The 144,179-nt window shown below is 43.3% G+C and overlaps 1 protein-coding gene across 11 annotated transcripts; it reads right to left on the bottom strand.

The window, feature by feature from the left end:
* Nucleotides 1-34,597: 34,597 nt before the first annotated feature.
* Nucleotides 34,598-124,503, bottom strand: LOC104150501 (zinc finger protein 462-like). 11 transcript variants are annotated; one of them, XM_068925391.1, is made up of 13 exons: nucleotides 124,282-124,434; nucleotides 94,040-94,291; nucleotides 88,052-93,513; nucleotides 86,988-87,152; nucleotides 85,446-85,549; nucleotides 82,221-82,339; nucleotides 71,031-71,222; nucleotides 53,887-54,148; nucleotides 51,585-51,721; nucleotides 44,156-44,379; nucleotides 41,665-41,791; nucleotides 36,685-36,799; nucleotides 34,598-35,476 (listed from the first exon to the last, which is right to left on the bottom strand). In XM_068925391.1, exons 2-13 carry the CDS (start codon nucleotides 94,257-94,259, stop codon nucleotides 35,272-35,274), a joined length of 7,332 nt encoding a protein of 2,443 aa, XP_068781492.1. In that variant the 5' UTR covers nucleotides 94,260-94,291; nucleotides 124,282-124,434; the 3' UTR covers nucleotides 34,598-35,271. The 11 variants fall into 11 exon arrangements, with proteins under 11 accessions (XP_068781492.1, XP_068781490.1, XP_068781491.1 ...); XM_068925389.1 differs by having other exon boundaries at nucleotides 85,446-85,717; nucleotides 124,282-124,424; XM_068925390.1 differs by having other exon boundaries at nucleotides 85,446-85,714; nucleotides 124,282-124,424.
* Nucleotides 124,504-144,179: the final 19,676 nt, after the last annotated feature.

Genomic DNA, 144,179 nt, shown 5'->3' with positions numbered 1-144,179 from the left:
ACAAAAGAGCTACATGACAAACTGGGGTGATCCATGCACAGGAAGGGCACACTGAGCAACATTCCCTTGTTTGAGGCGCTGCTACAAGTTAATATATATTGTCCTTCTATCTGAGGGGAAAAAGGGTTGGGGGATTTTAAAGCCAAATGACAGTCTTAAGATATCCCAAGACCTGTTTCCTCCTTTTACTCGATGAACATTATTATGGTGTTAAGGATGTCAGGGAGGTATTTGGGGTGAGAAACTTCTGTAAGCTTTGTCAGACATTTTATAGTCATGTCCATAGCTGTAAATATTATTGCTGGCTCTGCTTGTCATGCAACTGTGCAGATAAAACAGGCACAAGAATAAGATACCCTAGCTGCAGACTGATGTGCAGGTCTGGGGAATGTTTACAGTGGCACATGGCCATGGCTATTGAATCATGAACTCATTGTCTATCTATGATTTTGTGTAAGAGGTGCAAAGCCTATGTGGAAAAGCCTCACAAATGTAAAGGCTAGAAATGTGGTATGTGCTATGGACAGATTTTATTTTCACCAGTATTATGGGGGAAGTTCTCACACATTTCTTTCTGGGAAATCAGCATGAATGGGTGCCTCTCTGAAGTGTCTGTATACTAATGTCCACAGCATGGGGAACAAACAAGAGGAATTAGAGGTCTGTATGCAGTTGCAGGGCTTCAATCTCATTGGGATCACAGAGGCATAGTGAGATAGCTCACACGTCTGGAGTGCTGCAATGGATGGATACAGGCTCTTTAGGAAGGACAGGCCAGGAAGGCAAGGAGGGGGAGTCACCCTTTATGTGAGGGAACAGCTGGAATGTATGGAGCGCTGCCTAGGGACGGGTGATGAGCCCGTTGAGAGTTTACGGGTTAGGATTAGAGGGCAGACCAAGCTGGACAGCGTTGTGGTGGGTGTCTGCTACAGACCGCCTGATCAGGAAGAAGTAGAAGAGGCCTTCTTCAGACAACTGGGAGAAGCCTCACAATCACAGGCTCTGGTCCTCATGGGGGATTTGAACCACCCCATTATCTGCTGGAGGGACAACACAGGAGGGCACAAGCAATCCAGGAGGTTTCTGGACTCCACTGATGATCATCACTTCCTGACACAAGTGATTGAGGAACCACTGTGTAGAGATGAAGGGCTGGTTGGGGATGTGCAGGTCAGGGGCAGCCTTGGCTGCAGTGACCATGAGATAGCAGTGTTCAGGATCCTTAGAGGAGGGAGCAGGGCAAAAAGCAGGATCACAACCCTGGCCTTCAGGAGAGCAGACTTTGGCCTCTTCAGGGACCTGCTTGGAAGAATTCCATGGGAGACAGTCCTGGAGAGAAGCGGGGTCCAGAAGAACTGATTGATATTCAAGGATCACCTCCTCCAAACTCAAGAATGGTCCAGCCCGACAAGCAGGATAACAAACAAAGGAACCAGGAGGCCTGCATGGATGAACAAGGAGCTCCTGATAAACATAAAAAGGAAGCATACACGAGGTGGAAGCAGAGACAGGTGACCTGGGAGGAATATAGAGATACTCTCCAAGCATGCAGGTATGGAGTTAAGAAAGCCAAAGCCCATCTGGAGTTGAATCTGGTGAGGGACGTGAAGGGCAGCAAGAAAGGTTTCTACAGGTACATTAGCAGCAAAAAGAAGACTAGAGAAAACGTGGGCCTGCTGCTGAATAGGGCAGGGGAACGTGGTCACAAAGGACAAGGAGAAGGCCAAGGTACTCAATGCCTTCTTTTCCTTGGTCTTTACTGGTAAGACTGACCTTCAGCAATCCCAGGTCCCTGAGACCGGGGGAAAGTCCAGGGCAAGGTAGACTTGCACTTGGTGGAGGAGGATCAGGTTAGGGAACATTTAAGCTAACTAGATAGACAAATCCATGGGATCTGATGGGATGCACTCACAAATGCTGAGGGACCTGGCCAATGTTGTTGCAAGGCTCTTCTTGATTATCTTTGAAAGGTCATGGCGATTGGGGGAGGTTCCTAAGGCCTGGAAGAAAGCAAATGTCATTCCTATCTTCAAGAAGGGTGAGAAGGAGGATATGGGGAACTGCAGGCTGTTCAGCTTCACACCAATCCCTGGAAAGGTGATGGAGTAAATTCTTCTGGAGGCAATTTCCAAACATATTAAGGGCAAGAAGATGATTGAGAGTAGTCAGCATGGATTTATGAAGGGGAAAACATGTCTGACCAACCTGCTAGCCTTCTATGATGAGATAGCTGACTTGATAGACAACATCCAAGCAGTGGATGTTGTTCATATTGACTTTAGTAAGGCTTTCAACACTGCCTCCCATCACATAGTCATTGACAAACTGATGAAGTATGGCCTAGATAAGTGGACTGTGAGGTGGATTGAAAACTGGCTGAACTGCTGAGCTCGGAGGATTGTGATCAGCAACATGAAGCCCAGCTGGAAGCTGGGCTCTAGTGGTGCACCCCAGGGGTCGATCCTGGGGCAAATCCTGTTCAACATCTTCATTAATGACCTGGATGATGGGATAGAGTGCACCCTCAACAAGTTTGCAGATGATTAAAAAAATGAAACTGGGAGGCGTTGTTGATGCACCAGATGGTTGTGCTGCCATTCAGAGGGTCTTGGACAGGCTGGAGAAATGGGCCGACAGGAATCTCATGAAGTTCAACAGAGGGAAGTGCAGAGTCCTGCACCTAGGGAGGAATAACCCCATGGACCAGTACAGGCTGGAGGCTGACTAGCTGAAAAGCAGATTTGCAGAAAAGGACCTGGGTGTCCTGGTGGACAAGTTGAACAGGAGCCAGCAATATGCCCTTGTGGCAAAGGCGGCCATTGGGCTGCATTAGGCAGAGCAGTGCCAGCAGGTCGAGGGAGGTGATCCTTTCCCTTACTCAGCCCTGGTGAGGCCACATCTGGAGTGCTGTGTCCAGTTCTGGGCTCCCCAGTACAAGAGAGACATGGATTTACTGGAGCAAGTCCAGCAATGTGCCATGAAGCTGATTAAGGGCTTGGAGCATCTGACCTATGAGGAGAGGCTGAGAGAGCTGGAGAAGAAAAGGCTCAGGGGATCTTAATGATGTACATAAATATCTGATTGGGGGCATAAAGAAGATGGAGCTGGACTCTTTTCAGTGGTATCCAGTAAAAGCACAAGAGGCAATGGGCACAAACTGAAACACAAGACATTCTGTTTAAGCATAAACTTTTTTACCATGAGGATGGTCAAACACTGGAACAGGTTGCCCAGAGAGGCTGTGGAATCTCCATCCTTGGAGATATTCAAAACCCAACTGTACAAGGCCCTGAGCAGCCTTTTCTAGCTGACCCTGCTTTGAGCAAGGGGGTTGGACTAGATGACCTCCAGTGATCCCTTCCAACCTCAACTATTCTGTGATTCTCTAAATGTAAAACATTGCTAGTGTTTCATGCCCATGATCAAAAATCCAACAATAAGGCTATATTTTTTCATTACATGGAATGTATGTAGGAATCCAGAACACACATCCCAAGTTACACTTTTGCAGTGGAATTAACAGCAGAAGCACTGTGGGATGAAGAAGGAGTAGAAAGGAAAGCTGAAGAAGAATAGGAGTTTAAAGGGGACACATGCCTCGTGGACTTTATCCAACTGTTTATGGACACATAGATTTGGGGCTATGCCTTCACAGTACATAAATAGTCATCAAAACCTTTGGCATTCATTGTTAGCCAACTTCTTGGAGGAAGCCAAGCTACTACTGACTGTCTTTTCCAGAGAGACAGCATGGAAGTGGGCTGTACCCATAATGACTCCCACAGTCTCCGAAGAGGTCTTTCACCCTCCAATGCAATGCATATCCTTGATGTCATACTATGAAAATGCCATCCTGGTAGGCTGAATGTAATTACTTGGTACATGTTGAACTGTAAAAACATCAAAAAGATGCTAGCCAGATGATTAGGGTGGGCACTGTTGACGGGCATTCGAGCCTTAGATAATGAGGTATCATCTTTGCAGCAATGAGTAAAAGATCTGGAGAAGGAGAATGGGGATTTGCATGATGCGAAGGCAGTAGCACAGGAGTTGATTACAACCCAAACTGAAAAGAGTCAGGAATTAACCCATAGGGTAGAGTGATTGGCTAACAAATGCTGTGCGCGCTATGGTAAAGCCCCAGCTACAGTGGCCCAGGTGCAAGCAATGATAACTAGACCCTCCTGGGACCCTGAGGAGTGGGATGGTACTATTTGGAGCACTTCATCTGACTCGGAGGTTGATTTTGGATTAGAAGGAGAACCGGCTACTCCCCAGGTCCGACCTCTTGTGCAATTGAAGCGGGAGAGGCAAGTAGATGGGAATACAGTGGAGCAATCTCGGATGTATACCCCCAAGGAATTGCATGAGTTTTTAACTACTTTCCAGCAGCAGCCCAGGGAGTCTTTGTGAGCCTGGTTAGTGAGGGCATGGGATGCAGGTACCAGATCACTTATTCTCTTAAGAGAGGAGCTGAATTTAATGAGCCCCTTATCAATTATTATTATTAATGCATTGCAGCAGTTAGGGGTAGCTACTGGGTTAGCAGATGGAGCCGGACTAGCAGTGTGGAAATAATGCGGCAGATGAAAACCCAATTATTAAAGGGGGCTTCAAGTGCAGTAATGCCTGCAACTGGGACAGTAGGGGCTTTGGTAAACACAAGTAAACTCCAATATAAAATGGCGGGGGTGAGGGGAATAAAAATAAAAATAAAAAAAATATGAGGAGTTTGGCATTTGTTGGTGGAGTGGATACTAAGCAAGTGGGGGCAGATCGGAATTCCAATATGAAAAATTGACAGGGACTACTAAATTGAATGGAAAGGTAACGAGGTACAGAGCTATTCAGACCCTGCAAGGATTGTTCTCCTTTGGAAAAGGTCCTGCGTTACCACAGTTGCGATCCATCACTTTGATTAGAGGGTATCCAAAATGGGACCCCCCCCCCCCCCGTGGATTTACCGGTTCCCCCCACTGTGATGCAAGTGAAGCAATATAGGATGCCTGGTGGGGAAAAGGAGATTCAGGAAACTATAGATGCTTGGGGGGGGGGAGAACATGAGCACCCCCCCCCCATACAACTTTGTTGGGGGAAGTACATTTTGAGCACATGCCTCTATTGTCGGAGCCAGAGTGGCTCCCCCTCCCTGCTCCCCCAATAGAGCCATCGCCTGTCCAAGAGGCGCCTCCTTTTGAGACATTAGCTCCTGAGCAACGAGAGTGGGCCTGGTTTTCTGATGGCGGTGCAGTGTATTCCTGGGCAGGAGAGTGAGTGTGGTGCTCTGTAGCATATAATCCTGCCATGAATACTGGCCACTGTTTTGCCTCAGGAACAGGATTCTCAAGTCCTTGGGCCAAATTAAAGCCTGCAGCTATAGCTCTCGATGAGGGAGATGCACGCTACCTCTATACGGATAGCTGGGGAGTATACAAGGGTCTGCGAACCTGGTTACCAACATGGGCCACCGCACAGTGGCAGATACATGATAAGGAACTCTGGGGGGGGGCCCCTTGTGGGAAAGGATTTGGGACAGTGTGCAAACTAAAGCTGTGTCTGTGTGACATGTTGATGCTCATCAGAAGCAAGAGACCCTTGAAACTCAGCATAATACAGCGGTCGACTAGATGGCAACTCCCTCAGAGTTAAAGCAAGCTTGGCAAGTGCATGAAGAAGTGTTTACTTGGTTGTTTGTCCTTTTTTTCCCCCCAATACCTGAATCAGTGATCAGAAGTTGGTGTTCATTAGCAATACATTAAATTAAGCAAAAATTCCTTGAGTTGAGACTGTTTTGCCCATGACAGTAATTGGTGGAGAATGTGGGCAGCACCCAGACTGGGCATGGCCTGGGATTGGAGTAATTGGAGGGACTTTGAAACTCCAGAAGGAGCCTTGGTTCTAATATTGGGAATGTGCATTGTTGTGTTATGGTGGCAGTGGTGCATCTGTTATGTCTGGGGGAATAGGTGTGAACAATGTGTAAACAAGTGAGAAACAGAGAGCCTCTGCAGGGACCCGAGAAAGCTCTTGCTGGAAGGGAAGGTGACTGAGAAGAATTGGGACAGGTCCTGCTTCAAGCCCATGATCGGGTGAACGATAGAAACCAGGCTCCTCCAAAAGGTGATCCATGACAAAAGGGTACTGACTAAAAATGTTAACAGCCTCCCCTACAGCTTTTGATCATAGACATGCACTGGAAGCATCCCTTCTCTGCTATTCTGGCAGGGCCACGCAACTGTGGGAAAAGTTATTTTGTAAAATGTCTTTTGGAGAATGCCAACTGCTGGTTTTCTGCTGTGCCTGAGCATGTCATGTGGTGTTAGTTGTTGGCAACTGTTGTATCAGGAACTGCTCTGTAAAATCCTTTCATCAAGTTTGTGGATGTCTTGCCTGAAAGTCTTAGTGCTAACCGCTTATTTCCCCCATTAAAGTAAACATGGCTGTGAGCGATGATTTGCTGAATGCTTCTTGTAAGAAAGAGTGACAAAATTAAGAAAGCTTGTACTAAGTCTGTGCATCACAGGAATCTTAGCATCCTGTACATTTTTCAGAATGTTTTTTGACAGGGCAAAAAGATCACCCCCATCGCTCTCAACAAACAGTACATGATGCTATTTAAGAACCCCTAAGATAAGCTCCAGGTTGTGTTCCTAGCTAGACAGATGTATACTGGCAAGGTCTGGGTCTTTGCAGAAACATTTGAAGATGCTACAAAGGCACCATATGGGTACCTGGTTCTTGATTTAAATGCTTCTACATCAGAGGCCTTTAGGCTAAGAGCTAGATTTTTTTCCCACCAGAGTGGCCAGCTATTTACATATTAAAAACAAACAAAAAAAAAACAGTGCTCAACAATAGAGATGAACTGACCAAACATCCCTTCATTGCTGTCAAGGCAGGTTAAGGAGCATGATGTCCCACTGTCTGAAGAGTAACTTGTCCCTCCTGGAGCTGTTGGTTCAGTCCCCCTCCCGCCCCCAGCAGGGGAAAGCAAGACTCTACACTGGTTCTGGTGACCTGATAAAGGCCATTTCTGAAATTGTCCTAAATGCCTTGAAAGGGAATATCCCATTAATGTCCAGCCATATACACATGCTGAAATAGAGTTGCAAATTCATTCAAAGTCTGGGTATTAAGAGGGTGTCCTTCAAAAGAAAGAAGCTACTGATATGCAAGCTGGAGGTTTTATTGAACATCTTCTCAGTTTTGCTTTTCCACTCATCATGGGGCTTTGAGTTAAGCAGTGGTGGAATATGCAGAAAATATGTATTGGGGCCTGCAAACCAACTGGACTAGCTAAAGGTACAGCCGCTACCCAGGGAAGACATTAGGGCTGCCCACTCTTTGGATGCTGAAATGAGGGACATTCTCCAAAAACCAAGCTTGATGGCATATGAAAAAGCTCTTCAAAAGCACTTGGTGCACATGAAACAGCGTGATCAGGAAAGGAGGAAATTAACTCCTGGTCTTCCAGAGCAAAATGAGACAGAAGTGATAACATCCCCGATGATATCAACCCCTGTTGTTCAGAAAGTGATAGCATGCATCCCCAGTATAGGAAGAATGCACAAGTGCTCCTAGGTAAACTGGAGCACCACAAGTGTATTTCTTCTTGGGGCTACCAGGGAAGTTTTGTATAGAGAAGAGCTGTCATAAAGGGAGCCAGTCTGCTCAGTTTAGTCCAAGGCATCTTTCAGACTTGTGCCCCTTCTAGCCTGAGAACATCTAAAGGGTGGAATGTTTTCATGAAAGCCATGGCTACAGTGATTGTCGTGTCTTCTGTCATAGGTAGTACAGTGAACCGGGATCTCTTGGACCAAGTACCACCTAAGAGAAAGCTGCCTAAAACCCAGTGGCTAACCCTGTAGAGTCTAATGTTGAAATTAAGTAGTCATAAAATCCTTCAACTTTGTTGTCTATAGTGTCTATTTTTTTTAAAAAAAAGCAAGGTTGGGTCAGGGGGAATAGTTAAAGAACACACACACACACACACACACACACACACACACACACACACACACACACACACAGACTTTTTAAAAAATTGTTCAGCTGGGTTGTTTTGTTTACATAACATTTATGAAAATCATTACAAGATAGAGAGGTCTGGGTCTCTTGAAATATATTTTGAGTAGATTCAATCATGGGGAAGGCTTTATACTGTTTTTTCACAAACTACATCATCATCCAGTCATTCTCTCCAAAATCATTAGAATACAGTTTTAAAACTTGTTCAAACAATAGTCACGTGTTATGGTGATGTAGAAAAAAGACACAGTGGTATCCACGGACTGTAGTGAGGGGCTGTTGCAGTTGCTTCCTCTGGAAATCAATGTCCATAACATTCCATTTTAAAAAGGCTATGATGTTCTCAGGAAAGGGAATGCTGATTGGGTGGTGTGTGTCGGGGGGGGGGGGTTAGCCATATGTGTCAAAAATCTGTTTGGTACTGATCTGCCAGGAAAATTGCCAGCCAGTGCTCTCCAGGCCAGTTATGTGGGTGTGTATTTACAACCCTGCTCACTAGTCTTGGAGAAACACAACCCTAGGGAACCATTCACTCAGGTACATGCCTAGAAATGTTTCTTTAGCATAAGTGGTCTGCTGAAAAAAATACAATGAAGAGCTGCTCAGTGTCCATCTTCACATGCAGTTGAACAGCACTTATCTCCTCTGGTTTAATCTCTGTCATGTCAAACACACTGTATACAATCATAGCAACTGTGGTGGTCAGAGTTCCCGCAAAGTGTGTTTCTGCTCTCCAGGGGTGCAGATTCCACAATAGCTGAAAGTGGAGGCACTTCCATGAACAGGCTTTTCTCACTGCTGGTCTGTGTCTGGGCCACTTCAAAGAAATCCAACTTGGATTTGGTGCATTCTGAGCAGTCGTGAATGAAAGCCATCCCTGTTAAAAATATATCTTCTTTTCTAGAGGTGGAATGGGGCCTCCTTCTATGTTTTTTTCCCATTTCTTTTGAACCATTTGGCATGGCCTGGTTTTTTTTGTTGTTTTTTTTTTTTTCTTGTCTTGGTCAGTATGCTGTTCTTTTTCTTTTAAAGGGCTGCCTCTGGGGCATGACCTGTGTGTCTTTCTTTTAAAGCTTTTTCTTTTAATATAAACAACTCCCAGGCCTTCCCACTTTGCTTGTTTCCAACTTGTCCAGGATGGCGTGGGAGGTGTGTCTGATGATAATTTTTGCAATGCTTTGAGCAGCACTTTCAATGTGTGGTTTAACAATTTCCAAACCTCTTTTCAAAAGCAGTACGGCTTTTCTAAAGAAACTACAAAATATACCTCTTACCCCAGATCCGTATATCACAGGAACGTCTTGAAAACCAGGGAGACACTTGCTGGCCTGGACACTGTAATAATTCATGCACAAGGACAGGTCCCCACAATTCTTTACCCACACCATGTTGACATGCTTTCTTAAAATATCAGAGCCTTCTGGGACTGCAGGTGCAGCTTCACAATCACCTTCCCAAAGTGAAATGCAACATACTCAGTCTTTACTTAAATGCTGATTGTGTCCATGTGCTGTTGTTTCATGGGCACATTATATGACTTATCATACATCACCACAACAATCTTGTTATTACCACAGGCTGGAACACAGCACAATAATGGGACCAAAAAGTCTCCGACCAGCTGGTGCTCTACAAGATCCATGTAGAGGTAGAGTGAGTTAAACCCTCTGCTGACATCAGCCATAAAGGGAAATTTCTCACCAGCAACCTGTAAAGAAGCCTCCAAAATATGTGCTAGTCCCCCAGTCATACAAAAATTAGAAGGATTTTCATCTGTTTTAAGCTTTGTTTTTCTAATCACAGGATTGTAGACCAGGCCTACAGCTGGAGATTCGTTGTGGGGGGCTAATAAGACTGTTTATATGTTCCAACAACATGGGAATGGACAGATAATACTCTTGCCACAAAGTTTAATGCTGCGTCTTACCCAACAGTCCTATGTAAAAGGTGGTGTCTTTGTTGATGTTATTCCAGCTGTGCAGGTAATGTATTTCTGCCAGGCCCACCTCCTACTTTCCTGGGAGCTCTAGGGGCTTCACCAGTTGTATGGTAAAGTTTGAACTGGTGTTTTGTGAGAAAATCCTGGTGCAGTCATTGCAGGGCGGTGTGATATAAAAACTACTGTCTCTCATCCTTCTTTTTCCCCCGCTCCAGCCCCAAATGCTAAATATCATGAACTTGGGAGGCTTCTTTCCCAACTGTTAAATTTCTGGAGTCAGCTGTGCCACTTCATCAGCAGCTCTTGCTTTCTTCCTTTCTCTTTTACAGTGAGGGTCTAATCAACTGTGTAAACTCTGACCTTGTCAAGGTTCATTTTTTTTGACGTTCACTGGAATAAAACGTCCCCTCGATAGCTTTGTGACTGTAATCTATTAAGCAGTACATGGGAACCTGTTCCCGTCTTATGATTTCAGCTACTATGAAAAGTTCATCTGTGACCATCTGCTCACAACCTATCTCAAATCTTTTTCCTGTTCTAGACCTCATCAACATGGTCTCACTTCCTGAGTAGAGGCAGTCTCTCTACTTTTAAACCAGTTCCCCATACACAGTTTCCCAAATCCTGGCAGAATTTCAAGGGTTCCCGCCAACAGAACTGGCTCTGCTAGGCATGTGGAAGCTGTGAGTATAGCTCTTTATAAACTCCGATAACACAGCCATGAAGTGAAAGGCATTGTGTGCTGTAAAATACCTCCACATCTTGGTTTTTAGCATTCTGTTAAAATGCTCTACAATGAAGGCTTTCACTTTGTTATTAGTAACAAAGTGGTAAATGTTATATTACTTTAACAGCTTATTTAGAGGCTGGTTTAAAACTTCTTTTCCTCATTGGTCTGTAATTTCTGAAGCATGTGTCTCCAGCTAAAAATGGTTTTCAAATCCCCAGCTATTTCAGAACCTGTTTTGCCTTTTAGACCCACAGCCCAGGGATACTTGGATAATATATCTATCAATCACCATTAAAATGTGCTTAAAACCATTGTTGTGTTCTGTTGCCTATCCACCAAATCTGCCTGCCACTTAACATCCACCTTCATCACAATCACCTTCTTTCTTTTAAAGCACTTTCTCACTGCCTTGTGTAAGCATCCTGGTTTGCAAGCTGTGCTTATGCTCAAATAAACTTTATTAGTCGACTATCATCAGGAGTGTTGGTTGCCTGCCTGGCTTCTCCAGCCTTTTTCCTTTCTTTCCTTGAATGCCGCTGTTCTTTCTATGCCTATTCTCCTTTCTTTGACTGCTTCAGGGCCAAACAGGAATAATAGCAGTTCACAGAACAGTGCCATCTTCTACCTCGTCAGTCAGTCAGCTTCTGAAAATTTGCTATAAAAATCATAATTGACCTAAGAGTAAGGAAATACATATAGCACCAGCCTGCACCCTGTAAGGGTCTTACAGGTAGCTGTAAGCTCCCCCACAACCGTGGGCAAAGGGAGCTCCCCCCACCACCCTCCCTCTCTGTGGGAAACTTACCTCAAACTTCAGTTTCAAAATCACCAATCCAGCTGTTATTTCTTCTGATGTGTGTGGTCTTTTCAGATAAGCCCTTTGGGCCTTTTCTTTAGTGTCTCCCACGCACATCCCTGTGAAGCTGACTTTTTGTTCAAGCTTTCCATTTTAGTATGCAATTGTTGCGTGTATCCTGCAACACAATGCAAAGACCAAAGGCTATCCCAGTTATATTGTATGGTCATTCAGTTAGTTTGGGGGGGGGAGGACAGGGCCTCTTGGTTAGCCTCACAGGATTGTCCCCTTGCCCCACCATGTTCAAACTTGTTCAGGTCACACCCCCCCCCCCAAACCTCTTTGGTGCAACCCCACTCCCCTAAACTCACTCCAACCCAAAAAAGTCAGGACTTGGTCAGCAGACTTGTAAAGCGGTGGTTCCAAGCCTGTAATTTTCTTTCTATTCACATTTAAATTTCAATTATTAATTTCATTATCGCTTATTAAACAAATCTATTACAGCTAGACTTTTATGAATACATATTTATAAATACATGTTTATATTTAAATACATATATAAAATGTGCAGCTATGCATAAATAAGTATATATTTATACATATTTGTACACCCCTTTTCTTACATATATATGTATTTATATATGAGAACTTCCTGGTCCTAAGGAAATGGACAACCAATCATAGGGCTTTCTGAGATCACATGGGGTATGACATTCAAAAAATGGCAGTCCCCAATTCCAACCCAGTGAGAGGGGTTGCCTGGCTTTGACATACGTCTAAGGTAAACTGGAAGTGATGACTTGTCCTGCCATCAAATCACAGAACAGTCTGAGAACAAATTGGGTATGATGTTTTAAAAAAAAAATTATGTCCCTCAGAAGCAAAGGGAGATGGGGTAAACTGACCATGTGACCAGAACAGTACAGGAACCTCCTGGGTCAAGTGGGACATGTGACTAAGTAGGGGGGGAGGGCTTCCACCAGAAGTTGGGGTGTGGCACCTGTCACTTCTTATCTTGAATACACATTGTATTTTAACTATTAGTGCCTACCTTGCCATTAAGCTTTTATTCACCAACCTCACATTTTAATGGAGCATGTATTTAAGCTATTGTCCCTATCATCAGTGCATTCATACAGGACTGAATTTTTTTTTAAAACCTCTGTGTGACCACAAGGTGGGAAAGGGGGGGGTCGTTAAAGGGGAGGGGTTAAACCGGATAGATTTAATAAAGGACTTCTTAAACTTCAAACTGCACAGGGAGCCCTGGGAACTGCACAGAGCTGATGGGAGGCTGCTGGACACACAGGTTGGACGCCCAGTCAGGACTCAACTTGTTGTATCCCAAATAAGCATTACAAAGCCATACACAATTATAATGATTAAAATTCCTATAATCACTAATTTTAACAGTCCTCTTGACCATTCATCTAGCAACCCTCCTAGGTTAGGCAGCCATCCCCACCAATCAAATGGTTGTTCTGCTGTTACTGCATGTAGTACTTGTAGGCCTGCATGGATCTTTGCAAAGCTAGTTTCAATTCTCTGATCCTGATTCACATAAAAGCAACAACTTTCATTTAATAAGGCACAAACTCCTCGAGAAGCTAACAGAAAGTCAAGTCCAGCAAAGTGGTACTAAGATGATTAAGGGAGTGGAGCATCTGTCATACGAGGAGAGGCTGAGAGAGCTGGGACTGCTTTGCCTAGAGAAGAGAAGGCTCAGTGGGGTGAGGAAGCTTATCAATGTGTATAAATATCTGATGGAAGGATGTACAGAGAATGGAGCCAGACTCTTCTCAGTGGTGCCTAGTGACAGGACAAGAGGCAATGGGCACAAAGTGAAACACAGGAAGTTCCACTTGAACACCTTAAAACACTTTTCCACTGTTCAGCCATCCTCACAGTGAAACAGGTTGCCCGGAGAGGTTGTGGAGTCTCTATCCTCACAGATATTCAAAACCTGGGCAAGGCTCTGAACAATCTGCTCTAGCTGACCCTGCTTGACCAGGGAGGGGTGGATCAGATGATCTCCAAAAGTCCCTTCCAACCCCAACTATTCTGTGATCTCACCAGCTGTTATTAATCACTGATGACCAGTTTTGGAAGGGGAAGAGATTGGTCAAGTCTCTCCTAACCTCTGATGCAGGTTACATAAAAACACTATCATCATTCTTTCAAAAAATAATAAATCAGTCATGGTGATACAGGGAATAAGATAATCCATTAACCTGCTCTAACATCTTTAAGATTATCTTTAGAAAATTTTCTATTAGCTTTTTAAAACAAAAAAGCACCAAAACTGAAACATTGTAAGCAAAGTATTTTCCATTCTCACCTTAAAAAAAAAAGAAAAAGTCAAATTAGAGGAGCTGTGAAATGCACAGATTCTTGAGTTCTTGCAAGGGATGCTCATTACACTTAGTTTGACTGCCTCTTGTGGCTTCAGGAAGCTTTAGATGAAGCCCTCAAGTTTGTGGAACATATTCTTAGATGGTATGAGTTAGTGTTTCTTCATTAATTTCTAGAGTATCCTCTAAATAAAAGCAGTAGGGAAAGTACTTTCTATCATGCTGAACGGCTTCCTATGGTTTCATGCAAGCTGGAATAGCATAGCCCCAGGCTTCTGCTGAAATATACTGTACTGCCTATGTGACAGTTTCCCAAACCTTGTTAAGTGTTCATATCCCCTAAACTACCTCAAAAGTTTTGGTCATGCTTCATCAGTTTTACAGAATTAAATATACCATTTGTAGCAGGGATATTAGTGAGTTGATGTTTCTTAAGTGTTTTGAACATGAAAATCCTCCATGTTACTGTATCTGTCTCTTCTATCTACGCTAAGAAATTTCTAGCCACTCTCACTACCTTGGCCAATATTTGATATGAACCTGGAGTGCAAAGCCTACACTGACATCTTAGAGAAGGCAGAGAGGGAGTTAAGCTTTATTAAGCTGCCATATCAAAAGGATACAACATTATATAACAGGAATTATATGAAACAAGAATTGTTTTCTCTTCAATGAACTCTCCCTCACTGGCATACAGATTTCAAACCATATTCGTCCTTCACTTAGCCTAGTGGATTGGATTTCAGATAGCTGTGCCATTTAAATAACAGGTACAAGTACACCTTGCTGTCTCAATCATCTAAGAAGCAGCAACTAGTTTTCTGTTGCCCCCCAAAAATCTCCAAATTAATGGGACAGGCAGATGGTGCTGTTAGTCTGCTTTTAAATATATCTCCTGTATGTATTTGCTCTCTTTACTGTAATACTGGAGTGATCTACAGTCTGGAATGAACAATATTCCTCATGAGTATGGACAGACAGACTGTTATATTCACAGATGGGAAAGTGAGGCAAGAGAGGCACTAAGTCATTTGCCTGAGATCACACAGAGACTTTGTTGAGAAGCAGGGCCTCAAACTTAGTTTCCATATCTTAAACTGAAGACACACACAGAAGGAGTATGTGTTTTACTGAAAGGATAAAAGACAGCCAGTTGTCTTTTCCCAGTGAATTCACAGACTACAGCAAAAAATACTGAATTATGCCCCTCCTGATTTGTTTTTTTAACAATGCACCCCTACCTCTCAGCTGTTCACCCTCCTACTGCCAGCTACACAGCATCATCCTTTTATAGAGTCACAGAATAACATAGATGGGAAGGGACCTCTGGAGGTCTCTAGTCCAACCTGCCCCCCCCCATCCCTGCTCAAAGCAAGGCCAATTAGATCAAATTTCTCAGGGCTTTGTCCAGTCACGTTTTGGATATCTCCATGAACAGAGATCTCACAAGCTCTCTGGACCCTTGTTCCAATATCTGACCACTCTCAGGAGGAAAAAAGTTTTCCTTATATCTAATCAGAATTTCCCTTGTTGCAAATTGTTGCTGGGGAGCAGCAAGAGCAGGGCTGCTCCATGAGAGTGGACAAGCCAGGAGCTGAGGGTGACCACAACTCACACAGTGTACTCACTGTGGAAGTAAAATAGTTAACGCCTCATAGGCCTTTGCAGGTCTATCTAGCAAAAAAATATGTGCAATGGCCTTGCTGAAGTCAGTGTGACCCAGTTATTGAAGGAATGTATTGTCTATAAAAGAACATACTATCTGTATCCTTAGAGCTTCCTCTTCTGGTGATTTGCTCCCTGTTCCTGCTTATCCACACAGCTGTAGTTCTGTGAAGGACAAGTTGTATAACCCACAGGTATAGTAACTCTGTAACTGCCTCACTTGGACAGAGTTCATATCAGCAGTCTGTCACTCTGCTGCTCTATATTCTTCCCTATAGCTATAGTAATAAACTGCTTCTGCTCTGACCTGAACCTAAATTGCATTCTGGTTATTCCGCGACATCACCAATGGCATCTGAACACAGTGGGCGGAGCAGGGTACTGTTAATAGGGTCCATCAACAGCAGCAGACCAGATGAAATAATCAGTAAGGCCCACAGCCCATCCAAGGGGCCCAGTCAGGACCAGCAGGAGATGAGGCTAGAGACAGGACAGGACAGAAGGCTACAACATAGGTCCAAGGGGTCCATCCAGGAGACAAGGCCAGAAGCAGGACTTAGATAGACACACCTACAACATAGCTGAGGCAGGGACTGAAGGCCCAGGACTGAACTTAAATGGAGCTCCTGGGCCCATGGACAGAGGGTGGGGGTTCCAGGTGAGGCTGATCAGGGCCATTAAGGTCTATTAGTGCACTCAGGGCCCTGACAATTGTCTCTGTTGCTTCTCATCTTATCATTGTGTACCTCTGAGAAGAATCTGTCTCTTGTCTTCTCTAAACCCTCCCACAAGGTAGTTGAAGACAGCAACAAGGTCAACCTTAAGAAGAGAAGGCTAAGGGGAGAACAAACACCGCTCTCTCAGCTGCTCCTTGTACATCATGTGCTCCAGCCCCCAATCATCTTGGTGGCCTCTACTGGACTCACTCTTGTATGTCAATGTGTGTCTTGTGCTGGGGAGCCCAGAACTGGACAGAGTACGTCGGATGCAGTCTCACAAGTGCTGAATAGAAGGGAAGAAACACTTCCCTTGACCTGCTGGCTACACTCTTGTTAATACAGCCCTGTATGTGGTTGGCCGCCTTTGCCACAAGGGCACGTTGCTGGCTCCTGTTAGACATGTCCACCAGGATCTCCAGGTCCTTTTCTGCAAAGCTGCTTTCTAGCTGGTCAGCCCCCAGCTGTGGGGATTGAAGACACGAACCTTGCGCATAGTGAAGCAAGATTGTTTATTTTATATGCCATCCTCTCTTATATACCTTATTGTGTGAGAACATACACCTTATCATGCGAGAATATAGCTGTAGTTACTGTGAGAACATACACCTTATCATGTGAGAATATAGTTGTGTTTACAGATTAAAGTTACTTGTTGTTTTGCTACATTGCTACAAGCCGCGCTCTGCATCGAGTCTCTTCTCTCTCTCACGTCCTTGCCCAGCTCACGCACCCCCGTCTGTCTTGGCACTGACTCAAGTCTTTGGTGCACTTTCCCAGGGCTTGTGGCACTGAGAAAACACTTTGCTGCTGCTCCCAGTTGTCTTCTGGTACACATCGCCCCCGACAGCTCCCCCTTTTTGTTTTAACAAAACTGCATACGCTTGTTGCTTGAAGGCGCCATATATCATTCGTTGCACGCATTGCAGAAGACAGGGAAACAGGCACAAACAGACTAACATCATCAATAACATAATCAAGCCACTCTTCACAATAGTTAATAACCACCCTGTGATTCCCCCATCCTGAGAACAATCGTTCCAGCCGGTCATTGTCATCTAACCTCAACTTCGCTATGCTCTCTTTCAATCTTAATATACTTTCGTGAATAGATTCTGAGTGATCTGACAAATTCATACAACACATTCCTTCCAAAATCTCACACCCGTGGCCATGTGCCAATAATAAGAAAATCTATAGCTGCGCGATTCTGCAATGTAGCGTGTCTTATAGAATTAACATCAGTAAGCAGCCCTGACAGTGCTGTTGCAGTATTATTAGTTTGCTTAGCAAGCCAACATCCTAATTTATTTAAAATTGCTAAAGCTTTTGCAGCAGCGACCCCAGGAGTAAAAATGGATGCCGCGATAATCTCTCCTGGGTTCCAGAAGGTAAAATCATCTCTACAATCTTTTTGAAAAAGATGTGTAGATCATCTAGTGCGATTTCGTCGTTTTTGTAGAATCATTGTAGAATCGGGCAGATACATTCCTAATGTTCCTACGGTACAGGGACCACCCGCGATGCGAGATGGGATTCCCTGCCAGGCACGATTGCCGCAGATTAAAAACAACCCTTGTGGTAATTTCAAAGGGTCGTTACTGGATTTAGAAATGCTCGTACTAGTTACGTTACACCATAAAGTTGTGTTGCGATAAACAGCTAAAGTAGCATTAACAACAGTGATTCCCCTTCGAGAGCAACTTCGTCCTGCATAATGGAAATATATACACCGATTCATTTGTACGGAACCTAATAACTCTATTTCTTGTGGTTCCCCAGGTAACACCGGTAGGTAGGGCGTCCAACTATCCCAAACATCGCCCCACCGACTACAGCCCATTAGGGCGGCAGGGGTACCATTACAAGCTTGATATACTGTTCCGTCTGTCGGAAGACCCACCAGACAAGTTTGAAAAGGGTAAGCAGCTGAAGCCACAGACAGGCAAACAGTGTCCTGTACTGTGGCATTGGCTATAGTTACCCAAAGATTAGGTCGTTCGGAGACAGGGGGCCACATCCCTCCGCCTACATCTATTGTTCCTCCAGATATAACACAAAAGCATGTTATTGCGAAAAGTAACATATCATCTCTCAGAATTGCGCCGCGACTTCTTCAGATTCTTCACCATGAAATTGGCATCGTACTTCGCAGGGCTTAACACATCGAGTAGGAAACCAATGAGGCTGGGTACCTGTAGAAACACAAGCATAACCCCTCCCCCAAGTTATCAGAGAAAAAGGTCCTTTCCATTGGCCGGAGTCCAGATCACAGGCCATAACCTGTGCTTGTCCTGAGGGAAGAAGGTGTGAAAAAGAGTTAAAATGGGAGGCAACAGGGGTCTGCTCATGGACCTGATTCAAAAAGTTAAGGACATACAAGGCCTTTGCCACTGTCTCTTGAGGAGTCCCATACCCCTCGGTTCCCCCTTTTTGTTTTGAGAGCATTTGTTTCAAAGTACTATGGGCACGTTCAATCAAAGCTTGTCCAGTAGGGTTGTGTGGAATACCAGTTAGATGTTGGATTCCCCAGGCTTGAAGAAAAGAGCGAATTTTCACAGAGACATATGCGGGACCATTATCAGTCTTAATGGTACCAGGCACACCCATAAAAGCAAAAGCTTGCGTCCAGTGAGCGCAGACATCTCGAGTGCGCTCTCCGCGATGAACACTGGCAAACAGTAAATTAGAATAAGTATCCAGAGAAACATGGACAAAGCGAAAAACACCAAAGTCTGCGATGTGAGTAACATCTGTCTGCCATAAATCTTGAGAGAATAGACCTCGAGGGTTAGTACCGTACAAGGGCTGTAAAAAATGATTTTGACAAGAAGAACAGGACTGAACAAGAGAGCGAGCCTGTTCTTTCGTAAGGTGAAATTGGCGCTGTAACGCCGTGGCATTCTGATGATAAAAATCATGTGAAAGTTGGGCCTGCTGTAGAGTATTAGACGTTAGCGCCGGCACTGTTAAGGCGTCAGCCCGTTGATTGCCTTCAACAAGAGGACCCGGCAATGAAGTATGGGCCCGCAAATGCATGATAAAATATGAATGTTTGCGCCCTGACAAGAGATTGAGTAAAGAGGAGAAAAGGGAGTATATGCAAGAATTGATTGTCTCCTTAAGGATAGCATGCTCGGCACGTTGAACGAGCCCGACCACATATTGACTGTCAGACACAATATTTAACTCTTGTGAGGGCCATAAAGAAAAAGCACGTACTACAGCAGACAGCTCAACTATTTGAGTCGAGCCTTCAACATGATGCACATCAGAATGCCACTGTGCATTGTCCTGCCATACAATAACAGCCTTGCCGGTCTTCCCCGAGCTGTCTGTAAAGACCATTAAGGTGTGTGGTAACGGCGTTAGACTGAGTAGTGGTTGTTGTAGAAGGGATACAGAATCAAAAAACTGCAAAAGGACATTTTTAGGCCAGTGTAATTGAATTTGGCCTGTAAAACCTGCCAAAGCACTAGCAAAGGCATCACTGAACTGTAACAAATGTTGTAAATATACAGTAGTCATGCATAAGTAAATTCTGTCAGGATCCTGACCCAATAGTTGTCGGGTATGGACATGACCTTTCCCTATGAGCAGAGCTAATTGCTCATCTAATGGGAGAAGGGTTTTTGTAGCATTATGTGGGAGAAATATCCATTCGAGTTTACACAGTTGATTCTCTGCCAACTGGCCAATAAGAGCAGTAAAGGGCTTCTGTTTAGTGAAAACAAAAAACAAAATTGGTGAATTTAATACGAAGCGATCGACAGTGTTTATCCGAAGCTTTGCTGTAACTAATTGTAAGGATTTATAAGCTTCATCTGTCAACTTTCGTGTGGACGCAGGGTTGGGATCACCTTTTAGCAATTTAAACAATGGACTAAGATCTGCAGTAGAGATTCCTAAAGCCAGGCGTACCCAGTTAATCGTGCCTAACAAACACTGTAAATCACGTAAAGTATTAATATTGGTTTTGAGCCTAACAGGTTGAGGCCTAGCAGTAGTACTATCCACGATCCACCCCAAATAGTGCCACGGACTTACTATTTGTATTTTCTCTGGAGCAATAACCAAAGAGTGTTCTGCTAGACTTTTTTGAACCTGTTGAGACAATAAACACAAAAGAGTAACATTTGAAGCTGCCAATAAAATATCATCCATGTAATGATAAATAAAGGAGTTACCAAATTTCTTTCTTACCGGGGCAAGGGCCTGAGCTACATACCACTGACATATTGTGGGACTATTTTTCATACCCTGTGGCAAAACTGTCCAATGAAACCTCTGACTAGGTTCGCTCATATTGAGGGAAGGGACAGAAAAAGCAAAATGAGTCGCATCGGCAGGATGGATTGGAATGGTAAAAAAAAAAAAAAAAAAAAACAGTCTTTTAAATCGATAACCATTAAAGGCCATTCTCTTGGAATGGTCGCAGGGGAAGGGACACCTTGTTGTAAAGGTCCCATATCTTCTAAAACAGCATTAATTGCCCATAAATCCTGGAGTAGATGCCATTTGCCTGATTTCTTTTTTTATCACAAACACCGGGGTATTCCATGGACTATGAGAAGGGACTATATGACCTAACCGTAATTGCTCATCAACCAATTCTTTTAAATGGTGCAGCTTTTCCCATGTTAGGGGCCACTGACCCACAAATACAATTTTGCAAAACCATTCCCCATTGTGTTAAAACATCCCGACCCCATAGTGTAATTGGTACAGGTAACACATAAGGTTTGACATTTGCCGTTCTCTGTTCGGGGCTGGATATAGTGACAAATTCAGTACTCTGCCGTGGGGTTATCGGGCCGCCGACACCAGTTACCGTCATTACCGCAGGAGACGGTGTCCAGTCAGTAGGCCAATCGGTTTCCGCAATAATAGTAACGTCCGCCCCTGTGTCAAGTAGACCTTGGATAGAAGTCACTTGCTGTGTAGATGAATGCTGTATCTGACACTGAATTATCAGCCGTCAAGATGTTATAGTAGAAGCCCAGAAAATTTGAGGAAGTCCAGTGGATCCAAAGCCTGCTGTTCCCCGATCTTTTTTAGTGAGCTCATGCCTTGCCGAATTATAAATGGTGGGAAAAAACACTAATTGAGCAATGTGGGTTTTTTCAGGGATAAAACAAGGAGGATTAGGGGTCCATATTATAATTTTAATCTCCCCTGTATAATCAGCATCAATAACCCCTGGCAAGACAAAAACTCCCATCAGGGTAGTGAATGATCGCCCCAAAAGAAGAGCATTCCCTTCTGGTAAAGGACCACACACCCCCGTAGAAACCGCTACAGGTTTTGTATCTATGAGGCAAACGGATTGGGAGGTTGCCAAGTCCCAGCCAGCGCTCCCGCTTGTGCCGGCTCGCAAGGCGGAGCGAAGACATTGCTGTTGCCGACCCAGGTTCCTGGTGCTGAGGAGGGATTTACTGTCGGAGCGCCCCTGCCCCTGGCGCTCCTCCTCCCATTTCCCGATCGCTGTGGAGTTCCAAGTGGCATACCGTTTTTTTATCATATTTAGATCGACACTGATTAACATAATGTCGGCCCTTCTTACATCGAGGGCAGTTTAGAGGACTTTGGGGGCAAAATTTTCTCATATGTCCAACATTACCACATGAAAAACACCTAATCCCAGCATTCAGCGCTGCAAAGGCTATAGACAAAGCTGACAGTTGGTAAGTCTGTGTTCCCACAACATTACACGCTTCTACCATTTCTGGAATTCCTGCAGTGGGTTTCGCTGCTATCAGAGCATCAAGCACTTTCTTGCAATCTACGTTAGCATTTGCAATTGCCATTTGTTTTAACAGAATTGCACGAGCCTCTGAATTGTCTACTTGCCTTTCTAATGCAGTACTAAGGCGGTCCACAAACTGCATGTAGCTTTCAGTAGCGCCCTGCTTGACTGTCGCAAACGACTTAAATCCTTTCCCACTTTCATCAGGGAGGTTTAACAGGGCTTTTAATGCCTCTCCTTGGCTTTGCGCCAACGCCTCTCGAGCAAGACGCAGCTGTACTGTCTGTTCCTGATAGGGACCCTCTCCCAAAAGGGCCGCGGGACCCACTGCATACAGTGGATCCCCTGGCTGCCGATCTAAATTAGCTGTAGCTGCTTGATTGCAATTATTCCGCCACGCCTGTTGCCATAACATATACTACGTGGGGGTTACCAAAAGCTGAGCCAGCGTACAACAGTCGTTAGGTGTTAAAATCATATTATTAAAAACCGACTGTATTAAACCTCGAGCATAGGGAGAGTTCAGTCCTGAGTCCTTGATAGTATGTCGCAGCTCCTTTATTAAACTAAAATTAAAACCTTCCCAGGTGGGGGCTTGACCTTCTCGTAGGAGGACAGGCATTGTGAGGGCTTGAAGGCATTCACAGTCTCCTTCTGCCAGTGCCTGCGCTCGCATGTCTTTCCACCGATCTACTGCAGGTACAGGCGCAACAACCGGCATTGTTATAACAGGTCCGGGAGTTTGCGGAGGACATAAATCTGGCTTTGTTTCAGAGTCTACAGAGCCAGGGTTAAATGAGTCCGCAGATTTATTGTTCTGCACAGGAGGAACAGAAGATGTCTTAGCCGCCTTCTGCATACTTTCCTGTTGATTCTGATCTAACGCGTTAAAAATAAGTTGCCAGGTCATTAACAAGGAAGGGGCGACGGGATCATCTGAGGTTGCAGCATCCCACAAACGCACCCCAGTGGTATCCCAATTCTCCTTACTATATATGTTACTTGTATCAGCTTCTTTAACATGCGCAGAGACCCAAATTAAAAGCTCCTTTAATTTCTCTGCCTTTACGGCTACGTGCTGCTTTTCTAAACAGCTCTGCATAACCTTGTAGACAGATTTATATTCTGCTGATACAGAATTCCCCATGTTCCCAGCTGCTTACCTTCTGTGAAGACAATCGAAAAAATTGCTGCAGCCTCTATCGAGTTCAGCTGGGCTCCCCACCGGATTTCTCTCTTCAAGCCCTATTCTCTCTTCAGGTCCCTGTTTACTCTTCAAGTCCCTGTTCGGGCGCCATTTGTGGGGATTGAAGACACGAACCTTGCGCATAGTGAAGCAAGATTGTTTATTTTATATTCCATCCTCTCTTATATACCTTATTGTGTGAGAACATACACCTTATCATGTGAGAATATAGTTGTGTTTACAGATTAAAGTTACTTGTTGTTTTGCTACATTGCTACAAGCCACGCTCTGCATCGAGAGTCTCTTCTCTCTCTCACGTCCTTGCCCAGCTCACGTGCCCCCGTCCGTCTTGGCACTGACTCAAGTCTTTGGTGCACTTTCCCAGGGCTTGTGGCACTGAGAAAACACTTTGCTGCTGCTCCCAGTCGTCTTCTGGTACACATCGCCCCCGACACCCAGCCTGTCCTGTTGCATGGAATTATTCCTTCCCAGGTATAGGACTTTGCATTTGCCTTTGTGGAACTTCATGTGGTCCCTATCAGGCCCTTTTCTTCAACCTGTTGAGGTCCCTCTGAATAGCAGCCCTGCCCTCCAGCATATTAGCCACTTCCTCCTCTCTATTTGGTATTGTCCAGAAACTTGCTGAAAGTGCGCTCCACCCCATTATCCAAGTCGTTAATAAAAACATTGAAGACTATTGGCTCCAGTATCAACCCCGAGGGATACTACTAATAACCAGTCACCAGTTGGACTTTGTACTCCTGATCAAAACCCTTTGAGCCCAGCAGTGCAGACAATATTTCACCTACCTTATCATCCACTTATCCAGTCCACATCTCAACAATTTGACTACCAGGAATACAGTGGGAGACTGCAAAGACCTTGCTAAAGTCAAGGTAAGCAGCATCCAGTGCTCTCCACTTGTCCACAGAGCCAGTTATCTCATCATAGAAGGCAATTGGGTTGGCCAGGCACAATTTGCCCTTGGTAACAAGTCTATCTCCTTGTGTGTTTATCATCTTTGAACAGAGTCCCAAATGGCCAAATGCACAGACATTATGAGAAACATATAGTTGACTCCAGAAGAATTCCAATGCTGAACATGATTAACCTTCCTATACCTCTGAGGAATACTACCAGGAAATTGCTAACACTGTAAATTGTTTAAAATATGCACTTAATGAAGCCTCTAAAGAGCAATCACTGTATGTTAAATGAACACCAATCAAGTGTAAAAACAGCAGTTACGTGGGTTTAATAGGTATATAAAGGAGAAATATCTCACCACCCTGCAATTAATTCTAAATCACAAAAAGTATAACTTGTATACTTACTGCTTATTAACACACAAAACATGTATGGCATGTTATATAAGTGCTAATTAAATGTTTTAACAGGCTAAAAGTTAAATATCAACAAGTATTTTAGCAATAATTTGATATCTTTATTAAGCCTGTGAACCAACCCCTCAACGTGCAGTGCTCAGGTCATCCTAGCAATTAGGTGCTTTCAACTACCATTTAGTGTTTTATGAGCCGAGTACTATGCTCTAGCAAAGGCAATGATATATTGTCCAGTTTAAACAATCTTCAGAACTACAGTTCTCACAACACTGCAAGTTCCCAAGTTAGCCAGGAGAGAAAGAAAGGGCAGTAGAAGGGGTGGGGGGGGGCGAAATCTGGCCAATAAAAGATTTGGTATTGGGAAATACCAGCATGGAGAACTTCATGAATAGGTGTAAGCACTTCAGGAGAGAAAGCAGAGTAAATCTGTGGTGAAAGACAACAGATAGAAGAAGATGAGAAAGTCAGCGGTAAATAGCACATTCAGTGAAAACAGTAGATGGGCTTGTGACAGGAGAAAGCCAGGGAGAAGGAGAGGAGAGGAATCAGAGGGCAAGAACCTTCCAGAAGGTTGCATCCCATCAGGGCCCATGGATTTATGGATGTCAAGTTTGGACAAAAGATCTCTAACCTGATCCTCCTCAACCAAGGGAGAGTCTTCCTTTCTCCAGCCTTCCTCTCTTGTCTCCAAGGTCTGGAATTCCTGAGGACTGGCCTTAGCAGTGAAGACTGAAGCAAAGGCAGCATTCAATAACTCTGCCTTCTCTATATCCTTTGTTACCAGGGCACCCGCCCCATTCAGCGGCGGACCCACGTTTTCCCTAGTCTTCCTTTTGCTACTGAGGTATTTGAAGAAGCCCTTCTTGTTGTCCTTGACATCCCTTGCCAGATTTAATGCCAAACGGGCCTTAGCCTTCCTTGTCGCATCCCTGCACACTCTGACAACGTCCCAGTATTCCTCCCAAGTGGCCTGTCCCCTTTTCCACATTCTGTACACTTCCTTCTTCTGTTGGAGTTCTGCCAGGAGTTCCTTGCTCATCCATGCAGGTCTCCCGCCCGCTTTGCTGGACTTCTTACTCAGAGGGATGCACCCATCTTGAGCCTGGAGGAAGTGACGCTTGAATATTAACCAGCTTTCTTGGACCCCTCTTCCTTCTAGGGCCCTACCCCATGAGATTCCCCTAAGTAGGTCCCTGAAGAGGCCAAAGTTAGCTCTCCTCAAGTCCAGCGTTGCAATCCTACTCATTGCCCTGCTCCCTCCTCATAGGATCCTGAACTCCACCATCTCATGGTCACTGCAGCCAAGGCTGCCCCCAACCTTCACATCTCCAACTAGACCTTCTTTGTTTGTTAGTACAAGGTCTAGCAGCGCACCTCCCCTTCTTGGTGCCTCCACCACCTGGGTCAAGAAATGATCATCAATCCTCTGCAGGAACCTCTTTGACTGTGCCTAGCTGTGCTCTCTTCCCAACAGATGTCAGGGTGTTTGAAGTCTCCCATGAGAACCAGGGCCTGTGATCGTGAGGCTACTTCCAGCTGTCTGTAGAAGGCCTCATCAACTTCCTCTTCCTGATCAGGTGGCCTGTAGTAAACCCCCACAACTGTGTCACCCATGTTAGCCTGCCCTTTAATCCTTACCCATAGGCTCTCAACCCGCTCTTCATCCACCCCGAGGCAGAGCTCCACACATTCTAGTTGCTCCCTCACATAAAGGGCAACTCCACCACCTCCCCTTCCTGGCCTCTCTTTCCTAAAAAGCACATAGCCATCCATTACAGCATCCCAGTCATGTGAACTATCCCACCATGTCTCTGTCACTGCAATGAGATCATGGCCCTGCGACCACACACAGATCTCTAACTTTTCCTGCTTATTCCCCATGCTGTGTGCATTGGTATACAGGCATCTCAGAGAGCCAGTCAAGCATGCAGGTTTCCCAGGAGAGGTGCAAGAGGATCCTCCATAGCCATGTTGCATGCTCTCTCCCCTGGCTGCATGCACCCGCTGGAGGCATCCTGACTTGAGCGGTGTTTTACTGACTCCCCTGCCACTATACCACTCCCCTTCCCCCATCTTGCCTAGTTTAAAGCCCTCCTTACCAGGCTGGCCAACCTGTTGGCAAAGACACACGTGCCTCGCTTGGTGAGGTGGATCCCATCTCTCTCCATCAGGAAAATAATAGCTGATGTATATATCATTTGGGAACTTTCAACCAACTGTGCAACCTGATGACAGAAGGAAACTACAACATACTATTACCCTTTGTTTAGTCTAAATCAGCTGCCAATATGCACATATACCACGTGAAAAGCATTCCCAGAACATTTTCCTGAAAATGCCATCTGCTATCCAAGCTAACATTACCATCCTCTCCATCACAATGAGTTCTGAAAGAATAAATTAAATTTTCTAGGCAAGATAACATACTCACCTCAGCAACATGGCTTAGTACCACAGTCAAACTCTGCTTTCTTCACAGAAACTCTCAGCTACTGCATGCAAGCTTACAGAAAATGCACAGCTGTGAAGGAATTACAAAAAGAGCTGACATGGCTCTAGTCTTGTAGGTTTGGGAATGGTTGCTAACTTAATGATGTCAGAGATTAAGAGCAAGTGGAGAGATTGCCAACAGTCAGCAAAGATGAAGATAAAAACACTAGCATGCTGGACAGGCCAATGCAGGAAGTGAGACCTGCTACTGTGCTTCTCCTCTTGCAGAAGAAAGGTATAAGTGGAAGGACATCTGACCAATTTACTGACATCTGTGGGGAAAGTGCATAGATGCCTGGTTAAGGTGAAGGTCCAACAAGAGAATGCCTTCTCATGGCTCCAGACACAAACGCATGGTTGCTATGTGCCAAAGTAGGATAGAAAGGTCTCCCTTTCCTCAGAAGTGTTGTTTAACAGCCCCCAGGCAGTAAGGCAGATCTGTCCACCCTCAAGACAAGGGTCTGTACTCACTAACTTTGTCCATAATATGCTCAAAGCTTAACCACCAATAAGCATGCAGCACCTGCCCTGATCAAAGCATGCTCCAATCAGTGGTAATAGCATCATAACCAGGAACAACCAATAGGGAATTTGAGTGGGTCTCGATGAAAACTATATAGTTACTATTGGAAAAGTATTGGAGGTGGGAGGGATACACACACTTGCTGCACTGGAGAGGATGACCAGGAAAGAGTGCTTGTCTGGAGATGTGTCGCTGCTCTTCCCGTTTGGCCACTGAGGACAGTTTACCCTTTCCTGTCTGTCTCTCTTATCTTTTGTTTTTATTTTTCCCCCAAAGTAACTTTCTCTGAGTCAATGTATGCCATCAGCTACAAACCCCACTAATAAACCTTTGTGCATGTGAACTTGTCTCAGCATCCTTTGTGCAACACACTGATATAAAGAAAAAGTGAGAATTAAAATAATTGGAATACCTCAATTCACAACAACAGCTGTTCAAGTATTCTGGATCCTCTATAAAGGGGACCATGAAATGGAGACAGGAGACAATTATAGTTACTTTTAAGCTCTTATCTATTGCTGGACTATAAACAGGAATTAAGGTTTGGGAATTTTGCATGTGGGCTTGTACAAGTCTCGCTGCTCAACTTTTTCAGGAGGACTAAATATTATAGATTTAATGAAGGTTATTCAAGGCACTGGGAAATTAGTCAAGATGGCAGTATCATTGTTTTTAAAAAAAAAAAAAAAATCCCAGCCTGAAATTGGATGCAATCTGGACTAATTATGTGCTGGAAATTTGCTGTTGAAGAAGCAAACAAGATTCCTCACTATTCATACACAGTTAAGGACATCTGGAAAACTTTGCACAGAACAGTACAGCTCAACAGTGGAACAGCTGCACAGAGAGGTTGTTTAGGAACCATCAATTTAAGTGTTCAGGTTAGAGACAGATTCAAACCACAAACTTCTGATCAAGATTCAAACATGCTTCAAGTGGAGTTTTCAGTTTGACCCACCAGAAGGATCGGGCAACATTCAGATCCTGACTTCTCCAAAGCTTATTGAAAATTTGGAACCGAGAGTTCAGTTCAGACCTAGCTCCAGTTCAAAAAGATTAGATCACCCTCATTGGAATGCAGGAGGAAATCTGCTCTTCTAGTTGTGATGGGATGGATTTCATGTTGTTCCTTTAATTGCAAAGGTTTCCTAGCATAATGATACAGCAGGAACAGCTTATTTTTATTGTTTATTTTTAGCAAGTAGCCCTTGGAGAAGCAGTGTGACCTAGTGGACAGGAACAGGAGTGAATAGGGAGAGAAGAAAAAACAGATTTGTCATGTCTCAGCAATGAAAAAAAAAATACTTACATCTTACCTCACTTTTTTCACTGTGTTGAGGTCTGTAAGGAAAAGCATTATGTAAAAATGGCTGCTAGTTACAGGTAACCACACAGACAGATACAAATTAAGAAGCAAGCCAGTATCATGACCCTCTGGGTGCACATTTTTTGTTTTCCATCCTTAGCTTTCAGAAATAACCAAACATTCATTTACTAGTGATGACCCCAGACATCTGGAAAATGTAAACATGATGTCCAGGTCCAAGGTACTTTAGTTATCACACTAACAATATAAACAGCCTGCACATACATAAGATCCCACCCTGAAATTAAGTCCTTTTTTTTTTTTTTTTTTTTTTTTTTTTTTTTTGCATAAAGTATGACTAACACAAAATCAATCAGCAAACCCTCATAAAGCAGAAACTCACCTGTGCACTGGAGTACAGCTCATTTTTACACCACCTTTGCTACTTCACTTACGAGCTTTGATAATGTTCATATCAGAATGGAGCTCTCTGAAAGTTCATCTGATTATTTTAATTGAGAAACCTCTAAGGCTCATTTTTTTCAAGGCTCCCCTTTTACATGAAAATCAAAATTATCACCTCTTCCCTGAACAGTTTGACCACTTGTACACATAGCATTCTCCATTGCTGACTGATGACTGTACTTCATCACATGCTTCTACTAGAACGTGGAACATGTAATAGTGGAGTTCACTCCCAAGGATCACACTGAGGAGTGAGTCTCTTCCTCTCCTCAGGTAAAGACCAAAAGATCTCCAGAGAGTGGCTGGAATCCTCTGCTCAACCTGAATGGAGACCCCCACATGAAAAATATGCTCTTCTAGCCTGCAATCAGCAAGAAGAACCAGGAGATCCTGTAGGCCACCAGCACACCTACAATAAAAACTCCTTAATTCCTTCATGAATTTATGATTCTGGGAGAACAAAGGTGATTTTCAGATGTTTTCAAAAGCATTCAGGTGCCAAAGGATGCTAATGGGCACCTTGAAACTTCTGAAAATCCCACCCTGCCATTTCAGCTGTTTTAAGGCAAGGAGCCTGCTGGGGAAGGACAGGACTGTGTTCCTGAGGAAATCCTTATGCCACAGGGGCTGGGCCATAGCACAAGACAGAGAGACAGTGCTGCAGCTTCTCTCCAACTGTAAGAGCCCAAGTATTGGACACATCTGGTTGAAGAGAGCTTTGCTGTTTACACTGCCAAAGCAGTCGAGGTGTGCTGCTGTCCCCAGCCTCCCACTCAGATTTGCCTCCTGTGACATTTGGAATCCTTAAAGATATGAAACTTCCCATTTGTAGCTTCACAGCAATTCCCTGAGGCATCACTGGCACAAAAGCCCACTCACAGAAATGAAATGCATATGAAAACTACCAGATACCTATGGCGTGCTCACTAATTTTTGCCACTGTGAGTTTGTGAAGTGCACTGGTTTGGAGAGATTCCTCTCCCATTTCTCTTTTCCATATTACTCTAACACTTGCCCAAACTGCAAAGTGCCCCTGTGCACAGCTCATTCACTCAAGAGACAACACCCATTTGGTGGGAGAATAGAATTTCCTTGTCAGATTTCCAATTAAATTATACAGAAATATATCTAAGTTACAGCATGAATCCCTGCAGACTGGGATCCTAATTGCTAAACACATGTTAAATAGAGTAAATAACAACATACATTCAATCCATTGATAGGAATGTAATTACTTTTGTTGCTGATGTCAGTTGAATTAATTGCATAGGATCTGATATCTATATCTGCTCATCTGTCCCCTCCTGCTTTTGATCAATAGGATGGAAGACTTGCCAGTTCCTCAGAGTGGGATCAGACAAGTTTACATTCATTCACCCCAAAGAGCTATTTTCTGCAACTGAGTTGGAACAGCACATACCTGGTTTTGTACCTCCCCTGCAGACTGGAAGGGCTGATGATGAAGGCAAATGCAAAGATTTTTTAATCATCAGATGGATCATCTCTGGTCCCAGCCAAAGCCTGGTAGATGACTATTTTCTCACCTTGCTGTACATACCTCCTTCCCAGCCAGGGTGGGCATCTGTGTAGTCTCAGTCCTACTACAGAAAGAAAAATTCACAGATAAATGGGTCTGGATTTCCTACACCACCAATGACTAAGACAACATTCTCACTCCCTTAAAGACAACAGCACAACTCCTATTAGCTTCAGCGTGGACAGAGTTTTGCTTTTGGCTATCAGGAGCAACCCCCATAAACAGAGGTAGAAAAGTGGTGTTTCCAGGAGTAGCTAGGGCATGGGGGAAGCTAAGATTTTCTTCCTTTTCTTTCTGCCTCCCAGCAGGGGATCCTTTTATGGAAAAGGCTATCACAATTGAGATTTGCACATTTCAGAAATAACTAGGGGTCTGGACTTCTTGGTTAAAGAGGTCCAGTTTTCCAAGGGGGGGGGGGGAGGGAAGGGAGTTTCAAGCACTTTCTGAAAGTAAGGATTCCTGGAGGATCTTTGAAACACCTTCAAACTTCTGAAAAGGCAGTGCCATGTTGAGGGGTGGACAAATGGCTGCTATCTACAGCTCAATGACAGCCTGGGAGAGTGACAAGATCTTCCCTCCTGAAAGGAGGTTTCCCATCAGCAATCAGTTACCACATGGGAGAGAAAGGAAAGGGAAGGAAAGTTTCTGCTCCAAATTTGGGGGTATTTTGCACCACAAAACTAACAGATTTAGTTTACAGGAGCTGTTCTTGTAATTAAATTTTTAATCCAGAGGTTTTAAGTTTGTTTGTTTAAAAGGAAAAACCAAGAGGCAATAGCAAAACATACCTTGCAGCAGTACCAAGATGGCTCAAGACTTCACTTCTTTGTGAAGGCAGCTTCCTTTTCAAGTTGTATATTTACCTGTAAGAAACCAAATCCTTACTGTTTTTTGCATTAGATTATTATTTATTAAATCATGTGGTTTTAACAATCACATAGCTAAGATCCTAGAGAGTGCTAAATAGAAGAAAACATTCTCTTGAGATAACATGTAAAGGATTCATTGCTTTATGGACCTTGCCTTCTAATTATTTACAGGTTTATATAGATCAGAACTAACACATCACTTACTCAGCATAAATTTGGTAAACTCTTCATTGACTTGAATCTAAAATGACTCCACAAAGACTAGAAGAATCATTTGGCCCAGTAGTTTAACATGTCTTCCTTTAGCTGCTGAGAAAAGTTAAAATTTCACTCCAACTTTTTCAAAAAAGCTACAGTAATGAGGCATAGATCGTAATTACATTTTTCTCTCTAAACAGTAGCAAAAGCACAACAGAACAAGTACAAAGAGGCACATTTCACAGATTTGGAAGTCATTCATGTACAGTTGGCTAGACTAAGCTAAGCACTTCATTAATAGAAGTGTAAACTCAATAGAGAATTCATGAATCAAGCTGAGGCATATTTGCTTTTATACCAATTATTCAGAGTCAAATTATTTGAGAAGTAGAAGAGAAGCATATCTCTTCTCATTCTGACAGCTGATAGGACATCCTCACTGAAATGAATCAATCTGAATTCTTAACAGACTATTTTATATGCATATAAAACTTATTTTATGAATGATATTAAAATAAGAGGGACAAGATAACTTTTAGGAAGTATTTCCTATTAAGGTAATAAAATACCAAAAGTATTTTTCATGAAAAAAATATTTTACCTGTCAGATCTCACAGAATAGTTGGGATTGGAAGGCATCTCTGGAGATCATCTAGTCCAAACACTGTCCCCCCACTCAAGCAGGGTCAGCTAGAGCAGGCTGTCCAGGACTTGATAGACCTGGGCCCTGTTCTGCTATAGATCTGTATGAACTAGGAAGGGTCTTTCTGCCCCAGCTGTAAACCCAAAGCTCCCCATGTTTTTTAAAAAAAAAAAAAAAAAAAAGGGGGGGGGGCAAGGAGAACACTTCCATTCTTCACAGAGCTATTAAGTGAATAAATACGCTAAAAACAGAGTCATAGATATTCCTAAGGCCCCATTATCAGAGTAGCCAATCTAGAACTCCACACATGCACTCACTCTTAAAATGTTTTTACTCATTTTCATTGTTTAAAAGAGAACAAACCCGTCAGCACAACAGTTCAGCATCCCCCTCTTGTTCCCCATCAGTAATTTAAAAGTCAGGAAACACTGAGTGCTGAAGGCAATGGGTTAGCATTTTGCTATTTATTTCCTTCTGCCAAATTCTGAAAAAGTCCTCTGTATAAATTAAACAATGAAAAAAAAATGTTATCTTCAATTCTATATCATTACAGTCAACAGAATCATAACAATGCATCTGAAGTGTGTGTCCACAACATATCAGGTATACATTTTTGGGGGGGGGGGAGACTTTCTAGGTTTGTTAAAAGGATAATGGTCCCATATTTTTATTAATAGATTAGCAAAACAAAATGCAATGGATTACAATATTTACATGTTATTTGAAAAATAAAGTAGTGATAAAAGCATGTCACAATCATTTATTTCATTTTTGGTAACCATTACAAACACCCAATCCAGGTATGAAACTGCTTAAACACATTGAAATGAGGCCAAATAAAAAACAAATACAGATGTAAAATGTGTATTTATACTTGTCCCTCCAATGTATTTTCCACATGATGCTCCTTCTCTCCTCAAAAAAAAAAAAAAAAAAAAAAAAACACACACAACACCCACCCACAAACAACCCCCCCCCCCAACAAAACCAAAAAATCCTGCAAATCCACGACTGATGAATCTTTAAAAGCAAAACATCATGCTTCAAGTAGCACTTATTCAACAAATGCAATTTTTGCCATCAATTTTATATGAAGCTGTCTGGGACACCATATCCTCAGCAACTTCCTGTCTGTCTGTCTGTCTGTCCCCCCTCCCCCAAAACCGAACCAAAACAAAGACACATGCATTTCTAAAACTAGGTTTCAGTCAAGTACTTCCTACTTTTTGGAAATAAACTTTTTGTTCACAATCAGAACGTACCACGGGTACCAGATCCTGTATTCCTTGTTCAGGCAAAATTCCTGCTGAGTTTGGTAGGCTTTCCACCCAAGAAAAAGTGCAGGATCAGCCACTAGGTATGTAGGTTCCTATTCATTCTATACTGCTCCCCTCATGCTAAAAGCTAAGGAGTAGGGGGGAAAAAAAATAACAACTCTCATCTTGAATCAAGTAAGAATAATTCTCCAGGCTCAATGTAGTATGTAACTATTTCACCTCTGCTTGCAAAAAGATGCAAGAACAGACATCACTCCCTCCCACCATACCAAAAAGAGTGTGCGCGTGCACACACACACACCACAGTGTGTGGGGGGGGCTGCGCAGCAGCAATCTTAACAGAAAGTTACTGGTGCAAGACAGATAGATGTTAATATAACAAGCAACAGAACAGTTATGGGGACCAACATGTTTGGCCCACAAGCTGCATAGCCGCGTCGTAAGTTTGTTTCTTTAGTTAAAAAAAATTAAAACTTGTTATTTCTGCATGTTTAACATTTAGAAAAATTATATTCACAAGAACTCTTTTCCCTGTCCCCCTCCCTTTTGGAAAAAAAAAAAAGCAACTAATTTTACATGAGAAAGTTAATTGTGTTGTTTCTGTAACACCTCAAGCTGATAAGAAATAAACATATGGCAAACAAAACCACATAGTCACATGAAATCTATCAAATCCTAAAATTATAGTTGAATACTAACAAACAGCTTACCTGGAATAAAGGATGGCAATTCACAAACAGTTATCTAGAAATTAAAGTCAGTCTCTCTCTCTCTATTTTTTTTTTTTTTACTAAAATAATTAAAAAAAAATCACAGTATTTTAAGAAATAAAACCCACAGTGGGATTTTAAGCACAATTTGTTTTCCTTTCTTTAAAACTTTTTTCTTTCTCCATTCACCACCTTGTCCACCAGTCTCTCTACATTTAATCACAATGACAACAGGCAGTACTGACAAATGCAGAGATCTCCCTTCATTAATTTTGAGGTACTAGGAAACAGGTGGCTGTTTTAAGCAAAGCAGTTTCTGGGTTTTTTTTGTTTTCTTTTCTAAAGCAGTTGCATTCAGTCTGGAAAATCATAATGTATTCAAATTAGAAAAATGCACTCAAATTTGTGCGTTGCCAAGTAACCCCCCACACGCTCCTGATGCTTCTGTTTGCAATCAATTCAAGTCTCCACTGCAAAGCGCACTGTGTAATGTAGAGACACAGGGAGTTGCTTCATTAGTCCAAGATGATGTAACTTCTCATTGTCATGATCCGGAAGAAAAGATGCAGTGATGTAATGGAGCCACTTATTCCATCATTTAAATAACTTTAATATACACACACTCACACAGGTACCAGTGCTTTGAAAATAGATCATTCAGTCCTAAAAGCAGCTTTGTTTCTTCCTTCTGCCCACCCCACCCAACCCCATTCATCATTGTTCAAGTAAGTTAATTAAAATCACATCAAATGCTTATTCATTTTTGGCCTCCGAGTTCTCTTGGAGAGGTTTGTCAGCAGCTACAACACTGACTGCAGTTTCATTTTTTTGGGAAAAGTCCACCACCATTTTCTCAATGCTTTCCTTTTCTTCTACTAGCAGTGTATTAACAATCTCTTCTGTGCTCTCCTTCAGCTTGCTGTCCTCTCTGATCCCTCGCTTACTTTCATTCAGAGCCCTGAAATTCCAAACAGCAGAAAACAGAAACCTTTACAATCCAAATATGCTTTGTGTACAAGGAAATAGGGAGAGTACTTCTCCCACACAGTTAACAAACCAATACATCTTATTAAAACTTGCAACATTTCAAGTACTCTTATTTAAACAGACAAGATAAGAAACAATACTTTCTCGTACCCTTTATCCCTCCACAGCCTAGCTACAATATTACATTTGAATGTCTTCCACATGCCAGTAATCCTGGCTGAGATCTCCTCTTTGAAGAAACTCTAGTCAGCAAAGACATCCATTCTATTGACCAGATCTTTGTCAAAAGAAGGAAAATGAATGTTCCTGAGATGCCTATCATTTCACAGCATGGACTGATATTTACAAGTGTGAAAGGCAAAGATCTTTGCTATTAACTTTACTGTGTGCTTTTTGGGGAGAGAGCACTCTTATTGAGATTTTCCTTCCCTTGAAGGCCTTGACACTTCTCTGTGCGTAATTCTCTGCACTGGCACTCCAAGTTTAGTTGCAAGCATGCTAAAAAGAAATGATAAGGAAGAGAAAAGACAACCCCCCTCCCACCCCCAGATTCCATATAATTTGCTGCCATTTTCATGCTGCTCTACTGGCAAGCAAACATCAACAGTAGACTCAAGTAACATTAGTCTTGGGCCAACAAACTGGTATTCACCTTGGAATGATGCTTAAGCTTCAGGATCACAGTTAAGAACATTTATGTGCTACATTTGGATTCAATAACACTACATTTTAACTCCAAAATGGAGGGAATTTCTGGAGATGATCTGTATTCTTGAACCCCCTGACCATCTGTGGATAAAAGTTTATTTCAGTTTGAGGTCTGATCTAGACCTGAAACTATATTTGGATATATGAAGCAATTCAGGTATAGGTCTTAAAAAAAAAAAAAAACCAACCCCAACAGTTCAACAATTAACAGTTACCTTGGATTTCTGGGTTCCTGGGTCAAACAGGACAAGCAGGAGCATCTAGTTGTCTAAATACATCTGAGAATTGCATCTAACAATGCTTGTGGTAGACAGAATTCTTTCCTTGTTAGAATAATCTGTCATATCCCTATATTTGCTTTCATTACAGGTTTTTTGAGGGGGAGGGGAAGAATGGGTGGCTAAATGCACAAAGATTTACTGTTACATTTGCATTTGGCTGTTATTCAAAGAAGTCTGTAAACCAACTTACATGCCATGCCTCAGCACATGTCGTTCCCACTCAGAGCCCTCTGTAAACGATCGGCCGCAGAACTCGCATGGAAAGCGCTTCTCTGGAGCTTTGCTGTCAGGAAACATCATGGAATCTGGGAGAGAACAAAATTATCTGTAAATTCATGAGCATCAGGGCAAAAAAGGACCTTTATGATTATATTTTGATCTCTTCTGCTGCCCTTCAGGGAGAAAAAGCATCCCTAAGAAGCAAAAAGATTTTCCCTTCAAATACTGTAGGTATTTGTGAAAACACTCCCCCTCCATCCTAAAAAGTCAAGGTGTGAAAATTCCATAACCACCAGTGTGAGCAAAGGTCAATTAACTACAATATGGAAATGGGGCAGGGGGTGATGACTTTCAAAATAATGGAGCGTGCGTCCCGTTTAGACACCTACATGAACATCCAAGGTTTTGTATGAATACCTATAAGTGAACTGAGATGCTCTGAAGTGACCAGGATTTCAAGAAGCTATAAATGCATTCTGAGAAGTCCAAGCCCAGCTCACTCCCCCATCCCCATTTACAACCCAGAATAACATCTGAAGAGTCCCATCCTCCATCTTAAGTCTGTTATATCTATTTGCAGAGATGTTTTATTGCTCCCTGTCCCTGTATTTGAACAAATGAAGGGATTGTGGGGTTTTACTTCAAAACCAACACTGAGAATTTAGTGCAGAAATAGCTTGAAAGCAAAACCAAACAGAACACTTGAGTCCACATGTAATTTTCAAGTCAGTGGTGCAAATTTTAGGAAATGGAGATTTGGTATATTTGGCATCTGATCCTCATAAGAAATTGCCATCCCCTCAACATGAAGTCTCATGGATAAGAGAATATCACTGAATATGACTGTATCTTAACTGCATAGGCATTTCATCCAATTCTAATCTTTTAGAGATCTTTTAGAGAAAAAGATTTGGGGTCTCATTTGCAGAAGTATTAAGCACCTAGCTTTACAACCAGTCACTGGCAGCTGAGGGGATAGCATTTCTGAAAGCCAAGCCCCATGTGAACAGAGCCATCTTTAACAAAGAGATGAAACATTTTCAACAAATTAAGATCACCACATAAGCCTTTAAAAAAAATTGCATGGACCATCTTACTTCATTCTTTTTGCTAGAAATGAGACAGAGCATCTGCTCAGAGCATTAATTTCTTAGCAGGAATTATCTTAATCAAGAAATCAACAGAATGTCTTCCTGACTCCTCCTAAATTACATAATGAAAGAAAAGGGATTTTGCTTCATTTCAGTTCTTATATCTACTCACTTGATTTCTTCACTCTCAAATTTACTCCATTCAAGATCAACCTATAAACTCAAAGCTATCCATGTACTCACTCTTCTCCATATGTAAGTTCTGTAAAGGTATTTTCGCTATATGTTTCTCACTGGCTGCCCTTTAATAAAAGTTGTTTACATCTATTTTTTTTATCCCCTCCATCCAGAAGAAACAACTCATTTCATATTTCCTAGCATCAGTAATTTACTATGTGGTTAAACATCAACAAAGCAAGGTCCCCTCCTGATATGAGCAACAGAAAAGTCAATGCCATTGGCTCAGTTTACATCCAGATCTGACCCCTACAGTTAATAACATATACATGGTAGAAATTTATAAATACCACTGAAACGCATTGTCCCTGTACCATGACTAGTCCAACACCTATGGAGGGTAGAAGTTTTGGAGGCAACAGCTGCTCTTCTGTGCAAGAACAAATCTAGAGTATAGTAGATAATAGGAAATTTATTCTGGAACTATGCAGAGGAGAGATATACACAATAGAGCCTATTTTGCTCAAATTAATAGGGAGGATCTATACTTGTAACTCCCATTAACAAGGGCTAATCTAGTAAAACTGTTATCCCTTCAGAACAGAATATTCTGCCCCCCTACTTCCCCATGACTCCCTGATTAGTTTGGTTTCTAGGATTGCAAATTCAGACTGCCTCCCTGGAAGAGTAATCAGGCCCTGCACTTACCTGGGACCTACAAAAGAGGGGTAACATATTGCATAGACACCTGACCTGCCTTTGATTTTCCTGCATTACACATATGCACAGACACATGCACACTTATTTTTGTTAACTGCAGAAAAAAAAAAACAAAACAGAAAAAGATTAATGTTTCTTTTAAGAGTAAGATATAAAAGGTCAGTAAAGACAAACAGTCCATCTAGGATGCAACTTTCAGCAAGAACAGCTGCTCTTTCCTGGGAATATCTCAGACAAATAACTTAATTTTTTTCTACCCTCATCTTCTTCCTTCCAGGTCCATATATTTTCAGCTGTCCTTTACCAGCAACCAACCATTCCTTTCCATTCCCACCTGACATAGCAGTTCAGCTCTGCTAAGAAGGCATGCCCAACTCCTCCTCCTCCAAGGAGGAATAATGATTCTTTGGTCCAGCATCCCAACAGCCCATTCTTTGCAAGAATGCACCTGAAGTATAGCAGACATCAGTCTCAAGCTGTTAATTTAGGCCGCAGTTTGACTCACAGGAAGAAATCCTGGCTCTGCTGAAGTCACGGACTTCAGAAGATTGAGCCTGCATTTCCTCCCAGATACTCAGAGATGACAGATACACTCTAGGCTAGTCTCACCTCCTAGTAACACCACAAAGACTGAAATCATCAAAAGCATCCAAGTGGTATAGGACATTACAATTTGGTGCAGTTTGAAAGCTGTGACAGCATTAGCCACTGAGACAGGCAATATTTAACAGCATGGGTATAGTCCTATGCTAACAGAGTGAAAATGTTTCTGAATTGGAAGCAGCTTCTGAAAATCAACTAGAAGATTATGTTAACACGTGACTCTGCGCCCAGCCACATAGCCATGTCTTCAGCACCTGCGTCAGTTAAACGCTTGTAGACTACCACTATAAGGTGCAAGATACAACTTCACAAAAAATAAAGTCAATACAACTTGGACTTTTGTAAAGGTAGATGGCATAAGCACTTTCCATCTTTTATATTCACTCTAGTAATAAATAAATAAATAAATAAATAAAATAATAATTACAACTGATATTACTTGAAAAGGAGAAAAATTAACGACGGTCACTTCTAAAGGGAAGCCAGGAAAGAACAGCAGTGAAACACAATTTGGGAAATAAGCATGATTTTTAGACCACCCATTTGAACAGTTAAACAAAGATATTTTTTTTTTCAGCCAATCACAGATATTAAAGACAACTACAGGTGAAAAAATAAAATATAAACAAAATCACTAAAACATTACACCTAGCTTAATTACTGATCACATGAAGCACACTTATGTCTGTTGTCCCTGCAAATTTAAATCTCCAATCTACAAGGTGATATTCTTACATTTTCATAATAAGGGTCAAGAATCCCAAGTATCCTCAAGCCAATTTAAATGATGATCTTCGTTTTGTTTTTTTTCCCTCCTATGGTAAAGTTTATAGGGATTTATAAGGCTCAGCTGATAGCACCTTCTTTTTTCTGTCTGGATACCATGGTTTTCAGGGTGTATGTAGTGCTGATGTAATCATCACAAAGACAGCATGACTCTTCATCCCTTGCTAGCTGCTGGTCTACACAAAACATTAATCAGTCTGCTAAAACTGCAACTTAGGGAAAGCTGGTCCTTTAGTCAAAGCATTAGACTCATTCTTTCAGCCCTGAAGCTCTTAGGGTTACATCCCCCACTGAACAAACACTTGAGCAAATTTCCACATGAGGGTGCAGAGTTAATAACATCAAACTTTGGAACATGTGTGAAACCAAAATCCCTCCTGCTCCTCTCTTGATTTCTTTTAGGGCTGCTAACAAAGATCTCATGGAGGATATTTTTCAATAAAATTTGTTTCCTATCTAACACTCTCTTTCGCATTAAATAACGCTATCACCAGTCACACTCAAAGTGAGGTGTTAATGATAAGCCCAGAGAGAACTTACGGTGCAGTGACATTAAAAAGCCAATACACTGGGGTCCTGCTAGTAAGAGGCATGACCTAAGCCCCTCCTGTTCTGTGAATTGCTTGAGAACCTAGCAATTTGAACTTTTACAGTTCTGAAAAGACCTGGAGAGACATATTTGCTTTTGTGAACAACTCCTGAATGAGCTTGAAATTACTTTTCAATTGGAAGTTGAAATTTCAGGAGGAAAAAGGTAAACATGGCAGCATGCCTTCAGTTATAAGTACATAGAAACTTGGCAACCTGAAGTCAGCATCAGAGGTTGGGTAACCCCTGGAACCTGATGATCGGGCATGATAAGGCTCACTGCAGTTACTAGTTCAAATCAAGCTCCTTTTAGTAGTGAAAGAGAGTTACAAACATTGCATTTGATTGATGAATTTATGCACCACAGAGTAGATTGTGAGAATACATGGAGTATTCCACTCTCAGGACCAGATATTTGCATTAAATTGATTTTAACATTAAGTGCAAAAAATTAAACAGACACAAAAGCACACGCGCACACACACACAAAAAAAAAAACCTCACAGTCCAATTCACCAAAGACTACCTTTCTTTTTCCCTACTCAACTAACCATCTGAACAATGAGTGTTAGCAAGCACATGGACTAGACTTACTTAAGTCAATGAGATTAAATTCACATCTATGAATAGTCACATACTTAAAGTACACAATTTAACACTGATTTGAAGGTAAGAAATGGAAATTCCCTGGTTTCAGAGTCGCCAACCAAAGTGACTGCAAAAGGGCCAACTCTCACAAAGGAGAGGGAAGGAATGCTTTGTAAGCACTAAGCAGACAGTTAATAGTAATAGCCCAAAAAGTCATAAGTATTAGAAACACAAGATTCCCCCAGGAAGCGTCTTGACAAAAGCTCCATTTTGCCCTTACTGACGTGCCTCCATGCCTCTAAAGGAATCTGCTGTAGAGTCAACAGCTGACCTTGCTTGATGGAACTGGCAGGATCCATTACAGTATCCACCATAAAAGAAAAAACAGCTATACTGACCTCTCTCTTCAGTCTTGGGGCTTAACTCTTTTTCTTCCTCATCGCTGCTGGAGCTCTCTGTTTTTCCCTTCATTTGTTCCAGCTGATCCAAGTTAACCCGTCCAACCAGCTCAAAATTACGACTCACCTTAGAAAGAAACAGTTTTGTCAACAACTAACACCATCACCAACTATTGAAAAAAACAACCCACCAACAAAAACACCAACCACACATGCAAAACAAAATCCAACAAAACAAAACCTATTCCTACAGCTACAGGCTGAAATGGGAAACTTATCAGGCATCTAGTCAAATTAACATTCATTTCTCTTCAAACAGAATTATATTCACTGCTAATGATTCTTCTTTCCTGTTTTATACTAAATTTCCCCATTCTGCTTCTCAAAATGATCCTGTTATTCAAGAAGCCTCCCTCATTTCAAAGCGTTGAAAGTAAAAAATCCAAGCAATTGTAAGCACTCCATATTGTATCCCCCTTTCATGGGGGTGTAAAACTGATGGATCAAACATCACTATCGCACACCATCACTGTAGAAAAATCCTTTGTGAAAGGTTTATTCAGCTTCATGCATGAAAGGATGGGTCCTTTACTAAGCGCGTGGCTGCTGTGTGCCACATATACTTTCACTCATTAATAACAGATTAATTTTCAGTACAAAAGGCTGGAAAGTGCTTTGCAAAATGATTTACAGACTATAATGGGAACACTTCACCTAGAAGTCAAAGCTGGCTAAACCTTGGGTGAAATGCATCAGCTATTTAACAGCTCTCAGCAACACTATGTGAATAGCAGCTTAGGACAGGGAAGTCCACCATATCCAACAGAAATAGCACAGGCAGAAAGTGTGGAACATGACCAGGACACTAGGGCTAATGCCAGTGCCCCTCTGAGCCCACTGATCACTGCTGGACCAGGATTTTAGATTCACCATGGAAAAATACAGCCTTCTAGAAGCAGGGCATTGCACCACTGAACCAGAGAGGATGGGGAGGGAGGAATGAGTGCAGTGCAACACTTCCTGCAAGATGTTGAATGAAATATCAACCCTTGGTAGAAGGTGAATGAAAAAAATTAAGGAGCATGTAACTTAAGACAGTAGCATATCAGCAAATAGCAAGCTACCCTAAATGCAGTAATGTGTTAGTATCAGGTTCCTAGAACTGCTCAGTACAGAGCTGTGTTGAGATGCTGTGACTTAACAAGTTACCCATTAGATTTAAACAAAGAAGACCACATGCAAGGCACTTACTGTGACTCAGTTCATGCACAGGAACTCTTTAAGCTGCAGTAAATTAACTGTGCACCTGAGCCCAGAGACTAGACACAGATTAGCCAGATAACATTTATAAATGATGCAAGAAAGATAAGGGGGAAAATAACCCTTACTACTGGGAGTAATCACTGAAGTTTATTATTGGAGGGAAGGGAGACCGAAGTAGAGGGAACATATTTTCAGCCTGATGCACTCAAAGGAATGGGGAATAGTGCTTCTTGGATCTCCCAGGACCCTTGCTGCGGTCACTGGGAGATGTGGAACATCTCAAGTACCAGCTAAACCGTAGAAAGATTCTCAAGTAGCAATAAGGAGCAATAAAGAAGGGAGACAAGCATAACAAACCAACATAAGTTCATCGTGTTTGATTTTAAAATGCAGTCAAATACTTGTAAAGAGTAAAAAAAGTTTCTGGTACTTTTGACACTCATTTTGTCAATATTATTTTTTGGGAGTGGAGAAGCATTGTTCAGTCAACAAAGTGGGAACAAGTTTTTAGTGAGGACTGGGTGCTCAGCTCATGATAGCTGGAGTCAAAGAGCTACCTCCCCACAAACTGTGACAAAAAAATACTTTGTAAACATGCCTCAGTTCTAGAGTTTTGGTTCTCTCACAGCAACACAACTGAGAACTATAGAAATCCAAAGCTGACAGAAGTCTGTGGAAAGTTTTCTAGTGACTTCTCCAAGTATGAATCAGGTCTGCACTCAGGAAGTTCCACACAAACACCAAAGCAGCCTTAAATTAAGCAGCAAGTATAACAAGCTCCTATCTTTCCCTTTTTAAATGTAAACTGGAATGTATTGCCCTGTTTTATTAAAATATGCATGGTATGTCACTTTGTCCAAATTGCCAGAGCAGTCTTATGCTCTGGAATCTCCTACGTTTTAGAGGGGATGAATCACACAGCTTTAATGTTGTTTCATAACTTAAAAAACCCTCACAATATCTACAAATGCCTTTTCCAGATAATTGTACTCTACATTGAATAGTCAGCAAATTCTGGTCAATCTGAACAGCTTTAGAAATCCACAATCTTAAATTTCTGAAAAAATACAGAACTTCAGAGAAATTGAAGTCCAGCACAGGAGCCTTCTCCAAATTTTGGAAGAAAACAAAAAAAGCAGGTTAGCTAATCAGAGCTGACATGCAAGTAAACTAGACATAGCATTTGCAAGAAGTAGATTGCTACAAATTAAATCCCTTTGGATGTTACCTTGTGCTCATCTCGAAGATGAGCGTCCAGCTCCTCTGTGTGTTTGGTCTCATAGTAGCAGAGCTGGCATTTGTAAGGTTTCAGTTCATTGTGCTTCTCTATGTGCTGCTGCAAGCTCTCATCACTGGAGCAGGTAAAGGTACACTTATCACAGCGGAAAACAACTCCCTGCAAGTATTTTGACAGTTTGGAACGGCAGACTTCAATGGGAACAACCCGCTCTTCTGTGGGGAGAGGGGAACATTTATTAAGTTTTAAGAAATAAAAACCATCAGACAATGTGTCAATAGCTTGGAACATACCACCCGTGCAAGAAACGGGATCTGCTATTTGTGTATGCAAACCTTCTACTAAGGACCATGAGCTAAAATTGGACCAATGAAGAAACACAAGTAAATTCCCTTTCCATACAAATAGGGTTAATTTAACAACACTACAGACATAGGTGTCCTTATAAATGTAACCACTCATTAGGTGAACAAGATGGGAAGAAGAGATTTGGGGCAGATAATAATCCATTTGTGAGTAGCAGAGTCTAAAAATATAAAAGCAGCCGTAAAACAGTCGGACCAAAAGTCCATTCTTGTTCAATACCTGACAGCAGCCAGTAACAGGTGCTAGAACTGTAACAGGGAGTATTTAGGGAGATTCCCAATGAGTCACCCTCCAAGCTTCCAACAATCAGAGCTGGTATCCTCACCATCACATTTAAAGCTACTCATTGGGGGAACGAGGAGTTGTATGGGGCACAACCTTTCTCCTCCTGAAGGTGGATGTGCAGAACTCAGCCAGGGGCAGAAACTTTCAATACACCCTCAGCTTTTTAATAGTTAAGATTCAAAATCCATACATACATTTCATGCCTCCCACAATTCAGATTATGCTATAAGCATGTACTGAAAATGATCTCATTGAGTTATGAAACTCTCTGCTTACTTCATCTCATGTAAAACACACACATTCAATGGGACAGCACAATTTCAGTCTTTCTTCAAAGCCAGAATCCTGACGTGTATAACACTCATCCACTGTGATTCTCTGAACTGTGCATGCAGGGGAAATCCCAAATTTGACCTTTCAGCAGAGGGTTACCAGAAGGTTTTCACTACAGCTTTTGTTACTTAACTGGCCTTTTGAACCAGAACACTGAAATTTAGTAATGTTATTCCTTATGAACTGCAGATTAAAGGAAGAGTTTGATCTTCCTCATGCAGGTCATCATTAATGACATCTACAAACAAACAACCAACAAATCCCAGGCCAGTCTCCCCAGGGGACTTGCGTGCACTGACATATCTCACAAAGGTATGAATCTGAGCCAATGGGCTCTTTTCTTTAGTAAAGAGAGTAATGTCATGTCCAAGGACAATTATAGGAATGCAAAGTCCCTTAAACTTTCTATAGGGAGGCAAGAGCTACAGAATTCATCCATTTGTCTTTGGCCAATGCATAACCCCCACTGTTCATGAGCCTAATTTTCCACAGTCCATCTAAATACTCCACCCTACTCAGTTTCTTCTCCTCCTTGTCCTCCCCCCTTTTTTTTTTTTTTGAACATGGAGATTATCCTACCTCAGGACATTCTCTTTGTCCCCTTAAAAAGTAGAAGTTTCCCCCAAAGCTATACCTGAGTGAGACCCTGAAAACCTGTGGTTTATTTATAGCTAAAGAAGCTATTGCAAAAAATGCTAAGTTGCGTCCATTCAGGGTCAAGGGGGAAAAGTGTGGGGGGGGAAGGTGCATGCTAAGAGATAACAAGATTTAAAGCTGCGATTCTGGAAACATAAGATAACAATTTTAAATGGTTTTTACAGCTCTGTGCAGTTAGATTCCCTGAAATAAGGTAGCTTGTTTTTAAAAGTGAAAAAAGGCCCAATAAAAAGTTTTAAAAAGAGAAACACTATATAAACCATTTGAAAATTAGATTTTTTTCTAGCATATGGCACATATTAAAAAACACTAAAGCAAGGGATAGTATAAAAGGTTTTATCCACCACTTTGGAACAATGTAGCTTTTCCTAATTCACATCAGTAAAACCTATCATCTCACAATCACCCCCCACTCCCAAATCACAGGCAACACAAAAACATGAGAAAAGTAAGAGAAATAAACATACCACAATTTTACCCTGAAGGATTTCACTTTCTAAGTTAACTGTCAGGGCTCTGAGGGCACTAATAGGCCTTAACAGCTCTGAGCAGCCTCACCTGAAGCCCCTGCCCATGGGCCCAGGAGCTCCATTTAAGCTCAGCCCTGGGCTTTCAATCCTTGTCTGAGCTATGTTGGAGAAATAGTGCTCTCCTGCTCAGCCACAGCCTGTCCCTAGCCATGAACCCTGTTGATCCAGACTCTAACCCATGGACTGACTTCCCAGCTGGCCTTGAACCTGTCTCATTACTGTAAACTTGCCTGATGATCTAGACTCTTGGCTGAACCTGGCTATGATCTCTGGGTTTGCCTTGCTTGGGTACTGTGAGATCAGGCCCTGGCTACTGGTCATGCTATCCCCCTCGGCTCCTAGCCCTTAGGAAACAGCTGGCCCTCACTGCTAACTGACAGTAACAACTTAAAACTTATACATGTATGTATTCATGTCAGTGAGCTTCCTTCAAGCAATGAACTTGGAACTTGCAGAATGATTTGAATCCAGAACCTCATATTTCACAAGGTGATGCTCTAATCTATGACCATGCTAATAGTTGTTTCTCATCCCTACAAAGTTCTCTATATTTGGCTACTCATTTAGACACACTTATCATAGCTCAGCAACTGACAAAATTACAACAAACTGTGAACCTTATCCACAAATTGCAAAATTTAGCTTCTGCTTCTGTGCAAACCTTCTTCAAAGTTCAGCAGTGCCTACAAAAAGACTACCATATATGCATCATAAAAAGATGACACACTGTGAAACAGTTTATCAAAAGTGATAAAGAGGGAAAAAAAACACCCCAAAAGCATCATCTCTGAAGAAATTCATTCCCTGCTTTAGATGGAAACATTTGGGCTAATTCTAATACAGATCTGAGATTAAATGGAAAAGCCATTACTACACTAGATACTTATAGTATGTTAAGTCAAAGCAGGCATATATGTTTTCCTCACAACATAAAAAAGGCTATAACATGTTAAAGTGCTTAATTCAGAATCACAGAATAGTTGAAGTTGGAAAGGACCTCTGGAGACCATATGGTCCAACCTCCCTGCTCAAGCAGGGTCACCTACAAAAGGGTGCCCAGGATCCCGTCCAGATGGCTTTTGAATATCTCCAAAAATGGAGACTCCACAAACTCTCTGGGCAACCTGTTCCAGTGCTCAGTCACCCTCACAAGAAAAAAGTTTTTCCTTATGGTCAGACAGAACGTCCTGTGTTCCAATTTGTGCCCGTTGCCTCTCATCCTGTAACTGGGCACCACGGAGAAGAGTCTGGCCCCATCCTCTTGACACCCTCCCTTCATATACATATACACGTTGATCAGATCCCCCCTCAGTCTTCTCTTCTCCAGGCTGAACAGTCCCAGCTCTCTCAGCCTTGCCTCATATGAGAGATGCTCCAGTCCCCTAATAGACCTCCAGTCCCCTAGTAGACCTTCGCTGCACTCACTCAAGCAGGTCCATATCTCTCTCTCTTGTACTGGGGAGCCCAGAATTGGACACAGTACTCCAGGTGAGGCCTCACCAGGGCTGAGTAGAGGGGAAGGATCACCTCCCTCAACCTGCTGGCAACACTCTGCCTAATGCAGCCCAGGATACCATTGGCCTTCTTGGCCACAAGGGCACATTGCTGGCTCATGGTCAACTTGGTGTCCACCAGGACTCCCAGGACCCCCAGGTCCTTCTCTGCAGAGCTGCTCTCCAGCAGGTCAACCCCCAGCCTGTACTGGTGCATGGGGGTTATTCCTCCCCAGGTGCAGGACCCTGCACTTGCCTTTGTGGAACTTCAGGAGGTTCCTCTCTGCCCAGCTCTCCAGCCTGTCCAGGTCCCTCTGAATGGCAGCACAGCCCTCTGGTGTGTCAGCCACTCCTCCCAGTTTAGTATCATCAGCAAACTTGCTGAGGGTGCACTCTGTCCCTTCCTCCAGGTCACTGATGAATACATTGAACAAGACTGGACCCAGCACTGACCCCTGGGGGACACCGCTAGCTACAGGCCTCCAACTAGACTCTGTGCCACTGACCACAACCCTCTGAGCTCTGTCATCCAGCCAGTTCTCAATCCACCGCACCATCCACTCATCCAGCCCGCACTTCCTGAGCTTGCCTATGAGGATGTGATGGGACACAGTGTCAAAAGCCTTACTAAATTAAAGTCAAGGTAGACAACATCCACTGCTCTCCCCTCATCTACCCAGTCAGTTGTCCCATCATAGAAGGCTATCAGAGTGGTCAAGCATGATTTCCCTTTGGTGACTCCATGCTGACTACTCCTGATCACCTTCTTGTCCTCCAGATGCTTAGTGATGACCTCCAGGATGAGCTGCTCCATCACCTTTCCAGGGATGGAGGTGAGGCTGACAGGCCTGTAGTTTCCTGGGTCCTCCTTCTTGCCCTTTTTGAAGACTGGAGTGACCTTGGCTTTCTTCCAGTCCTCAGGCACCTCTCCTGTTCTCCGTGTCCTTTCCAAGATGATTGAGAGTGGCCTAGCAATGACATCTGCCAGCACAGTGGGTGCATTCCATCAGGGCCCATGGACTTGTGGGTGTCAAGTTTGCCTAAACGATTTCTAACCTGATCCTCCTCGGCCAAGGTGGAGTCTTCCTTTCTCCAGACTTCCTCCCTGGTCTCCAGGGTCTGGGATTCCTGAGGGCTGGCCTTAGCAGTAAAGACTGAAGCAAAGAAGGCATTCAGTATCTCTGCCTTCTCTGTAGCCTTCGCCACCAGGGCCCCTGCCCCATTCAGTTGCGGGCCCACATTTTCCCTAGTCTTCCTTTTGTTACTGATGTATTTGAAGAAATCCTTCTTGCTGTCCTTGACATCCCTTACCAGCTTTAACTCCAAATGGGCCTTAGCCTTCCTAGTCCCATCCCTGCATACTTGGATGATGTCCCTATATTCGTCCCAAGTGGCCTGTCCCTGCTTCCACCTCCTGTACACTTCCTTCTTCTGTTTGAGTTTTGCCAGGAGCTCCTTGTCCATCCATGCAGGCCTCCTGGTTCCTTTGCTTGACTTCTTGCTCATTGGGATGCACTGTTCTTGAGCTTGGAGGAAGTGATCCTTGAATATTAACCAGCTCTCTTGGACCCCTCTTCCTTCTAGGGCCCTATCTCATGGGATTCTTCCAAGCAGGTCCCTGAAGAGGCCAAAGTCTGCTCTCCTCAAGTCCAGGGTTGCGATCCTACTTATTGCCCTGCTTCCTCCTCTCAGGATCCTGAACTCCACCATCTCATGGTCACTGCAGCCAAGGCTGCCCCCAACCTTCACATCTCCAACCAGCCCTTCCTTGTTTGTTAGTATGAGGTCCAGCAGCACACCTCTCCTCATTGGCTCCTCCATCACCTGTGTCAGAAAGTTATCATCAGTGTTCTCCAGGAACCTCCTGGATTGCTTGTGCCCTGCTGTGTTGTCCCTCCAATAGACAGCAGGGTGGTTTGAGTCCCCCATGAGAACCAGGGCCTGTGACCATGAGGCTACTTCCAGCTGTCTGTAGAAGGCAAATTAGACACAACAATAGGTTTTCATCTGGATATATACACTAGAAAGAAGAATATTAAGAAAGGATCCTGCTTCCTTTATGGTCTGGGTGCTGCATGCCTGAGAAAAATCCTTGTCCTTCCCTCACGGGACTCTAAAACTCTTTAGAGGCTAAACCTCCATTTGCATTAAAGCCTCTTTATTCTGTTTTATCTCCTCCATCACTCTAGTGAGTGTATAATCACATCCCTTGCTACTACAATTTTGTTTCAGCAGCACAAGGGCTCAAGGTTGGTTTGTGCAGCTGAAGCTACAGCTATACAAAGGAACAGATCCAGTGTCACATACTCAGGAGGTAACCAGCCCTGCTTCCTAGCATTTGGTCAGAAACATCTCTGTAAAGCCAACACAACTGCTTGAACTCATGAAGTTCAATGAAGTTCAAATCATGTTGCAATCTGACATTCTCAGTATGAAGGTAACTACCTTTGCTGGAAGTTTTTCTAACAAGGCCCAGCAAGATCTCCCCCTGCCCGTTTATCTGCATTTAAAGTGTCAGACCTTCTCCACTTGATCTCAGGCACAACCACAAACCAGAGAACAATTGGTCTCATGAGATGCACCTAGCCAGTATTTGGAATCCCAGGGTTCCCCCCACAGAACTTCCAAACCCACCTTTTCTCCAAAGAGGAGTAATCCTGGAGCATACCCTAAAGCTGGACAAAATTCAACCCTGTTGACACCTTCAAGGACAAGCCCACACCTAAGTAAAAGTACCTGTTGAACCCTTATACTCAATAAGGCAGCTTTGTTATATGTCTTTTGAGTCCCTGAACAGTCCTTAGCCTTTTTCCCAAATGCTCCTTCAAAATAGCCTTTCCAGCAGACAGAAGTTTGTATGAACTAGGTTTACCTCATTGCTTTGGTACAGGAAGGACCCTAAGCAACCAGTATTGGAAAGTGGAATGCCACAAGGAATTATGACAGTGGTTGCAGCACCAGAAGCTCCTCCAAGAAAAAGATGACATGTGAAACTTGTGTTTGCTCACCAGCAATACCCTACTGTAAAACTCTGGCCAACCTGCAAGCAGGCAGAGTACTATCCCAACATATGGGTTTGAATTTCAGCAGCCAACAGACTATCTACAAGCATCAAGTGTGATAGCTGTGGGTAGGAATCCCAGCCCAGAGAGCCCCAAAAGATGTCTCTTCTGAGCTTGCAAGCCTGTGCTTAATAGAATAGGAATCCTGAACCCTGCTTTTAGCTGGGTTAAAAGAAAAAGGGGGGGAGGGAGGGGAAGAGTCTTAAAGAAAAACAAAAAGCCCACTAATTTTGTTTTGTTCCTAAGAACAGGTAAGCAGCATGTCATGAAGAGAAATTTCAAGCAAGCAGTCAAGGGATATTTTAAAGTCTCTATAGTTGATGCATCTTACCACAGTGTTTATGATAGCAAGCACTTTAGAAACACATACATTGGAAACCACACTGTTGTAAATTAGTGCAACTCTTACTAAACAGGTGCTTGATAACTTCACTTCTCTAGAGGAAAAGCTTAAAAAGAATTTTAAATCTGCTCCACTTCTACCAACTTCATTGGTTAATTTTGTATTTCACAGGAAAGAAATAAGATGTACTGTTTAAAAACAAAACAAAAGATATTGAAGGCCTGATGATCTGTTCAACATATTTCTGCTCACATACAGAGAAGAGAAAACTTAAAGGAACCAATCTGAAAGAGAGGGGTACTGTTCAGCATTCTCTTTATCAGATATAGATACATACAGGGACATCTTTACCTCTGTGCAGAACTATATGATCAATCATGTTACGTTTGTATTTGGTGTGATATAGGCAAAGAGGACAGCGAAGGTCTTTGGGTCCTTCCTCAGGAACTGCCGAATGCCCAGCTTCCACGTGCATAGTAAAAGCAGATCTGTGAAACGGGAGGGAGACACGGAAGCAGTCAAAGAGGTGTATATGGAATGCTGAAGTGTCACAGCTCTATTACAGAAGTGCAGTGTAAAATGGTACAGATACCACTAGCCTTGTCTTCATAAAGCCACATGGCATTTCAGCAGGACTACTCACATGAATATCACATGAGCATAGGTATTTGCAGGCTTATATCCCTAATTAACTCCCACACATTCTGACAAGATATTCTTTTGGAGTGGTTGCTCTATAGTCATATTGCTATGGTTAAGACAGCAAAAGTATTTCCATCTTTTATGCTCGTTATTTGTCTGTCTTTGGCAAAGAGAGAGTACACAGAAGATTTCAACCCAAAGAGTACATTTTAGCAAGTTGAGCAAAATCCTTTCAACTGTCCTGGACTTCCAAGGGTGAAGAAAGACTTATTTCTGATGGCAAGAAACATCCTCAATGACCTCTCTCTTTGTAGGAGTAGCACCACAACAGCTGAAACGTTCAGATTTGAGATATGAAATAGACTTGTATTCACGGTAAGTTTGGCACTGAACAGATAAGTTTGAAAGCCTCAATTATGAGGATCTGAAAATGCAAGACTGATAATACTCCACAAATGAACAGTACTTTTGCACAACAAATCTCATTGTACCGTTAGCTGTATACTTAAAAGATGCATGAGACATGCATGCAGAGGAAATTAACTATGCACCTACCAGACCACAAGCCCAAGTACTGAAATGAGAGGTGTTTGTAAACTTGGGGTACTTTTCCTGGGGCAGTGGTAAAGCTTACAAGAGCTAAGCAGCTTGCTGCATTAAATTACAGAATTTAAAGCCCCTTTGAAGTTCTCCAAGTCTGGTAGTTTGAACACAAAACAACTTGCTCACACCACTGGCTTTGGGCCTGATCCAATGGTCATTGAAGTCAACAGGTGCATTTTTATCAACTTCAGTGGATGCTTTCATGTGTTTAATTCTCTATGGTGACTGGAAGTTGTTTTTTGTTGATTTTTAAAGAAAGAATACATGTGCACTCTGTACTTTTTAAGAGGAAAGACTTAAACCTAGAAAGTTTGAGACACCACAATAAAGAACACAACTCCTTTTATATAACTATGAACATATTTAATTACAGCTTGATTTAAGGCAATTTTGTTTCATCCTGGTAGGAGAAAAGGGCAATAGGAAAATATGAAAAGATACATTGCACCTGGCAACAGTTGGAAATGTTTAAGACAAATAGTAATCTGGAATTAAGGTACAAACAGCAAGTTATGCCATATAACCAGAAAGAAGCTGAAGCAACAAAGCCTGATCCCTTATAGATCTATAACTTGAGGCTGGTCTTGTATGGAGTCTCTCATGTCTAATAGGAAAGACTGAGCACAACCCTTCAACAGAACCTCTCTCCTTTACCCAACCACACTACCTATTTTCACAAATCTCCTAAGAACGTAATAGCTTTGAGATCTCAAATGTCAGCTAAGGAGGTTATGACTGAGGGTTCAAGATGTCAGAAGGAAATTGAGAAACAGCACAACTGCATAAACCTTTTTTCCTTAGGGAACATGGCTAAACACACACACATACAAAGACAGCTGGGACTTTAAATTTTGCACTTTTAAATTGGATTTGATGAAATGTTTCTATATGCTATCAGGCACTTTGGAGTATGCTTTGAATTTCAGCCAGATAAATTTGGGGGGGGGGAATAAAATTATGAGAGGTTTCCTCAGAGAGGGAATATAAACTCTACTGTCTCCCAAGAACATTTGACTGCCCCATGCTTCAAGCTAATTGCTCCAAAAATATGCCTTATTTTTGGAGAGAAAAACCCCTCACACTTGATGGTGAGGACCAGCTTCTAATTACTAACTGTGAGGGGAAAAAACACTCCCTGTACTATTTCCTGTAGTGAGAACAACCTACTGCAAGGGTTTCTTGTGCTTTTCTCTTCAGCAGATGGTATTGGCTGTTGCAGGAGTGAAGAAAAAGGATTACGTGGATGCTGCTATGATCTGGCATGGCAATTCCTATGTTTCTCTCCCTGGTCACCACTGGTCATGTTTCTCTTAGCTACAGTCAGTTCTCAAAGATTTCAGAAGTCCTTTGAAGTGCTACAAAAAAATCCCCTTACAAGTTCAGTTTATCTGTTTTGCACAATACTTACTTAAAGCCTGTATAAAAGGAACAATCTTTGCACTTGAAGAGTTTCTTCCCTCCATGCTTGTCACGGTAATGACGCCGAATGCTTTGTATGTAACCCGAGGAGAATTCACAAAATTCACAGTTAAGGATAGCTTCTGTTTTTTCCACTCCTGCAGCACTCCCAGAAAGTGGGACTGGGCTGACGTTATTGTTCCTGGCCAGAGCTGCAGACTGGTAGTGGTTCAACTGTTGCTGAACATCAGGAGGTTCTGAGTATGAAGAGTCTGTAGAGAAAGAGAGAAAGTTGTTATTCCAGGTGGGCCAACGAAATTTAAAAAGGTTCAAGGCCTGCTCCAGCTCTTATCAACTTTAACAGGAGTTTGATCAAGCCTTCACAGACAAGCCACAGACAGCCTTCTTAAGGGATAAGGAAGAGGATTAACATTTCTTCATCTAACCTAATTTGTATTCTACAATGTAAAAGGTTGAAATTAGGCTTTTTAAATCTGATTTGCGGAGGGAAAAGGGGGTGACAAGTTTAAGTGTCTTGAAACCAGACTCCTTTTTATACTACTTTTAATTTGTGATGGTAAAGCAGATTAATCATGCTGCTGAGTGCTCTTGCTGAATGTTTGATGCATAAATCAAACCAGATCTTCTCAGCTGTCTTGCACCAATTTACACCAGATGAAGATCTGGCACAGGATATATGAGCATAACCTATTAAAGACAGAAAGAAAAAGGAAATGGACACAATATTTCCGTCTTCTGAATTTCACAGAAAAAGACCTGCTTTATATATACATAGATACACACCCCTTATACAACCCAACAGATGTTTGTCACACCATTTCATTGGCATTTAAAAAAACACAGTCTAGAGAAGTTTCAGCATACAAAGTGAAAACTAAAATACTTTGTTAAAAAAAAGGGGAGGGGAGGGTGTCCATGAAACTTTCCCAATACATTGGTTTGAATGTGGAAGTTAGGAATTCATCTACTTTGTCCTATATAATCCAAAGCTGCCCATGAATGGCACCAATGAAAGCAGATAAAGCGCAGATGAATTTCAGTGTAACTTTCCTGAAAAGATGTCAAAAAGCAATTCTTAAGCTTTTGGGGGAAAAAAAAGATGATGAAAAAAAAAAAAAAGAAATCAAGATAGAAACTGTACCAGCCATCTCCTGCTTTGATAAGTACTTCATTTTCCAAAGTATGATTCCCTGAGGCTGGATATGTAGGAATTCTCTAACTCACATATTTGTTGGAAATTAATACCATCCATTCCAACCAACTAGTAAAGAGAAACAAAAGGCAAATAGGCCTATACAGCACACAGTGTGTGGACGACTTCATCTGTTTTCAAAAGAGTAAAGTGCTTCCTTTTTATCGCTGCCACAGAGGTTATATGTGCTTTAGAAATGAAAAACAAACCACCAACAATAAAAAACAAATACACAAACAAAACACAGGGAGGAGAATGTCTCCAGGCTCCCCAGCTTCATCACCAGGTGAACAGCAAAGACAAAGGCAGAGACATGAAAGATTCTGGTAAAATGAATCAAGTTCTCTTTTGTTTCTTCTGAGTCTCATGAACAGAGACTGGATCACAATACAACTTTTATCCTCTTTGTTCTCATTACTACTACAGCAGGTTTGCTCACCATAGATGGCTCACAATGAGTTCTACACATTCAAATCTTAAGGCTTTCTTTTCCCTTTTGTTTGAAACAAGCTCCCTGCTCCCTCCACATTGGCACAGGCCTAAGGAGAAGCAGACTTCTTCAAAAGTCGACTCTCTCACTAAGGTAGCAAACATGTGCTTTCACTCCTTTTAGAACATGACCTCTAGGGCAAGAACAATGCAGGGTTCAGAGTACATTTGCTAACTTGCAGATCTGTTGCCCAGTGTCTGGGCTACCAGATTCAATACTTCTAAAAGCTCAAAACACAGTTAGGAACAGCTTTCCCGACAAGGACGTGACAGCCTAACAAAGTTCATAGCACTGGAGACAGTTCTCTCTCTCTATATGCACCATTCAAGCTACCTATAAAATACCGATTAAAGGCTAGGTTGTAACCCTCAGCAAGAAGGGTTGACAATTCCAATCATGTCATCAAGATTCCCAGCCAAAGCCTCAGTGATGTCCACTGATGTCCAGTGATGTCTGTGGAAGGTGGTATGTAAAAACTATACAATTAGAAAGCTACATGTCTATTCCCATGGCAGGGGGGGGGAGGGGAGGGGGGCAGGGCAGGGCAAGGTGAGATGAATAAAGCAACTTTCCTTGTCATCAGGAATAGCCAAACTGTACTGCTGATATTTGACTCATTTTTTTTTCAATATGAATGTGTGCTGGCCACCTTACCATTTTCAGTATATAGCTCCTTCAGTATATAGCTCTTTTATATAATTAAGGTAGTTTTCTATAAATGCTGAGGTGACTATCAAAAGAAGCTATATTCACAATCTAAAGAGTTTGTGTGGAGAGTCTCACATTTAAACAATACTGACATGCATGTTTCATGTCTCTAGCTCTGCACCTGTGTATTCTTCCCCTTTTGCCTTGCCAAATACTTTAATTCTTTTGTAGTCCTTGTAGAGTGCAAAACGTGGCACTTCCTGAAGGATTAACATGTGTGTATAGGACTGTAAGTAGCAGGGGGCTGCAGGGGTGACCTGTGGGGGTGGTGCCATGAACTGCCCTGTGCCAGCCACAGCCGGTTACAGCCTGCCCTGAGGTAAATGAAAACCAGGGTGGAAAAAAAAAACCACCTCACACCAAAATTTCATCCAATCAGAGAAGTACACAGAGCCTCTGCTCAAACATATTTAAGAAAGAAATGGGCAGCCAGTGGGGGCTGGAAAGGCACTTTGGTGGGGGGGAAAACATTCCACACTAGAGTGGGTACATACATCCCTGAAGGGACTGTGGCCTGTGGGTGACCCATGCTGGAGCAGGGACACACAGAAGAAAGTGTTACATATACCACCTCAACCTCCTACACCACCCATTTCCTTATTAGAGGAATTTTGATGGACTGAATGTAACTTGCAGTGAAAATAAGGGAAGATGAGACTGGGGATGGGAGAGGATAGGTGTTTATGTAAGTATTTGTTTAATTGTTTGTGTTCTTTTTTTCTTAATACCCAAATCAGTGATGGGAGGTTTGTGATGGGAATAAATTAACATAAGTAAAATTCTCCAACTTCAGACTGTTTTGTCCACAACAGTAAGTGGTGGAGAATGCAGGCAACACCAGGACCTGTCATGGGCCAGAGCTGGAATAATTGGAATGATTTTGATTCTCCAGAAGGAGCCTTGATTCTGCTATTAGGAATCCGTGTTGTTGTACTGTGGTGTGAGTGGTGGGCCCGTTATGTGTTTGGGGGTGAGCGTGAACATTGAATAGTTGGGAAAAGAAGGGTTCAAAGAGACCTGAGAAAATGGTACTGGGATGGGAAGATGATTAGGGGGAGATGGGATAGTGCCTGCTTCAAGCCCATGCTCTGGTTGCCTGGAACCTGGACCACCTCTAAGTACAGAATCCAAGAAAATTAGCCTGGGAGTGGCAGGAGGGATATGATGCATATAAAACACTAGGAGAGAGATGTGCTGCTTTGCTGTGGGGATGTGCCAGCGCATGTTGTAGGCTTCAAGTGGAGCTCCAAAAATATCAGGACCACTTAACAGAGGTTGCGAATCAAGCAGATGTTCTCTTCCAGAGTAATGGTTTGGTAAAGGAAGCAGTAACAAATTCTCAGCACAAGGGAAAGCCTTAATCAGAACTTAGTAGATAGTGGCACTCAACTGGCCAAATTAAAGACTATGCACCGAGCCACTACAGGAACAATCAGAGAGCACAAAATATCTGGTGTGACTGCCATGGACTGGGATCCTTAAACTTGGGATGATGATATTTGGGACTCTAATGACAAATTAATAACAGAAGCATATCAGGCAGCCCCAGTTACTGTAATTAAGCAGACCTATGCAAACAGGGGCACTGTTCCCCAGAACATGACCACTCAATGGTCCTTTACTCAGAGCAAGATTAAGGATGTGTGGGAAACTTACTGCCAACACCTTCCAGAAACCACCTTGCAGTGGCTATGGAGGTGCTGGGAAACCAGAGCAGGCAGGATACAGCTGATGGCTCAGGAGAGCAGAGTTCTTGGGGGGTTTGAGACCTATGCCACTTGTAAATGCTGTCCTATGTAACAAGGGTGGATTTTGGGATCAGCTGATGGAGGGATATGTTGGAGCAATGGTCTGATCCCACAAATAAGATATCCCTATGAAGACACTAGGAAGGAGGTAATCGACTGCAGTTGCTTGGGTTGCTGGAATGTGTTCACAGGCAAGGGGGGAGGGACCACAAAAAGGTTGTGGTCACTGATGCCATGACCTCAAAACTCTCACAGTTGGACACAGTTGCCCCTTTGGTATCACCTGATAAATTGGTGGGATGTCCTGTTGATCAAGAAGTAGTGACCTATATGTACCATACCAGGGGGAGCATGCTAGAGGACTAGCCAAAGGTCAGCTGCATGGCCAAGAGTAATGCCAAAAGTCCAGTGGTCTGGTTGACCTCAAAAAAACATCAGGAGGGAATGGGAATTCTCCATGCCCCTGCCCTACACACTAGGACTTATGGATGTTCCTGAAGGAAAAGGGGGAGAATATGACTGAGTGGGATGAAAAACCCCTCACAGACCTAGTGTTGCAAGTCAAGAAATTGTGAATGCAAGGGAAAGGTTGGAGCTGAGTTAAAAAATTGGCTCCTCCTGCCCCAACCTCCAGGCCACATACTGTTCAGGTAGCTGAACTGAATTTACTGCATTAAAGGGGCCTCACTACTGGCCTGGCAGAAAATGGGGATAACTGAATCTATTGGACTATCTGGGTACCTCAACAGCATTATGCCCTAGCAGACACTGCCCTCATCATGTACTAGTAGTGATAAGCTGGTAGTCATATGGAGTGACTGGGGGACAGATGTGCCTGATTCTAGTGGAAAGGGAGCCTCAATTTGAATAAATGGGATTGGTACCCCCTACCTACTGCCCTTGTCATCCTTAATCTTTCTTGACTGATAGGGTTGGAAGGCTTTGCGTCGTTGGAATAGACAGTGTAGCTTGCATAGGAGATAACCAGCAGCAGGACTACCTGGGACTCTCTACTGACTCCAACATTGTTGGATGTACTGAGATATACCCAGTTGTTGTTCCTTTGGCAAAACAAGTAATTTGCCAAAAGCAGTATTGAACCAATCAAGGGGCCAGCAGTGAAATTCAAAATGTTTCCACATTCATTAACAAGATGGTAAGGTGAATGCATTTTGGAGACAACAGTCCTGTTTTGCCTGTATGGAAGCCTACAAGAGAGTGGAGGTTAACAATAGACTTCAGTTTTGAATGAAGTCACACCTCTGTTAGCTGCTGCAGTTCCAGACACATTACAACCCTTGTATGAGCTAGAGGCCAAAAAAATATACCTGGTATGCTACAATTGATATTAAAAATGCCTTTTTTTTTCAATCCCTCTAGACAAAGAAGCAAGACCTCAATTTGCCTTCACCTGGAGTGTTGTGCAATACAGCTATAACTGGCTGCCCCAGAGTGGAAACAGCCCTACCATTTGCCACAGCATCATCCATGAAACCTTAAAGCAACAGATCTCCAGAGAACATTTTCACTACATTGCTTATGTATTGACTGGAGGAACAACTCCAGAAAAGATACTAAGTAAAGGCCAACAAGTAATCACTGCCTTCCTCAGTGCTGGGTTTACCATTAAGCACTCCAAAGTAAAGGGGCCTGCTCAAGAAATACAGTTTCTAGGTGTGCAATAACAGGATGGATGGAGACATATCCCAGGTGATCAAATTGCCTGGATAAGTGACATGGACCCCCCATACAATAAGCAAGAAACTCAAGCCTTCTTGGGCATAACTGGGTTTTTATGTATGCACATCCCCGGTTACAGCCAATTGATCAAATCGTTGTATCAAGTAACCTGGAAAGAATCAGTTCGAACAGGCAGAGGAACAACAGCAAGTTTTTGAACAGATCAAGCAGGAAACAGCCCATGCAATGGCATTAAGACTAATCTGGGAAGGTAGCGATGTAAAAAATTTGTTATATACCAGTGCAGGAAAGAACAGCATCATATGGAGCTTGTGGCAATGTGCCCCTCAAAATGAGAGGGAGGACACAGGGATTCTGGAGCCAGAGTTACAAAGGAGTAGAAAATAATTATACCCCTCTGGAACAAGAAGTCCTGGCTGTATATGAGGGTGTTCTGAGTGTCACTGAAGTGTTAGGCACAGAGCAGCCATTGTGGTTATGCCCCAAACTACCAGTCCTCAATTTTATGCTCAAGGATTCAAAATCCACTAGGGGAAGAACAACCACCACTACGTGGCAAAAATGGGTCCTGGTCCTTACCCAGCGGGCACATATTGGTTCAGGCTCCAGATCGGGATTAGTTGAGCTTGTTAGTCAGTGGCCAGCAAATCACAGAATCACAGAATCGTTTAGGTTGGAAGGGACCTCTGGAGATCATCTAGTCCAACCTCCCTGCTCAAGCAGGGTCACCTAGAGCATATTGCCCAGGATCACATCCAGACGGGTTTTGAATATCTCCAGGGAAGGAGACTCCACCACTTCTCTGGGCAACCTGTTCCAATGCTCTGTCACCCTCACAGTGAAGAAGTTTTTTCTCAGGTTCAGATGGAACTGCCTGTGTTTCAGTTTCTGCCCGTTGCCTCTTGTCCTGTCGCTGGGCACCACGGAGAAGAGGCTGGCCTCATCCTCTTGACACTCTCCCTTCAGATACTTGTACACATTGATGAGATCCCCTCTCGGTCTTCTCTTCTCCAGGCTGAACAGGCCCAGCTCTTGCAGTCTTTCTTCATAGGAGAGGTGCTCCAGCCCTCTAATCATCTTTGTAGCCTTCCGCTGGACTCTCTCCAGGAGTGCCATGTCTCTCTTGTACTGGGGAGCCCAGCACTGGACACAGGACTCCAGATGTGGCCTCACCAGGGCTGAGTAGAGGGGGAGGATCACCTCCCTCGACCTGCTGGCAACACTCTGCCTAATGCAGCCCAGGAGACCATTGGCCTTCTTGGCCACAAGGGCACACTGCTGGCTCATGTTTAACTTGTTGTCCACCAGGACACCCAGGTCCTTCTCGGCAGAGCTACTTTCCAGCAGGTCAACCCCCAGCCTGTACTGGTGCATGGGATTATTCCTGCCTAGGTGCAGGACCTTGCACTTGCCTTTGTTGAACTTCAGGAGGTTCCTCTCCGCCCAGCTCTCCAGCCTGTCCAGGTCCCTCTGAATGGCAGCACAGTCTTCTGGTGTGTTAGCCTCTCCCCCCAGTTTAGTATCATCAGCAAACTTGCTGAGGGTGCACTCTGTCCCTTCCTCAAGGTCACTGATGAATACATTGAACAAGACTGGACCCAGCACTGACCCCTGGGGGACACTGCTAGCTACAGGCCTCCAACTTGACTGCGCCATTCACCACAACCCTCTGAGCTCTGCCATCCAGCCAGTTCTCAATCCACCTCACTGTCCACTCATCTAGCCCACACTTCCTGAGTTTACCTAGGAGGATGTGATGGGAGACAGTGTCAAAAGCCTTCCTGAAGTCCAGGGAGACAACATCCACTGCTCTGCCCTCATCTACCCAGCCAGTCATCCCATCATAGAAGGCTATCAGATTGGTCAAGCATGATTTCCCTTTGGTGACTCCATGCTGACTACTCCTGATCACCTTCTTGTCCTCCAGATGCTTAGTGATGACCTCCAGGAGGAGCTGCTCCATCACCTTTCCAGGGATGGAGGTGAGGCTGACAGGCCTGCAGTTCCCTGGGTCCTCCTTCTTGCCCTTTCTGAAGACTGGAGTGACACTGGCTTTCTTCCAGTCCTCAGGCACCTCTCCTGTTCTCCAGGACCTTTCCAAGATGATGGAGAGTGGCCTAGCGATAACATCCGCCAGCTCCCTCAGCACTTGTGGGTGCATCCCATCGGGGCCCATGGATTTATGGATGTCAAGTTTGGACCAAAGATCTCTAACCTGATCCTCCTCAACCAAGGGAGAGTCTTGCTTTCTCCAGCCTTCCTCTCTTGTCTCCAAGGTCTGGAATTCCTGAGGACTGGCCTTAGCAGTGAAGACTGAAGCAAAGGCAGCATTCAATAACTCTGCCTTCTCTATATCCTTTGTTACCAGGGCACCCGCCCCATTCAGCGGCGGACCCACGTTTTCCCTAGTCTTCCTTTTGCTACTGAGGTATTTGAAGAACCCCTTCTTGTTGTCCTTGACATCCCTTGCCAGATTTAATGCCAAATGGGCCTTAGCCTTCCTTGTCGCATCCCTGCACACTCTGACAACGTCCCAGTATTCCTCCCAAGTGGCCTGTCCCCTTTTCCACATTCTGTACACTTCCTTCTTCTGTTGGAGTTTTGCCAGGAGTTCCTTGCTCATCCATGCAGGTCTCCCGCCCGCTTTGCTGGACTTCTTACTCAGAGGGATGTACTTGTCTCGAGTCTGGAGGAAGTGATGCTTGAATATTAACCAGCTTTCTTGGACCCCTCTTCCTTCTAGGGCCCTACCCCATGAGATTCCCCTAAGTAGGTCCCTGAAGAGGCCAAAGTTAGCTCTCCTCAAGTCCAGCGTTGCAATCCTACTCATTGCCCTGCTCCCTCCTCATAGGATCCTGAACTCCACCATCTCATGGTCACTGCAGCCAAGGCTGCCCCCAACCTTCACATCTCCAACTAGACCTTCTTTGTTTGTTAGTACAAGGTCTAGCAGCGCACCTCCCCTTCTTGGTGCCTCCACCACCTGGGTCAAGAAATGATCATCAATCCTCTGCAGGAACCTCTTTGACTGTTTGTGCCTAGCTGTGCTGTCTTCCCAACAGATGTCAGGGTGGTTCAAGTCCCCCATGAGAACCAGGGCCTGTGATCGTGAGGCTACTTCCAGCTGTCTGTAGAAGGCCTCATCGACAACTTCCTCCTGATCAGGTGGCCTGTAGTAAACCCCCACAACAGTGCCACCCATGTTACCCTGCCCTTTAATCCTTACCCATAGGCTCTCCACTTGCTCTTCATCCACCCCTAGGCAGAGCTCCACACATTCTAGTTGCTCCCTCACATAAAGAGCAACTCCACCACCTCGTCTTCTTGGCCTGTCTTTCCTAAAAAGCACATAGCCATCCATTACAGCATCCCAGTCATGTGAGCTATCCCACCATGTCTCTGTAACTGCAATGAGATCATGGCCCTGCAACCACACACAGATCTCTTAACTCTTCCTGTTTATTCCCCATGCTGCGTGCATTGGTGTACAGGCATTTCAGAGAGCCAGTCAAGCATGCAAGCTTCCCAGGAGAGGTGCAAGAGGATCCTCCATAGCCATGTTCCATGCTCTCTCCCCTGGCTGCATGCACCCGCTGGAGGCATCCTGACTTGAGCGGTGTTTTACTGACTCTCCTGCCACTATACCACTCCCCTTCCCCCATCTTGCCTAGTTTAAAGCCCTCCTTACCAGGCTGGCCAATCTGTTGGCAAAGACACGCGTGCCCCACTTGGTAAGGTGGATCCCATCGCTCCCCATCAGCTGTCGATCTTCAAACAGGGTCCCATGATCATAGAAACCAAAGCCCTGTTGCCAACACCAGCGGCGCAGCCAGCTGTTAACTTGGAAAACTCATCTACTCCTCCTCCCATCCTTTCCCCTCACAGGCAAGATTGAGGAGAAAACGACCTGGGCTCCCAGACCCTTGACCACCATTCCCAGAGCTCTGAAGTCTCGTTTGATGGTTTCCAGTTTGCCTTTCGTGTCGTTAGCACCCACATGGAAGATCAGCAGAGGGTAGTAGATATCAACAGTATGAGGAACACTGAACTCCTTGGGGAGTTGAATCCCCAGTGTATGATGAATTAAGTGCTGAAAATAAACAATGGAGTTTGTTTATTGATGGATCCTGTACGATCACAGCAGGAAATAGGAGATGGTGAGCCACTGCCTGGAACTCCTCCTCAGAAGCTGCCACTTGCAAAGGGACTGGAGGCTCCAGTCAGTTTGCAGAAGTAATGGCCTTGAGGATCACCTTGGAACATGTTCCAAGTGTGTGTGTGTGTGTGTGTATACACACAGATGGTGGCTAATGCAGTGTGAAAATGGCTCAAAGAATGGAATTGTGATAACTGGTAGTGGCAAGGAAAAACAATTTGGGCAGCAGAAGAATGGAAAGCAATATCACAGCTACTCAAAGAAAGACCTACTTTAATACGTCATGTTATGGTGCATATCTCAAATTCAAAGGCAACTCAAGAAGAGAAACACAATAACCAGGCCAACCACTTGGCCCAAATTGACAGCATAGATTTGGGATGGGAGCATAAAGGGGAATTTTAGCCAGGTGGGCCCAGGAGAATGCCAGGCATGCCGAGAGGGATCAAACTTATTGCTGGGAGGGAGAACGCAGCTTAGACTTGTCTCAAGAAGCCATAATGCAAGCAATTAGGCAAGGTGAAATCTGTGGAATGGAAAGTATGAATGTTTAAACAGTATGCATGATAGGAGAAATGCGTGCCAAGTAGATTACATAGGCCTCCTTCCCTCAAGCAACACCAGCAGGCATTATGTTCTCTCAATAATAGAGCTATCACAGGGGTGTCTAGAAGCTTTCCCCACTCAGAAAGCGAATGACAGTACCAACCTAGAAGGAATAAACAAACATCTGTTGACACCATGGGATGCCACTTACGGTGGAGTCAGACAATGGAAGCCATTTCAAAAATATAGCTGTTCAAGAACAGGCCAAGGAGCATGGAGTAGAATCTGTATATCGCATTCCTTATCACCCCCAGGCAGCCGGAAAGGTAGAATGGTACAATGGCTTACTTAAAACCATGCTGAAGGCCTTGAGGAAAGGGAATCTCAGGGAGTGGGAATCTCACCTTCAAGAAGCTGTGTGGTTAGTTAATACAAAGCCTGGATTCCCATCATAGTAGCCCTGCAGAAAACCAAACACCTCGAGTTCAATTGATTGATAAGGTACCAGTCAGCCTTGGGACATTTTCCACTGACCTCAATGAGCACTGGCTTTTTCATGCCCATTCCAAAGCCAATAAAGTCAGTGGAAAGATATCAACTGACTTGAGGAAGCTTCTGATCGTGCCCTTTACCACACAGCAGAGGGGAGTGTGAGCAAGAGACAGGTTATAGGTTGCTTGTTTATTTTTTTAAGCAGCAGCTGAAGGATGACTAGTGAGGTGCATCAGAAAACAACAACCAAGGAGCAGTTCTTTACCAGGAGCAACAGAACAGTGAATTGGTACAAAGCAGAAGGAACAGCATTACCTTAAATTGGTAACACATTTCTACACTGGCACCTCCATCCATACCTGCTCAAACCACTCAAGTACAGGCTGTCCCAAGCAGCTCAGCATGTGCTTAAAACACTGCTGATTTGAGACATTAATCAGGTGTTATAAAAGCCTAGTCATTTACACAAACTTGCACCAGGGTACACCAAGTTGATGGAGACCTTTTGGTGGTGGTGATGCTGCTGCAACAACAGGATGCCTGGATGTAATGGTGGAGAGTGAAGGAGGAAGACAGAATTTTTCCCTCAGAATTGCCTAATAACTGAGTCATGGCTGTACACAATGCAAGTTCCACCTCAGTCTTTTATGCATACAGAACACAAGAAGTTGGGAGCGCTCCAAGAAAGCATTAACAATCTTGGCCCAAAGCAGGAAGAGGGTCCAGCTTCCCATGTCTGAAGAAAGTAAAATGGCCTTAGAAGTCTATATCAAAGTCAGAAAGCAGAAGAAAGACATTAAAATGAGGAAAGGGGAGAGTCAGAAAAGTCATATTAAATAATGTAATATATGAAGCCAACGAAAAGACATGGAAGGGAAAGAAAAGGAAAAAAAAAGAAACAAACACCAAGAAATAGGTCTGAGTATATGATAGGAAAAAAAATTACCATTTTTTCCTCTTAACAGCTTCAAGGCACCACAGGAAAATAAGGGATGTTTATATACCTGTCATAAGGAGGAACAATCTGAATACCTAACCCTGATTGCCAAAAAAAGAATACCACTGAGCTCTGTTTTTATAAAGAATTTTACATAGAATGAACATGAAGAACCTACTGGGCCACTTCAAAAATGCACTGAGTAAGCTAACAGCATGGCATAGTCTGACATAAAAGAAAGGGTATCCACAGTCATGCCAAGAGGCAAAATTAGTAGTAATTGAAGCAGCAAAACACAGAAGAACAGGGAGGCTACAAATCTCATTACTGGAATTGTAATTATAAAACTTACCTACAGATTATCTGCACAGAAAGAATAACAAGATTAGCAAGATGTTAAATTCCTGCCTCCATTATGGATCTAAAAGACTTCAGCATCCATCCTCTGAATACAGTAGTGTTCTCATACCCAAAAGCTCCCTGAATAGAAAACAACAGAAATGACTGGCCACACGAGCTCCATCGACAGAGCCATATACGAATGTGGCAGTTTGACATAGGATTGGGACTAGTTAAACGTGTTTTATCCTCAAATTACTCCCCTATAACTAACCTGTTAATCACTGTGTCCTTGCACACGTGTGGAGGACCTTCAAAGAGGTAGACTGTGAGTGCTAGTGACGGTGACAGCCAATCATTAGGTGCTGTGGGAATCTGAGCCAATCAGAATCAGGTATTCTCTACCTAATCCTGTAACTGACAGGGTCTGCAGTGGCTTGGGGAGAGACATGGCAGAGACCCCATGAGAGGCCCTAGTAGCACCTGAGAGCAAATGGCAAAGACCTCCCAGCCCTGCACCCGGACTGCACACTGTGTGGATGGATCTGCTACGCTGACCCACCCAACTTCCTTCCGGATCACGCCGTCTTCCCTGTGGGACAAGGAGGTCATGTTAGAAACAGTTATGCTGACCCACCTGGCTTCTCTCCTGGCCTGCACCATCTCTCCCGTGGAACAGGGAAGTTGTGTCACTTGTTAACATTAAATATATTTGTGACTAAAAGTGCTTTGGTATCTGAGCCCATTTAGTCTCTACACTGTCAATTCATTCTCAAACTGCAACAATGAATTACTGCAGTGTGCTGGTAATAATGCAGTCTTGAAAGCCAAAGGAAGTCTTTGTGACTTAAGTCTCAGTAAGGGGTGGGGAGACAATATTTCCAGAAGTGCCTAAATCACTTTCATACCTGAAAAGCAATCCTGCCATTCTGAAAACTTTATCCAGAGTACAGACACAATGACTCACACAAACTGTCAACTCTGCTGAAATGCGTCATCTCTTCCAAAAGGGCCTACATATGTGAAAGGAATTCACGGTCTCCACTACAACAGAATGCAGAAAAAGCTGGTTTAATATGTGCCTGGACACCACGGGTTCATGCACAGGGTAAAAATATACAAGAAAACTCCACTGCTGAAGCAAAATGAAAATTCAAGTTTTATATGCTGCATAGAAGCTATGAAATGTGTGTCAGATTCCTGACAGAGGAGAGAATGGGAAACTTTCAGAAAGAAAAAATATTTAAAATTAAGGTTCTCATCTCGTTACATAAAACTCATGTGGAAGTCAAATTATGCTCTAGCTATTTGTAGATACTTTAAGAGCCATCAATGGGCATGGATACAACAGCTAAACACTTAAAACAACCCACCTAAAACAAGCAATAAGAACAGGACAACACATGTAAATATTTAAGTACCAGTCACAGAGCAACAGTTGAAAAATTAGAGAAAAATAAGTATTAAAGAAAAAAAAATAAAACCAGTGCTTCATCCTTTCAGAATAAACAGAACTAGACAAATCTAATACAAGCATTTAAATGCTTGCAGAATCAGGGTTGGGGATGGAGGGAAAAATATTGCTTAAGTAATGCAATAGACTCGCTGGATTGATTGAACTGAAAAGTAAGCATATTCTATCTGCAAAGTACTAATAAAGAAATAGCTCAATGACCAAAGGGAGAAAGAAGCAGATAAAATTGAAAAGTTCATACTTTCCTGGTAAATCCATGCTAGAACATCAACTAGAGTCACAGAGATCCACATCTATGTGACAGAAGAAACTAGGGAAGGAGACGTTTAGCTCCTGAGTTCAGAACAAACACAGAGTGAGCATACAAAATCTCAACAAGTATTTAAAACCTCTTTGGGGAAAAATGGGAACGTAATATCAAGTAGAGACATTACAGATCTGTGAGAGGAAGTCCTAAAGAGACAAAGAAAAATATCTGGAATGCTATTTAATTTAGCACGCATGGATTTACATAGAGAGATGATTGCAACGAAGAATGCCAGAGAAACATCAAGGAAGACAAAGTTGAGAAGCTGTACTCATAACTTTTAATCGTTTTTCACTTTTATGTGCACACCTATTTCTCAATGGAACCAAGAAAGGATATATGCTATGCAGCTTCTTGTGCTAATATCAAATTCACTTATAAGGGACATTAATTTAATCTAAAAAGTGGAAAATAATACCGAATTTTATCTTCTGAATTTCACCTTCTGAATTCCTTTATAGAGACTCACACTGCTTCCTATTGAAGTATCTGGGAGTTTTAAAATTGAGATCAGGAAGTGAGTGGTAATAATACACTATATAATAAAATATAAAGAAAAGCAATGGGAATCGTTTAAGTCTTTGGAAAGAGAAAAAGTAATTAGGGAAAAAAACTGTAACATATTATTTCTATCTGCTCAGAGGGACCAGCCCAAAAGCTTCCCATCCCTTCCTGTTCTCAAGTTTTCAACACCAGGAATTCCTATTAGCATGAGCTTTCAAGTCCTCCGTTCATCCACAGAACAGGTATGACACAGCCAGAAACATTGGCTGAATCCCAATTTTGCTCTACCAACACTCTTTACATCTGTCCTCCCCACAACAAAATGACTTTCCTGGCTTCATCTCAACTTAGTTTTCCTACAATTCTTCTGCTAATTTGCCCCAAATATAGTTACTTTTATGCTGAGCACAATACTCTTTTTCAAAGGCCCAGCTGTTCTGGCATTTGCTTCCTTTGTAACAGCAACTCCAGGCCAGTACAGCATTCTATCCTACAGCTTGCTTTGTCCACTGCAGAGACAATCCATGTGGAGTGCAGTATGTTTCCCTTCTCCTGGCATTTGTAGCATCTCTATTTATTCATTGTCTTCCATTTAAAGTAAGAACATTGCAGGCTGAGTCTCCTGCCACCCATACGTACTGGATGATTAGTTCAACCTATGAGTCACGTTTCAATCCTGTATTCTCATTATTTGCTACTCAAGCAATAACATTCTGTAGTCTAAATACTTAAAAATAACTTTAAAATATCCATTGTCTGTATTTCAAACATCAGGATCTCTGTGTGCACACCCATTTCAATAAAAAGCATAAAATAAAAAGTTGCCTAGCTATTCCTTATCTGTTGAACTAAACTCAATCTGCTGAAGGGAAGTGCACTTAGATACGAGAGGAACAAAGGCAAACTAGTTCTGGGAAGCAGCTATGGCAAGATGTTGATTTAACCAATCTTCCAATGAGACTTTTACCTCTCTCTGCCAAGCTCCAAATCCCTCTGGCAGAAGGTTTTAGAGCAATAGAAAGCAACAGTCCCAGGGGACAGCAAGAGCCATCACAGAATCACAGAATCGTTTAGGTTGGAAGGGACCTCTGGAGATCATCTAGTCCAACCTCCCTGCTCAAGCAGGGTCACCTAGCTAGCATAAACATGAAGGCCACTAAGACATGGGAACAATAGCCTGCAGGAACTCTCCTGCACAGCCTCAGTCAAGTGATACAACTCTTCACAGCAACAGCTTGCCTTTTACTCAATATGGAGCTACTGCAGATTGCAGGGAAAGTAGTAGCTCCAGAGAGCTGACAGAGCATCACTTACCACTTCGCTCCCTGTCCTTAGCATAATGGTGTGGGGTTTTTTTTGTTTTTGTTTTTTAAAGAATTGGGTATTTTACTTCTAGGGAAGTTAGGGTACAAAGAACAGGTTCCTTATATAGCAAAATATCACAAAACACACAGAAGACCAAGTAGGTCTTCTCACAAAGAGCAGCAGCTTCCAATGATGTCTTGCTAACAAAGCTTTCTCCACTGACTCATTTTACAGACTGACACAAACAACCAGTTACACTACTGCCCTGGGATAGGCAATATATTTCAAATATATTTCAAAAAGAAATGCAAACAAACTCCCTCAAACCTATGGAAAGAGTTGAACAATTTTCCTTTTCCTAAAAATCTCCCCTACAATTCCCTGGAACATCTACTAACATACCTGAACCTTTTAAGTCCTGGTACATTCTCCTCTACTGTCAATGCAACTCATCCATGAGTCAAGATGGCTTCTTGTCCAAGACCCAACTCTTTCTTTAATTGGCAGCCCAAAGTATGTTGCATAAGCTACTACCATAAATATCTGAAAGCTTGTCAAGGTATCATACTACATCTCTCCTACAAGTCTGCATTTTCTCTATTGACTATACCCAGAAATCCCCTTCCTCCCCCTAACTCTCAGATATCTTCTGCCTGCTCCTCTTACACAAGGGCACAACAGCTTTCAAGGAAAGCAGGGAAAGGAAAACAGTTCTCAGAGCCTCTTTCCAGCAGACAAAGACAATATTTGGAGGTACTTTTTAATGAGCTCTGTAGCAGGAGCAAGAGAATAATTACTTTTACTATTATTACAGGTCTACTTTTTAAGCTTAATCATATGCTTCACTAAAGTGCTCTGCTAACAAGATAAAGAGGTGTTTTTCAGAAGTACAAACGGAATTAGATGCTCCCTTTCCTATTGACTTTTAATGGGAGCTCTGCCACTGAACATTTCCTATGTTGCGAATCTTTGCTGAAAAGTAAAGCCAGCCTGACTTATTCCAAAGGCCAACTATTGGCAGGACAAGTTGGTGATATACAAACTAGTGAGGTTCTACTGCAGGTCAAGTACTAGACCACCACATTTATTTCTGTTTTTCATGTAACTTCAGATTTTTCTTCATGACCAAAGGAAGCTGATTTTCAAGTAAGCTGGCTGCCTTAATTTTTTTTTTTAATAAAAACATTAAGTAGCATCTTAGACAATTAAATTCTTGCTCTGGGGCACCTCTTACCATTAGAATCCTCGACCTCTTCTGTAGGAGCGTGGTTCTTGGCAGTGTGGTGGGCATGTGAGGCTGAGAGGTTGACAATGCGGGGTCTTGGCAGTGTCAGTGCTTTCCCATGCACTTTCAAGGAATGCTCTTTCAGCTGGCTAATTGTCATGGTGGAAAATGTGCAGGAGGAACATTTGTAGGCATGTTCACCTAGGTGAGTGAAATACAGGTCATCAGCTCACAAAAGAAACAAAATAGGGCCCCCATCCTTTTCCTACTGAATTCAGCAGTAAAATTCCTATGGATTCCTTCAGTGTGAGGCTGATCCCAAAGAGAACAACTATGTGCATCTCCCTGTTGAAACAGTTTGAAGTCTGCAGGTACAGCCACCTACTTAGGACCAAAGTTTTCCTTTCTGACAACTGCAGATCCTTGTAAAGTGACTGATGCCAAAAAACAAAGACCAAACTCTTAGCATACCTCTATTGCATGGTATAAGAAAACAGAATCTTGGATGAAAATGGAGCCACTTAACTAGAGCATTTCCAAATTTCTTTGGGAGCATAATAAGGGTGAAGTCCTCTACGTTTTTCCATGCAACACATCCAGGATCATTACTAAAGAAACCAGAAGGAGACTATAAAATGTTAACTAAGGTCCTTAAAAAACAAACAAAAAACCCCAAAACAAACAAACAAAAAAAACCAAACAAATCTCTCCCCTCCTTAATTTGAGGAGGGTCCCATTTTCCTTATATGAAACCTGCCTCCAGGCAGGAATGAGCTCCATACTCTAGTAACCAAGTCAGGGTTGGTTTACCACAAGAAGTGGACATGGCAATACCAAGAGCAGTACATATTTATAGGGCTAGGGGAAAGCATATTATGGAAAAGTACTAAAGGATGTGAAAGAACAGCAGTAATGAACAGAAGTGAATTTGGTTCCAAATACATTCCAAGTCATAAAGATAGAATAAAAGAGGAAAAAAAATTCCCGAGACAAGATTTGTTCTGCATTAAGCATGGAAGAAACTGGAAGAAAAAGTAAAAATGTCCAACACAAGTGATGTGATATGCATGGCAAGTAATTCTTTGGAAGTGCCACTTCCAGGTACAAGGGTTACACTGGCTACATGTGAGTTGTATATAAAATGACAAAACTAATACAAGAGTGAAATACACATAAACACTAATGGACAGACGAGCTCTGGCTATGAAAGGGGCAGAAAAATGTTTTCCATTTCTCAACAAATTAAGCAAACAAGGTTCTTGAACAAAATGGTTTCAAACATCAGAAATAAGTGAACAAAAAGAGAACATGAGAAAAAACAGTATCACAGCCAGTCAGAACAAGCACATGAAGAGATCAGCAACCATTCTAAATAAAAATACCACCCTCAAACACAAACACACACACACTCTTATACTAATCACAGGGACAAAAAACAGACTCTTAGAAAACCACATTGCTGTATCTGAAAAAGATAAGATCAGTCTGAAATGGTGAAACAAAAGTCCCACATGTGGTGTTTTTTTTCCAAATTACATTCTGCAGCTGCATATTATGTCACAGAGATATGTTTACAAAGAGAAAGAAAATGCTTTTCATTAAGCATATATGATGGACTGATTAATGGGACAAGATTAACTAAAGATAAAAAGATATAAACTCCCACAATTAACTAAATATAAGCAATTCCTCGCAGGCACCAGTTGACTTGTAACATAATATCACAACAAGAAATTAAAGCAAATCAAAGACTACTACAAATTAAGAAGGTAGAACACAGCTAGTAAATATACTTGCTATTCAGCAATAACAGTTCAGGTGGACATTACCATGTGAGAACGTATTTGGTTTCAGAGGCAAAACTATGATTTTCATTGATGTGACTCAACAGAAGAGTTCGGCAATTTTCTACTGCTAGTTTTGCATCATAGTTTTGACATTTTTAACATATAAATAAGTATCTCTTAATTTCTCTATAGGACTGTCACAACACCTGAGATGTAGCCAAAGAATCATCTCCCAGATGATTAAGACCCTGAGTAAAAACTCTAGCTTACATTCTGATTCAAAGTAAAAGCAAATGACAGCCCATTTAGAGATACTACATAAAGTTCTGCTCCATGCCAAAGGAAGCAGCATATACTGAATGAGAACAAATGACAGCTAAGGTTGAATGGTACTATCTATTATACAAGAACACATTTTATAATAAATGGTTTGACCACTCCCCAAAAGATAATGGACATGAGCAGACTGAGTGAAACACACAAAGATTTTTTCATCCTCCAAGACACTTCACAAAAATTCATGGGTATGCTGTACATCTCCAAGCTTAAATAAAATGATAAAAACATGGCTACAGAGAGAGGAAAAAAAACTTCTGGTAATAAAAGAAAATCACAGAAACACTATATTACTGGAAGACTGGGTAAAAAGATCCACAAGGTGATTATTCAGTAGAATATGGTTGAGGAGGATCAGGTTAGAGATCATTTGTGCAAACTTGACATCCACAAATCCATGGGCCCCGATGGGATGCATCCACGAGTACTGAGGGAGATGATGGACATCATTTCTAGGCTACTCTCCATCATCTTTGAAAGGTCCTGGAGAACAGGAGAGGTGCCTGAGGACTGGAAGAAAGCCAAGGTCACCCCAGTCCTCAAAAAGGGCAAGGAGGAGCCGCCAGGGAACTACAGGCCTGTCAGCCTCACCTCAATCCCTGGAAAGGTGATGGAACAGCTCATCCTGTGGACGCCATCTCTAAGCATGTGAAGGATAAGAAGCTGATCAGGAGGAGTCAGCATGGTTTCACCAAGGGGAAATCATGCTTGACCAACCTGATAGCCTTCTATGATGGGAGTGACTGGCTGGGTAGGTGAGGGGAAAGCAGTGGATGTTGTCTCCCTGGACTTCAGCAAGGATTTTGACACTGTCTCCCATCACATCCTCGTAGGTAAATTCAGGAAGTGTGGGCTAGATGAGTGGACAGTGAGGTGGGTTGAGAACTGGCTGGATGGCAGTGCTCAGAGGGCTGTGGTCAGTGGCACAGAGTCTAGTTGGAGGCCTGTAGCTAGCAGTGTCCCCCAGGGGTCAGTGCTGGGTCCAGTCTTGTTCAATGCATTCATCCATGACCTGGGTAAAGGGACAGAGTGAACCCTCAGCAAGTTTGCTGATGATACTAAACTGGGAAGAGTGGCTGACACGCCAGAAGGCTGTGCTGCCATTTAGAGGGACCTGGACAGGCTGGAGAGCTGGGCGGAGGAACCTCCTGAAGTTCCACAAAGGCAAGTGCAGGGTCCTGCACCTGGGGAGGAATAACCCCCATGCACCAAGACAGGCTGGGGGCTGACCTGCTGGAGAGCAGCTCTGCAGAGAAGGACCTGGGTGTCCTGGTGGACAACAAGTTGACCATGGGCCAGCAATGTGCCCTTGTGGCCAAGAAGGCCAATGGACTCCTGGGCTGCATTAGGCAGAGTGTTGCCAGCAGGTCGAGGGAGGTGATCCTGCCCCTCTACTCAGCCCTGGTGAGGCCTCACCTGGAGTCCTGTGTCCAGTTCTGGGCTCCCCAGTACAAGGGAGACATGGACCTGCTTGAGCGAGTCCAGCAAAGCACTACTAAGATGATTAAGGGACTGGAGCATCTCTCATATGAGGCAAGGCTGAGGGAGCTGGGCCTGTTCAGCCTGGAGAAGACTGAGAGGGGATCTTGTCAATGTGTATAAGCATCTGAAGGGAGGGTGTCGAGAGGATGGGGCCAGACTCTTTTCACTGGTCCCCAGTAATAGGACGAGAGGCAATGGGCACAAACAAACACAGGAAGGTCCATCTGAACATGAGGAAAAACGTCTTTACTGTGAGGGTGACAGAGCACTGGAACAGGTTGCCCAGAGAGGTTGTAGAGTCTCCTTCCTTGGAGATATTCAAAAGCCGTCTGGACATAGTCCTGGGCAACGTGCTCTAGGTGACCCTGCTTGAGCAGGGAGGTTGGACTAAATGATCTCCAGAGGTCCCTTCCAACCTGAACCATTCTGTGATTCTGTGATATATTGCTGAAGAACTGACTGGAAAAAAAACAGAATATAGTTCACAGAGAAAAAAGGTTAGCATATTTCTCAGATTAATTAATATGAGTTTGGTAGAAACATGCTGAGAAGAAACAGATCACAAACCTTTGGAAATCCTATGTAGTGAGAACACCTGCAGAAGATCTGGCAAGAAGTCAGGTGTGGCAGAGTACGTGATTGCAGGCCCAGAGTGTGAAACTACACACTGACCAAATTCCTATCAGGGCCAGGCATGCATATTCCATTTTATTAACAATGTCTAGCTGCTTCCTGGACAGTAGCTACCCAAGGTTAGCACAGCTGAGATGAGGAAATCTAGTGCATTTAAGGGGTCCTTAGGATACAACGACTCGAGTCCTGCCTGGGTATCCAACCCATGCATCCAGCAGCCCCCCATCAGCGACCCCTCTGCGCAGTTCCCAGGGCTTCCTGTGCAGCTTGGAGTGTAAGTCCTTTATTAAACCTATCCTGTTTAACCCCTCCGGAACCTTGAGTGTCTCTCTACGCTGGTATCCGACCCTTCCTTTCCCACCTTGCAGTCACATTTGGTGTAGTCAGCAGGATACCAGTGCAGAGATGCCTCTTTGGGAGTGGGAGGACAAGGGGGAGACAGGGAGCTGCATTCCCAGGTGGCCTGCTATGGGTCAATGGGCACCCATGGCTCACAAGCTGGCAGGGTGGGTCACCCCTGCAGCATGGCCAGAGCTAGAGGGTGAGCCAGGGGTATCCCCACAGAGGCTAGTGGAAGTGGTTTCCAAGCCTTGGCTGGAAAAAGCAGGGCTGGCAGCACGAAAGGCACTGGGGGAACTGGGGTGGATCTTTCTGACTGTGCTCTGCACCCTGGACAAAGCGTTGCTGACACAGCACCAGTGAAATGGGCATTTAGAAAGTGATCTCAAAGCCACTAAGGAGGCTTGCCAACTGTCCCAAGAGGTTGCAACTGCAACCTCAGATCGAGCTGAGAAGCTGGCCCTTTTGGCCACCCACATTGCAAATCGCCGGCGGCGACAGGGGGGCGGCGAGATGTCCGTCCCCGGCGGTGCGGGCACTGGTGCGAAAAGCCGATGGGGATCCGGAAACTTGGGACGGCAATATCTGGGACCCCGACGAGCCCCCCAGCTCGGAGTCGGACCCCGAGCGTGAGGGGGAGGCAGCTGCCCGGCCGGTGGCAGCGCAGCCGCTTACCGGACCGAGCGCGGCCAGCCTGCAAGGGACCGCAACTGCTCGCGATTTTAAAGCGTCGGAGCTGCAGGATGTGCAGGGGCGCTACCGGCAGCAGCCCCGTGAAGGGTTGTTAGAGCGGCTGTTGAGGCTGTGCGACGATGGGCCAGAGGCGGTTCATTGTACTAGAGGGGAGCTCGATGCGACGGGGGCCCTGCCCCAGGATCCCAGGCTGCGCGGCACCCTCCGTCCCCCGCAGCAGCAAAGCCGAAGCGTTTCCCCCTCCCTAGTGGAGCGGGTGCTGGGCGCGGCACGGTTAACCTGGCCGGCTGCCGCGGACATCGATGACAGGCTCACCGGGTGGACTGCTATCGCGGCAGGAATGAACCGGCTGCGGCAATCAGGAATGCTGTCCGGAACGTATTCCCCCGCGTTTACCGGATCCGATCCCCGTGAGCAAAACCATCCGGACTAAGACGCTGCGAACCGGCCCGCCCATCTTAAAGCGATGGTGCTGCCTGTGGGTGGTGGGGGAAGTCGCAGCGCTGCCATCTCAGTTGGCAGAGGTGTCCTCTGTTAGCAGCAGTGGGAAGCTGGGACAGAGGCGGGTAAACGTGAAGCGGGCAGAAAGGGCGAATCGCGGCACTATGTTCCGAGAGCTGCTGCGAGCGGGCATGCCACGGCGGGAGGCGGACGGCGAACCCAGCGCAGAGCTGCTCGAGCGGTAGCTGCAGCCGGAGCAGTGCACACCGCCCCCGGGGGTGGGGGCACATGGCGAGCAGCCTGGAGAGCACAAGGAGGGGGGGACTCGCAACACCCACCATCCCACCAGCAGCGTGTGCAGAGGGGGAGCTGCCAGCGGCACAAACAGGGGCCGGGCAGCGTTGTCCCCGTTGTACCCGCTCAACTCCACAGCAGTTGCAGACTGAAAAGTGTTATATCCGCAGAGGACAAAAGCCTAGGGCAATGTGGCAAACTGTTTCTATTGGATCCTTACCGGAGAGCCAGCAACGCAGATATGTCCTGACTGCTGTAGATACCTGCTCTGGTCTGTTGTCCAGCCACTCCTGTGCCACAGCTACCCAGGCTCACACCATTAAGGCATTAGAAGACTTGATTGGGTTATATGGTTCCCTGGTGGAAATCCAAAGTGATCAGGGCACTTGTTTTACAGGGAATGGTGTTCAAAATTGGACTGGAGAGCGAGGAATAGCCTGGACATATCACATGACCTACCATCCACAAGGGGCAGGATTGATAGAAGGAATGAACTGGCTGCTCAAAGAGCAGCTGTGCAAATTGTCCCCTACTGGTACCCTCACGGGTTGGAGCAAAAACATTTGTCAGGCAGCTGCCTGCCTCAATGACCACCCACAGCTTGGCTCTACCCCATATGCTCATTGCAAAGGGGAATCCATTGAGCAGCCACATGTGCTTAGAGTGCAACGGCTGCAGCCCCAAGCCTGTCTCCCCGTGCGAGCCACACCTGGGAGTGCAGGGTTGGGTCTGCAATTGCCACACAAAGAAATAACCCTGGAACCGGAGAGCCGTCATCTTGTGAGTATGGGGTTGGTGGTTGCTATACCTCAGGGGTATTAGGTCGCTTGGTGCCCTGTCATAGTTTAGCTCTCCGTGGGGATGGACAATGTTTCAGGGGTCATTGACTCAAACTACCTTGAGGCAGTGAAGGTTGTGATGCACTACACCAGATCCCAACCCCTGCGATGTACGCAGGGAGACCAAATGGCTGAACTGATTTGTGAGCGGATAGGGGTCCCCACTATCCAGGAAATAGATTCCTTGCAGCCCACTCAGCAACCAGACAGCTTCAGGTCTGCAGGGCATGCTGTGTGGGTGCATGATCTGACTAAACCCAGTCTGAAAGGGAAATCATTGCTGATGGGCCAGGAGACACCCACCTGGTACTAATCAAAGGGGAAAATGTCCCAGTCCATGTCCCCTCTAGGAGACTCTCGCCCAGAGAACCCAGACCTGATGAATATGCCGAGCGGAGCCACGACATTGCTGCTCTCCATCCTAGCTCTCTGCACTGATGATAGCTGGGACACCAACAGAGCTGCAGTGAGCACATCGAATCCAACATCCACAAGATAGAGAGCCTACTCCAAGTACTACATGATGTAAAGGCTGAAGAATCAGCACAGGACAGCCCCTGGCAGTGACTGTCATCATGGCTGTTGAATTTAGGACTACGGGGAAAATGCATTATGCTCCTGGTCTTCTGGGCTGATTAGTTTTGTGTGCATATATGTTATAATTTACTATATATATATATATATTCACTATGATTTAGTTTCTTGTACACCTCAGCTGTTAGTTAGGCTAATACCAGAAAGGCATGTCTGAACCTTGTCCACACACTGGTGGCACCAATACCACATCTCTGTCAGTCAGGGGGTGGAGTGTAGTGAGTACACCTGCAGAAGATCTGGCGAGAAGTCAGTGACTGGCAGATTACGTGATTGCAGGCCCAGAGTGTGAAACTACACACTGACCAAATTCCCATCAGGGCCAGGCATGCATATTCTGTTTTGTCAACAATGTCTAGCTGCTTCCCAGCTGGTAGCTACCCAAGGTTAGCACAGCTGAGATAAGGAAATAGTTCTAGTAGACTTAGGAGGCCCTTAGGATACGAGTCAAGTCCCGCCTGGGCGTCCAACCCATGCGTCCAGCAGCCTCCCATCAGTGACCCCTCTGTGCGGTTCCCGAGGCTCCCTGTGCAGCTTGGAGTGCAAGTCCTTTATTAAATCTACCCTGTTTAACCCCTCATGAACTCTTGAGTGTCTCTCTATGCCAGTATCTGACCCTCTCTTGCTCGCCTTGTGGTCACACTCTATTAAACAAGTCATCATGCAAAGCACTAACTAGGCTGCCAAAGTCAACCATGAAATGGCATGCTTGTATGATGCAAAATACACGCAGAGTAAACAGTGTCTGCTATTGAAAATGAAGAGCATGCATTCATAATCAAATAAATAACCTACATGAAGACATTTGAGAAGTAAATGAGAAACGCATACTAATTTGGAAATAAAGTCAGGCAGGTTCAAAACACGTAACACAGATTAGCCCAAATGAAAAAGGGCATAAAGAACAAAAGACTCAGAGAGACAGAGATTACACGACCCACAGGGGGAGAGGGGGAGATTGATTATGTGACCCAGAGAGAGATTGCCCAATCTCGGGAGAGAGACTGCGTGGTCATGAGAGAAAGAGAGAGATTGCACGACCCCAAGAGAGAGTTTGCACAACACAGAGAGAGACAGGGAGACAGTGCAACCCCGAGAGAGAGAGAAAGTCTGTGCGATCCGAGAGAGAGGGAGAGAGAGAGGACGTGCGCAAGAGAGAGAGAGAGAGCACGAGGGGACGCATGAGAAGGAGAGGAAGAGCGAGGGCACGAGGGGGAGAAGGCATGCAAGAGAGAGAGAGAGAGATGTGCATGAGGTAGAGGGAAAAAGAATGCATGAGATGGGGGGGAAGAGAGAGAGAGGATGCGCAAGATGGGGAGAAAGAGGCCGTGTGAGGGGGGAGAGAGAGGGAGAACGTGGGAGAAAGAGGGAGGGAAAACATGGGGGAGAGAGAGAATGTGAGAGAGAAAGGACACGGAAAAGAAAGAGGACAAGGGAGAGAGAAAAAGAGGATGCAGGAAAGAGGATGCACCTGAGAGGGAGAGCATGGGAAGAATAGCGACAGAGGAAGTGCAAGAAAGGATGCGTGAGAGAGGAAGAGAGAACATGCGAGATGGGGGCAGAGAGAAAGAGAATGTGAGAGGGAAAGGATGCACGAGAGCAGAAGAGAGAGAGAGCACGCAGCAAGGGGGGAGCAAGGGTGTGCGGCGGGGGGGAGTAAGTGAGAGCACTTGACGGGGTGGGGGGGCGAGCAAGGGCATGCAACAGAGGGCGGGGCGAGCGAGGGAGGAGGAAGGAGAGGGAGAGGCGTGTCCAGGAGAGGGAGGGGGAAGGAGAGAATGCACAGGAGGGAGAGGGAGAGAGAGAGAACGAGGCAGCATGCGAGGGAGAGAGACGGAGAGAGAGCGAGCGAGGAGGCTGCACATGAGCGGGAGAGGCGGCACGTGCAAGTGATGAGGAAAAAACACATGCAAGAGAATGCACTTGAGAGAGAAAATATGCGCCTGAGTGTGAGAGAACACATGAGGGAGAGCACTCGCAATATTACAAGAGCGCGACAAGGAGAGCATGCACACATAAGGGAGAGCGAGTTCATGCGTGAGAGGATGCGAGAGCACGATGCGGAGAGAGAGTACGCAGGGGAGCACAGGAGAATGAGAATGCAAGAGGGAGGGAGAGCGCACGCGAGGGAGCACAGATCGAGAACGCGAGAGGGAACACACAGGATAGGGAGTGCAGGACAACGAGAATGCGAGAGCGTGTGCAGAAGCACAGGAGAACGAGAATGTGAGAGGGAGGGAGCACATGTGAGAGAGAAGGAGACCAAGCGCGCAGAGGGAGACCGAACATGAAGGTGGGCAAGAAGTCAAGAGGTTGGGCACTAGGGCAGGAGATCGAGTGCACAAAAGCAAGCATGACAAAGTGAACGTGATGGTGAATGCATGCAAGCAGGTGCAAGAGAACGCAGGAGAAAATATGAAGGTGCATGAGAGCGAGAGAACACAAGAGCAGGTGAAAAGGCTAACACACAAGGAAGAGGGCATGCGCAAGAGAGAATGTGAGAGCATGTGAGAGAAAGAGAAGGTGTGCGAGAGACGGAGCAAGCGTGACTCGGAGAGTCGCAACCCAGAGCGAGTGACATAGTGCGAGAGCAACACAGTGCAAGCAACAGTCCCAGACTGAGAGTGACAGAGTCCTAGACCCAGAGCAACAGGAATAGAGACCAAGATGCCAAGCACCAGAGAGAAATAGCACATGACCACTTTAGAGACAAATAGAGGAAGAGGACATGACCTGTAGCATGCAACCATGAGAAACAGACAGTGCATAACATAGCATGTGACTGCAAGTGAGAGAGGGAGGGAAAGCTAGCAGCAGACAGAAAGTGCTGGAAGAGCCTGAGAGAGAGGGATGAATCTGCAAGCAAGAGAAAGCAAGTGCAACTTGGTGAGAGAAAAGGAGGGCATGTGACTGCACGCAAGGGAGCAACAGAGAGGAAGAACAAGTGCATCCACCTGAGAAAGCGTGACAGAGAGAGCAAGAACACGTAACCAAGAGAGAAGAAGGGAGCGCACGCATCCACATGCAAGACAGAGGGAGAATATGACCTAGAGAGAGGGAGAGTGAACGTGACTGTGCACAAGCAAGAGAGAGTGCGCGACCACATGCAAGAGAAGGAGAGCCATGCGACTGCATGAGAGGGATCAACAGAGAGAAAGAATGCATGACTGAGAAGAGAGCATGCACAACCTAGAGAGAGAGGGAGAGTGAACATGATCACATGTGAGGTTGAGTGACAGGGAACGCATGACTGTGTGAGAGCAAGAGGAAGCGCACAAGAACGCAATTGCATGTGAGGAGGGAGAGCAAGCACAAACATGAGGGAGCGATAAAGCAAGAGAGAAGGATAACACATGACCAAAAGAGAGAGGGACTGCACATGACCACACATGAGAGGGACAACCTAGATAGAGAGGGAGGGAGAGCATGCCTGCGCAAGAGGGAGAGAGGGAGAGCAAGTGCAACCACATGCAAGGTTGAGAGGGAGCACATGACCACACACGAGAGAGAGTGTGCACAACTGTGCAAGAACGCACGACTGCGCAAGAGGAAGAGCTCACAACCATGTGAGAGACTGCAAAAAGGAGCATGCATGACTACACAGGAGGGAGAGAGGGAGAGCAAGCGTGACTGTGAGCAAGGTTAAGTGAGAGGGAGCACACGGCCACACTAGAGGGAGCACATGAGAGCAAGAATGCACACCTGACAGCAAGAAAGGGAAACCGAGAGAGGCGGAGGGGGAGGGCAAGCAAGCAACTTACCAGCATGAGCTTTAAGTATATGGGTTTTCAAGCGGCTATTGTAAGAGGACTTGAATGGACAGAGTTTGCAACGGAATGGCTTATGGTGTCCATGATGAGTCTGCATATGGCGATCCAGACTGATCAGAAGACAAACAGAAAAAGGAAACAAAATAGTAAATCATTTCAACTATTCCTTCAGATGCAAGCCAAAATCTAGTAACAATAAGAGCAGGCCAGGCTCAGCTATCCTTTCTCATGCTGGCTATCTCTTTATATCCAACAGGTCTGCTTACAGAACAAGGCAGAATCTAATCTGAGAAAGAAAGAGCTGAGACCAATTTTGTCATGCAGAATGCAAACCACTTAAACTCATAGGGCAAAATTGCTATCAATTAAATTATACCAAATCCATTCTAACAAAAGAGTCACTTAAAGGATAAAGGCTATTTGAAAGAAACCAGAAACAGATAGAACAGTAAAAAATATTAGTACAGGATTTTTCTGTTAAGTGTTTTTGTGAAAATATACCCCCTTTTCTCCTAAGGAAAATATTTTTTCTAGATCTACAGAGGAAACCTTTATTTGGTTACACAGCAAAAGCAGACTAGATAGCCTGCTCTAGGGGGGAAGGTACCAGCAAGCTGTCTGTGGTCAATGACTTTCAGGAGGAAAAGGTGGCAGAGTTTTAGACATAATGAACTGGGAGATTCCACATGAAGCTCAACAACAGAAGAAGGGGTGAAAAAGACCAGATGCTGTTTTTCTGCAGGGAAATTCAAAGCAACAGAAACCCTGGAATCAGGAGGGTGAAGGAGAAGATTCATCACCTATCTCCATGGCTTCAGATCAGAATGGAGGCATCTCCAATACAGCCTCTTCTTTGGAGAGATTAATGCTTTGTAATATAAGAGTAGTCTGAGCCTGCTTGTGCATACCAGTGAAACAAGAAGAAGGTGTGGACAAGTTTGGAGAGTGATGGTTTATTTAACAAAACACTTCCCCTCCCCCCAACAACCACCACCCTAATAGTTCCAGGCATACATTACCTTTATTTCCTATTACTTGACCTAAATTGTTCTGTTTTTTTTTTTCTACTGCATATCAAAATCTAAATAAAATGGACTCTACTTCAGCCCCTCATGCTACAGAGGGTGTCACAGGATCTTTAGTCTCACACTGACAAGAGCTCGGCCCAAGAAAATCCCTGTTTATCAGTGCTAACACCAAAGTCTGTGTATTCAATGATCTGATGATAGTGAAAACAAAAACCAGAACATATATCCAATTTCTAGGCCATTTCACAGAAACATAACTTTGTCATAAAACCAATAGGGAGTTTGTGGTAAGATTAAAAAAAAAATTCCCCCATTTCTCTGGAATACCAGTAAGTCTCCTAAATAAGAGGCATTGAACATTTGTGGTCAATATTTCATAAAACAAAACACATTTTAAATAGCTGATAGGAAATGAGCTGGTGTAAAATTGAACTGGACTGCCAAAGATGTATACAATACATATGTCAAGCTCAGCATTGACTGGAGCAACTATCCCTGGCACATCAGAGGCCTGTACTCAGATAGAGCTCCTGAGGGAGGATGCAGCTCTCCAGGTCTGGGGCTGCATGGAGTGCCTGGGGCTTCTCATTGAAGATGGGGCAGAGGAAAACTGTCTCCTTGCCTGCAGGAGGTGTGCGCTTGTTGAAGAGCTGTGTCACCAGATTAAAGGAGCTGTGGAAGGAGGTCAGCAGACTGCACAGCATCAGAGATGACAAGAAAAAGATTAACCAGATCTTCTGAGACCCTGCAGAGACAAGAGCCTGAACCCTCAACTGTACTGGAGGAGGAGCAGCCAGACTCTGTGGAAAACGGAGACTCCCATGATGGCAAAGGCTGGAAGCTTGGGACTTCTGGCACCAGGAAGGCTCCTGCTCCACCTGCAGATCTGCACCTATAGAATATGTTCAGTGCCCTGGTTGCAGACGAGGGACTGGAAGCTCTCTGTCCAGTGAACCATCTGACCTGCCTGAGCCTGAACCACGCAGGAGCACCAGGAGGAAGCAGCAAGAGACAGTAGTGGGAGACTCCCTGCTGCAGAGGTATGGAGGCCCCCCATCTGCTGACCTGACCCTGCTACCCTGCTGTCCAGGGAAGTTTGCTGCTTACCAGGGGCTCAGATCTGGGATGTTGTGGAGAGACTGCTGAGGCTTGTCCAGTCCTTGGACTATTACTACCCCCTGCTGCTCATCCACATAGGCACCCTGCTGTGACACTGACAGAAATACTGCTTTTCTAACACAAGAGTTTTAAATATTTCTTATATCATGCTTTCTTTCCCACATGCATTTACTTACAGAACAGTGACAACTTCACCCAATTTAAGGGTGCCACTGACAGTGCTATAAATGTCTACATCAAATGAGCACTTGGATTGGATCTCTCTTCTAGGGGGGACAGCTCTCCCCCCAGAAGTTACAGAAAACATGTACATGCGTGTCAGTCTAGGATGTCAGTGAAAAATGCCCCACAAACCTCATTTATTTGTAGCAAGCCATAAATAATTATGATTAAAAGAATTTTAAAACTTCCCAGCTGTAGACAGACAGCCTTTAGGAAATAAGTTATGAGGAACTTGATTATTTATGATGACCATGCATTTTCATGTGTCACATCAGACAAGAAGTGATTTCCTCAATCCATTTCAAGTATATCACACTGATGTGAAGACTATGTTCATAGACTGAAATTGCATACCACAATTAAAAAAAAAACAAAACACCCCAACTTTAATAATGGTTTATGATAACCGTTCCAACACTAGAAATGGAATCTCTCTCAATCAACTAAGAGTCACAGTACTATTTAGAAACAAGGTAGTTACATGCAAAACTAGCGAAGAAAATACTTTTTTCTTTTCAGGCTTGTTGAATTTCATGCATTTGACAGGACTGCATTAAGTGGTGGGCTTCATTGTTTGTCTACTAAAAGAAACATCTTTTGCTTGTGTGCATTTCTCCTACACATAACAAAAAGAGAACTTGAAATTCATGAAGATATAAAAATGGGACTTTTTATAGTCACGGGCAATGGCAAAAGGTTTGGGAGCATAAAAAAAAATACCTAAAGCCTGAGAAAAAGAAAAATATAGCTTGAAATCAAATTGTATGTGCTCTCCTTCAATGACAACCTACATGAAAAACAGTAGTGCTAGCCTGCACTTCTACTGAAAACAAAAAACATAACTTACTTGTGCCTGAAAGCAGAGACAAAGGAGCAATACTGGCAGCTGTACTTGTCTTCTCGGGTAAACATGGCCAGAGCCAAGTGACTCCTCTCATGAGATCGCAGACCCTGCATAGACATCAAAACCCGGTCACACTGGCTGCAGTGGTAGCCCCCACGCCTGGTTTCATCTTCCAAGGATGCTCCAGATTCAGCTTCTGTAAATTCCACAATGCCAGGGTCTTTGGTTCCCTCAAAACCCTCCAAAGTTGTGCTTGAAGAATCTTCAGCTTCCTGCTAAAAAACACATACCCCACCAAAGCCATCAATTCTCTCTCCCTTCTGCCCCTCAGTCTTTCCTGTGTGTTAATGTTTAGGTTTCCCACTGCATCCGCTTTCTAAAGATATCCCTACCATACTATACTAATGGCTTTCTGTATAACAAGAATTGTCTTTGATTTATGAACACACACACACTTTTATATATATGAATGAATGAATTAAAAATAATAATAATAATCAAACAAACCATCTCTTGTTCCCTTTCCTAAGCGTAATTATCACAGCACACGTTATTTTGCAGCAACCTTAAAACTGAAAAGCATATTTATATCATGTTTTTCTGGTCTTGGATTTTAGTTTTCGTTCCCTGCTGTTCAGTGAGAAGATGGTATTGACCCCACATAAACTTTACTTGGGAAGCAGGGAAAGAGTGGGAATCATTTGATAGGAGGAAAGCATCCCATTCTGTCAGCAGTATTGGGTAAGCTAAAGGAAGGTCAGTGGAAGGACGATGAAAGCTCTTGAGTTGAACTGTTCAGATTCTGAAGGACTCAGCTACCTTACAACACACAGTTGATGACATGAATTAGGCACACTTAGGTCACATTCTGAGGACTGCAGAAGGAGACTCTGCTGAGAGCTCATTGCAGCAAGAAAAGGAGAACTGCATAACCAGTTCCTGCAAACTTATCGCACCTGAACTCACTCTACTGACATCCTGGAAAGCTGACTGTGGAGCACAGCCTCTCCTCAGAGGCATTCTAGGTGGTCTCCTCTTGCATGGGGAGAAAAGAGCAGCACATTTACAATTAACCACTTGAATAAGACTCCTGGCTCAGCTGACTATTTGAATATGTGTTTGCAACCAGCACTATAATTTCATATGCAAAGGTACACCTTTGCATATGAAGGAAGAAAAAAAACAACACCAAATAAAAAAACCACACCTTAAGGGTCTAAGAAAGCAGAAAAGTATCCCAGAACAGTTGAGAGGCTCCTGCTCATAAGTCAAGCCTTTCAGTCATCAGTGACATCAATTCCTTTGTGGCAAATAAGAAATGAGAATAGTTTTTGTGCCCCTGATCAAGAGCTGAAGAAAGGTAAAACATCCTAAAGGAAACAAAATGCACCGCAGAAAGCTGAAATATTAAATTAGAATGTCATGCTTAACTGTTCAGAGTATCCATTCCAAAACCCATTTGACTCCATGAGAGTTCCATGGGCTTTCAATTAGGCCTCAATATCAAGCAAACAAAAAAACGCTGTCAGTTCACAGAATTCTCACCTTTACTGTAGCTGATGCAGAAGAAACATTACCGTACTGCACATGCTTACGGAGGTGATTACAGATGGCTCGAAGTGTTGGATGAACTTCCACACAAAATTTACATTTGTAGCCAACCACTTTCCTCTCCTTAAGTTTTGAAGCATCTTCCAAGTGTCCAAAAGCCTATTGAAGTGCATGAGCATAAATAAGTTATATTAATTTAATACTGAAACATGCTTCTGATATCTGACTTTTAGATATATACACCCAGACCAGATTTTGCACCTGAAGGGAAATTACATTTAGTGTACACTTGTGCTATTGTGCAAAACTTCAACCTCAATTTGTGCTGATTTCTATTAAAACCTCCAAAATAAGCAGACAGGACATGCACAGGAGAAACTGAGTTTCTGCATAATAGTGGTCCCCTAGAAGATCGTTCAGTTTGAACTTACAAGACCAAACCATGTTCTTTCATGATTCCCCTCCCCAAGCTTTTCCACGGCAAGTAGAGTTACTCCAGATAGGGGAAGGCGGTGTGGAAGAGTAGAATTTGGTCTTCCGTTCGCAGGAGCACTTGTCCAAAACTTGAAAGTATTGGATAGATGCACATTAACATCAGGTACTTTATTAGAGAATGTACTGAAAGGGATAAGCTTGAGAAGAAAATTGGTGTGTTATTTCAATGTTTATTGATGAGCAAGGAAAATAGGACATTTGCTAAAGAATCTAAGAAAAATTAAACAGCAGCCTTGCAATAGAAGAATATATAACTGTCAGATACAGATAGTCCTCCATAAGGGTGGAAGGAAGGAAGATAGGAAAGACCCTGAAGGAAACAGCTGGAAGGAGCAGGGCTTCCTAAGGTGCCTAGGAAGGGGTGGAGAATGAAAGAAATTAAAGTAGAATATGTAACTGACTTATGGAGCCCACTGGCACACTGACTCACTCGTTAGCCTGTGGTCGTTTTGCTGTCAAAGAGAACATGCTAGTGGGCATTAGTAATATGGAGCCTCCTGGGGTGTAGAAGAATAGCTTTTTGTTTGTTAGCAGAAAAGGAGACCAAACACACAGCTCCTTACCCTCTCTTGTTTGAAATCCGCAAAAGTGCCATCTGCATATTTCTGCTTGCTCAGAAGCTGTTTCCTCCTCTCCTGACGTTTGGCACGCTTCTGGAATTCCTCGTTGTGACTACTCAAGTGTGAGGTCAGCTCTGCTGTGCTATGCAATTTAGTATCACAGTGCTTGCACTGGTAGACAGCATTATGAGAGCGGGTGCCACTTCCCAGTATGGTAAAGTCTCTCTTGAAATCCTTGCTGTGGTGGTCAGTGTAATGCATGCACAGCAGCTCTGCTGTGCTGAAGGAGAGCTTGAAACATTTTATGCACCTGAAGGGAAGCCACTCAATTTCCTGAGCCTCACTGTCCACATCAGGCCTTTCAAAGTCATTCCTTTCCTCAGCTGGAGTTGACTTTTCATGCTCATCAGCATATACAACAGTGAAATAACCCCCCAGCTTGCTCGCATGCTGCTTCTTAGGAAAAACACCAGGGTGACGCTTCATGTAGTGGGACACAATGCCTTTTTTGCTAAAAGACTGGAAGGAACAAAGTGAACATTTCTTCTTCTCCACAGCCCTCCTCAGCTCCTCACTTAACTGAGGAGCATCATCTTTGGGAGGAGATGGAATGATCACTTTATTGGGTTTGTCGCTTACTGTCCTGGAGGCTGCTAAGCAGTGGGTATAGTAAGCATCAATGTCATGCCTTTTCTGGTAGTGTGCTGCAAGCCCTTTGCGGATAGGGTTGGTGTAAGAACACAAAGCACACTTGAAGAGGTTGTTCTTGCCTTCTGGTTGCGCTCGAACATTGTTGTGTTTGATGCGGTAGTGCCTGGCTATCCCCTTCCGGGTGGAACAGAAGTATTTACAGAGCTGACATCGGAACACTGTGTGAGACACTAAGTGAGAACTGGAGAAATGAGGTGCTGGGACAGAGACTTCTCCAACACCCTCAGCAACAATTTCTGGGGAGGCCTTGATTTCAGGCACCATGTCTGGTTCCACTGAGGCAGACACCTTTGGCGGTGACTGAGCAAAAACATCAAATTCAGGCTGATTATGGTATTTCTCATAGTGAATTTTGAGCTTCTCCAATGTGCCATGGGTGTAAGGGCATAGTTTGCACCGGTATGCACCATATCCTTGCTTGAAAATCCTACTTGTCTCTTCCACATCATTCTGGGTGATGTCATTCGACTGTTCCACGTCATGCACAAAGTCTTCAGCAGTGACCTTTATTGATGGGTGTCGTTTCTGGTAGTGTGTGAGGACACCATGAATGCGTGTGTTAATGTATGGGCAATGCCTGCACTTATACACAGCCCCTGAGTTAATGTCTATGTCTTGTGCAAAGTCAGCAGCTTTCACTTTCATGCCAGGATGCTTTTTGCCATAATGTGTCAGGAGGCCATGCAAGTTATTGTACTCAGACTGGCAAACTGTACACTGATATGGAGTGGAGGAGATAGCAGGGTTTGCAGAAGCCAGCTGGACAGTTTTTTCCTGGGAAAGGCTGGGGTCCTCCACAGCCTGATCCATCTGTGATGTTACCTGGTTTTCCGAATTAATCCCGGCCCCAACTTCATCAAGCTGTGCACCAGTTTTCTCAGCAGCATCTTTCTCCTTAATGATATCTAACAATACAGATTCATCCCCATTCATGGCCCAAGGGTGAAAAGCCTGGTAATGATTAGTAATATCCCAAATGGAAGATGCTTCAAAAATACAGTCTCTGCATTTATAGGTCTTTGCCTCTGTTGGCATCGCTAGGGTAGGAGGGGAAGGATCCGGACCCGCCCAGAGTTTAGTTGCCATATATGTATAGTCAACATAATGTTCAGGATGCCTCCTTTGGTAGTGCACAAGCAAACCACTTGGTTCTGTATGTGAATAAATGCACCATTCACAGTGATAACCAGATTCTATCAAGCCATCCAAAAACGCCCATCTCAGAATAGACGTGACTGTGGCCTTCAGATTCGGGTGGTCTTTCTTAATATGCTTCCTCAATGCATAGAAGTAAGGCGATGTGTAGCTACACTGCCTGCATTTGAGGGCTCTCAGCTTTGTCTTGTCCTGTTCAGTGCTGGAGGTGCGAGCAGGCATGCTGCCAGATGATTTCTTCTGGTTGCGATCGCAAAGGCTTCTAATGGTGGCTGTATGCTGCCTAATCACATCTGCGTTGGCTTTGAAATCACGATGCTTCTTTTGATAATGAATGAGCACACCTTTCACAGTCCGGTTTCCATAATCACAGTGCTGGCAGAAGAACATTTCATTCTCAAGGGGATTCACAGAGCTCTCAGAACTGCCCCGACTCAACTGTTGCATCGACACTGGCAGCCTCTGAATCTCAGATGGCAGCTCACCAGCCTTCATCATTGCTGCAGTAGGGGGTGCTTGTCTGATGTACTTGGCAGTGACCTTTATTTCTGGGTGCCTTTTCTGGTAGTGAACAAGCACTCCCACAACTGAGCGGTTGCTGTATGAACAGTGTTTGCAATAGTAGAGTTCAGGAGCAAGGTCTGGGGGTGGAGGGGGGGGAGGTGGTGGAGGTTGGGAAGCCAAGTTGGACACTTTTGGGGAGATGTGCACCCCCATCTCAAAAGACATTTGAGCCAGGGCAGAGCCCCTGTCAACAGAAGCTATACGCATGGTCTTCTGAATTCTGAAATATGATGCTTTTTCTTCAGGGTGTTTTTTCTGGTAATGCACCAGAACAGAATGCATGTTGGGGCTCGCAAATGAACACACGTCACAGTCATAAACAACCACAGTATTGACTGAAGGTGTCTTCTGATTTTCACATTCAGGACTAAAACTCTTTGTGGCACTTCTGTTAAAACCTGCTGGCACACTAGCCCCATGAGCCATGGGGGTGGAGGTTGCCATAGTTTTTGGAGCAGAATTCAAGATCTCTCTCAGTGTCTGAGACTCTGTGTTTAGTCCCTCTTGCTGTTCAACAACATAGCTTGAAAATATCATTGCGTTGTTAATTTTCACTGTTGGATGCATTCTTTGGTAATGTGGCATCAGGCTTCTAACATTTGGGCTCGTATAAGAACAGAAGCGACAGCGGTAGATCAGATCAGAGTGATCAAAGTTCAGTACGTTCATAGCTTCAGGGTGATGCTCTCCATAGTGTTGCTGCAGATCTTCAAAGTTTGTGTAGTCAATATAACACTCAAGGCATCGGTATACTGCACTGTGATCATTGGGATCCAAGATATACCTAAAGCTGAATTTAATGTAGGGATGCATCCGTTGGTAGTGGGTGCTAACACTCCTGGCAGATTTGTTGCTGAAATCACAGTGTTTACAATAATAAAGCCTGCCAGAGTCGTTAAACTCCACGTTTTCATTGTTCTGGTCAGGGCCATACATATTTGGCTGGCTCCCCAGAGCAGAGGTGTTAGGGCTCTGTTGGTCTTTCATGCTAACGGAAGAATAATAGTCTTCCTCATCTTCAGATAAAGTGAGCTCAATCTCTGCTCCATTGGTGGAATTATAATCATGCTGCATGTTTCTGAAGTTTGCCTCCTTCTGGGACTCATTAATCTCTCTCCCCCACATTTGCTGAGGTGCATACGAACTAGAAACCTCCATCATTGGTTCTGTTTGTTCTTCTTCTCTGTCTAATTCCACTTCTATCTCCACCTCATTGTCTTCCTCCTCTTCCTCATCATCCTCTACATTAATCACAGCATCTTCTTGCTGTTTGTTTTGGTTGATTTTGCTCTGCAGGTTGCTTGCTATTTCATCAATTCTAGTTCTTTTCTTCACCGGTGAGAGATCCAAAGGGCAGTCATTTGACACCTTCCGAGCAGCCTTAGCAACAAAGTTATTTTTAGACGAGAGCCCAAGAATTGAGGTCTGGCTTTTCTTCACCGTGCTGGCAGAGGTATGAGCATCTACCTCACTCTCTTGTTGCGTGTTGGATGGTGGTCCATCGTATTTTGGCAAGTTGTCACAAAATGAGTGCTTGTGCTGCTGATGAACTCTGAGGCCTTTCAAAGTAGTGGTGGAATAGTTGCACATTGTGCACTTATAGGGATGCTGTGAATGGGGTTGAGGCAACTGCTGCTGTTGCTGCACTGGCTCCATCATCCCAGCTGACTTCCTACCATTTATATTTCCACTCTCATAAGAAACTGTGTTGTCATTCAAAGAGATGATATTTTCACTCTGAGAATTCAAGGTGTCCCACTCTGATGTTGTGCCTGCATGACACTGCCTATGAGCTCCAAGCTTTAACGAACTTTTACAGGTGAAAGGGCATTCATCGCATTTGTATATAGCCGTCTTCCCAGACAGGTGAATGTTCTCAATGTGACGGGAGATGCTTCGGCGATGCATCGTGAGGAAAGGGCAAAAAGGACATTGGAACCTGTTCATGTATCTTCTAAAGGGAATCCCCTTTGTTTCCAACAGCTTGTTGCCATCAGACCCCATCAGTTGCTCTGCAGACATTCCTAAGGTCTGGTGATCCACAGAGTTCAAGCCATTCTCGCTGTCTGCTTCATTTAGCTCTTCGTCATCTGAGCTAGAGTCATTTAGCATACTGCTTGTTTCCAAGTCAGCAGAAGAATTTGTCACGTCAGCAACTCCATAGCGGGATCTGTCTGACAAATTAACTACAATCGAGTTTTGAGGTGACTTAGACTTCATTTGAGGATAAGACACACTAGAAAACTTGGAGGATGTAGAAGAGTTGGGCCTGATAAGGGAATTGCCCGTAGAGCTTCTGAAGTTTGAGGCATTTGACATATCACGTCCTGTCATATTCATGGAGATATAATTAGAGTTTGGGGAGGCATTCTGGGCACTCTTATTCTGCACATCGGGTGCACTGGTTCCGTCTTGTTGCTGCCTCAAGTTTGACAGTATTTTTACCATGCTGCGGTGCTTCTTCATCATATGGTCACACCAGCGCTCCCTTCGAGGTGTCTGGTAGCTGCACCATTCACAGCAAAAGTTGCCCCTGGACTTTGTTAGAGGCTTGACCATGGACTCCAAAATGCTCCGTTCTACCACCTCCGCGGGCAATTCCTTGCAGGGCTCCTGCACTGGCACAGAGGCAGATGCCAATTCAGATACAGCAGCGGCACCAGCAGGGGGAGTTGAACTCTCCTTCAGGTTGTTTTTGTGATACATTTTCTGGTGCTTAATAATCCTTGCGCGCCTTGGTGATTTGTAGGTGCAGAACTGGCAAGAGAAAACTTTGCCAAACCCCTCGTGCATCATGATGTTGTAATGTAAGGATCCAGCAGCATGTGACCCTACTGAGCTCCCCCCGACTTGTGCTCCATGAACCTTGCGGGTGTGCTCTATGAGGAGGTTTTTAGATCGGAAGTAACGCACACAGAATTTGCACTGGAAAAACTTGTTAGCTGGTTTAGGATTTGGAGCCATGTGCTGAGCGTAAATACTTTGGCTCTGGCTATAATAACTTCCAGGCCCAGTCTGAGTTGTTGCATTTTGCCCTAAAATAAGAATTAAAAAGTGAATATGTCAATAAGTAAAATTAAATAGACAATTCTCCCCCATCTACCCTGTACACATATGAATATAAACACATCTTGAACACATATTAATTACATCAGGATTCCTTCGCTGATTTATGATTAGTCCTGTACATATGAGAAGGGTCAGAAAACTAATGGAGGGTGCATAATTTGGGATGGACAACTTCCAAAATAAGCTTCTTGAAATAAAAAGAGTACACTAATAAAGTTCAAAACTCTTCTAGAGCTCATGGCAGTGAAAAGAAAGGAAAAGAAGCAATATGAAGAAGCATATTAAAAACAGCAAGGAGACAAATCCACACTCCATGTTTGCATTTACAGAAAAAGCAGTGACCAGAACCAGTATGGCTGTAACTAAACATCTTTCACTTCACTGCCATAGCAATAAAGATAACAGCTTTTAAAAAAATCACACTGAAACATACAAGTTAAAATGCACTGAAATAACTCACATGTGAGATAGGGGCTTAGGGTTGAGGTTTACCTGCTATTTCATCTGCAATTGTAAACTCATCCTTTACAGAAGAAAATTCAACCTCGGTCTGGTTGCTAGCATTCATAGAGCCAGACCTTGGTTGGCTAGGGCTTTCCTCAGAGACATCTGTTGGCTGCAGAAAAGCAGTGTGAACATCCTGAATGTGAGCTTTTAGGTCTTCATAGGATGGAGCTCGGAAATCACAACCGTCACACTGCAGCACCTCCATGGCTCAGGAATGATATTTTGCATCAGAAAATTCTGCAAGAAAAACAAGGAAGGGGGAAGGAAAGAGGCAGGGTTTTTTTTGTTTGTTTGTTTTTGTTTTTAAACAGAAAGGCCATTCACTCTACTCTGAAAATATATAACACCAAGCTTTCTGTCACATGACTTAATGATTTCCAGAAATTCCATTACTGCAGCCTAAAACTCAACATTTAAGAGGCATCAAGGCAATTTGAATTTAAAGAAAGTCCTATCTAGGTAACTCAGAAGTTGCTGACATCAATGCTACAGTTGACCTTCTGACAAATGACTACTAATTCAATGGAATTTGTCCTCCAGGCTTTTCCATTCCTCAGGAGAGGGCTGTTGTTAGGAAGTTTGTCTCATTCAAAGACTAGCAACCATATGCTAGAAGAACAGCCGCATTACTCCCAAACATTCATGCACTGAAACTTACAAACAGATGACAGTGGTTTCTGCTTCTATATGACCCATTCTGACCCTCTCGGAAGCTGAGGAAGTTCTGCCAGTTTCATTATCAGAGATTAAAAATCCTTAAAATGGAAACACTTGCCCTTCATTTCAAAATCCTATCATTCTTGACTTCAGTGGAAAACATAGGCATAATGGAAAAATGAGATCTAAATATGTGTATACAGAATAGAATGCTGCACATTGGTATTAATTCCACCAAACACTGAGAACATCTCCACTCTTTGTTGGAACTTAGAGTTCTGTTTTAGTCTGTCATTGAGGACATATCTTTGGTGGGATAGGAGTTTGGGGAAGGGCAAGGGCTGGAGCAAGGGATGGTCAGTAAGGGGAATAGGAATACTGCAAGAGTACAATAGAAACACTATTAAGATCGATCTTCCCTAAACACATCATGACTTCCTTGACTCATCCCAAACCTCTGCATACTGTGAAGTGCAAAGTAACAAAATTTGGTAACATCAAGTTCAGTATGTGACCAATTAATCCTGCATCACAGAATTCTGGGGAGGAATTTATCGCTAGACTCAAACTTTATGTACTGCCATAGACAAAATACAAGAAATGCAAAAGGCTGAGATCCTTCTTCTGCCCTGTGCAGCAGTTGGAAACAAGAACAACCTATTATTTTATAGTAGTAGTTCATTTATTAAGTTTCCCACGCACTGCAGCAGGCCAAGATAACCTAGGAGTTCCAGAGGTCCAAGATGCAACAGCAGCCAAAACTATTTTATGGTGAAAATTCCATGTATTTACTGTAGAATGTAAAACTACTTTTACAGCAAGATGAAAACCTGCTGCAGGCAAAACAGTCTTGACTAGGGGAATTTTACTTCATTTCATTTATTGCCAACTAACATAAACTTTAATTACTGATTTGGTTATTGAGAAACAAAGATGACAAACATTTAGGGAAACACCTTTCTTCCCACTTCTCCAGGGTCAACTTAAGCCAAACAGCTCTCCTCCCCCCTCCCTAGTCTCCACTTCCTTTGTTTTTGCCACACATTATACCCAGTCTGTCCCAATTCCTTTAGCAAGAGGATGGTTGAGGTCAGCGCATATTGGTTTCTTTCTGCCCCTCTGTGCTTCTTACTCGTTTTCCTCCACTGCTACTTGCTTCTTATTGCTCTTCTGCTCCAGCGCAAGTTCCTCCATGGGCTGCAGTCCCTTTCGGGGGTGTCACTGTTCCAGGGTGGCACACCTCCCTTCCAAGAGTGCATCTCCAGCTGCATCCCTAATGTCTCCTTCCACGTCTCCTTTTGTGCCTTCTCATGCGTCTCCTGCCCCTAGCAGCTACTGCCCTTTCTTAAATATGTCCGAGTAGAGGCACCACGTGCTCTTCTGATTGGTTGAAGTTTTGGTGTGCAATGGGATGTTTTCATCCATTTCAGAGCCATCTGGAACCAGCTGTGACTGGCCCTGGGCAGTTCATGGTCTCCTCCCACACAGGGCACCCTGCAGCCCCCTGCTACTGAAACCCTGCAATTTATGCCCAATACAAAACCCAAAAATATTAGGGCACAGAGATGAGTGGACAGTACATCAGGATTTTACATAAAATGCTTCTTCTGATAGCCTACTAAAATAAACTGGCAAGTCCAATTCTGGACAGTCTGAGCACACAGACACTCCACATGTTTAATCTACATTACTATGCTCACTGCAACGTGCCCCTCCACCACCTCCAATAAAAATAAAAATAAATAAAACAATGCATCAGCTTCTTCTCAGCTAACAAAGCTACAGTGATCAAGATACTTCAGCTTTTACTTGCAAGCACCAGACCAAATTGCGTGGAAGAGGTGGCTATCTGCTCTGGATCAAATTACAGCAGTGAGTGAAGCCCCACCCCACATCTCCTTTATTACAGTCCATTAGACCTGAAAACAAAATTTTTCCACGGAGCAAATGACTCCTGCATTCAGAGGACTTCACAGAAAAGCAGATCATCTGGTTTTCACTACCCATCCCCCAAGCTTAGTCTTCTGTCTCAGCCAAACAAGCCACAGCTCTACTAAACGTATTTATCACACTTTCAAGAGATATGAGCCCCTGCATCACCGAAGCTTTAAGACTCACTGAGCTGCCCTAGTCCTCTGAGCTTTGGGAGCAGCCATTTTAGCTCAGACAACTACACTCAGAGGCTCATAGCTTCTTGCCTGTGCACAACATGGCCTCACTTATCTCAGCTTCATCTCAAGCACACAGGATTTTTTTCCCCCCCTTAGATGCTGATTTTTTTTTTCCCGGTATCATCCAAGAACACTACTTTCCCTCTTTTGTATGATTTACCTTCTCTCTCTCTCCCCTTCCCCCCACAAATAGTATCTGTTCTCACATGCTGTCAAAACATCATATTTTCTTCCTGAACAATCATTTGCAAAGATTTCCAAAAGTTCTTTTATCCCATGAATAATAAACATGTTTATTAGTTCCAGCAACACAGACCTACAGACTGAAGCAAAACACAGTAACCTTCCAGTAGGAGGAAGGGGGAGCAGAATGGAGGACCCCCTTCCAAACTACTCCCATCCCTGGGGAGCCCTCCTGCTCGGAGCAGAATACACACCACCCCACTCCCCTGCCAGATTCCAAATTCTAATGACCCTTGTTAATCACCAGCCAGCCTGTCTGCATCAGCAAGCTCTGCCAACACACACCCTTCAACATAAAGGCTGTAGCAATGCCTTTTAAGAGAGGTTCTCTGAAAGCTCAATTATGTAGGGAGAGAGGAGGGGGGAAAAAAAAAATCTCTCTTCCCTTAAAACTTCAGCCCCTTTAGAAACAACACAAAAAGCTTTCTACATGTCTTTCGGGGACTTTAAGCCAGTTTACAAAATAAGAACCAGAAGGAACAAAAAAAAATAGGTTTTTAAAAGGATAAACCAGACAGCTTCAACCTAGCACAATGAAGTAAACAACCCTCACCGTTGTATACTGTAAACGTTCTTCAATATTCTGGCACTGTCTAGACAACAACCAGCATCCTCGAGGATAACTTCAGAAAAATCTCTAACCCTTCTGCTACAAAGTAAAATAAAGAGTTGAGAGATCAGTAATAGCTACTGATTATAAAAAAATATGAAAGAGCCTTTTCTAATGGGTTCTATCTTTAATGACACAACAATCTCTACCACAAAAGCAGTGTTGAATCATATAAGAGGTTAACCTTACAGCAGCTGAGAGCAACAAACATTAGGTACAGCTGAATAGCCTTCAATTTGACGTTTTCACCAAGCACCACACCGAAGTCAGGATGAAGCATTTTGTAAGGTATTTGCACATTTCTCTTTAAAATTCAGGTATTACACAAAAGGGAAAAAAAAAAAACACAGAAACTGCTAGTTTGAGCTAAACTATCAAAAGAAACTGAAACACAATGTTTGCCTTTCTCTCTCTCTCTTTTTTTTTTTTTTTGTCCACATGGGATATGGAACTGAGAATGCTGGCATATTTTCAATGCAGATGTTAACACTGTGTCAAGACACACAGCAAATAAAGGAGACTAAGAGCAAAATTTGCACATTTGACCATTTAGATGAGCTAAGCTCATGCTGTCTGTACATACAAAGGGCAGCACCTTCTACATTTCAGTTACTTAAATAAAACCTGCATTCCATAATCCATTTCATTTCCAAATAGCACAAACAAAAATTTGGGGGAGAGCGGGAGTGGAGTTGGGGGCTAACCAAATCAGCTAAATCAAAAGCAGAACAGGAAGTTTAAATAACAACAAAAAACAACCACCATGAAATGAATTCACAAATCCCACAAGCCCTCCAAACTATTCACAACCAATCTCTCAAAACCATATTGCCTCTTCTCCACATTAAACATTACAGCCATATATTTTATGAAAAAGTTGCAATCACAAAGTAGTCCAAAGGTAGCCAAGACAATGATTTGGGGGGGGGGGGGGGTGTTCACCAGGTTCATCATCTGTTTGGCAAGGCTAGCCTCATGTTAGCTTGGGTATTTTAGGAATATCCGTAGGCGTTCTCATTTGTCTTAGGAAGGGAAAACTCACAAAATGTTGAGCAAAACAGATTCTCAAGACCATGTAACTTCAAAGACCCAAGATGAAGTCTCAAATTGTCCTCAACATTCTTCTCCACACTCATAAATCCATGTAGAGAACATCAGAAACACAATTGCCTTAGATTTCTAGGTTTTTAAAAATACAAAACAACAGATAATTGTGCTTGCTGTACAGCAATTATTACAGAACTTGGCAACAGTCAAAATAATACAAATCATTATGTTTAGTTCTGGGTTTAATACTTCAAAATACAAAATTAATGCAAAGCCCAAGGCACTGACCTCAAAATTGAGCTTCTGTGGTTGACTACCCATCCATTATATTTTGCAGTGGAGTCAGCAGTGCTTCCGGAAGTTAATCTGCACATGCACAACCACAACTGAAAAGGCCAAGCAGACCACACACGCTACGCGAACTTCCAATTCAGTGTTTAAAAACATCACATTCAGAATAATCTCTAGTTTTCTATATCTTCCAATACTCAGGAGCTGCTTCTTCATCCCTGGCCAATAGAAGTAGGTTACACACACAGCTTTCATTTCATTCACTGAGATTTATTATTGCCAGGGTGAAGCTGGAACTAAATACAATGCTTCTGAGTAACCTTCTGGGGAGAGGGCAGGAAGCTTCAGTCTTGGTCTAATCTCCCCCCCACCCCAAGAGTTTAAACTTATAGAAATAAATTACAGCATCACTACAGCAATGTGATTCACCAGCAACTAACCATATACATTATATAACATTCAAGAAATAGAACCTGAAATCTCACTGTAGGGGCATGCATTTTTCCCTGGCACAGAAATTGGAATGTTTAAGAAGCACCAGTATATACAGCTGAGAACCTTTTACCACTGTTGAATGAATTACTAGTCAGATGCTTTATTCAGCTCATGTACATGTAACTTGTGATCTTATTTGCTTCAGTTTGGGGCTGATTTTTTTACTCTGTTTTTATAACACAAGATCACAAGAAAAAAAATGGAGGAGAGGGAACTAACCAATCAAAACAATGGGAGCAATGGAAAAATTTACACATTTGAGAAATTGGAAAATTGAAGGTTACTCTAATTATAAAAAAAAGTCTCATCTTTCATTTGTAACATGAGAGAACTTGAAATAATAAGGGACTCCAAGAAAAAAATTCAACCTTCGATTATACTAAGGCAAACTTGCTCAGTTCAAAGATCTCTCAGTCAAACTACTGGAATTCCTGATCCTCTGAAGGTTGACTTCGAAATTATTCCTCCAAGCTGGTATCAAAAATAAAATAAAATGAAATGCCAATAGGGCATTTTTTTTAAGCTGAGTTTTGATAGACACTCCATGGGTTGCAACTGCCTGTTCCCATATGGTTACTTGGTTCCAATTCACGGAACCACAGAATGGTTGAGGTTGGAAGGGACCTCTGGAGATCATCTAGTCCAACCCCCCCCTGCTCAAGCAGGGTCACCTAGCGCATGTTGCACAGGACCCTGTCCAGGTGGCTTTTGAATATCTCCAAGGATGGAGACTCCACTACCTCTCTGGGCAACCTGTTCCAGAGCTCAGTCACCCTCACAGTAAAGAAGTTTTTCCTTATGGTCAGATGGAACTTCCTGTGTTTCAGTTTGTGCCCGTTGCCTCTTGTCCTATCCCTGGGCACCACGGAGAAGAGTCTGGCCCCATCCTCTTGACACCCTCCCTTCAGATACTTATACACACTGATCAGATCCTCCCTCAGTCTTCTCTTCTCCAGGCTGAACAGTCCCAGCTCTCTCTCAGCCTTTCCTCATATGAGAGATGTTCCAGTCCCTTAATCGTCTTAGTAGCCCTAAGCTGTTTTTACACAGAAAGTCTAAAGAAGATTTTTACTTTCAGTTATAGGTTTTACTATGAAATTCTCCATACCAGAGTCCAGCTGTTATCTGTATCACTTTTGAAACTCAGTTACATCCATAAGACAAGTACATTAGCTAACACATGCAATTGTTATACATATTTACTGGAAGAAATGGGTGATATTTTATCCAGTTTATTCTCATATCAACTGATCCAAATGGAAATGCAAAACATATTAGACTGTGAAACACTGCACAAACTTTTAAGAAAAGAAACCCCAGAGACATGTTACAATAGAGATCTGTAACAGAAATACTAAAATTGCTATGAATGAGGTATGAATGGAAATGTGTACATAAATCACCAGAAGGAATAACAGAACAAAGGGTTAAAAGAATGTCCTATATTGATAAGGAAGGACACTGTTCCCAGGACACCATTCCCAGCAGTAACCTTGAGGAAAGTGGTGTTTCCATCAAGCCCACAAAGCCTGTGCTCTGATAAGACCCCCAGCACAGACAGCTACTCAGCAGAAGACCCTGCATCCTAACATCAGGAGCATATAGTCCTTTTCCCATTAGCCCACCAGGAAAACAGACTATGGACATATTTCAAACAAGCAAGGAAAGACAGACAATAGGCAGCAACCTGGCCTAAGCTTTATGGAGGCAGAAGTAAACAAGATTTGGAGGCAAAGGGCCGCTCTATAACAGCTGGTTACTCCTAAAGGATAGAAAAGATCTGTCCTAATGGATAGACAACAATCTGACTAGTTTGTCGTCAGCAATCAGAAAGAACCCCAGAGACATGATAAGGACTTGACAGCTGGTGTCCCTTGTCCTCTGTGTCACACACAAGTGATCCTGGCCAGACCACTTGGGCACACATGTCTTGGTGCTTCCAAGTATATGGGTTTGAGAGCGTCAGTGAATGAAATCTATGAGAGAATGAGTGCAAGTAGGTAAAAATCAACTTCCTTAGAGATTTTGTTAAAAAAAAAAAATCACTTTTCCCTTCCATAAGTTCTCACGTTGGGTTTTCTTATGGTAATTTCCCTACAATTAAACAGTGGAGAATGTGAGAAAGGAAACATGGACAGTAGGTTTTATGCAACTGTTTGAACCGAGTTGGATCTTTGGGGATCGACAGCTATTATTCGTAATTGCATAGGAGCAGACAGGCTGAGGGCTGCTTTACTTGTGAAAATATCATGTGGGGTCTTTGGGATCGATTGCTACTTAAAAATTGAATAGCAGTTGAATCTACTGCTTGAATAAAGAACTATTAATAATCAAGCCTGATAGGCTAGTCCTGAAAGACTGATCTTCATTTTTAAATCTACCAGTAGGACTTCAGAGGATAAATTGCCAAGAAATATGTTTTAAAAAGTAATCCATTATCAGGGACCTAGTCCCTGGACTGAGAGGACTATACCAGATAACGCCTCTATGTCCAATTTAATGTACAGGAACTGCAAATTGTAAACTAGACTTGCAGTTATTTTAACCTATACTTCCTAATTCAAAGTTATCACCACCAACAACAATCATGTTATGTGCCCATAATCATTTTGATTGCTCATTAAAAAAACTAGTCCAACGGGTGTACTAAGTAAATACAAAGATCACGATCAACCACAGCAGTCATTTCATTCACCAACCTCAACTGAAATTCTGGAAAAGTGAATCACAAATATAGTAACCTAATGGCTGTGGCAAGGTATTACATTTCATTTTGCAAAATGATCCTCCATGGGATATCAACAGGAAGAGAAACGATTCAGGCTTAGTGATAGCACTGTTAAATTCAATAATGTGCTTACAAGTAAGTGTACACAAGTATATGCATAAAAGGAGGGGTATCAAACAAAAGAAAAAACAGACACTTGTAACAGAATTTTATACACATGCATATGCCACTAAGTGTTATCAGTATTTAAAGTAGTTAAGAGTTGAAAGAACAGTGGCATATGCATGTGTATAAAATGGTGGAGGGGGTGAATAATACTCTAATTGAATTCAGATTGAATAAATTTTGAAAATCAAAAGTTAACACATTAATTTCAATGATGCATTATAGGATTAAAACCAGCACAAAACTATGACACTGTTCAAATAACTGAGATATGGTGGGACAGATTGCACAACTGCAATGCTGCAATGAACAGATACAGGCTCTTGAGGAAAGACAGGCAGGTAAGACGAGGAGGAGGGGTTGCCCTCTATGTGAAGGGGCTGCTCAGATATATGAAGCTCTTCTATGGGACAGATGAGAGTCTGGCTGAGAGCTTTTGGGCCATGATCAGAGGAGAGGCCAGGAAGGGCGACATCATGGTAGGAGTTTGTTACAGACCACCTGATCAGGGTGAGGGAGTGGACAAAACCTTCTTTAAACAACTCAAGGAAGTCTCTGAATCACAGACCCTGGTTCTCATGGGGGACTTCAACCTCCCTGACATCTGCTGGAAGTGTCAAGCAGTCAAGAAGATTTTTGGAAGGTGTCAGGGATCACTTCTTAATACAGGTACTGTATCAAACAGGCCAAACAAGGTGACTTTAGGATAGCAGATTTCGACTTAATCAGGAGACTGGTAGGTGGAATCCCATGGGAGGCAGCTCTGAAGGGTAAAGGAGCTCAGGAAAGCTGGTGGGCCTTTAAGGACAGCATCCTCCAAGTACAAGTATGGTCCATCCTGATACTCAGGGGAAAAAAAAGGATGTCAAGGGCAACAAGAGGCACTTCTACCACTACATTAGTAATAAAAGGCTGAATAAGGGAAACATGGGCTCAGATATGGCTGAGGTACTCAGTTCCTTCTTTGCCTCAGACTTTACCAACAAGGGCTCCCAGGCCTCTGTGCTTAGTGAAAGGGTCCAAGGATGAGCACTGCCAGCAGTGGATGAGGACTGAGTCAGGGATTACTTGAGATAACTTGCTCCATACAAGACCATGGGACCCAACAGGCTGCATCCAAGGGTGGTGAGAGAACTGGCCACTGTCCTTGCAAGGCCACTTTCTATCATCATTGAAAGGTCACAGAGATGGGGGGGGGGGGTCCTTAACAGCTAGAGAAAGATAAACCTTGCACCCATCTTAAAAAAAAAAAAAAAAAGGAGGGGGAGACACACGACATGACAATGACAGGCTGATCAGCCTCACTTTGGTCCCTGGGAAAATCATGGAATGAGTACTTTTGGCACACATTTCCGGGCACATGAAAGAGATGATGATGACGACTAGAAAGTCAGGATGGATTTACCAAGGGTAAATCATGCCTGACCAACCTTATTGACTTCTGTGATGAAATAAGTAGATATGTGGACAAGTGGAGAACAGCACATGCCATTTATCTTGATTTTAGCAAGGTAACTTCCAAACTTCAACTTCTTTAAATTAAAATCACATTGTAAACATGCTGCCATAGCTTAATCAAAAGACAAATTAAGAAAGCATCATGCAAAGTATGATTTTTAGAGGTCGAAGCAGACGTTTCCAAATTCTAGCTATCAGAAACTAAGTGAAGGTAGAGAACATGGACAACTGGGCCTCAGAATAAAGTAGATCAGGCTGGCCTATGACAATTGTTTAGAACACACTCAAAAATTGGATGGTTTTGCCTCAAACACAATTATGTCTTTCTTTATCCTCTGAATTACCTTCATGGCAAGTTATTAATCCCAACAGAAATCAAAAATGTTCTAAGCATATGATGAGAAACTGAACAAGTGTCCAGTATAGAATTTTTTTCCTTAAGTTGAATATGTCCATTACTTCAGTTTTTGGATAAATCATGTGTGCTCTTGCATCTCTACTTTTCTGGAACACCTCAGTGGCACACCCCAGCCTCTCAACGTTTTATGAATAGACATTGCCTTTCAAGAGACAGATGGAATAGCCCGCCCATGAAAACTGATACAAAAGCCAAGAGCCAAGCAACTTAGCTTTTGTACTCTGTGTTTCCTATGTGGTACGATACAACTGAAAGCAATGCGTTTGCAGTTTCTAATTTTCAACCAAGAACAAATTGTTAATTGCCTCAAAAAAAAAAAGATTTTTTTTTGAATTCTAAGGACTTAAAGAAGTGCACTCCCCATGTACATAGACTCAGGAGAGAAAGATGCCAGTAGGTGGTGCTGAAGAACATAGTACCATACTACCTGGATGCTGCAGCACCAATTTAATTCCTTCTCATGCATCACAAATGACTACTTCTAGCAGCTCTTTATGAAAATGATGTGTTACCAGATTCACCCTAGGAGCAGACTCCTTTACTGGTGTTCTACCAGACTGAGATCTCTTTCTTGCCAAGGAAAGTCAGAGATGATATCAAGGGGGTCCTGCTAGTAACAAATCAGATGCAACATGTTCAACTACACTGTTACACCATGAACTAAGGTGGGAGAGAGCAGAACTGACACTGAACAGAACTGAGATCATCATCTCCTGATGATTGTTTGCCCTTAAATGAACCCTAAAATGGATTTGTCAGAATAGTGGGGGGTTTTTTTGGTTGTTTTTTAAAACCAGCAATCTGACCATTTCCCCCAAAGTACACACTACACTCTGAACACTTAGAATGCTGTATGTAGCTGGTGAGTTGCATGCATGCATGGGAGAAGACCAGTGTTCATATGCAAGAAGCACAGTGTTTTTACAAAGGCAAAATACAGCATACAAACTGGTGACAGAGCTAAATCACAAGAATGCATGAAACAAGATTATTATACAAGGATCACAGCTTAAACTGTCATAAACTGGAGCTATTCAGATTTAAACTAGTTGAAGAGTACAGTTGCATCTTTCCAACTACAAGGGAAATGGCAATGTAGAGGATTCCATAGAGAGGCCATCCATTTCCAATAGGATTCCAAATGAATGAACAGCCCAGACTGTTCAACAACACCACTTGCTAATCAAGTAAATCTCCTCCCTGTTTTTTCACTCAAAAGATGTGTACATGAGCTATATGAAATCAATGTATAATCAATATTTTGAGAGGTTTTATTTACTTGACCCAACATCCCTTAACACTATGACAAAGTTCATCTCACCACTATGGAGCAGTAAAAAAAGCAGAACTTTAACGTGCTTTGGAGTCTGTCCCAGAGCTGGACAAATACTCAAAAAAAATTATTTAACACTCATTTGAATAAAGATATGCAGAATCTTCTTTCCTGCAACAAGCATTCATTCAAGCATGGGTTCTTGTTTGAAAGAACATGTGTGGAAAGTTCATTTACATTCATTTAGGACTTCATTGATGAAAGAATCTGTGACAGAAGTATTCAATCAGTCCTGCTGAAATCTCATTTTTCATCCTGCTGTTTATGGAACACCAAAAGGAAACAAGACAATGTGATGCAACTCAGGTTTCCATTTGAGTACTACAAATAAACCATTTAAAATACAGTAAAACAGCAGAAGTGACTGTCTCACAGAGACAAAAGACTAAAATATTTCCCTGATTTTCAAACAGCTTCAAATTATTGAACATAATCTGGAGACTCATAACTTGTTGGTAATATATGAGGAACAAAAAGTCAGAATTAAATATACTGAGTAGCATATCTAATACTCTATGTATATTCTGTGCAGTTGCTACCCACTCATTTGAATGATGTAGGTTGAGCCCACACTGTGGTAGGCTTTGTGTGAAACACAAGCTAAGTGAGCATCTTTACCATGAAGAGTCTTACTCCTTCAACTAATCAGACAGAAGCACAGATTGGTGAAGTGGCCTGGCTCCAAATCACACAGCTGGTCTCTGGCAGAGCCAGCAGCAGAAGGTGTGTTTCCAGATTCCAACCCCTCCCTGTTACACCACTCTACTTTTCTGTGCCAGTATCTCCAAAATCTCAACATTAACTTAACACAACAGTTACAAATGGAAGGTTCTGCAGCACACTGCAAGTTTACAGTTTGGCAGCAGGTAGGCAAATCATACACCATATACAAGGAAAGAATCTATGTCCTTTACTAATCATCCACCAAAACAAGATCACTGTAACCCAAACCCTTTTTACTCTGTTCTCAAACTCTTCTAACAATTGAACAACACATTCGTTTTTCTGTCTAGCAAAGTTCCAAGAAAAAAAAAAAAAGAAATATCAAAGAGGAATCTTGTTTGTAGCTTGTTTGGTTTTTTTTTATAAAAACATTCATAAGGATACCCTAGATCTTCCTAAATGACTTCTGCAAGTAGGAGATCATTTCAGGGGAGACTTCTGATGACTGGAAAAAGGTAAACGTCACACCCATCTTAAACAAGGGGGATCCAGGGAACTAACCTCAGTCCCTGGGAAAGTTATGGAGCAAATTCTCCTGGAAGCCATGCCCAGGCATATGGAGGACAAGAAGATGATTGGGAACAGCCAGCATGGATTTACCAAGGGCAAGTCATGCCTGACTAACCTCATAGCCTTCTATGATAAAATGACTGGAGCCGCAGAAAACAGCATGAAGAATGTCCAACAGTCATCTGGCTCTACTGCTTCTGCTTTTGCTTTACTGTCCACAGTCAGCCTTATTATTTCACCTGACTGATATAAACTTTTCTGGATAGGCAAACCTTGCTACACTAGGGGAGAAGGGATTTTGAGTAGGTTTTTGGTAAATCTCAATTGCCTACTTAGACCCTTTACCTCACAAACATTATGGTATTTCCACCCTCTATTCTTTGAAACAACTTATCCCTGACCTGACACAAGATATGGGGGTGAGGATCATTTTATCTAATGTTCACTGTCTACAGCTAGACAGCTGCCCATGTCTAACCTAACATTAACAGTCTAAAGTATTAGGCATCTAGATTAGGGTGGGATGAATCACCTTCTAGAAGTATCTGTCTCCCATCATCACATATAGAGAGAGCCTAGACTCATCTTTGACTTGATGCCTTACTTTTCTCCAAGTCCATATATTATTCCAATGGTTCATAATCTTCTTCCACTATTAAATTAGAAGAACTATTTATATAGCAACCATTTTCTAGTATTACATTCCAGCTACTGCATCTTGTTATAACTTGGTACATATACAGATAGGTAAGCTAGATGAGAATACCTCCTTCTGTTGAACATATCTCTATACAACTAAATGCTATGTTAAGTCCATTTATCCATTCTAACCATTTTGAATGATCTCTACTACTTCTCAGTATCACTGATTCATGAGGAAGTCAGGACTCCTGAAATCCACACAGGATATAAAGTGAAGTCATTTCTTGAGCAAGCCACAGAATTTTTTGCTTCAAATTTTCTATCCATTAAAGATATAGACTGAATGAAGAGCTTCTAAGTTTGTTTTATTTTTAAATATAAACTACTGGCATAGAGGACAAAGAAAGAGAAGAAAAGTCTCTTTAAATGCTGTCAGACACCCTTCTTGTCTAACCAGTAGAATGCTTTTGTTTGCAGTAGAACTGCAAAAGAAAAGTACCAAAAGGTCCAAAAGAAAAATGAAGACCCTTGCTTTTCTCTGTAGGATTAAAGCCTTCTCAAAGCCAGAACACTGGTGTTATCTGTCAGCATTTACTTTGGTCACACAAAGCCCCAAAAATCTTTTCTGGTACCAGAAAAGCAAATAGCCAGTGAAATTCAGGTTTCACCTGTGCTTTCTGTACAAGGTCTTCTGTTTCCACAGTCCCCCTTTTCTGAAGCTGCAAAAGCAGATGACTCCATCTTGATGATCCCCAAGGAATTGACCCAAATATTCGATCCCACTGGGGGGGGGGGGGGGGGGGAGTGCACAAAAAGATGCTGGACTGTGATTTAAAGATCATGCAAATATGTGTTTTAATGATTTCCCTTCTTCAGCCGCCTTCTCCTTTCAGAAAAGAAAGTACTATTTCAGTACCAATAGCCAATTGCTACACTTTCCTATTACAAGCTTGTCCGTATGCCAGTTCAGAGAACTTCCAGAACTTCTGCTTGCTTACTCTCTTGCCACAGTGCCACAGAATATAAATTAGCATATTCCTTTAGAAGCTGTATTCAATCTCCCTTTCTTATCTGTGAGTTTGCACCTTTGAGACAATGGATAAGAGAAAGCAGAGGATTTCCTCCATTCATTTACTCAACCTGCTGAAGCCAGATCCCTCTGATCTTGCAGCAGTAGCATTATCCTTTGTTCTGATTAGGTTGCACAAATAGCTGTGCTTTTGTCAGTCCCTACAGCAGAGGTTTTTTTCATGACCAATATGAGTACAGCTCACACAATACATCCTGCCCTAGTTCTATAAAAATATCATTCAGCTTTAAGAATTGGGGAAGGACATAAGGGAAAACTGCATCACACTCGGCCATGACTTGTATCCTGACCCTATCCACCAAAATTTTCATCTGGCCCAGAGTGACAAGATGCACATGAAGGGTATCACTGAGTCAAAGAAGCTCTAGGAGCAAGTCCCAATCAGGAGCAACTAACAGCTCCCAAGAGGTCTCACCATTTCTCTGATGCACTACCCCCATGCTGATCAGCAACAGCTGCCTTTAGAGATACTGCCAGCTCATTTCCCACAGCTAGGAATTTGGCTGGACCAGCAGCCCCCACACTGGCACCTCCGCCTGTCAGATGACATACCTTTGCCTAGAACTCGCACCTGGACTGCTTGTAAGCCATCTGCAACTGAAGAGACACAGGTTAGCCACTGCCAGGTTATATGAATATTCAAAGCAATAGGTCCGGTAAATAGTTCATTTTCCCACACTGACAGCAGAGTACCAAATCACCTCATCTACTGATACTGCTGTGAGCTCTCAAAAGGTTACAAAGGATAGCTTTACTTTTCCCTTCCTCCTCTCTTGCCATAATACACACTACTTATGAAACAACTGTTTTCACACACCCTCCTTTTTCCTAGTAAATAAAATCATATTAAGCAGAAAACACAACCCATAGGTTCTTCAGAACTTCAGTCTGTCACAAAGTACTCACTCAGGTTGGAGATTAAACTTTATCTACCACCTTCAAGTTTTCCTGTATTTTTTCTCAAGTTTGAATACGTGTGCTCTACTGTATTTGATATCAGATAAAAGTTTGAATCCATAATCCACACTTTTGGCTTCTAGCCAGACTTCAAAGAGAAAAAGATTTGCTAATCCATGATTCACTCATGGGGGGATCTCCTGCCTTTAACCAAATCTAATCTCATCAAATCTTTCCTCACAACTATAATTTCACTCCAAGTGCTTCACTCACTAACTTTAGCTTCACACACACAGCATAGAGAATTACTTATATAAACCTTTTGTACAAGGCAAGTGCGAAAAAAATTAAATATATGGGTCTAAAAAAATATTCCTGGGTTTGCAACTAGAATCAGTAAGTAGTTCCATGAATATACTGCTGATTTTAGTTAAAATGCTTTCCCAAATGCAATAGTATTATATGATTTGTTTCATAAAGGCTTTGACTTCCTGCTATTATCCCAGTCTCATTTTAACATGTAATTTATATTAGAATGAGTTCCAGAACACATATGGCAATAGAACTAGGTCAACCATTAACCAAATAACAGGAAGCTGCTCTGCAAAGCACACCCTTCAAAACCTTGCTTAATGAGCTAGCTCTTCAGAATGTGTCCTTCAGTAAGGTTGAAGATAACATTCCAAAGGATTTTCTTTAAAGCTACAAGATCACCCAAGTTAGAAGGCCTCTGGTACAAACCAGTGCCACACTTTTCAAGCTTGAAATAAGTCAATTATCAAGCCATGTGACTATAATCAAATCTTGAAGTTTAATGCACATTAACATTGGTCTTCTGATGCTCTCAAAGATTGATACTGACTCTTATCTTTTTATATCGTCTCCACAGATTTTGAAGCCACTGTTTTATTTATCCAAAGAAGGAAAACAAAAAATTATCTTATTATTCTCGTTATTATTTTTATTGCAGGTAGCAGATCTGTGTTTCCCCATCATTTCTAACAGGTGTGTTGGGATTATGTATAAATCAGTTTCATCAGGAGTTCACATGGTCATTCATGAAGTTATCCATTAACAAATATTACTAGTTTACAGTACCAGATGACAGAAACACACATAACATGCCCAACATTCTCACTTACAGGATTACTGCACAAACCTACCAGGGTCTCCAAATCCAAGAACTTCCCTAACATCTGATACTTATGAGATGAGAACTCAAGTCCATCTCTCTGGTGCTAGATCCTGGATCCTGCTAGTCTCCCAAATAATTCTAGTTCCTAATCATCAAAGAGAAAATGATGATGCATCCATGATGACAGAGAAAACAGAGTGTGTGTGTGTGTGTGTGTGTGTGTGTGTGTGTGTGTGTGTGCGCGCGCGCACACAATCATACTTTCCCACAGACTGCTTTGTATCTTAAGCAACAGCTCTTACTGAGACAGGCTAACTCAATGGAAGACTGCCAAGCCTGCTGTGATAAGATTTTCTTAGTAGTTATTTATTGAAGAGAGTTTATTACAAATAGCACCTTTTTGGTATGAAAAAGTCAAGAACTATGCATTTTCTTTGCACTGTAGAGATGTTCTGGCTTGGATGAGAAAAGGTGCAGACAAAATCCAGAAGCATTACTCATTTACATATGAAGAAATACTTCTGATGAAAATTTACCCAGTGTGCTCTAAAAATTGTCCAATACTGCTTAAAAAAAAAAAGTTATCAACTACTAGAAAATGAAATCTGCAAGGAAAATTATATAGACAGGCACAACAGAGCAACCATAACTTAAAAAAAAAAGTTATGTCTCTTGATGATATCCTTGATACTTCCTAATGTTGAAATAACTAACTCCATGTTGTTGTAGTTATGTAACCAAGAAAAAGTCCTGCCTTGGGAGATGACGTTCAAATTCCACATAACTCTTCAGTGCCATTTCTTTGTGAGTTTCAAAACCAGCTACAACAAGTGCACCATATGCACAAGTGCTAGACTTAGAAAGCTTCAACCAAAAATCTCCTGAATGGGGCCAGTGGAACAACTAGGAAGGTGTAGGGATGAAGTTACTGCAGAACTGAACAGTCTTCATAGACAAGTCATGTTTTATATGCATTCCTTCTTCCCATCACCAAATTGTTACTGGGAAAACATACCTGTAGGTTGATTAATCCAGTCATTCAGCTCTTAGGAGCACATGAATAAAGTCATACTTTTGCAGAGCTACCACAGAACAGCATTTAAGATGAGGATTCATTCAAAGGGAACTGTAATATTCTTTGAAAATCCTGCGGAATAGGCAACAAATTGCAAGAGTTCTGGTTATGAGGTATAGCTCTGCCATGTCTGTCAGGGAGTAATCTCTAGTATATTAGAGCTTCCCAAGCTTCAAGTACAAGAAGATGTCCCCAAACTCAGGGGAAAATAATAATAATTATAATAACAACCAAGAGAGTCTCCCACTGAGCTGACAAAAGACAAATCACTGGATTTTTTTAAGACTCAGGAGTTCACAGAATGCCTGGGAAGTTTATTTATGAACTCTTCCTCTGCAGATTTAGACACTCCAGTAACAGTATTTGGTTCATAAAAATTGGTGCCATGGTTAATTTAATCAAATAGAAAAAAGAAATTCTAAGTAATAGGACATTCCTGCTAAGAAGAAAGCAGACAACTGCAATACATTTATATGGTTTCTTAGTAGTTACATAATTACAAAGTCTATGCAAGTATCGCTTGCAGTATTCCATAACATTCTTTGTTTCACAGCTACATTATAATGTTCTCAGCAGTTTTTGAGCAAACTGTCTCTGCACTAAAGCCAAAAGGTTCCACAATGAATCTTCATCTGAAGCTCAGGGACTTCCACATGGCTGAACTCTTCTTTCTCCAGATTTGCTTAGCACTTCAGCCTCCCCCCACCCCTTTTACAATCCATCAGATATGCTTTTGGAGTGAATTTATCTTGCTTTAAAAAAAAGTTCAAAAAGAAAACAAAATTAAACTCTGCTGGGCTGAAATTTTCAGATGACAAAGTGGAAGGCAATCATTTAATAACAGAGTATGAAAGCAACATAAAAGGACAAGATGCAGAGGAGAAAAAAAATCTGCTTCCTGCACTGGCATGAAATGGCTGCTTTCCTTCTTACTGCCAGCTCCCATGCTTCATGTTGACATTACACATCCTGTACTGTAGGTCCACCCCCATGCTGCTGCTTGCCTAACAGAATCATCTCCTGCATCACAGCAGTGGTAACAGATCTGCTGGCTCTGCAGATCTGAAAGCACCATTTCAATGCTTAATACACGCAGCAACTGGACACGTTGTCACAAACCAACCCGGATTATCTGGTTTTCTCAGCACTGCACTACTCAGCCTAACCTTCTGTTAACCAGATGGCCTGTTCTCCCCTTGGGATCAAGCCATTAAACTTTATTTTATTAAATTCTATCAAAAGGCAGGGACAGTTTACAGCAGTATGTCTAGTTTATCTCCAACAGGGAGTTGCTAAGATGAAAATGACATAAAGATAACTGGAAACACTGCTTCATGTCAACAGAGAACAAGACCTTTTGGAGTAAATATTTAAATCATCTGCCAGATGAAGTACAGTAGCAGGGTGAACCACATGGATAGCAACTTGTATTATGTACACATATGCAAATTCAGAGTCTTCTCATCATAAATGGGCGTAGGCTGCATTTTCCCTAATCCAAAGCAACTATATCTTTAACAATTACCACATCATTATCTATTACCATTCAAACCAACCTCTTGGAAAAAAAAAAATTACACACACACACACACACACATATATATATATATATATCAAGAGCTTAGGCTCTCCAAAACATCATGATAGGTGATAGGGCTCCAAAATAAATGAACATCATCTACAGACAGCACAGCAAATAGAACATTCTCACTAGAACACTCTCAAACTCTATGATATACCTCAGAGACACACCAGCACTAATTGAAGTCTAACTTAAAGTATTTATCACATACATGCTCCCCCAATCAAAATGCAAAGAGTGAGAATGAAAAGCAGCAGCACCTGAACGGAAGTGAAAGAATTATCTAGTGCATTAGCACTCAATGGCTCTTACAAATGAACTACAACCATGCCCTCACAACCACAAATGAGCAGCTCATGTACCGTAAAGTGGTAGCTGTTAAAAAAGCAAAGACATCTCATGTTTAAAATGTCATTTCCAAATGCCTCACTGAAAACTTCAAGATAATCAATCCATGTAGCTAAGGATCTGATCCTCTGAATGTTTACTCACATGAGTAATTGCAGTGAAATTCAAAATCAAATCACAGGGACTATTCACAGGAATAAGCTTTTGTAGGATAAGGACTTCAGCCCCCATCTTTTTCTGCCAAATGTACTATGGTAACAAGAATAGACAATGGTATCTGAGGAATGATCTAATAAAAAGCCTTTGTTAGTGATCCTAACAGTGGCAGTGACAATTTATTTAATAAAGCATATGCACTGGCACACAAAACAAAATCCCAGAAATGTAAGAGTCCTGTATAGGTTGCAGTTTCACTACCTTCCCAAGGAAAATAGGAGGCCAATTCATATAAAATCTAATCATAAAAATCTATTCCTCGTGGCTACCACTACCCTGCAGTGCTTCCAAAGCAGGACTGGATTCACTGCAAGCATGCATTTGTTAGATGAGGTTTATTCAACCTAAAGCTCCCAATCTCTGCAGGGCTGGGATCTCAAATGTGTTCACACAAATATGAGAGCATTGCTTTTATCCAGTTTCCCCCACTGTCTCGGCCTACTGAGCTGGCATCACTCGAGCAATTAGGCCGATCTCAGAGGCCCACAATTTGATCTTCGGTACGTTGCTCTGTAGTTGTTAGGGATGTAACTTTGTTAGATAAAGGACAATCAGACAGGTGTTATGAAAAAACACATAACTGGCAGAAAGAGCAGAACTAAACTTACATAAGAATATTTGCCTAGCAACTTGCTACACCAGTCAACAAGCAACAACTCGGAGCAGTCCACCAACCAGTAAAGTTCAAACAATCTGGAAGGTGCTCTCCACCTTATAAACCTCATCCACCTCAGCCTGAAAGGGGGGCAGGGGCACGACTCTACCTTCAGGGATGCCTGACTGTGGAGGACCTCCAAGGGACACCTGGGGCCAAGCTTGCGTGGCCAAAACTGACACAAACAGCACCCTGCTCCTCCTGACCACTGACAACCACTGCTCCTGTCAGCAAGGAAAAGGGAAGTAGAGATAACCACTTTTCTGTAGCTTTGTAGTGTTCTTTGCATTATTAATCACTCTTTCACAGAGGCAACAAATATGCCAACTCCTTCACACGGATCCAATTATTGCATATTAATTAATGTGTGTGTTTAGTCTATCCTGACCTAATCTACAACACCCACATAACTAAGTACTGACATGAAAAGAGGTCACAAACCACCCTCTTAGCAACCCTTCAGCAATTTAAAGAAAAACAAAATTTTTTTTAGTCAACCATTATTAGAAATGGCACTTGGACATGAATTTCCCTCCAATTTGGATGCCAACAGATCAGCAGGCATTGCTCTCAGTCCATAAGCATGCTGCTTATTTCACCTGTAAAGTGGATTAGATGTCTTCAGTGTATCAAGGTAGCAAGCATAAAAATAGACAGCATGGCATTTTATCTCCATCCATCTTGAAAAAACACATCCTACTCTTTGAGGAAATGTTAATATCTCATTTAAGTTACTACCTCATCATCATATGACTGGACTCCACTGCCAGGACACAGGAGAAATTCAGTATATGGTAACAGGCCCTTCAAAAAGTCATTTCACAATCTGCAACATCACCTATCCTTCAAACACATTAAAAATAGATTTTTCACACCCTTGAGGTCTCAGTGGCCCATCTGATATTACAGTACATTATTAGCAAACCTAAGTAGACATTAATTCTTAAAATAAACACAGATACAACCAGAACACCAGCAATTAAATTATACTCACATAAACCACTGAAGTGACATGGGTGAACCTATGGAAGCATTGAAGAATCATGGAGGACAACCAGCATTTTCATATTCATTTGCAAGAAAACACCACATGCAAGGTTTGGTCAATCTACCCATCACAGAATCACAAAATAGTTAGGGTTGGAAGAGACCTCTGGAAATCATCTGGTCCAAACCCCCTGCTCAAGCAGGGTCAGCTAAAGCAGGTTGCCCAGGACTGTGTCTAGTAGGGTTCTGAATAGCTCCAAGGATGGAGACTCCACAACCTCTCTGGGCAACCTGTTCCAGTGTTTGACCAACATCCTACCAAGCAACTTCTGACTTAAGGCTTTGTCTTGAATGACGTTTTCTGATTATGACATCAGCAGTTTTGATGTGATTCCTTGGAAGCATAGCACATGGAAAAGCTTATAACTCCCTCATGGAAGTGAGACATTTACAGAGATGGTGTGAAATGGAAAAATCATTGTAGCACATTATCACCTCTGTAATCTGATCATTTAAAAATAATTCAGGTTTATTCATGCAGCTGGGAGACCCAAATACATTGGCTCACACTTTCAGCAGCTCTAGTGAGTAGTAAGGTTATACCCTTGGAGTAAGAGAATCCAAAGCATCCTATGTGAGAGCAGAGAATCTGATGGCAGAACCCTCATGCTCTTGAGGAACAACAGCTTCTTCTTGACCTAACAGAATGAGGCCCAGGAAACCAATAGCTTACATAGGCATCTATCACCTTTGAAGGGTTAAATATAGGATTCCAACAAACCCTGAGCCAAGAGGCTCACATATGCTGATTCGCATAATGGCTTTCAGTTACATTTTCCTCCCAAAGGCCTGATGAAGTCCTACCCTCCCTAGGTCACTGTACTATTGTACAGTTCTGTTTTACACCCTATGCTTGATCATAGACAAGGGAACTTAACCTCTATACAACCTGACAGCTGAAAGGCAACATGCTGTCTCCCTACTTCACTCCTCCCACCAACAGACCAAGGGGAATAGGTCCACACTGACTTCAAATTACATGAATTTAGCTTTTAGGATACATTCCTGTCCAAGAACCCAAACCCCTTCTTGCACTGCTGTGAGATCTGGCTGTTACAACTGTATGAGAGGATAGTAACAATTCAGCAGTTGGAAGCTAATTAACTAGACTGAGAGCTGTCTGGCTCCTTTCAATTTTCTATTAGCCATTTGTTAACATTTTTACACTTGTCAAGTTCTTTAACTGGACATAATAGAAGCATGGATTTCAGAGCACACCAACACTCAAAGCTCTATATCCTATAGCCAAAGCGAGGCAAATGTAAACAAGCAAGGAAAAAAATGAAATGCAAGATAGGAGCTTCTAATTAACCAAGGCAAGAGAAACTATTCCTTATTTATTTATATTGCCATTTATTTATTTTTCTGACTACTGCTCATACAACACACACAAAAAATAGATGCCAGTAGGATGAAAGACTCTTTATGGTTGTTACCCTCCTAGGTTTTATTGCATTACCAACTAAACTACATAGATATTGTATATAGTTAGTTTCCTCTTCCATACACACCATAGTCAGCAACATATCAGAGAAGTGATAATCAGTCAGAATGAACAAAGTGACACAGTGACAGTTTCCTCCATTCCCAGATTTCCAGGTATTTTGTAAACAATGGACCAGATCCACCACTCTCACTAACCAGAACCAGAACCACACTCTGAAGGGGGGGAGTTGGTTTCCCCCCCCCCCCCCCAACACACAAAGCAATAGAATCCAGCACCATGGCCTTAATTTCCAGTAGTCCTCTGAAATCCTATCTTATACCTATTTTGCTGCTGGGGAACATGAGGTTTAAGGAATACAACAAATTAAGAGCAAGTTTTCTAAAGGTGACCACTAATTCTTCAGTCTCTTAGGTGGTTGGTCAGAGACCTTTAAAATCCAATAGGAAGAGAGTCACATGCCCACAATTTTGGCTGAATCTGACAGGATCTGAAGAATCCCAAGTTTAAGTTTAAATCTATAAATATTCAGAGGCCACTCCAAATTCTGGACATAAGCAATTTGCCCAACACTATACAAGTTATCTCTGGAAAAACTAGAGACAAATATCCCTATCTGATTCACAGCACAGACCACAAGACCATCACTGTGAGCAGTCTCACAAGTTTAGTCTGGACCGGAGTATCCACTTCATTCAAAAACAGAAGGAAGAAGTTGTTAGCCAACCACTAAGCGAATTAATCAACTTTACCAGTCACTCTAGAACTTTTGCCTAACCTGAGGTATAAAATATGGAATTATTTAAATTAACAGGAGGAAGAAGGCAGAAAAGAATACTTGCTTTTTTTTTTTTAGCTTCATCACCACATAACTGAAATGTCATTCAGACTGCAGTGAGCCCTGTATTCATGATTCCTTTCCCAGCTTGACAGTAAATTAAAATCTTCAGTAGACCAACCACCCTTCAAGTCCTTAAAAGCTAAATACACCTCCCTGCATGTTAAACAGCGCTCATTCTTGTCCTGAATCTACAAGTGCATATAGCCTTCCCTTAGCCATTTCATTTATTTGATAAATAAGGTAAAGAAAAAACACGCAGATGCTGCTGCAATATACATTTTCAGTATCTCCTTCCCCCATCCTCCTCTTTCCTTTTCCAACAATCAGAGATCAGGGAACAATTTGCAGAAGAAACACAGTTATTACTTATCACAGGAGGCCTACAGACATGTTTTTAGTCATGGCAACTGACCAGCCCATCTTTTGTGTTCCATCTACTTCCCAGTAAATACTACTACCCCATGATGCTTTCTTCCCACGATTACTGGTATTATCCCAAAGCTTAAACCCTAAGAACTATTATCATGAAGGAAGAGAGTTTGCTCACTGAACCAATGCAATGAAGCCCCTATTGTCCACAAGACCATGGAAACAGTTACCACCAGATTCCATTTTCACTAGCTTTCAATACAAGATCTTCTCTTTCATATTATCAGGAGTACATTGAGTTCTCAGTCTTTCTTTATCATTCTTTGCAATATCCGCTTTGTTTTGTCTTGCAAAAATATTCTCTTGCCTGTCTACTCTATTAACAGCAAGCTTCCACTATGTACAATTATGGCATGCCTTAGCCTAGTTTTCTTTTTGCTGAATAGTTTTGCCTATTTTCTATTTCTGCTGAGGCCACCATTTTATTTTTCTTGACACACTAATCCTTGCATCATTTGAAGGCTTCCTCTACCAAGACAGAAGCTGGGGTTCTAACTCTCAGGCCACTTTCTAGAGCTTTTTATTAGCAACTATAATGCCTTGCTCAATATCCTACTACTTAATCTTCAGGTCAGTGCAGAGGCTGTACCTGTAATAAGCATTGCAAGTATGATATCCAATGCTGCTGCTCACCCATTCCCTAAATAACTGGTAAACTATTATTTGCACATTCCTGTCATTGACAGAAGAAAGAAAAATACAGGCACACAATACAAGCAGATGCAGGCCTCTAGCTTCTCCACTCACAAAGGTCTGAAGTAATTCTCTAGTTTTCTGCATAACTAATAATATTTTTTAGCTTCCTCCACAAAAAATGACAAGCAGCACACGCTTTAACAACTGGATTCTTAAATTAACTGGTTTAACCTTTAAGGGAGTAGCCTGGCAAATCAAGTGCTTTTTACAATTATGTGGCCTCATTGCACTGGCACTTAAATGATTGTTACCCCAATAAGCTCTAAGTCTTCTCTAATCACTCATAACATTGATGTTGTGCCTGTAGGTCTTCTGGCTGACTTTAAAGCACATATTCTTAAAAAGACTGTATTTTACTCCTCACTCAAGAACAATAACTATGCACCCTGAGATCTCTCACATATATTTGTAAAGCACCAGATAGACCTAAAGTTTGTCTTCCTTGAAGGACCTCTTCACAAAATAAACTTTTAGCCCCAGTCAATCACTTATTTCTTCTAGAGACCAATTGTCCATGATTACATCATGAAGACTACTCAGAAATCAAGAGGTTTCTAGATCAAAGGAAAACAGAAGGCATGGCTTTTATTGCTGTGTCTAGGACTGATGTTCAGTTAACCACTGCAAATCAAAAATGACTGCAAAGCAATCACAATTTCCCATGGTGGGGGGAAAAGTTCTTTTTCGAACATTATTTAAAGAAAATTTTCTTCAATTAGTGATTAGGTAAGTATATTTTAAGGATATCACAATAATTAGATACCACCTCAAGTTGAACAAGCAACTGTACCGATAATAAAGCACTCTGGCTAAAGATAAAAAATAAAGTCACATATAAGCCTGGGTGTTTCAAATAGATTACATTGGAAATAAAGATCCCCCTTTCTCCATCTCAAAATCCCTCTTTCAAACTCCTTCAGAGTTGAGTTTACACTGAGACATCTGGGGTAGCTTCATAAAACTCAAGAGATGAGTGGCAGACTTGGAGTCTTTGGTATTGCTTCCAAAGTTAAAAGAACAAAACAGTACAAAACCCAAAATAATTTCAGTTGATTTTTTATTTATTCATGTGTTCAACTTCTCAAACACAAGCTTAACAGGCAGAATAATACTTCCAAAACTCAGGACATAATTTATAAGAATTCAGTCTTCATTTAAGTCCCCTCATTTGGAAACTTCTATTAAAGCCTTTTCACTAGAACTAACAAGATAGCTCAACTTATAATAATCATCTCCCTTCCTTCTCCTTTTCTTCTTTCAGCACTGGTATACATAATATGCTATTTTAACTCCTTTCCTGTTCTCCTAGTTCTGGAGCATTTTATTTTCAGTCAACAAGCTTGGAGAAGTACCATGCTGATGCTCAACTGTTTATAGTGTTAACTGTGTCTTCCAGCAGCTGAAGACTTTCATCACACCACCTTCTCCAGCATCTCTTTGATTAAAGAATTTGAGTTCCTCTCTCCAAGAGGTTAAAGGATGGCAGTCTTCATTCTTATCACATTTTATTTTCTTCAAAATTACTTTCATTCTTTGAAGAGTAAGGCAGAGTTCTCCTCATTCACTCCTCAGTTAACATTTTGCAGACTCCTGTTCAAAAGTCCTATGGGCCCATATTGTATTTTACTAGCACCTGAAAATTTCCATTTAAGAACAAAAAAAAAAAAAAAACTTTCATGCAGACTGCTTGATTATTCAGTACTCTAGAAGGAAGCAACTGTCTGAAAAGAAAGCAGGTGTTTAGATTGATGGAGTCAAGAATTTTTACTAAAGCCACGAATTAGAAGTTCATACTTTCATACAATCACATCCTTTTAAGTGTTAAGCAAACCATTCAATTCTGTCGCTAGCAGAACACAGTTTCCATCTGGAACAAGTTTCAAAATGGATTATTTCAGTCCAATAGAGAGAATCTTTCATGAAAATAATGTTTATATAGTGCATCATAGTAGGAAGTCATAAGTGCAAAACAACATCTGGAAGAACAAAATAACTAGGAGGACACACAAACATGTTATAACTTAACATTCTTCATAGACTTTTCCTGATCTGTCAAGAGGATCTCCTTCCTCTGCAATAAAACTTCAAGTCAATCTTCTCAATATTTCAGCGTTTGGAGGGTTTTTTTGTAGTTACACATCTATATTTTTTGTCTGTAGGTTTTGTTAGCGATGGTTTCATAACAGCACAAAGCTAGTTAATGACTATTACGTAACTATTCACCAATTTCACAGATTTAAGTCCTTTTCCCCACAGTTTTGTACTACAAAGCAGTTTTGCTTATTTGAGAAGTTATCTGCAACAACACAGAGAAAATTGCAGCAGATTAGAACAATCTCAAATAATATTGTAATCCTACACATTATTTGTAAGTAATCCAAAAATCATCAGAGGAAAAGAATATTTACCCTTGTTTCTGGGAGTTCCAAATTTCAAGAAGTATCTTTGAGTTTCTTTGAAGTAATCTTCCTCAAACTGTAGCTTGTACTATAATAAAATTGTAGTACTTCCAATTTCCTTTGCAAGCCTAAAATTCAACTTGTCCATTCCTTAGGGCCCAATGTAACATCCATCAGATGTCCCAACATCTATGCAGAGTACAATTCCCATCCAATATTTATAAGTTCTCTTACAATCACTCATGGCTTCCAATCATCAATCCTCCTTTAAGTCAAAACCCACAACACTATTAAGTTTGGTTTTATCTTCACTGAATAATAATAATCATTAAAAAAAAAAAGCACACACTTCTGCTTGCAGTAGCTCTACTTTCCATCCATCATCCAATTATGTACTCATATTCTTCATATCCTAACCACCCATGCATGTTTTAATTTTCTCCCACATAATAAACTATTATTTCAAATTGATGGAAAAAATAAATGCTAAGTGTGACCTTTTAAAGCCCACATTTCTCAACAATGTAATTAATTACAAGTCTAATAACAATGTATAAGGAAATCAATTGTTTAAAGTACTGTTTTTAAGTGGTGATCTATGGACTATTTCTAATGGGCCTAAAAAAGGTACTCAAGAAAATCAAGTTCATGTACTACAGAATAAGCTATGAATGTAAAGTTTCTAAAAGGGCTAGCACTGTGGAAAGTTTCTGAATGCCCACAAATTGAAAGCAATTGAAAATCATTGTTTTGAACCAAAAACTTAATGTCTAATTGCAAAGTTCATGAGCTAATGGTGACTAGCATGTTTCAAGACCATCTTTCAAGGTCAATCATGTTTCATCTAATATTTTCCTATGGATTTGTGTCTTCAATTTCAGTAGCACAGCTCTAAGATGCTCAGGCACCAAAGCATTTAATTTGAAATTTTGAGGAACTGTATCTACTATACAATTGATAGTAGCAAGAGAGTCATGAAAGTTGGTAGTGTCCCCATCCCCCCTCCAACACAAGGAATTATGCATTTTATGGTGCTCTGAGAAGCCTCCTAAAAAGCTTTCCAGTATTATAAATATGCAACTTAGTGAGCGAAGAAAAATATTCCATGTTAAAATGCATCCAGAAGAAGGAATGCTCTTGAACATCAGAAGTTAAAATGCCAAAAATCAGGCCATCATCATCACATAGAAAGAATGATATTTCATGATGTTCTCTGGAAGAATCCGAGCAGCCTCAGGCTATAGGCACTTACCTTCAAATATTATATATATTGCACACACATATGCTATTTCTTTAGCCAACTGATCAACCCCTTAAATCCTATGATCTTTAACCAAAGAAAGATATCTAAAAAAGTGACCTCAACATGAAAGCATAAGTTTAAAAAGTATTTCCCTATGTGAAGGGGAATCTAAGCAATTTCTTCCAATCCTCATTTCCTGATAGCATGAAGTCAGAGAGAAGACCCATCATAACGTTTGAAAAACTGAAGAAACCCGGGGGGTGGGAGGGGGGAATTGCCAGCAAAGCTTCAAAGAAAAAAAAAAAATTTTTTGCAGAGACATCCATAATGTTAGGAGCACTTCCTGTTTTTCTACTGGAAGCCTGCTTGCACTCTCCTCCATTTTCTGGTGGAGCTAGATAGAGAACATGACATGGCTTACCTGACTCAGACCACAGGACTCTGACAAACTAGTTACTTCCTCTTAGACAGGCAAACAGTTTTATGAGACACACACACAAAAGCAGCAGTAGAAAGCACTTAAGCTTGAGCGTCTTTCTCTTTCCAAACATTAGAAAACTGAATGCAACTCCCTCCTCAAGGGGAGGAGGAAATGCTATCAGATCACATCTATAGCAAGCTCCAGGATGATCTGTTTGTAGGATAGAAATCACAATGCTAAGAAAGGGGGGGGGGTTAGAAAAGGTTATTCCAGAAGACATAAAGAGCCTGTACACTGCACGCACGTATGGGAGTGAAGCTTTGTGTTGTGGAGCCTGAACTGGAACCAAAGCAGACAGCTTGCAAATGGAGGACAGGGAGATAAAGGGAAAGAGGAGGAGAGACAGAGAGAAAGCTGCCACGAGTGATGGAAAAAGGGACGAGAGAAAACTCCTTCCTTGTCTGACTTAAAGATAGAGACATCGGGAAATTGAGCAAGAAGTGTGATCCTTCCTCTTCCTTTCTTCCCTTCTCTTTTTTTAAAGAGAGAGAGCAAAAGCGTGTGTAATGGCTTCTGCTCTCCAGCGGAACGCTGTCCTCTTCCAAACAATGTCCTTCAGAAACCACAAGCCCCCCCCCCCCCCCCAACACACACACACTCGAGACACAGCCAGAGACCCCCACATTCCAACCTCAGGAGAGTCGAGGGGGTACAAATATCTGGGTGAGGGATCAGCTTTGCGGGGGGGGGGGGCACGACAAAGACAGAAAGAAGGTCACCCGATTGCCTGAGCCGTGCCAGCACGGAGCTTTTCTCTCCTCTGTGCCTCTCCCGTCTCTGATCCAAGTCCACACGCACAGCACCATCCAGACCTCGCGCGCAGACACACGCGAACACCCCCACCCCAAAAGCTATGCTGATATCTCAGTTATTTCTCCATATCACCCCCTTTAATGCAACAACAAAATATTAATTAACCGCCTTCTTCCTCCTCCCACCACCAGCACCTCCTCCTCCATGCAAGAGACCTCTCTCAACCAAAACACGCCGCTCTTTTTTTTTTCCTCCTCTTTCTTCCTCTTTCCTCTCCTAGCCGAATGAATGGATTTCAGAGAAAGATGGTGGAAAAACGGTGCATGCATGCATGCATACACACACACGAATGAGAGAATCTCTCCCATGCCAAACCGGAGATGGGTTTTAATTAAAATAACTTACAGGAGCGTCCCGACGCCGCTGCCACCTCCTCCTCTCTGCCTAGCTCTTCTTGTTATTGTTGTGGAAGTTGCTTTGTGAGTCTCATGTGCTCCTTGCCAGGTCTCAGCAATGGAGGATCGCCATCTTTCCCTGCTCCCCCCCCCTCCTTCTTTCACTGGTTTGCTGCAGATGACCTGAGATATCCGTCTCTCTCTCTCTCACATACATTCTGTGTCTCAATCTGAATAATGAGCAACCAGAGGGAGAGAGAGAAAAAAGACAATCTCCTCTCCTACCACACAAAACACAAGAGCACCAGGGGGTGCAAGAATCCTTTCCAACAACAACGTGTAGGGGAAGAGGAGGAAAAAGAAAGAAAACAGAAGAGGAAAAAGCAAGAATAAAAGGGAGGAGGGACGTGGGAGAGGAGGGAGGAAAGGAGGAAAACAAGGAAAAGCTCTAGGAGGCAGAACAGATGGAAGAGAAGATGGTAATAATAGAGGAGGAGGTGTTGAAGATGAAGGAGATTAAGAGGAGGAAGGTGGTAACAAAAAGTTAAGGTTTGGGGCACTGAGTCACTCACAGGCCAGGGAGGAGGAGAAGGAGGGGGAAAAAAATCTGAAGAGCTTCCCCTTCTAAGCTGTTGCCTTCACAAAGCTTCCTGCACAGAAGCGCTCACCAGCTCCTGCGATGCTGGGGGAGCCGCTCAGATGGAGCTGTCTGCTGGGTCATAGCTCTCTTCCAGCCATGGCAAAACCCAGTTTGCATGCAGATCTGCCCCGAGGTGATCCCTCAGACATATCCATCTAGAAGCTGATCTTCCTTGCTGGAGGTCGCAAAGTATAAAACCAGATCTATCACGTGGCTGGTTTTAAATCCCCCTGCCAACTTACATTTGATGTAGAGAAAAGAAACTCAAATTGTCAATTTCTGGCATGTATTTTGAAGTCTTCTCCCAGAAATAAAGACAGTGTCATCTCTATTTTTTGGCTCATAAGTATGTAGAAGAGTACTACCAAGCACCAAAATTATTTTCTAGGTTTGTGAAATGTTTTGGCTGCAAAATAAAATAAGTAATAATTTTTAAATAACTTCCAAGCTTTCCAACCCCAAGTTTCTGCACTTTTGTGACTGATCATTTAAAACCGTGGAGAGTAACAATCAAGGGTCATAATGAAATGGTGTCATTGTGATGAAGGTAAAAAAGCAAAGATGAAGCTGCCCCCAAGATACCTCTTTTGCACATCTTCCCCCCCCACACACACTTCTTCCTACAGCACCAAGTCAGATTCTTTCCAGTTTTACATCTAGCACTGTATAGTGTGTGTGAGAGGGGGGAGATTAGGAGTTATGTGCACATTCACAAAAACAATACGTGGGAATGAGGCAAAAATCAATTTAAGCACAAGGGCATGACTGGTATTGGAACATCACTGGGATTTCTCGAGCCCTTAAACACTGCAATTTACATGGATGGAAGAGAAACTAGAACCATAAAGCTTCCGACCTGACCGGGTGAAGGGGAAGATCCCTCCTCTGGTCTGAGAAAGTTTTACCCGAGTGGTGAAGCTGAGACGATCTTCTTAAAGGAGTCCAGATTCTATTGGCCATATCAGGTATTTAGAACTTTATTCTTAAAACTATCTCAGCTCAGTTAAAGACCAAATGCAGAAAAGCCAACGATAATTAAATAATAAAAATCAGTCATCCATCTCGTACCATGTACCAATCAAACATTAGACCCATATACTCCCTCATCTTCCCATCCCTAAAACTGTCGCGAGTACAAAGCACACGAACAGGATCTCTCCCATTAAATCTTTCTTTGAACTGGGTGCAAGTTAATCACTAAACAGGAGCGAGTTCTTATCCCTCCTCCCCTTTCCGCCCCTCCCCCCTCCTTTCAACAAAGGGCTGTAAGAAACAGAAGGAAGAATAATTTCCGGGGAGAAGAAGTACTGCTGGATTTAGAGAATCCTTCTTTACGAAAAGGGGGGAAAAAAACATCAGAACTAGGGATTCCTACTAAGACTACTAGTTTAATGCAGACAAATGAAGCAGACACCTCCTAAGAAGCTGATAAAAGAACTTTAAGGAAAAGGGAGGGACTGTCTTAACGGCTGCCAGAATGTGCATGTGTTCTGCCTGCAATTTTCTATAAATCATCTTCCTCGCAGGAAGAGAGTGCCTGGACTTTGCAATCTTTGACGTACCATCAACGCCGAGGCAGATAATTTGCCTCTTTGTCTTTTAATATTACATTTTAAATAATAATAATTAAAAACACAACCACAAACCTAAAACACCCGACTTCTGTCAAGCTACTCTCCAGGGAAATAACAATCTCATTTCAAAATGAAGGTTCTTGTGAGAATCTGTCATCAAGCCTAGGAGAAAAAAATCTTCATGCAGGTAGTCTGGAAATGTTTCCCTGCTCTCTCTCCCCCCTTCCCCTCACTAGTTAAATCCTCCTTCCATCATTGGTGCAACGAACTGCCCGGGTTGCACAAAGCGTAGGAGTCTCGGAGGGAATAGGTAAGGAAGAGTCAGCTGTTTCCTTCTCTCGCTTTCCCCCCTCACCTCAGGGAGAGGGACAAAAGGGAAACTTTTCAGGGAATCAAATGCAGTCGTGATCTGCCCATTAGCTCCCCTTTAACAAGTAGTCAAGTTTTGCAAGGAGCTTTCTCTCAAGAGGAAGTTTTAGCAGAGACAGAAACCCTCACGGCTGGAAGACAGAAGCTAAGCGCTGCCTCGTGGATATTGGAAGGAAATTTTTTCAACATGGGTAAATTAATCCATAACTTCTTTTTGGAGAGTTTCCTCCATCTCTTGCTAGTTCTGAACACTGTTAGCCCGAGCTCCACCAAAGAGCAGTCACAGGAAATAAAAGTCTCTACGAGACTCTGCCAGAGTCATGCAGATGATTTTACATGGAAACCTGTATTTCTAATACTTGCTCTGCTCACCTCAATTCTTATAGAGGTATTAACAATTTCAAGAGAGCTACTGCTCCCGGATTAAGCAGCTGCAGAAGAAATGCAGGCAGTTTCCATAGACTGCAGCTCGGAGTCCCAACAGTTTTAGCTGTTGAGCTTGTAAGTCCATGGCTAAGGAGAGGAGATGGCCCCACAGCTCAGAGCAGCGCCCTGGTCAGAGTACACAGCCTGCCCACCACAAGTCCTGGGAGCAAAAGTGCCAAGAGATGACAAGGTTCATGCTCCATGGCAATATTAGCGCTACTTTCCAGGTGTGGTGACCAGCAATAAAGATGTTAACTGTGCTGACAGCTTCATGATCCTGAATTAGCCTCACCAGTCCATTAAGAGGAATGAAGATAGTCTGCACGTTTCTTGGTGCTGGAATTTTGATCTCTGGTGACTCAATAGGACATCAGTGTGTAAACAAAGGCACTGTTATCTCCTCAGCCAGGCAGGACTAGTTGCAGGCCGGGGGGGGGGGGGGGGGGGGGAGAGTATGAAAGTCTGGACAGAACCTGTGGTAGATCTCAACTCCTTTGCTCAAGATGGTGCTACCTTGTACTCCCCTCCCACTTTTTTTGTAGCCAAAGCTATTTCTTGTTAAGCTCTGATTAGCTCCTCAGGATGGAAAACTTAGGTACAGATCTTAGAGATCTTATATCTTAGGAAAATGATATGGAGAATAACGTGTTGAAAGCATGCTTCTTTATATGTAATCAGAAGGACAGCACCATTTTTAATGTCCCCTCATAGAACTGAGAATGGCTTTTTTATTTCTAGATTTGGAAGAATTGTTCTTTTTCCTGCAATAAGTTTGAGGAAACCATAGAAAAAAATGGAGAATAGAAGTTATGTTATCCAACCCAGTGCAAGGCTTCTCTGCCCTTATGCAACAAATGAGCACTGGATCAGTTCAGTTCACTGGAGAACTGAATAATGATTTTCCCTAGAACATTATGTTCTGCAGCTATTGAGAGAATTTCTCCTATCTCAATAGCAGCTTCAAATCCCCCCTCCCCCAATCCTGCCTGGCCTCTGGGGCTCCTCAATGGCAGCCAGAACACCCCCAGCCCAGCTCCAAGTCTCCTATGTCATGTCCCTACCCTGGCTCCATATCCCTACTATGATCCTGACCTGGGGCTCCATGTCCCCCATGCCACATCCCTTTCCCAGTTCCCTGTCCCTCCCCTGGCTCTGTGTCCCTGAAATAGCCCCATGACAACCCACAGCAACAAGATCACTTCACAGGGAGTACTCCTCTGAATCCAGATCCCTGTAAGGTGCAAGAACACACCTTGATGGGGAGGAGAGGCTACTGTCAGGGCCCTGAGGGCACTAATAGGTCTTAATGGCCCTGACCAGCCTCACCTGGGGTCTCCACCCACACACCCTGCCCATGGGCCCAGGGGCTCCATTTAAGCTCAGCCCTAGGCCTTTAGTTGTTGTTTAAGCTGGGTTGTTGGTGTACTTGTCTCAAATCCTGGGACTAGCTCTATCTTTTAGATAGACCCTGGACTTACATTGCAGATAGCATGTTTCCAGCTGTATCTCCTAGATGGGCCCCTTGGACCAATGTTGTAGTTTTGTCTCTAGTTCTATGTCTGTCTTCTGCTGATCCTGACTGGGCACCCCTGGATGGACCTTAGACCTGGTTGATTACTTCACTTTGTCTAGGACTGTTGATGGACTGTGTTACCAGTGCTCTACTCTGCCTGCTGTGTTTAGATACTGCAGGACTGTGCTCTGGTTGATGAGGGTGCTGTCTGTGTTATGGTCACCTTTAGTTCCTGGCTCATCTTCCCTTGTGGAACAGTTCTGCTCTGGCTGTTCCCTGCTAGACTGGTTGGTTAAAAACAGCCAAATCCTGCTCAGATCTGTGGAGAGATCTGTGGTTTTAGCAAACCCATTTTTAGAGACCAATGTATTTGCAGAGATATGCATGTAAGTAACTTGACTTCCAACTCCTGAGAGCTCTTGGAGATATTCCTAATTAAACTTAAAACTTCCAGCATTCTAATAAAACCTAAAATGTTGTCTCTGGGGGAGTTGAGACTGAAATTTCAAAGCAAGCTCTCTAAGTATAAGATCACTTCCTTAACTATAAGGACACACCAAAATATACTAAGCGTTCTATAGGCCCATGGAAAAATAGGGTTTTAGCAGACTGAAAATGATTAGGGAAAACATACTGGTGAGAATGTGTACTGGTGTTTGAAGTCAGTTCACTAGCTAACAAACTTATAGGCAGCAACTGATAATTTCCCTTCCCCCCCCCCTTCTGTTGAAAAAACTGATTCTTCAGTTGTCAGATGTTTGGGTAAAATGAAAGTGCAGGTGGCTGTAGGGTTTTGTGTGTGTGCATGTGCATGCGTATCGCTAGGAGTGCCTGGAAACTTCATTCCAGGAGTCAGTCAGACAGTTTACAGAGAGAACCAGTCCTGCTTCAGGAACTCTAATTTAAGTTAAGAGTAATGGATATAGAGCATTGAAAAGGGGAGTGTTATAGAGACAGGGTAGTCAGTAAAACACCACTCAAGTCAGGATGCCTCCAACGGGTGCATGCAGCCAGGGAAGTGTGCAAGGGACATGGCCATGGAGGATCCTCTTGCACCTCTCCTGGGAAACCTGCATGCTTGATTACCTCTCTGAAATGCCTGTACACCAATGCACACAGCATGGGGAATAAGCAGGAAGAGTTAAGAGATCTGTGTGTGGTCGCAGGGCCGTGATCTTGTTGCAATTACAGAGACATGGTGGGATAGCTCACATGACTGGAATGCTGTAATGGATGGCTATGTGCTTTTTAGGAAAGACAGGCCAGGAAGACGAGGTGGTGGAGTTGCCCTTTATGTGAGGGAGCATCTGGAATGTATGGAGCTCTGCCTAGGGGTGGATGAAGAGCAAGTTGAGAGCCCATGGGTAAGGATTAAAGGGCAGGCTAACATGGGTGACACTGTTGTGGGGGTTTACTACAGGCCACCTGATCAGGAAGAGGTAGTTGATGAGGCCTTCTACAGGCAGATGGAAGTAGCCTCACGATCACAGGCCCTGGTTCTCATGGGAGACTTCAACCACCCTGACATCTGTTGGGAAGACAGCACAGCTAGGCACAAACAGTCAAAGAGGTTCCTGCAGAGGATTGATGATCATTTCTTGACCCAGGTGGTGGAGAAGCCAAGGAGGAGAGGTGTGCTGCTGGACCTCATACTAACAAACAAGGAAGGGCTGGTTGGAGATGTGAAGGTTGGGGGCAGCCTTGGCTGCAGTGACCATGAGATGGTAGAATTCAGGATCCTGAGAGGAGGGAGCAGGGCAATAAGTAGGATCGCAATTCTGGACTTGAGGAGAGCAGACTTTGGCCTCTTCAGGGACCTACTTGGAGGAATCTCATGGGGTAGGGCCCTAGAAGGAAGAGGGGTCCAGGAGAGCTGGTTAATATTCAAGTATCACTTCCTCCAGACTCGAGACAAGTACATCCCTCTGAGTAAGAAGTCCAGCAAAGCGGGCGGGAGACCTACATGGATGAACAAGGAACTCCTGGCAAAACTCCAACAGAAGAAGGAAGTCTACAGAATGTGGAAAAGGGGACAGGCCACTTGGGAGGAATATAGGGACATTGTCAGAGTATGCAGGAGGACTAGGGGAAACGTGGGCCCGCTGCTGAATGGGGCGAGTGCCCTGGTAACGAAGGATACAGAGAAGGCAGAGTTGCTGAATGCCTTCTTTGTTTCAGTCTTTACTGCTAAGGCCAGTCCTCAGGAATTCCAGACCTTGGAGACAAGAGAGGAAGGCTGGAGAAAGCAAGACTCTCCCTTGGTTGAGGAGGATCAGGTTAGAGATCATTTGTGCAAACTTGACATCCACAAATCCATGGGCCCTGATGGGATGCACCCATGAGTGCTGAGGGAGCTGTTGGATGTTATTGCAAGGCCACTCTCCATCATCTTTGAAAGGTCCTGGAGAACAGGAGAGGTGCCTGAGGACTGGAAGAAAGCCAAGGTCACCCCAGTCTTCAAAAAGGGCAAGAAGGAGGAGCCAGGAAACTACAGGCCTGTCAGCCTCACCTCCATCCCTGGAAAGGTGATGGAACAGCTCTTCCTGGAGATCATCACTAAGCATCTGGAGGACAAGAAGGTGATCAGGAGGAGTCAGCATGGATTCACCAAAGGGAAATCATGCTTGACCAATCTGATAGCCTTCTATGACGGAATGACTGGCTGGGTAGATGAGGGGAGAGCAGTGGATGTTGTCTCCCTGGACTTCAGCAATGCTTTTGACACTGTCTCCCATCACATCCTCCTAGGTAAGCTCAGGTAGTGTGGGCTAGATGAGTGGACAGTGAGGTGGATTGAGAACTGGCTGGATGGCCGAGCTCAGAGGGTTGTGGTGAATGGCGCAGAGTCAAGTTGGAGGCCTGTGGCTAGTGGTGTCCCCCAGGGGTCAGTGCTGGGTCCAGTCTTGTTCAATGTACTCATCAGTGACCTGGAGGAAGGGACAGAGTGCACCCTCAGCAAGTTTGCTGATGATACTAAACTGGGGGGAGAGGCTAACACACCAGAGGGCTGTGCTGCCATTCAGAGGGACCTGGACAGGCTGGAGAGATGGGCAGAGAAGAACCTCCTGAAGTTCCACAAAGGCAAGTGCAGGGTCCTGCACCTGGGGAGAAATAATCCCATGCACCAGTACAGGCTGGGGGTTGACCTGCTGGAGAGCAGCTCTGCAGAGAAGGACCTGGGAGTGCTGTTGGACAACAAGTTAAGCATGAGCCAGCAATGTGCCCTTGTGGCCAAGAAGGCCAATGGTCTCCTGGGGTGCATTAGGCAGAGTGTTGCCAGCAGGTCGAGGGAGGTGATCCTGCCCCTCTACTCAGCCCTGGTGAGGCCTCACCTGGAGTCCTGTGTCCAGTTCTGGGCTCCCCATTACAAGAGAGACATGGCACTCCTGGAGAGAGTCCAGCGGAGGGCTACCAAGATGATTAAGGGACTGGAGCATCTCTCCTATGAAGAAAGGCTGAGGGAGCTGGGCCTGTTCATCCTGGAGAAGAGAAGACTGAGAGGGGATCTGATCAATGTGTATAAGCATCTGAAGGGGGGTTGTCAAGAGGATGGGGCCAATCTCTTCTCCGTGGTGCCCAGTGACAGGATGAGAGGCAACGGGCAGAAACTGAAACACAGGAAGTTCCATCTGAACATGAGGAAAAACTTCTTTCCTGTGAGGGTGACTGAGCACTGGAACAGGTTGCCCAGAGAGGTTGTGGAGTCTCCTTCCCTGGAGATATTCAAAAGCTGCCTGGATACGATCCTGGGAAATATGCTCTAGAGGACCCTGCTTGAGCAGGGAGGTTGGACTAGATGATCTCCAGAGGTCCCTTCCAACCTCAACCATTCTGTGATTCTGTGAAAAGCTATAGATTGAATTTGGCAAGTATCACAGACCATCACTTCTTTCCTCCCCAGAATACCATTTAAGAAACCTTGGAATTACAACCTGGTCAAAGTTAATGGAAAAAAATTCTCTCTAGTGTTAGAGTTAATTGAATTGTAACTAAACAAAGCATGCTCTTAGTGAAATATGAATCACAAGTGGCTCCAGAGCTTTATTGAGTAATTAAAACAGGATACAGTTTGAAGTGATCAACTTGATCTTAAGAAAGAAAAGAAATGCAGTCAGTTGAAAAGATCATGTAAATAAACTGTATCAGTAATACCATGTTAGGCCAAAATTGCCCAGGTAGCAGTGTTGGAAACTTTGAATTTGGGTGCAGATGTAACAGAACTGGGACCAATGAGGAAAAAGTAATTAGAGGTGGGTTATTTATGTGGGAGGAGTTTAGGCAGAGAAAAGGAGGTGCATGGGTGGTGAAAATGTGGGTTCAGGAAAAGAAAAAATGGGGAATAAGGTATAAAATCAGGTGGAGAATGAAGAATGGAGGGGATCTTGCAATGGTAGGAGTGCAGATGCCTACAGACAGTGGTGAAGCTGACCTGCAGACCCAAGTCTACCCCTAGGACACTGGAGGGAACTTCCTTGGACAACCTGCTGGACTTTCAATCAGATCTATGTCCAAAAGACTTGGTGTGGGAGGGTGGAGTAAGAAGGGATAAAATTGTACCTTCCTACTAAGTACAGGAGGAAAGGCAATAGAATTGCAACTTAAGTCACATACACAAGTGCGATTAAGTTTTCTTTATGGTAATATAACTGTGTATCAATAATAATACTAAGCAACAGAATTGTAACTTACTTGCAGTGATATAATTGTAAATTAATACTAATAATGGTAGTGGTGTGTTTATTAGCCAATTTGTAAGGGTATGTGAAATGTGAGAGTCTCTGCTCCATTGAAGTTGTTATATCCAGGCACTTTTCAGTGTGAAAGGGATAAGTAAAGGGGGAAATGAAAAACAAAACATGGAGACACAAATTTATTAGCCAAGGGAAAACAAAGACAATGACAAAGACTAAAAGTCTCCAGTCACTAGTTGATGGGCCATTTGGAAACTACAGGCATAGTTTTGGAGAGGGCCAACCTGGACTTTGTAACTGATAAGAAGGGGGAAACAAGAGGAACATGAGGGTCTTGGATATTCGAGGTGGGCCTGTGGCACTATGTGAAGCTTCCTAAGGAATGTTTGGGGGAAGGGGATCGGGGAGGAACAAGGAGGGGGGAATAGAGGGGGGGGGTATAAAAAGGGCTGCTTGCATGTAAGCAGTTGCTGGTCAGTATGCTTGTCTGACCGAGCCCTGCGCTTGATCACTGCAGTCTATCCTGTCTTATTAAATCCTGTATGTAAGTACTGTAAGGGCTAAGTGCCAGCAACTGAAGAGAGTAGAGTGAGTGAATTCAGGCCAGCAACTGAAGTCAGACCTCGGGTGAAGGGGCCTTTGTAGGGTCCTAGCATCAGCCACTGGAGCAGGACCAGGGGTCATAGGGTCTGTGTCCTGCATGCCAGCTGCTGGAGGGACTGGGGAAGAGTGAAGTGAGGGTTTCTGCATCAGCAGTTTGAGTGGGGACCACAGCTACTTGGAGGGGAGGGGGCGCTGATGTGCGTGGCGGGTGTGATTTGCTAGCAAACTTCAAGCTGGTCTAGACAGTGAGTAGGAGACCCAGGGTCTGGGCAGAGATATCAGACAGAGGGCCTGTGCTGATGTTTGAGAGATCCACAAGTGTGGGGGTGCTTGTGAGATGAGTGTGTGCATCTATTTGCTAGCAAGCATCGTTGGGCTAGCTGACAAGTAGGAGGCTTATATAGTGGGCAAGGGGGCTTAGGATCCAGGCAGGGATATTAGAGGGGCTGTGCTGATATTTGAGGGCTCTGCAAATGTGCATGTGCTTGTGAATCTAGAGAGTGAGGGCATGTGTGCTTTCAGTAGCGAACTTCCCTTCCTCCTCTTCAGCTGATCAGGATTTGACTCTGCTATCTATACTTATGTTTTATGCAAGTTCTGGTAGCATTATATGTGGGTGTTGTTGAAGGCAGTGCCTTGTCTGTAGCAATCTGTGTAGCTGGCCATGTTGGTGTCCTGTGTGTGTGTGTGTGTGTGTGTGCGCGCGTGCGTGCATGCGTGTGTGCCTCTGGGATACATGCTCATGCTTACTACTGGTTGAACCTGCAAACAGGAAAGCAGCAATGTCTGTTGGCTTGCGAAAGATAGATCCCCCGGGTCTCTGGGCACACCAGGCTGGGCTCCAGTAGCTGGGTGGGAGGAATCCCCAGGTCCCAGAGCCTGCCAGAGGCCCTTATAACATCCCTTAACACAATTAAGGTGGTATCAGTTTTTTAAAGGTGAATCACTTAAACACTACAACCATCCCGATCACTTAAGTCTCAAGCTCCTAATCTAAAGGGAGAGAGTTGGACTTAAGGAGGTAGCAAAGCAACAAACTGATTTCTGGGAAATCTGTAATTACCATGGCAAGGGTTTACTAAGTAACTGAAAACACATTCTGACTTCACTTAAGTTTTTGTTTTTGTTTTTGAAACTAACTCACTAGGCACTCTTGACATCTTTAGATGCAAAATATTCCTTGCTGTAAGTTCAAAGTAATTATTGTGAAATTCAATCCTTCCAGCCACACAGCTATACTTCAGTTAACTTTTGAATGGTTTTAGATGGGGTCAGTAAGATAGGAACTGGTCACTCTTTACAAAACCTGGCCTTCTTGATCATGGCAATTCCTTGCTGAATGCTCCATTACTCTAGCAGTATATCCCAACATTATATTACATTTGCTAGCAAGAAGACTTGAACTTTTTTTTAACCAAAGTGTGGGGTTTTTTATTATTATTTAATGGTGTAATTCATGGTCTCTGGCTATATCTAAAAGTCTTTTTTTTTTTACTTTCATCCTGAAATTACAAAGATAGACATATTTTACTGTATGTTTTACTAGTTATATACAATACAATATTGTCCTTGCTTGCCTATCCTTGAAAAGTATGAAGTTCCTCCCTCCTTTTTTAAAATTAATATTTGGATGCAACACTTGCATCTCCCTCTAGCACTCCAGTATTTTTTTAAAAAGTTATGCTCCCAATACTATTCAAAACATTTTATTCCATATGTCCTATTCAAACTATAATATACAGCCTCCAGCAGATTTGAGTTCCATTTTCCATCCAATATTTCTGCTATCTAAATTTTCTAGGCCCACCATAAAAATAAGCAAGGCCATCTTTGGGCCTTTGCAGGGAAGTGCCTGGTATATAAAATTAGATTACGTTTTCATTGATATATTACAATTTTAGCCCAAGCTTAACTTTTAAAAGCAACACCAGTAGATACATTCTGCGAAAGCATTTCAGGTATAGGAAAACAACTATACTCAATGTCTCTGCAGTTATGGAAAGGAAATGATGCATTTTATCTCCTGCTTTTGAACTACTAGAGCTTCAGATTATTTCCTAATGAAGTTGTTTCTTCCTCAGCTTTTGTTCTAGTCATCAGTTGTATATGCAGCTCGATTCCATTTCACTTTATCTGTGATATCTGTGAGCATAGAGATGCCCACTTTGGAAAGTTGCACACTGCTAAAGTACATGCTGAATCTCTGCTCCACCCCCCCCGCCCCAGCTGCTTTTGTTGGGGGCATGCCTTTCCCATCTGCAAGTTTCTTGCTGTTGATCTAGACACACTTCTATAAATACAGTTGAAGACTATACTCTTTCACAATGTTATGTTTGTGATCAACACAAAATCAAGGTTGGTCTTATCCATTGGCTGCCCATTTATCTTATTAAAGATTGAAATTGCTCTACTCCCATGCGTTTATGACACTCTTTTTCCATTCCACATCTCCACATGATTAGCCAAATCCTCAGCTGAAATAATTTGGCTGGCATTGACTCCAATGGATATACTGATAATAACTTTACACCATCTGACTGGCTCACTCTTGCATCTAATTGGGTTAATAAGCTTTACCAGATGCTTTAAGTAGTTTAGATATTTCCCCTTATACTTGTAGGTGGTTACTTACTGAAATTACATGATTTCCTCCATTGGTGTTTTCTATAGTCTATTTAGTTATTCAAGTCCCTTTTTTTCCCTTAACTGCTCTACTTCTTGGGCTTATTCGGTTTTCTAATAATCTTATTTTTCTACCTTTTAAACTATAGCCCATTACTGAGTTTCTGTGTTATTTCAATCTGCCACATTTCAAAGTTGCCTTTCTTCTGTAATATCTCATCTCTATCATTACTATGCTGTTTATTAGGAGGAAACTGTGTTTCAATTTTCTTTACAGCTAGCTGTTGTGTTTTCTGGAAGTGAAACAAAGAACACTATTTTAATGGTGGAATCATATTTATGCTATTAGCCATGAAACATTGGGCTAGTTAAGAGGTAGGCAGTTACATAAATACAAAAGATACTGTATATTTAAAAGACAAGTGCCAAAATATAGATTTCAAGAGATATTTTGTAACCTACAGCCATTCTAACCTATGTTCTAAGGCAGTTTACAGTAAAGTTTCTGTATTGATGTGTGTAGTGAGAACACCTGCAGAAGTTCTGGCGAGGAGTCAGTGACTGGCACAGTACGTAATTGCAGGCCCAGAGTGTGCTCTCTACACAATGACCAAATTCCCGTCAAGGCCGGACATGCATATTCCATTTTGTCAACAATGTCTAGCTGCTTCCTGGCTGGTAGCTACCCAAGGTTAGCACAGCTGAGATAAGGAAATAGTTCTAGTAGATAAAAGGGACCCTTAGGATACACAGAGTGAGTCCTGCCTGGGCGTCCTGGGAGTCCCTGCCTGGATTTGTTTTGCTATTCTTTGGCAGCATCATTTCAGTGTCAGAGTTTAAGCTGCTTTTATGGAAACTCAATCTACATCTTAGATTTCCAAGTTACTGGGTGTAAGGGTAAGGCGGGGACACCGCCTGGACTCCCAGCAGGGACAGATACACAAATACAAGGCACACTAGGGTTGCTACTGAGCGTTTAGTACCTCTGCGTCCGAGCGGGGGTTCCCCAGCGATTTCCCAATCGAGGCAATAATGGAGTGGGAGAGCCCCTGGCACCACTGAGTGGGACAGTTAGCATGTGCTGTTTTACATCAATGTAATGCTAACATGGGATGGCCTCGTGATAGATCCCAAGCCTGAGCTGTGATGGGGCCACGATGCCCTGATCGTTCATGCGCTTGCCAAGCTTGCTTTAACTCTGAGGGAGTTGCCATCTGGTCAACTGCTGTATTATGCTGAGTTTCGAGGGTCTTTCGTAGCTGTGGCAGGACTATATGCTGCAGAGCACCACACTCGCTCTCCTGCCCAGCAATACACTGCACTGCCATCAGAAAACCAGGCCCGCTCTCGTTGCTCAGGAGCTAATGTCTCAAAAGGAGGCGCCTCTTGGACAGGCAATGGCTCTATTGGAGGAGCAGGGAGGGGGAGCCACTCTGGCTCCGACAATAGAGGCATGTGCTCAAAATGTACTTCCCCCAACAAGGTTGCGTGTGGGGTACTCATGTCCTTTCTCCCCCACCCTATACTGGGCTTGTAAATAGTGTTTCCATTTCCATTGAGTTGCACCTTGGGCCACCCCTACATGGGCCCTGACTGTATCATCAGTCACCCATGCCTGGATGGGGATGGGGGTGTGTACAGTCACCGGGTCACGTCCTGTAACTCGTTTGGTATCCTGCAAAGCCCACACCACAGCCAAAAGCTGTTTTCCCAGAGGTGTGTAATTTGCTGTGGCCCCTTGCAGGGAACGAGACCAGAAACCTATAGGTTCCCGCCTTGCATGGGCACGTTGTCGCCACAACCCCCAAGACACAGTATCCCCCATAACCGGTACCTCCAGCTCCATGCCTCCATAGTATTGCGCACTTTCTCAGGGACAGCTTTCGTCTGCCCCCTCCAGACTATCCCTAGGAATTGCACACTAATGTCCGGCCCCTGCACCTTCTTAGGGTTCACAGCCCACCCCCGCTCCTGTAGGGTCTGTACTAGTAACAATAGCTGTTCATGGACTCGTTCTTTAGAAGGGCCCATTATTAAAATATCATCAATGTAATGATGGATGGTACCTCCTGCAAGGGGGAGAAGGGAGATCAGCTGAGACCAACTGGTGGCAAATCGTGGGGCTGTTTATAGCCCTGAGGAAGGACTTGTAACATATATTGCTTGTTTTCCCATGTAAACACGAATTGAGCGTGCGATTGTGGGGATATAGTGATGGAGAAAAATACATTCACCAGATCAATGACAGCTCTCCATTCCTGCAGATGTTTCCCCACTCCTTCTAGTGGAGTTACCATGTCAGGTACTACGGCCGCTAATGGTGGGGCAACTTTATTTAGCTCCCTATAATCCACAGTCCATCAGGCTTCCATCATGAACCATCAGGCTTCCGAACAGGCCAAATAGGACTACTGAAAGCTGACAGGGCAGGGCGTATGATTTGGGTATGCAATAAAGCGTCTAGAGTTTCCTGAATCTCCTTTTCCCCACCAGACATCCTATATTGCTTCACTTGCATCACAGTTGGGGGAACCGGTAAATCCACGGGGGGGGGTCCCATTTTGGATACCCTCTAATCAAAGTGATGGATCGCAACTGTGGTAACGCAGGACTTTTTCCAAAGGAGAACAATCCTTGCAGGGTCTGAATATCTCTGCCCAGTAGAACGTCGATCCCCAAGATGTACTCATGAATCGGTGCTAATAAAACAGGGGTAGAAAATGTTTTTTTTTTTTTGCCAATTGCTAATGTAACTACAGCCCGTACTGCTGGGGTGGCCGATCCTCCCAACCCACACGTGTGGGTAGTGGCCTTCCCCGGAGCTACCACGCAATGTAATGTGGAAACTTCTGCCCCAGTATCTACTAAAGCCAGCACAGCAATTTCTCCTCCAGAGCGCCAGCGAATTCACAGGGGTACATAAGGACATCGGTCCCCCCGATGGTAAGCCGCAACTGGCGCTTGTATTGTGGGGGACCCGCCTCCCCCTCATTGTCTTTTGGCTGGCGTTTTCCACGCTGGGGCTGGGGCGAGTGGGGCAGTAGGCTGTGTCCGATATTGCTGATTCGCAGGTAACCGCTGCCACCACTTAAACAAGTCAGCAGTAGAAAGACTGTTTATCTCATCACATAATACCCCTGCCTGCAGCAAATCAGTCCACATCTGTCACCTCGTTCCCTTTCCACTCAATTTAGTAGTCCCTGCCAATTTTCTTGCCTTGGAATTCTGAGCTGCTCTCACTTCCTTAGTATCTGGTCCATCAACAAGTGCCAAATCCCTCATATTGTTTACCAATGCCCCTACTGTCCCGGTTGCAGGCATTACTGTGCCAAGTAGTAACGACTTTAAGGCACTTGAAGCCCCCTTTAATAATTGGGTTTTCAATTGCTGTGTTATTTCCACACCATCCAGTCCGTCCGCATCTGCTAACCCAATTGCTACCCCGAGCTGCCGCAACGCATTAATCCCTTCCTCAAAAGGCCCACTGTAGCGGCTAATTCACCTGTGGATGTGTAAGCACCTACCACAGCGGGGCATAACCATTGACAAAATGTTGGAGCTGGGGCTTTACCATAGCGCTCCCCCCCCCCCCCCATTATTGCCTTGATCAGGAAATCGCTGGGGAACCCCCACTCAGACGCAGAGGTAATAAACGCTCAGTATCGACCCTAGTGTGCCTTGCATTTGTGTATCTGTCCCTGCCGGGAGTCCAGGTGCTGCTTGTGCCTTACAGTTGGCAAAACTGAAAAGTTTTCTTTTTCTTTTTTTTTTTCCTATTGTTTCAAGAAATGGGCTGATTTTTTTTTTTTTGCAGCTTTTCATGGATTTTTAACCACTGATATAATGTTGGAGCTTCAATAACATTTCCTGCCCCATCCTGTGCAGAAGTTAATTGGGTAAGATAATACTGTACTTGAGCATCAGTTGATAAGGGGCTCATTAAATTCAGCTCCTCTCTTAAGAGAATAAGTGATCTGGTACCTGCATCCCATGCCCTCACTAACCAGGCTCACAAAGACTCCCTGGGCTGCTGCTGGAAAGTAGTTAAAAATTCATGTAATTCCTTGGGGGTCTACGTCCGAGATTGCTCCACTGTATTCCCATCTACTTGCCTCTCCCACTTCAATTGCACAAGAGGTCGGACCTGGGGAGTAGCCGGTTCTCCTTCTAATCCAAAATCAACCTCCGAGTCAGATGAAGTGCTCCAAATAGTACCATCCCACTCCTCAGGGTCCCAGGAGGGTCTAGTTATCATTGCTTGCACCTGGGCAACCGTAGCCGGGGCTTTACTATAGCGCGCACAGCATTTGTTAGCCACTCAAAAAGCCAATCACTCTACCCTATGGGTTAATTCCTGACTCTTTTTAGTTTGGGTTGTAATCAACTCCTGTGCTACCACCTTCGCATCACGCAAATCTCCATTCTCCTTCTCCAGATATTTTGCTCGTTGCTGCAAAGATGATACCTCATTATCTAAGGCTTGAATGCCCATCAGCAGCGCCCACCCTAATCATCCGGCTAGCTTCCAAGCTGCTTCCGAAGCGACGCAGAAGGGCATAGCCTGGAAAATGGATTCAATCACCTTCGGGGTAATGTTTTCCCCCTGTGCCAACTCTGGCCAGTCCTCAGGGACTGCCAGAGTAGCAAGCAATGCAGCTACCAGTCCCCACCGCTCAGTCTGGGTCCATCCTGGCAGCCTCAGGCGAGCAGCCCCTCCTTGGCTCTCGCCCTCCCTCTTCGCTCTCCTTGGCCATGGCATTGTCATTTGTGTATCCTGCCGACTATGCCAATTGTAAGGGTAAGGCAGGGGCAATGCCTGGACTCCCGGCAGGGACAGATACACAAACACAAGGCACACTAGGGTTGATACTGAGCATTTATTACCTCTGCATCTGAGTGGGGGTTCCCCAGCAATTTCCCAATTGAGGCAATAATGGAGTGGGAGAGTCCCTGGCACTGCTGAGCATCGATCCATGGCGAGGAACCCCGGAGGGGCACTATGTGAGGTTTTAATGGACTACACACATGTGCAGCAAGCATACTGAGCTCATCACTAATCTCGATTCAAAGCCCAGATGTAGCGCCACACTGGCACATCTCTAACCTGATTCTCCTCAGCCAAGGTGGAGTCTTCCTTTCTCCAGACCTTCTCCCTGGTCTCCAGGGTCCGAGATTCCTGAGGGCTGACCTTAGCAGTGAAGACTGAAGCAAAGAAGGCATTCAGTATCTCTGCCTTCTCTGTAGCCTTCGCCACCAGGGCCCCTGCCCCATTCAGTTGCGGGCCCACATTTTCCCTAGTCTTCCTTTTGTTACTGATGTATTTGAAGAAATCCTTCTTGCTGTCCTTGACATCCCTTACCAGCTTTAACTCCAAATGGGCCTTAGCCTTCCTAGTCCCATCCCTGCATACTTGGATGATGTCCCTATATTTGTCCCAAGTGGCCTGTCCCTGTTTCCACCTCCTGTACACTTCCTTCTTCTGTTTGAGTTTTGCCAGGAGCTCCTTGTCCATCCATGCAGGCCTCCTGGTTCCTTTGCTTGACTTCTTGCTCATTGGGATGCACTGTTCTTGAGCTTGGAGGACGTGATCCTTGAATATTAACCAGCTCTCTTGGACCCCTCTTCCTTCTAGGGCCCTATCTCATGGGATTCTTCCAAGCAGGTCCCTGAAGAGGCCAAAGTCTGCTCTCCTCAAGTCCAGGGTTGCGATCCTACTTATTGCTCTGCTTCCTCCTCTCAGGATCCTGAACTCCACCATCTCATGGTCACTGCAGCCAAGGCTGCCCCCAACCTTCACATCTCCAACCAGCCCTTCCTTGTTTGTTAGTATGAGGTCCAGCAGCACACCTCTCCTCATTGGCTCCTCCATCACCTGTTTCAGAAAGTTATCCTCAATGCTCTGCAGGAACCTCCTTGATTGCTTGTGCCTTACTGTGTTGTTCCTCCAGCAGATATCAGCCATCAAAAAAGTTGTCCAGTACCAGAATCTCACCCCTGCAATTTGGTCTACTTGGGGCCAGATTGCAACATTTTTGACAGACTTGCAGAGGGCAACAGGGCTCTTAGTCTCTTGAATTTGCTAGGCAGAAAGTAGGGAATGAGCCAGGCTTAACTTTGCCAGCATTTCAGGGAGCAGCAGGTGTGGCTGCTCTGCAAGGGCAGGCAAGCTGACAGTCGAGTGTGACAGCAAGGCAGGCAGGGCAGTGACTTCACTGACAGGGTACAGTCTCACAGTACCTGAACAAGGAGAGCAGAGCGTGTTCAGTTACAGTGACCACAGTCACAGTCCAGTGATGGCCAGGCAAGGCCATAGTGATGAGGCAGGACCAAGGTCAAGTCAGTGGGTCAGGATCAACAAGGTACAAGGCTGGGCACAGGCATAGCTGCAATGTAGCTCAGGCAAGGCCCAAGGGCCTGAGCTTAAATGCAGCTCCCAAGCAAAGCGGGGATGGACCTGCTGAGGCTTCTCCCAGCTCTTTCCTCACACAGCTCTTTCTGATCCCAGGTTACAAGGCTGTGCCCTATCAGCAGTGGCCTTGAGCATGGGCAGCCAGTGGAGAGGGTCACAGAGCCTGTTAGCGCACTCAGGGCCCTGACACAGCAGTGCCAGCAGAGTTACAGGAATGGTGCACACAGAGAAAAACAAGACATTTCTTTGACTCAAAAGCTGGTTCTGGGTTTGAAACTACATTTTGGCTCTGCCTCAGGGATCATGACAAAGCCTTGTGTTAATCCTCAGAGAACGTGTTTGCAGTGTCCTTGGAGAGCCTGTAACACAGTTATGCTTAAAGCTCTCATTCTGGTTTTGTTCACTGTTAAAAGAGAGGCAGTTTTGGTTGCTAAAGCTAAAGTTAAAAAAAACAAAAAACTTTTATAACAAATAAGGAGTCACCCAACATGATCAAATGCCTTTTTCTACATCTAATGAAGGTGAAGTTTATTTCTTCTCTGGCTATTTTTTGAACTAAATTACAAAGCATTGATTCTGCATCAGAGAGGCCCTTATTTTGAGAGGTAATGAAAGGAATTTCCATTGATTCCAATGAATAATTAAAAGAATTACATTTTTTTCCTAATCACAGCACAGTGTCTTTGGAATCCAAAAATGTTTACTGTTTATGTAAGACTGTAAGCTGGTCATTTCCAGATGCATTTTGGCTAATCCAAAGCCACTAACCACCAGAATTCTGCTTCAGCTTTTTAACATTAAACTTTTCTAATGAAGATAGATTTCAGATCTGACTTGAGTGATATTCACCAAGACAATAATTTTCACTTTGTGCCTGTACTCCATTTGAAGGAACTTTGAGGACTTCAGGGCAGGCAGACTTGCTTTGTCTAGAGTAGCATATCTGATAAGATAGCTGCCTTTCAGTAACTCAAGGGTGGGAGGCGGGGGAGAAGAGAAGGAACTGTTCAGGTTGAATGAAAAACTTCAGCAGAAAACATTTTATTTGAATTTCAGGGGTT

Source organism: Struthio camelus, chromosome W, assembly GCF_040807025.1.
Source record: "Struthio camelus isolate bStrCam1 chromosome W, bStrCam1.hap1, whole genome shotgun sequence".
Lineage (NCBI taxonomy): Eukaryota > Metazoa > Chordata > Aves > Struthioniformes > Struthionidae > Struthio > Struthio camelus.
The sequence above is the reverse complement of the archived record's forward strand: the minus strand, read 5'-3'. Positions and strand labels throughout refer to the sequence as shown.

Bases quoted from the DNA above. Each gene is read 5' to 3' on its own strand.
- LOC104150501 (XM_068925389.1), bottom strand. From the start codon at position 94,259: ATGGAGGTGCTGCAGTGTGACGGTTGTGATTTCCGAGCTCCATCCTAT. The intron at 82,340-85,445 runs GTAAGTTATGTT...TCTTCTGATCAG, and splicing joins GTCTCTGCTTTCAGGCACAA to TCTGGATCGCCATATGCAGA. The intron at 71,223-82,220 runs GTAAGTTGCTTG...TCACTCACCTAG, and splicing joins TATACTTAAAGCTCATGCTG to GTGAACATGCCTACAAATGT.